This window comes from Phacochoerus africanus, chromosome 4 (genome assembly GCF_016906955.1).
Source record: "Phacochoerus africanus isolate WHEZ1 chromosome 4, ROS_Pafr_v1, whole genome shotgun sequence".
Classification (NCBI taxonomy): Eukaryota; Metazoa; Chordata; class Mammalia; order Artiodactyla; family Suidae; genus Phacochoerus; species Phacochoerus africanus.
In genome coordinates, this window is record NC_062547.1 from 72,722,208 (window position 1) to 72,859,913 (window position 137,706).

The window sequence follows — 137,706 nt, forward strand, 5'->3', positions numbered from 1 at the left end:
TTCACCTGGTAAGTGCTTTATGGGTCTGCCTCAGGGACAGCGTCCTTCCCCAACCACTGCACTGCATCCCTGTTGGTCCTGGTACGCCAGTTGGTCTGCATGGGCTCTGGCCGCCGGTGTTATATGCTGCTTATCCTCAGAGGCACAGTAGGTAGTGGGAGAGTCAGCTCTGTAGTTCCTTCCAAGTGAGATAGAAAGATCTCACTAGTTTAGTAAACCCCTTTATAAAGACTTCAGGATCAGAGTTCCCATTGTGGCTCAGCCGTAACGAACCAGAACCTGAACTCGAATTGTATCCATGAGGATGCAGGTTCCATCCCTGGCCTTGCTCAGTGGGTTAAGGATCCAGGGTTGCGTGAGCTGTGGTGTAGGTCACAGACGTGGCTTGAATCCCGTGTTGCTGTTGCTGTGACTGTGGTGTAGGCCGGCAGCTGCAGCTCTGATTCAGCCCCTAGCCTGGGAATCTCCATATGCCCCGGGTGGGGTTCTAAAAAAGAGAAAAGGAAAGAAAAGAGTTCAGGATCCTAAGAAAAACTTCCCAGCTTATCCTCTGCCATCCTTAGACCAGACATTGAGAAAGGTACATGGACTCTTACTGTTCCCTGATTTCCATCAGGAACTTCTCCCAGAAGCAAAATGGTAGGGGCAGTTGGTCGGTAACTTACACCACTGCGAGGGCTAGCTGGGCTAAGGATGAGTCCCTTGGGTACCTCAGGGTACAAAGAAGAGGTTTCTGGACATGGAGGGAGCCTCTTTCCATCCCTAGCTCTGTCTTCCCAGGGATAGTAGGCTGGTGGAGGGGCTCTCGGCTGTGGGATAGCCCTTGTTGGAGCCTAGGCTGCTGCTGCTGGTATGGCAGCTTCGGCCATGGCCCTAGCTCCTCCCAGGAGTCAGGATGTCCTGCTGGAGTGGCGGCTCCTCCTTGGGCGGGTGAGGGGAGTTTGACCTTCAGATGGCCCCCATAGGGCTGGTCAGTTAAAATGGCTTCTGTGTTCTAATCAGAATTTTCCCTCCAAGCTACACATGCCTTAAAATCCCTTTTGGGTCTCATTACCTAAATATAAGGTCAGGAAAATTTGAACATACAGAGGTTCACGCCATTTAAACTCCCTTCTACAGGCATTCCCATTGTGGCTCAGGGGTAACAAACCCAACTAGTATCCATGAGGACTTGGGTTTGATCCTTGGCCTTGCCCAGTGAGTTAAGGATCCAGTGTTGCCATGAGCTGTGGTGTAGGTCGAAGACACAGCTCAGATCTGAAGTTGTTGTGGCTGCAGCATAAGCTGGTAGCTGCAGCTCAGGCTCAACCCCTAGCCTAGGAACTTCCACATGCCACAGGTGCAGCCCTAAAAAGACAAAAAAAAAAAAAATGTTGGTACAACAAATTGTGGAAAACAGTATGGAGGTACTAAAAGTATATATAAAAACTATATTTCTGAAAAATATATTTAGTTTTCAGAAAACTGAATATAGAACTACCGTATGACCCAGCAATCCCACTCTTGGGCATATATCTGGACAAAACTTTCATTGAAAAAGACACATGCACCTGTATGTTCATTGCAGCTCTATTCACAATAGCCAAGACATGGAAACAACCTAAATGTCCATCGACAGATGAATGGATTAAGATTTCGTATATATACACAATGGAATACTACTACTCAGCCATAAAAAAGGACAAAATGATGCCATTTGGACAACATGGATGGAACTAGAGACTCTCATACTAAGTAAGTTAGAAAGAGAAAAACCAAATGCCATATGATATCACTTATATCAGGAATCTAATATACTGCACAAATGAACCTTTCCACAGAAAAGAAACTCATGGACTTGGAGAACAGACTTGTGGTTGCCAAGGGGGAGGGGGAGGGAGTGGAATGGACTGGGAGTTTGGAATTAATGGATGCAAACTTATGCATTTGGAGTGGACAAGCAATGAGATCCTGCTGTATAGCACAGGGAACTATACCTTGTCATGTGTGATGGAACATGATGGAGGATAATGTGAGAAAAAGAATGTATTTATATATGTATGACTGGATCACTTTGCCGTACAGTAGAAATTGACAGAGCCATAAATCAACTATAATGGAAAATTTAAATCATAAAAAATAATAATAAAACAACAACAGAAAACAAAAAAAAAATTCCCTTCTACAGTACACATCTAACTGCAATATAGTATCATAACTCAGTAGCCACTTTTCTTGGCTTCCTAACTCATATTGTGACCAAACTTGGTTATGTAACTTAATTAGCTTTTTTCTCCTTTTTAATCCCTGTTGTCTGAATTTTTCTCAATCCCAGAGTCTATGGCCCAGAGGGACATTGGTTGGGATAAATGCGGTCTGACCCATTTCAGTGCCAAGCCTGAGGTGAAGTCTCTAATTCCTGTGTTATCCAAATTTCACTCTTATACCAAAATCCACCACGCAGTGTGGTCAAGATTTGCACTCATGATTTTAAATGCTCTCCCTTCCCAGGTAATCTCTTCAACCAGGTATTAGTGCCCGAGAAGTTGCTGCAAGGGAATGGTACAGGAGCTGTCCCCAATAGTGTCCATGATTAGCGGAGTTGGTCTGGCTGCAAGTTGGGAATAAAGCATTAGCACTTGAAAGGGTTGGCAAGAAGGGTATAAAAGAAATAAAAAGTACACCTTGGGGGTCACACAGGTCTTCTGGGATTAACAGAAGAAAGTAAGAAATAGAGTAGGAAAGACCACAGACTGTAGGATAAAAAAACCTCAGAATCAAGAAGAGTGTAGAGATTAAGGGTTCTGCCCTGGACCTGCAATTGGATGTGCAAAAGCACATGGGGTTGACCCACCAGTCAAAAATGAGCAGATGTCGGTAGGGCATCCGTCCCAGTACACCTGGCTTGTGGTGTCCCACAAGCCCATCTAGGACCAAGACCTTACTCTCAACATTTTCTGAACTTATCACAGTCCCTTTGTGGTCACCAGCCCAAACCGAAGACATCTCTGACTTGAACCCAGCCTAAACCCAGATTGGGACTTGAACCCTTGTTTTTTAGAATTAGAATCACTTACCTTGTGTCTGGACTTACTGAGGCTCAGGTTCTTTGTATCTCTAAAGAAAGAATCTGCCATTTCTGCCAGAAGAAATGCAGTTCCCTTAGAGGAGTTCCCACTGATCTTCAGGGTCTGCCCCAGAGCTCATTCTTCCTTGGCAGTCTAGCCATAATGATACAGCAAAGACACTAGGGCTTCTGACCAACACGGGATTCCTTAGTGAGTCATCTTCACTTCCAATTGCCACATTGGCTTGCCTGGAAACTGGTCAGATCTGGATTTAAGCATGAGGTTTTTCCTGCCCAGTTCTGCTTCCTCCCCATTTACTCTGGTGAGTCATTCCCTCTTAATCATAATCCTATGCTTCTGACTCAGTCTCAGCCTCCACTTTCTAGAAAACCCAACTGACATACAGGTTAAACAGTAAAACTGAGAGGATCTACGGTCATCCACTTGCTTTTGCCAAAGTTTTAGATACATTTTTCTTACCCTAAGGTGACCTGGCAGAGAGGAAGCTAAGGGGAAGCTAAGCCCAGCCTTTAGTAACTTCCTACACATCATCCCTTTCCAGTCCCTCCCAAGTGCTGAAACCAACTTGTTGGGGGGGGGGTGATGTCACTGATATAGATCTTCCTTCCAAAAGATGGATAAGGGTGGACATTGCATCTGAAGAGACAAACAAGCAGTAGGCCCTCACTGAGCCAAAACACTAGCCCACGAGGCAGAATATATTAAGATAACTCTAGCTGTTGTAACAGATAAACCCCCAAGTCCCAGTGACTTAACCCAATAGAAGTTTACTTCTTGTCCCCATAAAAATGTAAAATGGGTGTTTCCTGCTTGTCAGGATGCTCTCCTACAACCAGCAACTAAGGGATCCAGGCTGCTTCTATGTTATGGTTCTACCATCTACCAAGGTGCTTATCCACAAAAGAGGGAAATGGTTGAAGGATCATTTATGGCAGTTTTTTATGGACCAGCTAAGATAGTAGAGGACATGGCTTCCTCTGAGAGTCCATTGGCTAGAATTCAACCAACCTACAGCAAAAGGGCTGGGAAACACAATCTAAGAGCTATGTACCCAAAGAAAAGAGAACACTTTGGGTGAACTCCTAGCCAGTCTCTGAGTGGGCAGCAAGAAAATTAACAAAAGTTTTAAAAGACAGTTGTAATAAGACTTCCAAAAGCATCAATTCCAAGAGCTACAAAATTATAAAACAGGGAAATCTTGCTTAATTTGGGTGCTGAGGTTAAGGAAAGAGTCCCTGAAAAAGTGACTTTTACGGTGAATGCTAAGAGTGAATAGGAGTTGGAGTTGGCTGGGAGGACAGAGGAAAAGTTCAAGGGGAGCAGGGAAGGGCATTCCTGACTGCAAGAAGAGCAGAGGACAATAGTTAAGAAATGGGAAGGAGAAGCCAAAATGAGGCTTATGCAAATGAGAAAGAGGATGGTACAAGATTCTTCTAAACAACTAGGCAGAGACTAACTCACTCAGGACCTTGTAGGACCCCTGAGATGTGCCTTTACAGCTGGCAAGTCTGGAGCCCTTAGCAAAACCCGTTTGGACCAGGGCATCAATGCTCTTGTGTAAGACTGCCCAGTAGAGCTACATCATGCTAGCTGGTGATTAATCACCAGCCAATCAGATCTTTCCCAACACATCCCACTGTCCATGGTTCTGAAGTTTCTTTGCACACAGGGCTAGTGATCCCAAGCAACAAGTGGACCACATAGAAACAATGAAATGTATTAGTCAGCTATTGCTGCATAACAAATGACCACACACTTAGTGGCTTAAAACACTCCTGATTAGCTTATGGCATCCATAGTTCAGAATTCCAAAAAAGGTTCAGCCGGGTTCGACACTCGGGGTTTCATAATTAAGGTGTATCCATGCTGTGTTCTCATCTGGAGGTTCTAATGAGGAAGAATCACATCCAATTTCACTCATGTTGTTGACACAACTAAATTCTCTGAGGTTGTAAGACCACAGTCCCTGTTTTCTTGCTCGTTGTCTGTTGGGTGGCACTCTCAGCTTGAAGATATTCTCAAGTTTTTTTCCCTTCTTCAAAGCCAACCAGGACATTTGAATCTTTATCAAGTGCCAGATCTCTGTGGCTTCTGACCTTCTCCATTTCTGACTTCTAGATCTAGATTTAAAGAGCTTACGTGATTCACTTAGGCCCCCTTGGACAACCTCCCTACTGAGTAAGTCAAAGTCAACTAAGCAAAATCTGCAAAATCCCTTTGATCACATAATATAAGCATGGGAGTGACATCCCATCATATTCACAAGAAAGGGAATTATACAAAGGCCAGGGTCTTCGAGGGCAGTCTTAAAATCCTGTCTGCCATATCCAGCGACTTGTTAAAATACATATTCCTGGGCCTTGCACCTAGAAATTCCTAATCAGTAGGTCTCATATGACCCAAAGTCTCTGTATTATTTAAAGGTTCCCAGATTATTCCTGTAGGCAGCCAGGCATCGACATTCCCTATAGTTGTATCTCTTAAGCCTTGGATAGTTATAATACGTGTTCAATTTTTAGCAGGAGATCTGAATCAGGGGATAGGGCCGGATGCACTAAGAAAAAGAAACAAAAAGACAACTATGTTACGCGAGAGAAAGAGAGTTACAGAGAAATACTCAAAAAGAAAAAAGAGAGTAGCAGGAAACCACTTATAAAGGAAAAGCATTGTGGCAAACAATTTTTAGATTTTCACTGTTTCTAAGTCTTCCTCCAGAAAGCTCAAGCCACCCCAGGGAAAAAAGAGGAAATGTGAATGCAAAATGCAAAGGGTATAAGATGTGAATGTAAAATGAAAAGAGCTCTGGAGGTCGGGGATGATCATTGTTGTACAACAAGACGAATGAACTTAAAGCCACTGAACTGTACACTTTAAGATGCTTAAGATAGTAACTATCATGTTATGTGTAATTTACTGGAATAAAGCTTTTTTTAAAAGGAGAAGGGATGTCACCGATCATCACGTGGTTGCATAAAAATGGTAACATATGGGTGTCACGTTGTTTAGCTGGTATGCAAATGTATATATGAGTTTTCAAGTTTCTGTTTCTATGTTGGTCTCATAAAAATTAATTTTTCATAACCATATAACTGATAATTCTGCATCTAGGTATTTCCCTGGAAGAAATGAATGTGTGTTTGCAGATACTTGCTCAAGAATTGTTATAGAAATTTTTAAAAATGTGTAGCAATATGCAAAAATGGGAAATGACCCAAATATCCATGGACTGGTGGATGGCTAAACAAACTGGGCTCCATTTATGTAATAAAATATTATTTGACAATAAAAAAACAATGAATTTGAATTTCCACGTGTGGCAGAACTACTGCTACACAGAACATGGATGAACTTCAGAAACTTTACTTTGAGTGACAGAAGCCAGACAAAAGAGAATGCATGATATATACTTCCATGCATCAGAAGTTCAAGAAGAGGAAGTTCACGTTGTGGCACATGGGAAACAAATCCGACTAGGAACTTGAATTATGAGGTTTCGCTTTCAATCCCTGGCCTCACTCAGTAGCTTAAGGATCTGGCGTTGCCGTGAGCTGTGGTGCACGTCTCAGACGAGGCTCAGATCTGGCATTGCTGTGGCTGGGTGTAGGCTGGCAGCTGTAGCTCCAATTGGACCTCTAGTCTGGGAACCTCCATATACCTTGGGTGTAGCCCTAAAAAGCAAAAAAAAAAAAAAAAAGTTCAAGAATAGACTATGTTTATGAATTAGAATAGATGTTAGGGGAGTTTCTGTTGTGGCACAGTAGGAATGAATCTGACTGGTATCCATGAGGATGTGGGTTCAGTCCCTGGTCTCACTCATTGGATCAGGAATCCAGCGTTGCCTTGAGCTGTAGGTCACAGACACAGCTCCAATCCCCTGTGATTTGGGTTTTGTAATTAATATAATTTATGTCGCATATACTAGCCAATTTTCTCAGGTTGCTAGCAGTTAAAATTTTTTTTTCCTAAGAAATTGGAAGTCAAGTGTCCCCAAAGCTATGTCATGCATGAGAAACAGAATGGGGAATTCTCAGAGAGAGAAATAATAAGTAAAAGCAAAAAATCATAGGCGGCTGGGCTTGTAGAACACTAGAACAACCCGTTAAGAACTCAGCCAGAAGTTCCCACTGTGGTATAATGGGTTAAGGATCCAGCATTGTCTGTGCAGCAGGTTGGGTCATTGCTACAGCTGGGGTGTGGGTCACAGCTGCATCTTTAATTCGATCCCTGGCCCAGGAACTTCCATATGCTGAGGATGCAGCCAAAAAAAAAAAAAAAGAGAGAGAGAGAGAGAGAGAACTCAGCCAAAAAACCAATGGGGAAACAAAGAAGAAACTTTTTTAGGAGCTGACTGTGTGTTCTTCCCTCCTCACTGCCCCCTGCCCCCAGTTCCTATGCTGAAGCCTTAACCTCCATCGTGATGCCACTGGAGATGGTATGATATTATGATATGAAGAAATATGTAATTGGTCTTTGTCCCCAGTCCTTGGCACAGAGCTCCTAAAATCCTTGTGATTTCCTGAGGGAATGGAATGAGAGGAGCATCATTTGTTTGTTACAATAAGCCCCCTTTTGTTGATTTATTTATTTATTTATTTATTTATTTATTTTTGGTCTTTTTGCCATTTCTTGGGCCGCTCCCATGGCATATGGAGGTTCCCAGGCTAGGGAGCTGTAGCCAGAGCCACAGCAACACGGGATCAACCTGCATCACAGCTCACGGCAACGCCGGATCCTTAACCCACTGAGCAAGGCCAGGGATCGAACCTGCAACCTCATGGTTCCTAGTCGGATTCGTTAACCACTGAGCCACAACGGGAACTCCATAAGCCCCTTTTTAAACTTAGCCACACCTGAAGTTATAATAATGAGCTGACTTTTAGAAAGCCCCCAAGGATGGGGGTGTTGGTTGCCAGAAGAAACAATCACATGATTTGAGGCTTGGAACTTTCAGTCTCAACCCCCTGGCAACTTCTGGGGAGGAAAGAGGAGCTGGAGATTGAGTTAATCACTGATGGCCAATGACTTAATCAATCCTGTCTATGTAATGAAGCCTCCATTTCAACAACTCAGACGGAAGAGGTTTGGAGACCTTCCAGATGGGGGGACACGTGGACATGCTGGGAGGGTGGCATGCCTGGAGACAGCACAACTCTGCCTCCATCATCATACCTCTTCCATCTGGCTGTTCCTGGGTTGCAGCCTCTTATACAAATCTGGGAATCTCGTCGGTAAACTTGTGTTCCTGGGTTCTGTGGATTTGCATCAGCAAATTGCCAGCCCAAGGAAGAGTTGTGGGAAACTCTGTTTATAGCTGATCAATCAGAAGCCTGGACCTGGGATCAGCATCTGAAGGTGGAGAAGGGGAGCAGTCTTGTGAGACTGAACCCTTAACCTGTGGGATCTAACACTAACTCCAGACAAATAGTGGCACAATAGAGTGGAACAGGAGGACACCCATCTCGTGTGGGAAAAGTGGCCAGTGTGGGGGAAAAATTCCACACACCCGGTTTCTGTGAGTAGGAAAGAAGGAAAGAGTGGGGTGGGGTGGGGGAATGGCGTGAAGCTGGTCAAAAGTCACAGACTTCTAGTTATAAGATAAATCAATTCTTGGAATGTAATGTAAACATGATCACTGTAAACAAAGAACATTGCCCACCATCAAGCCAGCAGCTGCTACGCACCCAGTTGTGTGCCCTGTGGGGAATTCAAGATGGAGAAAAACAGGACACTGGCCCAAGATAATTAAGATGCATGTCAGGAGTTCCCATCTTGGCGCACCAGAATCGAATCTGACTAGCAACCATGAGGTTGCAGGTTCAATCCCTGCCCTCGCTCAGTGCATTAAGGATCTGGTGTTGCTGTGGCTATGGTAGGCCAGCAGATTAGACCCCTAGCCTGGGAACCTCCATATGCTGTGGGTGCACCCCTGAAAAGACAAAAGACAGGGGAAAAAAAAGATGCATATCAAAGAAATAATTTCAATAAGCCCAGACTCTTGCCTATTCTTCTATAGAAAAGCACTAAAATCATTACCTTGAGATGCCTGTGCTTTGTGGTTAGCAGGAATCTTTTGATGTTTGATAACATTTTTTTTTTCAGCAGAAGCTCCTATATATCCTGACCCCTCCCATACTTCTTTGGAACAGTTCCTCAGCTAACTGAGAGGTTATCGCCCCGGCTATAGTCCTCAGTAAAGTGCCTGAATAGAACATAACTTTCTACTTTTAGGTGTCGGGTTTTTTCTGTTTTTCTGGTTGTTTTTTTTTTTTTTTTTCACTCCACATGACCATAGCTCAAAATACTCTTTGGTATGTCTGAAAGTTGTGGAGAGTAGATCTTAAAAGTTCTCATCATGGAGTTGCCATCATGGCTCAGGGGAAACGAATCTGACTATCACCCATGAGGACGGAGGTTCAAACCCTGACCTCGCTCAGTGGGTTAAGGTGCCAGCATTGCCATGAATTGTGATATACGTTGCCATGGCTGGGGCGTAGGCCAGCAGCTATAGCTCCTATTCGACTCCTAGCCTATGGTGGGTGCGGCCCTAAAAAAAAAAAAAAGTTCTCATCACAAGGAAAAAAATTTTTAACCAGTGAGGCAATGAATGTTAAGTAAATATTGTGGTAACCATTTCACAATCTATACATATATTAAATCATTACATTGTACACTTAAAATTAATACCTAACAATGCTTTCTGTTAATTATATTGCCATAAAACTGGGTGGGGGAGATGGTGAAAACTAAAGAGTTCTTTTTTTAGTTCATGTATGTAAGGAAATAGTTTGATTTTGGTAGAGCTGATTGGATAGACAGTGTGGGTTTTTTGGCCATGCCCATGACAAGTGGAAGTTCCCAGGCCAGGGATCAAACCCATGCCACAGCAGTGGAGCAGTTGCCTGAGCCACAAGAATGACAGTGCCGGCTCTTTAACACGCTGAGCCACCAGGGAATTCTCAGTGTTTTCTTTTAAGAGGTAATTACGGTTAGATGAGGTCATGAAGGCGGAACTGTTGTGATGGGATTAGCACCCTTATAAGAAGAGATACCAGGGAGTTCCTGTCGTGGTGCAGTGGAAACGAATCCTACTAGGAACCATGAGGCTGCGGGTTCGATCCCTGGCCTCGCTCAGTATGTTAAGGATCCGGTGTTGCCGTGAGCTGTGGTGTGGGTCGCAGATGCAGATCAGATCTGGCGTTGCCGTGGCTGTGGCGTAGGCTGGTGGCTTCAGCTCCTAGCCTGGGAACTTCCACATGCTGCGGGTGCGGCCCTAAAAAGACAAAAAAAAAAAAAAAAAGAAGAAGAAGAAGAGAGAAGGTGGTTGTCTACAAGCCAGGAAGAGTCCTCACCAGAAAGCAACCCTGTGAATCCTTTGCTGTTGGACTTTCCAGCCTCTTTAACTGTGAGAAAATAAATTTCTGTTGTTTAAGTCCTCCAGCCTATGGTATTTCATTTTTTGGGTTTTTTGTTTTTTGTTTGTTTGTTTGGTTGGTTGGTTGGTTCCTGCACCACGACAGGAACTCCAAAAGTATTAGCTTTAAAGCAAACAAATATATATTAATATGTTAGTCACATTTGCCTTATCCATTCATCCATCAATGAATACTTATTGCCATTTCTCCACTACTGCGAATAAGACAACAATGAACATGGGAGTGTTCATATCTCTTTAAGATAGTGATTTTCCATCCTTCAGATATATGCCCAGAAGTAGGATTGTGGGATCATAAGGTAGTTCTATAGGGCTACCATTTCTATAGGTTCTGTCATTTCTTTTCTTTTAGTGTCCTTGTCTGTCTTTGAGAATAATGCTAGCTCCGTGAAATGAACTGAGAAGCAGTCCCTTCTCTTTGAAATTTTGGAAGGGTTAACTTTATCTTTTGTCTATTTGTTGTTGTTGTTGTTGTTGTTGTTTTTGTTGTTGTTGTTGTTGTTGCTATTTCTTGGGCCGCTCCCGCGGCATATGGAGGTTTCCAGGCTAGGGGTTGAATCGGAGCTGTAGCCACCGGCCTACGCCAGAGCCACAGCAACGCGGGATCCGAGCCGCGTCTGCAACCTACACCACAGCTCACGGCAACGCCGGATCGTTAACCCACTGAGCAAGGCCAGGGACCAAACCCGCAACCTCATGGTTCCTAGTCGGATTCGTTAACCACTGCGCCACGACGGGAACTCCAGAAGGGTTAACTTTAAAGTATATGAAAGAGTTCACCAATGAAGCATCTGGTGCTGGATTTATTTGTTGGGAGACTTTTGATTATAGTGGATTTTGTTCATCTTTTATTGTTTTTCTACTCTCTTTATTTCTCTTCTTACCTTTGTTATTTCCTTCCTTCTGTTAACTTTGAACTTACTTTGTCCTCTTTCTAGATCTTTGAGATATAAAGTCAAGTCATTTATTTGCGATCTTTCTTGTTTGTTAATGTGTAGGCATTTTTTTTTTGTCTTTTTTGCTATTTCTTGGGCCGCTCCCGCAGCATATGGAGGTTCCCAGGCTAGGGGTCGAATGGAGCTGTAGCCACCAGCCTACGCCAGAGCCACAGCAACGCTGGATCCGAGCCGCGTCTGCAACCTACACCACAGCTCACGGCAACGCCGGATCGTTAACCCACTGAGCAAGGCCAGGGACCGAACCCGCAACCTCATGGTTCCTAGTCAGATTCGTTAACCACTGCGCCACGACGGGAACTCTCCTCCCTTCAAATTTCTTAATATTTCTCTAATGTATTTTGGTGCTCCAATGTTCGGTATATATATATATATATATATATATATATATATATATATATATATATATATAAAGTTGTTATATCCTTTTGATGAACTGACCTTTTTTTTTTTTTTTGCCTTTTTAGGGCCATGGCCGCAGCTAGAAGTTGAAACAGAGCTATAGCTGCTGGCCTATGTCACAGCCACAGCAATGCCAGATCTGTGTCAGCCATGTCTGCAACCTACACTATTCGGCTCATAGCAATGCCAAATCCTTAACCCACTGAGCACGGCCAGGGATCAAATCTAAGTTCTCATAGATACTAACTAGTTGGGTTCATTACTGCTGAGCCACAATGGAAACTCCTAAATTGATCCCTTTATAATTATTTAATAACCTTTTTTGTCTCTTGTTACAGTTTTTTGACTTAAGGTCTATTTTATCTGCTGTAAGTATAGCTGATCTCTCCTGCTCTTTTTTGGTTTCTATTTTCATGGAATATCTTTTTCTATTCCTTCACTTTGAGCCATTATGTGTCCTTAAAGTTGAAGTGTATCTCTTGTAGGCATAAGATAAATGGGTCTTATTTACTTTACCCATTCAGCTGCTCTATGTCTCTTGATTTGAGAGAGTTACTTTTAATTATTGATAGTTAAGGATTTACTGCTGTCATGTTATTGTTTTATTTATTTATTTATTTATTTATTTTTGTCTTTTTTGCCATTTCTTGTGCTGCTGCTGCAGCATATGGAGATTCCCAGGCTAGGGGTCTAATAGGAGCTGTAGCCACCAGCCTACGCCAGAGCCACAGCAACGCTGGATCTGAGCCACATCTGCAACCTACACCACAGCTCACGGCAACACCGGATCGTTAACCCACTGAGCAAGGCCAGGGATCGAACCCACAACCTCATGGTTCCTAGTCGGATTCATTAACCACTGCGCCACAATGGGAACTCCAATGTTTTTGTTTTATAGTTCCTTTCTTCCTTTCTTCCTCTCTTACTATATTCCTCTGTGATTTGATGTCTTTTGTATAATGGTGTGCTTTGATTCTTTTCTCTTTAACTTGTGTGTGTCTGCTATCGGTTTTTGCTTTGTAATTACCATGTGACATATAAAACATCTTAGAGTTATAACTTTCTGTTTTAATCTGATCACAACTTAACTTCAATCATATTTCAAAAATCTATGCTTTAACTTCCCCCTCCCCATAATTTGTTTTGATGTCAAATTTGACATCTTTTATGTTGTATATTCATTAACAAATTATTGTGACTAGTTATTTTTAATACCTTTGTTTTTTAACTTTTATGCTCAAGTTAAGCGATTTGCATACAACCATTACTGTAATAGATTACAGCTTCCCCCTTTTATCTAAAAGTAGAGCATTCCTATGAAACCTTTCATAAGCCAAAATTGTGTAAAGTGATGAAGCAATTATCTTAGGATACATCTTGCTAACAGAGTCACAAAATAAATTGAGATAAACACAAATGCTCACAGACACAGTTCAAAGCTATGGTTGGTGCCTTGATGCTAAGCTACTGAGTGTAGTTTTTGAGGAAGGAGCTTGATGGAGCTGTTCTCACCGTTCGGGGTTTGCACTGCCTCTACAAAAAAAATGCTGAATGCTATTTTTGTACAAGCAAAAATCCTTTTCGAGTTTCTTTCAGTTAGTAAAAGCAGGTGTAATCCAGGTCTTTCTTAAAAGCAAAGTGACATAAAGAGAAATTTCAAAAAGCGTGAGATGCTTGTTCTGAATTTGACTATTTACTGTACCCATGAGTTCCATATTTATATGTTTTCATGTTGCTAATTAGTACCCTTTCACTTCAGCTTCAAGAAATCCTTTTAGCATTTCTTGTAAACCAGGTATAGTGGTGATGAACTTCCTCAGTTTTTGCCTGTCTGGAGCAGTTTTTATCATTCATTCATTACTGAAAGATAGCTTTGCCAGGTGAAATGGTCTTTGTAGGCAGGTCTTTTCTCTAATCATGTTGGCCTGTAAGATTCCCACTGAAAAATCTGCTAATGGCCTTATGGGGATACTTTTATATGCAATGAGGTTTTTTTCTCTTACAAATTGTCTTTGCAAATTCTCTCTTTGTGTTTGGTTTTAATGTCTCATGTAGACCTCTTTGGGTTGAGTCTGTTCAGGAATCCTTGAGCTTCACATGCCTGGATGTCCATATCTTCTCCAGCTTTGTGACATTTTCAGCCTTTCTCTCTCTCATTTTTTCTTTCTTTCTTTCTCTCTTTCTTTTTCCTTTTTCTGGCTGCACCTGTGGCATATGGAAATTCCAAGAACAGCAATAAAATCCAAGCCACAGCTGCAATCTACACCACAGCTGCAGCAATGCCAGAACCTTAACCCACTCTACCACAGTGGAAACTTCTGTTGTTTCTTTAAATTATCTTTCTGTCCCATTTTCCCTCTCTCCTCCTTTTGGGACTGCCAGAATGCATAAATTGTTTTGCTTGATGTTATCCTGTACTTCATCTAGGCTTTCTTCATTCTTTTTTTCTTTTTTCTCCTCTGACTGGGTAGTTTCAAATGGCCTGTGTTCAAGTTCACAGATTCTTTCTTCTTCTTGATCAAGTCTAATGCTGGTGCTCTCTACTGCATTTTTCATTTCATTTATTGTATTCTCCAGATCCATTGAAAAAGAACCAAATCTCAGTTAGTATAGCTGACATTTCTCTGCTTCCATCTAGCTCCACAACCACCACCCAAGCCAACAAGATATTTCTCCTAGGGGCTTCCACCAGCCTCCCAATTATGTTCCTGCTTCCAATTTTCCCACCAAAATCCTAGATTGAAACTCCCCATTGGCTTTATACTAAAAGTAGGAAATGTCTAAACCCCTAAATCTACACATGAGGCCCTCATAATATTGCTACTATTCCCTAATACTAACCACCACGCTGATTTTTCTGCATCTCAAACACACCTAGCTTGTTTCCACTTCAGGACATTTGCATTTGCTGTACTCTCTACCTGGAATGTTCTTCCAGTCCTGTGGCAGATTTTTTTTTTTTAGAGCCACACCTGAAAAATATGGAGGTTCCTATCCTAGGGGTCAAATCAGAGCTGCATCTGCTGGCCTACTCTACAGCCACAGCAATGCGGGATCCAAGTCACATCTGTAACCTACACCACAGCTCGCAGCAATGCTGGATCCTTAACACACTGAATAAGGCCAGGGATTGAACCCGAGCCCTCATAGATACTAGTCAAGTTCACTACCACTGAGCCACAATGGGAACTCCCCATGGCTGGATTTTTGTCATCACTTGAATCCCAGCTCATCTGTTGCCTTCTAAAAAGAAAATGTCCCTGGCCATCATTTGAAAGTAGACCTCCTTCATCCTCTAAGACATCCCTCATATATTTATTTTGTAACATTTGTGATGATTAATTTTATGTGTCAACTTAGCTAGGTCATGGTATCCAGATATTTGGCCAAATGTCAATCTAAATATTGCTGCAAAAGTATACTTTTAGATGCAATTAATATTTAAACCAATAGGGAATTTCCATCATGGTTCAGTGGTAATGAATCTGACTAGTATTCATGAGGATGCTGGTTTGATCCCTGGTGTCATTCAGTGGATTAAGGATCCAGCGTTGCCAAGAGCTGTGGTGTAGTTTGCAGACATGGCTTGGATCTGGCGTTGCTGTGGCTGTGGCACAGGCCAGCAGCTACAGCTCATATTCAACCCCTAGCCTCGGACTATCCATATGCCATGAGTGTGGCCCTAGAAAGCAATATGTATTTTAATATATATACATTTAAATCCATAAATGTATAAAGCAGATTGCCCTCCATAATGTGGGTGGGCCTTGTTCAATCAGTAGAAGGCCTTAAGAGAAAAAGACTGAGGCTCCCCAGAGGAAGAGGTGGTTCTGCCTCCCAGACTGCCTTCAGATTTGAGACTGCAACCTCAACTCTTCCCTGGGTCTTCAGTCTTCTGGTTTGCCCTGCAGATTTCAGACTTGCAAGATCTCACAATTTTGAGACTCAAGTCCTTAAAATAAATCTCTCTGTACATATATACACATACTATTTGTTCTGTTTCTCTGAAGAACTTTGACTAATACGGTATTCACACACTGAAAAATTATTGTATTGGGGGTCATCTAAAACAGAGATCAGCCATATTTTCTGTAAAGGTACAGTTGTTAAATATTTTAGGCTTCACAAGCCCTACAGTCCCTGTCATAGTTACTCAACTATGCCATGTATAGTTGAAAACAACTATAGACAATATATTAAAAATGATCATGGCCAGAGTTCCTGCTGTGGCTTAGCTGGGTAAGAACCTGACACAGTGTCTGTGAGGATGTAGGTTTGATCCTTGGGCTCACTCAGTGGGTTAAGTATCTGGCGTTGCCACAAGCTGTGGCATAGGTCACAGAAGTGGCTCAGATCTGGTGATGCTGTGGCTGTGGCATAGGCCTGCAGCTGTAACACTGATTTGACCCCTAGCCCAGGAACTTCCATATGCTGCGGTGTGGCCCTAAAAAGAAAAAAGTGATCACAGCCATATTCCAATAAAACATCTCTTACAAAGACAGTTAATGGTTTTTGCTGACTCCTGACCTAGAATATAAGCTAACTGAGAGCAGAATCTAAGTCTCTCTTCTTCCTCCTGTATCCCCAGCAGTCAGAAAAATTTCTGGCACATTTTAAAACCTTCATTAAATATTCATTGACCAAATAAATGAGTGTATGTAGAGGCATTCTCTAATCTCACTCTGGTAAGTCAATTCCTTTGCACTATAATATCTTGGAACTTTAATGAGCAATAGTATTTAATCTTTAAACTTTCATATCTCGGGAAGTTTGACTAAAATTTGAGGGAGTATCATTATAGATTTTATTAGAGTATTTAAATGTCATTTAATTTGAAATAAAATAAAATCTTCCTAGGAAAATGATTTAAACTTGTTCTGGGGTCTTTTGCTTGTTCTATTAGCTCTGTTTCTTCAACTTTTGTTTTGTTTTTTTTTCATCTTTTTACCTTTTCTAGGGCCACTCTCAACGGCATATGGAGGTTCCCAGGCTAGGGGTCCAATACAGAGCTGTAGCCAATGCCACAGCAACTCAGGATCCGAGCCGCGTCTGCAACCTACACCACAGCTCACGGCAACGCCAGATCCTTAACCCACTGAGCAAGGCGAGGGATCAAATCCGCAACCTCATGGTTCCTAGTCGGGTTCATTAACCACTGCGCCATGACGGGAACTCCTGTTTCTTCAAATATTGACTCTTTTCTGCTTATATGGAGTTTGAAATAGCTCTTTCATTATGTTGATTTTGGTCGTATGCCTGCTAACTTTTAGTTGCCTACTCACCTTTTTTTTTTTTTTAATGCCCGTTCCCCCACCTGTTCTATTTGTTATAACTTGACTCAGAAGAGGAGTAATGGTAACTAGGACATATTTTAACCACTGAATTAGCCAAAGGGCAAATTATATCATTGGATCTGCTTACTACACAGCCCAGAAGAAAGAGTAAAGCCAACATAGCTAACTTCTATGTTTCTTTCTATGAAATCACCTTGATAAATACCCCCAAACTTCCTCCCATTTCTTGAATCCACACATACTACCTTTGGGAATTTCCTAGAACTGCCCCAACCTCTGAGGATGTAGTTTCCTCTAATTTTGTTTCTTAATAATTCTGATCTTGTCTGACTCATTTTCAATGAATACTTCCAACTTATTTTCACAACATGGCAAGGAGAAGAGAGAGAAGAGAGAAGGCGATAAAGCCAATGGGGTGAAATGGGAGCCATTGGTGAATGTGGGTAAAGGATATAGAGGGATTCTTTGTACTTTCATTATTTACGAAATGTTTCTCTAAATTTGAAATTATTTCCAAATGCTAACTCTCCTAAAGAAAATATCTATAGAGGTGATCTCAAATTCTTCACTTGTTAATAATTTCTCAAGCCGCTCTGATGCCACTTGATCCATTCACATCCCTGAAGAGAGCCACTTTTGATTCTGATGATTCAAAATCCGGTAGATATTTTCAGTTCTCATCTTAACTGACTCAGCGTATCACACACCAATGACCACTACTTCCTTCTTGAAACAGAATCCTTGGAATCTTGATTTTTTTTTCCTCCTTGGCTCCTCCTTTCCAGGCTTTTTTGTGTCCTAGCCTCTCACTGAACCATTCTTTATTGGAGTTCCTTAGGCTTTGACCTTAGACCTTCTTTCCTGCTACCTCTTTACTTGTTTTTCTAAGAAATCTCATCCTTGCCCCAAACACCTCATATATAAATACACCACCAACTCAAATTTTCATCCCAGTCAAAGAGCTGGCATAGCCACAAAATTGACTCAACATCCCTACTTGGTCACTTCAGAGGCACATGGAAATTCCACAATTCACAGTGACCTATGATGATCTAGGGTCCCCACATCTATAAACACTTCCACCACCTATCCACCTCCATGAGCCAAAAGTCTTATCTCCTCCATCTCACCCATGTTCAAAGTCTTGCCAACTCCTACTGCTTTTATCATCACTTTGGTCTTCAAAGCCAGCACTCCATCCCAAGCCTCCCACTAGCTCTCCTTTAGGTGATTCCATGGGCCTCCCTGCCTCCCAACTTTGCCTCCCATCCAAACTCTGCATCTCTACCAGAAAGATCCAACAAGCTAATTTAACCTCTGTCTTTGTAATACTCCCTTTCCCTCAGGGTAGAGTTTTGGGCTGTCATCCACAAGCTTGTATGGTCTGACCCCCCTCATCCCTATCTCACACTAGTCACTCTCCTACTTCTGGCCCTTTATACATGCTGCTCTTCTTACCTGGAACTCACTTCCCCAAACCCTCTATCTACCTGATATACCGTGAACCTTCCATGCCATCTTGCCATGACCCAACCGAGGAAACAATAAACTGCACTTTCCACATATTGAATCAAATGCCAGGCACTGCGCTATTAAACTCATTGGCTGATTTACTGTTCCCAGGATCCCATGAGATAACAAAACTTTTTCCAGTTTTACAACTGAAGACACTAAGCCCAGAGAAGTGAAGGCACTTGCCCAAGGATGCATAGCTTGGCTAGCACTGCCTGAAGCAGGGCTTGAACTCAGCTCTGTGTGACACTAAAATGCATGTTCTCTATGATCCAGCAACTCCACTTCTGGGTACCTATCCAAAAGAACTGAAATCAGAATCCCAAAGAGATATTTGCACTCTCATGTTCGTGCAAGCATTATTCACAATAACCAAGATGTAGAAACAACCCAAATGTCCATCGGCAGATGGATAAAGAAAATGTGGTCCATCTGTACCATGGACTATTATTCCATTGCCTTAAAAAGGAAAGGAACCGCGCTGTACACAACGACATGGATGAAGCTGAAGAACAGTATGCTCAGTGAAATAAACCAGACACAGAGGAACAAATGCTGTATGATTTCACTTCTACGAGAGAAATCTAAAAAATTCTACCTAAAAAATCATAGAAACAGAAAGTAGAATGATGATCTCCAGAGATTAGCAGGAGGGGGAAATGGGGCGTTATTTTTCAATGGGTACAAAGTTTCAGTTATGCCAGATGAACTTTTTTTGTCATTGTTGGGTTTTTTGTTTGTTTGTTTTTTGCTTTTTTGGGCCTCACCTACGGCATATGGAGGTTCCCAGGCTAGGGGTCGAATCGGAGCTGTAGCCGCCGGCCTACGCCACAGCCACAGCCACAGCCACAGCAACGAGGGATCTGAGCCTCATCTGCAACCTACACCACAGCTCACAGCAACGCCTGATCCTTAACCCACTGAGCATGGTGCCATTCAGATTCATTAACCGCTGAGCCACAGCAGGAACTCCCAAATGAATGTTTTAGAGGCAGCCATACCATTTCGTGCCTATAGTTAACAATATTCTGTTGGGCACGTAAAATTTTGTTCAGAGGGTAGATCTCATGTTAAGTATCCTTAACACAATCTTTTTTTTTAAAGTATGTTTCTTTACTGTATTACTCCCAACACACATGCACTCACATGCAAAGCTGGTGCAAGGTTTTGGGCTTCTCCATTCTGCCACCATTTTTGGAGACTTATCCTACCAGGCTGCTGTAGTGGAAGAAGTTAAGGGTCTCTCTTTAGGGATCTCAGACCCATTGCCAACATAATGCAGGAAGTAAGACAGTCTCTGTGAGCCCAAAGGCATCAGAAAAGATATCCGATGACCCTACGGGACTGCATCCTTGGAGACCACTGTCTAAGAGGTCTTTTGAAGACATAGAACAAAATCCACCCCAGAAGAAAATTCATGGAAGGATACTCAAGTTTCTCATGCCAACCACCCCCCGCAGCATAGACACTAGATGTCCTGGGTTGAATAGTGTCCCCCTCCCCAGATTCATATCCTTCCTGGGAGTAACACGGCTGCAAGGCAAGGAAACCCAAGGAATTCCAGCAACACCTAGAAGTTGGAAGAGATGAGGAAGGACTCTTCCCTAGGGCCTTTGGAGGGAGCATGGCTCTCCTGACATGTTGATTTTGGACTACTGGCATCCAGAACTGGGAGAAAATAAATAGCTGTGTTGCGTTAAGCTACAGTTTTAGGCACTTTGTAATGGCTGCCCTAGGAAATTAATGCAATGGGTATCATGTCACAGGAAGAGGCAAGGGGAAGCCATGGTCACTCCTCTGTCTCCCCAGGACTCTGCAGTCTCACCCGTGCATCCCCACGCATCTTCCTCCTCCCATCCCTCTCTGCCCACGGCCCCTCCATGCTTCTCTCTCACATGCAGCTTCCAATTCCTGACTACCACTGTCTACGGGGCCAGGCTCACCCACCCACATTCCTGCCGAGGAGATCTGGTTGGCCCAGCCTGAGTCATGTATCCACCCTGGCCCAATCAGCTGTGCCAGAGCAGTGGCACCATCTGGTGCCAGGGGTGATATTCAAAATCAGAAACAACCAGTGTAACCAGACGTTGACCAATCAGATGTGAAACTGGCCCCTGGACCTCATACTTCCCCCACCAATCCCAAGGGTGCCCCAAGGGTTAACACTTTGGTTTTTCTTTGTTCGTTTTGTTTTGTTTTGTTTTGTTTGTTTTTTAGGGCTGCACCTGCAGTATATGGAAGTTCCCAGGCTAGGGGTCAAATCGGAGCTGTAGCTGCTGGCCTACACTGCAGCTCACCGAAACGCTGGATCCTTAACCCACCAAGTGAGAACAGGGATCAAACCCACATCCTCACAGTTTCTAAACCCTGAACCATGACGGGAACTCTAATTGTTAACACTTTGGATGCTGAGTCACCAGGGCCATCCTACGGGTCCAGAGAAAGCATCCAGTAAAGGAGGGCAAGAGTAACATGCATTTGCCAATTCGTGTGGAACTGGATTGATAATTAATGACCGGTGTGGCCATATTCAAGGGTGTCCATCAGCTGTCAGGAGGGACGTGGAAAACAAACTCTTCCAGAAAGGATAGGAATGGGGCAGGCAAATGACATTCACCTCCACATACCCGACCTCCCTGCCAGTCCCTCCCCTCTCGTCTGATCAGCATACACCATGCTCTCACACTCCCACTCACCTACATCCCTCCTTTCTTTTTTTTTCTTTTTGGTCTTTTTAGGGCTGCACCTGGGGCATATGGACCCCAGGCTAGGGGTCAAATCAGAGCTACAGCTGCTGGCCTACGCCTCAGCCACAGCAACGCCAGATCTGAGCCGAGTCTGCCGTCGACACCACAACTCATGGCAATGCCAGATCTTTAACCCACTGAGCTAGGCCAGGGATCGAACCCACATCCTCATGGATACTAGTCGGGTTTGTTACTGCTGAGCCACAACAGGAACTCCCATATCCCTCCTTTTAAGATCCATCAAAGTCACCTATTGTGTGGCGACTTCCTTGTCCACTCCAGCCCCAGGAGCCAAGGTCCAGCTGGTATACAGGGGCCAGTGGGCAGAAGGTCTGCATTGTAGGAAAATGATTGAGCCTAGGGGAACCGACTGGGTCTGGAGGGAGTGGTGTGCTGGTAAAGGTTTAACAACCAGCCCTCAGGAAGGGGAGAAATGAATATTTGCATTTATTATAAACTTTACTGGCATAAATGATATGCAGTACACAACCTTCAAAAATGATATACAAAATACTCTGCATTGCAAATTCTGGTAAAGCAACGATAATAGAAAAAATAAAAAATCGTTATAAAAAAAGAACACTAGTGAAAATAATGCAAATATGTACACAGGTTAATATATATTAAAAAAAAATTCTGGGAATGGGAATTCCCACTGTGGCACAGCTGATTAAGGATCCAGCGTCATCTCTGTGACAGCTTGGATTCAATCCCTGGCCCAGGAACTTCCATAGGCTGCAGGCGCAGCCAAAAAAGGAAATAATAATAGTAAAATACATTGCATTGCAAATTCCACACAGCCAAAAGTGATTCTCACAGAATGCCTTCCTTGACTTGTCTCACTCTTGTACCCAGAGCCAACCTATGGTGGTAAGTGACAAACCAGTGAATGCAGGCTGCTAATTTCCTTTAAAGACTGAAGTGGAATGGAACAATAAAGATGTGCGTCCACACTTCACTTGTTTTTTGCTGGTGTGAGCAACTTCCTTGCTAAATCAGATAATGGTTTAAAAACACTAAAGACTTCCTTGATTTTGTGTGTGTGCACTATTCGCGATGTAACAGCTACAGACAAGACACACTTAAGTGTAATCTACAAGTTTACTATCCTTTATTATCCATGTTTAATAGACTTTAAGTATAGACAATGAATAAACAATAAACCAAGCCTGGACTTGTAACCTATGCTGCTTCTCATAGTGTAAATACTTTCACCAAGACTGATTCTAACTTACTAGTGTGGCGTCACAGAACACAGACTTGACAAGCGACGTTCTGCAAAATGGCATTACACAGTATTTGTACATTATACAGTATGTATCACCAGATACAATAGAGGTAAAAAAACAAACAACAAAAAACCCTCAAGAGAATAAATGACAGTAACATGGGAATAATAAAATCCCTAAGGCACAGTGAAATCATTAAGACTCAAGATAACTCATGTAGTAAATACTCAATACATAGCAGTCATTCTGTTTATAGTTTATTATCCAGTAGCAACCCCACCTCACATCATCCCTCATAGTCCAATTACACATGGTCACATAATACCAGGGTCAAGCCACCGTATTAGAACTTCAGCTTGACAAAAGCTGCAGGTTTTGTGTCGTCTTGTTCATGGCTGTGTCCCCAACACCTAAAACAGTGCTTGATAAAAGTTGAATAAATGAATAAAGCTCACACAGCAATTACAGGACCCCCCCACAAGCTAGCCCCATGAATTTCATGGGGGGAGGGGAGGCTGGGGTTGAGTCTCCTTTTCTCATATATTAACATAAATAAGGATTTAGGGGAGTCTTTTTTTTTCTTTTTATGGCCACACCTGTGGCATATAGAAGTTCCCAGGCTAGGGCCCGAATCGGAGCTGCAGCTGCAGCCTATGCCACAGCCATAGCAACGCTGGATCCAGGCTGAATCCATGACCTACAGCACAGCTTGCAGCAATGCTGGATCCTTAACCTACTGAGCAAGGCCAAGGATCAAACCCACATCCTTACGGATACTACATCGGGTTCTTCACCTGCTGAGCTACAATGGGAACTCTGAGGGGTCTTTTTTGTTTGTCAATGTTTCTCCAGCCCTTCACCTGGCCGTGCCTGGCACCGAGCATGAGCTCAATAAATATAAGCTGAATGGATCAATATACATGTAATATAATATGGATTAATATACATGTAATATAATGTACACTGACTGAGCTCAGGCTCAGAATAAATACCAAGGGTTCGATTTGGGGCAGGAGTGACTCCCGAAGAGTCCTGGAAGAAGGGGTCAGCAGCACAGACCCCTGCCCAGCCCAGTGAGGTAGAGCAGCCAGGCCCCATCAACCAGGGGCCCCAACAAAAGAAGACAAGATTCAGTCTTGGTCTAGGGGGTGGCACCTGGGCCTGGGATCATGAGAGCTGGGGTGAAGGGAGTACAGCAGGAGCTCTGGTGGCCACACGGAAGAGGCCCAAGGCCGTGGTGTCCGAGAGCTGCCAGGTGAGGGGCTTGCGGAGTTCGGGGTGCAGGTGGACACCCAGGCGCTGTCCAGCACCCAGGTGCAGCAGGCCACCCCGGAAACCAGCGGCTGAGTTCCCTGAGGATGGGGGTGGCAGGTCCAAGGTCAAGGCCAAGGCGGTGGCCTCAGCGTGGGAAGGCTGCAGGTGCAGGGCAACGGAGACGGAGCCGGAGCTGCTGTTGCTGTTGCTGTTGACGGCCACCACACGCTTCAGTGCCAAGTGCAAGAACACATAGTAGATTCCAGCCTTGACCACCACCAGCTCATGTGTGTCCCTGTCATATCTCACACCTGGCGTCAGAGTCACACCTTTCATCCCCGGCTCGCTGTACCAGTGCAGGGGCCCTTCGGTCAGCTTTTCTGTGAGCAGAGAGCAGGGTACACTCAGCATGTGAGCAAGGCTGAGGGGGTGGGGGTGCAGCCCTGGGGAGAGGGTAGGGGGTGCTCTGAGGGAGAGAGGACAGGAGGCAAAAGTGGGGAGGGTGTCTGAGAGATAGAAGGAGACTCAGAGAGGGAAGAGCATCCCAGAGGGAGCTGGGACTGAGGGGGAAGGAAAAGGGGCAGGGGGGGATAGAAGGGAGGAAAGGATTTCAGAGGAGGGGAAAGACTCTCCAGAAGTGGGAGAGTGATGAAGAGAAGGGGGGGAAACCCCAGAAAGAAGAGGGAATGTACGATGGGGGAGGGAGCGCTCCTAGGGAAGAAAGGGGTACGGAAGGGGAGTTGAGGGGAATGGGGGGGCAGAGACCGAGTAGAATGGAGGAGAGGACTCAGAGAGGAAGAAAGGAGGAAAGGGGATCTGGAGTCCAGAGGGCAGGGAATGAAGGGGGCGGTTGTCGGTAAGAAGGAAAAATCCAAGGGTAAAGATTGGGGAAACAAGGGGTCTGACCTGGAGAGAAGTAGAAAACGGAGGAAAGATAAAGGGAAAGGCGGAAGCGGTGGGAAGGGTAAGGAGGGAACTCCAAGGCGAGGAGGAGTGGGGAGGTGGCCACAAGTCCAGAAGCGGGAAAGAAAGGTGTGGGGAGAAGAGTCCCGAAGGGGGGCGGTCTCCGAGAGAGGATGGGAAGAGATTCTGGAAGGGGGAGGGGAAAAGGGAGGGGCAGAGAGGAGGGTCTCCGGAAGTGGGCGGGGACATCTTTGGGAAGGAGGGTGGCCTGAAGTGAGAAGGGAATACAGGGCTTCGGAGGACGGTCCAGAGCTCCCAGAACCAAATGGGAGAGACTCGATCTGGCTGGGATTTGCAGGATCCAGCCCCAGCTCTGATGGCCGGGGCGGGGGGGGGGGGGGGGGGGGGGGCGCGTCGGAGGTAGGCACAGATGGGGCTTAGAGGAAGAGTCCCAGAGTGACAGAGAAGGTTCTAAAAGGAGAGGGGATTTTTTCAGAGAAAGGGGAGAAAGAGGGTCAGATTGGGTCAGAGAAGAGGCCTCCCTCTCCCGGAGCTCTTCGCCTTGGTGCACCCCCCACTCTCCCCTCCAACCCCACCCCCCATGTCGTGGGGAGTCACTCACCACCCTCCGCCACCACCAGCTGCGCGAAAACATCCTGCTGGAACATGCCCTGCCGACAGAGGAAAAGCAGAGAGTGGATGGAGGGCCCTCCTTCCCGCACCCGCAGCCCTCTGGAAAGGGGACGGGGTCCCCAGGATCTGCGCAGGCCTTGAATCTACGTTCCCATCCCGCTCCAAATGAGCGCGCGCGCGGGGGCGAGCGCGCACACACACACACAGGTACGCACACCCTACCCCAGTACCGCCGTCTGCAAGGGCGGCACCCCGGGAACTCAGGAGGGAAAAGAGAGTCCTCCAGGGAGACTTAGCACAGGAGAGTCTTGGCAGGGAAAATCGGATACCCCAGAGGTCCGAGAGAAAATTGAGGTTCTCCGGGAATGAGGAAAGAAAGGGGGAGTCCCATCAACTGTTCAAGATAAAAGACCCCTTGGGGTCCGCGATGGAGAAAGATCCCCTCTGGGGCCCGGGATGCAGATAGGGTCTCACGGCGTGTAGGTAGAGAAGGGGTGCCCCCACGAAGTCCTGGATAAAGAAAGGGTGCCCTCGGAGGTCCAAAGAGGACGGGTGGGGGCGTTGTGTCCCTCCACCCTCGGCTTGAGGTGCAGAAAGAGCCTCGCCGAGGGCTTCTAGATGGAGAAGGGGTCCCGGGGTGGGACTGGGGTCTCGCCTGGGTTCCTGATCGGGCCGCATCTCACCTGTGGAGAGTCTGGGGAGCCGGCCAGGGCGTCGGACGTCAACTCCGGACCCTCTGGCAGTCGCGGGCTGGGCGCGGGGCCGGGCGCGGCGGGTGCCCCGGGCGCGGTCCAGGAGCGCACCAGGCAGACGGCGCTGGCGGCTGCGAACAGCAGCAGCGCGGCGCTCAAGGCCCAGGGCAAGGGGCGGCAAGCTCGGCCTCGGGGCGCGGGAGGCCTCTGGGCCTCGGGGTCCTGGTCGACGTCGGAGCTGGAGCTCATGGCCGGCGACGGACAGCTGCGGCCTGGGTCCCAGCGCAACTCACTTTATACCCAATCCGGAAGCGCTGCTTTCCGGGGAGTGGCCGCCGGGGATCCCAGCGATGTGCTGGGTACGTTGGTTCCCGCCCGCCCCGCCCCCGCCCCTTCCACCTTCGGTCAGAACTTTCCCTAACTTTCTTTTCCCTAGATCTCTCCCTCTCTCCATCTCCTTTCTCTCTCTCTCTCTCTCTCTCTCTCTCTCTCTCTCTCTCTCTCTCTCTCTCGCCCTCCAAGCCCTGCTCCACCAAATCCTATTATCTAATTCTCTTTCGTCTCCCCAGTTAGCTCCCTGGGCCTCACTGCTTCTCTGTCTCTCTGCCTCTCTCCCGAGTTTCTTCTCACTCCCTAGGCCCCCAGCACTGGGGCTCCCCCAGGGCTCCCCTAAACCCAGCACTTCTTCAGGGGGCTCAGAGGACAGCCAGGCCTTATCCCCCCTCACCTCCGGGGCAAAAGACCCCTCCCCCCAGTGGAACCCTAAGTGCCATGCTCGACCCTCGCCCCCCTTTCCTAGGGACCCCTGGGTCGTCCCTGGCCTGCCCCCACCCACCCACCCACCCACCTAGACGCTTCCCATCAGCGGCCCCCTAGACCCCACAAGCAGAAGGTTGGAGAGTCCAGGTGGAGAAATTCCCCTTGTAGGAAAAGGCGAAGGAAACTCAAATTTCCCGTTTGCTCTCCCGTGGTGTAGGCGGGGGCGGGAGGAGGAGCAGAGAAGCTGCCAAAACTCGGTCCCCAAAAGAGGAAGCAACCCTGGATTGAGAGATGGCCAGCCCTAGAAAAGCCCTGGGCTCCCACAGAAGCCCTGCTCTGCCCAGTCCAGCCGGGTAGCCACCAGTCAACTTTTCTTCACCCTCTCCAGCCCACACTCTCCCTGTAGACAGAGGAGGGGAGGTGGGGAGGGGATGTGTGGTTGATCTCTGCGGTCTACGGTCCACCAGGGGCCCAGGAAATGGGGAGTAGGGGGAGTTTGGGTTCCACAGAACAAGGGTCAGTTTCAGGCCCTGTATTCAATCTCATATTAAGCCTCTCTGGGGAACTAGGAGGCTGAACAATCATGACACTATTGTTGACACACAGGTGCTAAAAGCTTCCTTTTCCGTTGTACCAGCAGTTTGGTTTATAAGGTGTGATGCCCCAACCAGCATCACCTGTTAGTTCTGAACTTATAGCACCTCAACCGACACCTATTGACAGTCTGGGAGCGGGCCCCCTGCCATCAGTGTCTGAAGGAACCTTCCAGAAGATTCTGCCACTTGCCGTTGCACCTGATGTCCCTCTGCCTGGAATGATCTACGGCCGTCTGGATTCTAGCTGTCCTTCTGAGTAAAGAGGATGAATTCAACTCTAGCTTTCTTCTTGTACCGTCTCTCAAACCCCCACTGCAGTTGATACTTAAGAGACTTTTGGTGTTAAAAACCTAAACCCAAATGGCAAGCCATCAGGGTGGAATGCTAAATACAATTTCTCTGCCGAAATGCCACCATCACCACGACTCCAAGTCTCGGTCGTTGGTGACCCCCTGCCAACCCCAGAAGAGAGTGTTGTGGGTGGCAGCTAAAATAGGAGAGTTGGTTGAAAGGAAATTCCTGAAAGAGATACCAGCTCTTCTCCCCATCAGGGTGGAAACACAATAGGTTTTTTTTTTTCCTCCAGACAACGGAAATGGCAGAGTTTCTGGGGGGAGGAGTGCAGTTGCGGGTGGACAAATCACGCTAAAAGCATGGGTAAAGCAAACGTGAGCGCGAATGCTGGAGTTTCCCACCTAGATCCTCACCCCCAACTCAGCAGCCAGGACCTGAAAAACAGATGGTGGGATCCCTTCCCCAAGGCATCTGGTCAAACAGAAAGATAGATAAAAAGATACTGAGGCCAAAGAGCTCTCTCCAGATCCCACTGCTCTGCCAAGAAGCTCACATGCCACGGGCTGATCTGTTTATTATTAAGCCCTACCCCCAGCCCCCAAACAGCAGGCCACAGCCAAGGACTGCTTGAACTGACAAAAAGAGGAATTCAGACTCATTATCTCGGACAATCCAGTTGAAAGTGTCTCTCTCTCTCTCTCTCTCTCTACGGCCAAGTTACATCACCTCATGAAATTTCCTCACCGGCAGTTTCCACCACGTGAAGTAGTCTTGTTTGTTTACTTGCTCATGGTTGTTTCTCCCACGAAACTTATTTCCCAAAGAGAAGCACCTTCACTTGCATTGTGTTTGCATGCTCTCTCCAACACCTAGAAAAGTGCAGGCCTCAAAATACTGAATGAATGAATGAATGGGAGTTCCTGTGGTGGCACAGCGGAAGCAAATCTGACTAGGAACCATGAGGTTGCCAGTTCAATCCCTAGCCTTGCTCAGTGAGTTAAGGATCTGGCATTGCTGTGAGTTGTGGTGTAGGCCGGCAGCTGTGGCTTGGGTTGGACCCCTAGCCTGGGAATTTCCATGTGCCATGGGTGCAGCCCTAAAAAGCAAGGGAAAGAAGAAAAAAAAATGTATGAATGAGTGAAACTACCAGCATGGGCTCTAGAGGTCAACAAACCATAGTCAATCAACTCAAATGTTTTGTTTTCTTTTGGAGGTGGCTGGGGAATGATAAAAGAAATTTCCTGATATGTGCAAACTATGTGAAATTCAAATTTCAGTGTTCACAAGTAAAGCTTTATGGGCACACAGCCACACTCAATCATTTCCATATCACCTGTGGCGGGTTTTTGCGATTTTATGGCAGAGTGGAGTAGTTAGTTACAGCAGAAACTGACTAGCCCACAAAGCCCAAAATATTTACTCTCTCTGGCCTGTTTCACAGGAAGATTTGCCGCCCCAGCTCTAGAGTCTTGGATTTCAGCTCTCCAATTTCTTGCTGTGTGATCTTGGGCAAGCTGCTTCACCTCTCTGAGCCTCGCTTTTCACATCTGATAAATTGGAATAAGTGCAGATCAAAATATGGTTTGGTTGAGAGCTTGCCATAGGCAGTACCAGGCGCATGGAAATGCTCATTCAAGGTAAACTGGATCACGGAATCTTTTCTACAATTCCAATACGTGGACATACAAAAACTGACTCCTCGGAGTGTCCATCATGGTGCAGCAGAAACGAATCTGACTAGGAACCATGAGGTTGCGGGTTTGATCCCTGGCCTCGCTCGGTGGGTTAAGGATCCAGCATTGCCATGAGCTGTGGTGTAGGTCGAAGACGCGGCTCGGATCTGGCATTGCTGTGGCTGTGGTGTAGACCGGCAGCAGCAGCTCCGATTAGACCTCTAGCCTGGGAACCTCCATATGCTGTGGGTGTGGCCCTAAAAATACAAAAAAAAAAAAAACTGACTCCTGGAGTTCCCACTGTGGTGCAGTGGGTTAAGAATCCAACTGCAGCGGCTCAGTTCACTGCAAAGGTGTCAATTCAATCTCTGGCCCCTTGCAGTGGGTTAAAGGATCCAGCATCGCCACAGCTGCAGCTCAGATTCAATCCCCGGCCCAGGAACTTCCATATGCCTTGGGTGCGGCCTTAAAAAGAAATTTTTTTAAGTTAAAAATTGACTCCAAATGTTGAAATCACCGAGCCAAGGACTTACGGGGACTGTTCTGAACTTCTCTGGACATGACGTCAAGGGGCTTAGCAGAGTTCTGTACGCCCCCTCCAGGGAGGGGAAACAAGGCCCAGCAGGCTGGGGAAGACTCAGGCCGCAGCCAGGGAGCGCCATGACGTATTGTTGTGGTCGGGACATCTGAGGCAGGCGGCCCCGCCCACTATGGAGCTCTCAGCATCAGCTGCCTAGCACCCCACGTTCAGTGGAGTCGCACCTCTGTGCTCAGCTATCTCCCTGAGATGAGTGTGGGCCCTGCTTTTCCTCACCTCTCTGAGCAGGGCCTAAATCCTCACCATCACCATCATAGGACTCAAGGGAGGGGCTGGGCAGGAAGCCATGAGGGGGCAGGACACCCCCTTGCCCTTCTTAAGGCCCCACAAACTAGCACTTCCTCCAGGAAGTATGCCTTGATTTTTCCTAGCAAAACTCACCTACTTCTCTCTGGGTTCCCAGCTGCACCCTATCCTGTAGGTGGCCTCTCCCAGTATCAACTTTCCAGCAGCCTGGCTCCTCTGTGTCCCCCAGAGCAAAGGCAAAGTCTGAAAGGGACCATTAGTGATTGCCTGGTTGCCAAAGAAGTGCGCAGTGAGAGGGCACAGGGCCCAGTGAGGGGCCTTGAACTTAGAAAAGAAGAAAAAAGGAAAGGAAGAATTGAGTGAGGTTGGTCTCCAGCCAAGGGGGTGTCAACATGTGTTGAAGGGGAAAACTGATACAGAGAGAAGAAACTGTGTTCTCCAACTTAGTCCCTGGAAAAGCTGGATCCGAGTCTTCTCGGCTCTGTATCCAGGCCAGGAAAACACAGACCCTGCATGTGAGTGTACCTGCGGTGTTGTGTAAACACAACAAGGCATGATGGTGCAGTAAGGCTTCTTGGAGTTGGTGTACCTACCCAGCTGCTCTGAAATGGTGTTTCCAATGTGATGTGTGGTCAGGGAGGAGGAAAGGGGGCAGGGTGGGTGTCCATGCATGCATGGGTGTGTTTCTGATTGAGGAACAGAAATAGCACAAGCTCCAAACCACTTGGCTTCCGATCCCACTTCTTACTAATGATAAGGTCATTAAAAATCCTATCCTTAGTCGTATGATATTCCTTTTACAAATGCCTTCCACTCCATGATTCCCACGTTCCCGTGGGTCAAGTGTGGCTAACACAGAAACCACCTTGTAGAATTGTCAAGAATCTGGAGCCGGAAAAGCATGTGGCGTGGGTGGGTGTGCTATCTGGCCGGCCATGGTCACTGCCAGGGCGGCTGACAGTCTAGTGTCCCTGAGGGATGGTATGCGGGGGTTGATCTTGTGGTCGAAGCACCAGGGAAGCAAAACTAGTGTAAATATCTGGGCCAAAAGATGGGCAGGCAGTGTTTAGAATGGAAATAGCCAAAAGAGTCATCGAAAGAGAAATGGTCAAATTATTGCTCGCTTGCTCATAGCATCAGTTCATTAATCAACCCATTGGTGAAGTTGAGTCATCTTTTGGGGCTCGATACAGATCTCTAAGGGCTAAGAAAACAAAGAGTGAGGATTTGGTTTCAGAGCAGAGGTACATTTGCATAGCACGCATCTGGAAGGTATATAAAAAGCTAGGGGGATTCAGAGGAATGATCTTAACTAGAGAAGGTGGACCTTTCACTGTACATGCTTCTGCCTACTTGCATTTTCCACGTATTACTGGTTTACTTTGTTTTGGGTTTTTTTTTTATGTTAAGGACAGAATCGTGGTCAGGTGTGAACACACAAAGAAGGAAACTAGTGGCCTGAGCTGTTTGGAGGAAGGGAAAATTTAACGCCAGTGACATCAAAGGCAGGAAATGGTGTTTCCCTATTAAGGACAGTGGAAGGACACAAGGATGGGGAAGACCCAGGGGGATCAGGGAGGGCCCCGGGGTCCCCCTCAGAGGGACCTGGTCCAAGAGAAACCAGCTCATTTTTCTGGGAATCTAGGCAGCCTGCCCCAGGAAGGAAGCCCCCACAGGGCTACCAACTAGAAGGGACTCTCCAACTCGCCCAGAGAGACAGCCACCAGACATGGGTGTACAAAAGACATATCCACTCAGACCATACACAATTGCAGAAACTGAGACAGAGACACAAACACCCCACAGAGACATATTCACACTCTCACAAACACCATGCACTGTGACATAGACACACAAGAGCAGCCACTAAAGCTAGCCACAGAGACACACAGAGACAATAGATACGTGTTCAGATCATGGACAGCAAGTATATCAAGAATAGGACACACATGGAGCTTCCGCTGTGGCATAATGGGTTAAGGATTTGGCGTTGCTGCTGCTCAGATTCGATCCTTGGCCAAGGAATTTCCATGTGCTGCTGGTGCGGCGGAAAATGAGCCAAGAAGAAAAGAAAAGAAAGAACAGGACACACAATTGCAGACCTACAATCATGTGTATACCAAAACAGAAGTGGAGATACACAGTACAGGTACATACACAGTCACACAGTCATACCCAGAGGTGCAGTCATAGCTATGCAAGATCAGCTGCGGAGCTAGCCACAAGAAACACGCAAGGTCACACAGTGGCCATGGATGGTCAAACCCACCCACTAACACATAGCCTCAAAGAGTATCGAAGACTCTAGGATATGCATTCAGAGACCCAAAATATCAGATGCCAGGAGACCACCAAAGGCACTCAAGTCACACACGGACACAGGCTGACTGGCAAAGATACAAGAGTACAAAGGAACTTAGGCCTGGCCCTCGGTGAAGATCCAGGCCCTACCCTTCGAGCCATTCAAGATCCACCTTCGACAGTGGTGATCCAGGACCTCATTCTTTCTCGGGGCCGGGGTGGCGGGGGGGGCGGCTACCCTTCTCTCCCTTGAGGAACTTCTGGGCGCCTTTCCTGGGTAGCGGCACTCAATATAGGCCGCGGGCGACCCCTGGTGGACCGGGCGCCTCAGTCCAGGGCTGCACGGAATTGGCGGGTAGGAGGGGGACTTAGACCGAAAGGAAGGAAAGATGCTTCTAGGTCTTCAGCATCAAAAGCAAAGCCGGGAAGAAGGAGCGTAGGAACTTGGGAGCAGAGGAACGGGGGTACGGAGCGGAGTCAGATAGGGCCTTGGTTGTGGAAACAGAGCGAGGGAAGCAGGAGTGCGACAGAAGACCACCACTCGCCCCGACTCCGTGCAGCGCCCTAGTGCCTGCGGAGAGGGTGCAGCTCCGGGAACTGCGGCAGACCTCGTAGAGTCCAAAGGCGAATTTCCATTGGTCGGCGCCCGACCAATGAGGAGCGGCGACGTCTCCCGGCAGGGTGGGGCGGGACAGGCAACCATTGGGGAGAAGGAAGGATGCCGCCTACTCAGCCTGGCTCTCAACCAGAAAATGACCACCAGGGGATCGCCACTGTCGATCAGCTTCCCAGGCCTGGCACACGCCCCAGCCCCTCCCACTGTCCTGTCGTTCTCCCTAGGCCCCGCCCACTTCCTATACATCATTGTCCCGAGCCCTGCTCACTCACCCCAAGTCCCTCTCATTTTCCCGTCACTCTCCCTAGGCTCTGCCCACTTCTCAGACATCAGCCTCCCAGGCCTCGACCATTCTCCTGCCCCCACCCACTTTTCTATTTTTCTCACCCTGGACCACCCTCTCCCTCCCCAGGTTCCGCCCTTCTGTTGCCTCCTATTTAAATCTTCAGCCCTGGAGTTCCCGTCGTGGCTCAGGGGTTAACGAATCCGACGAGGAACCATGAGGTTTCGAGTTCGACCCCTGGCCTTGCTCAGTGGGTTAAGGATCCAGCGTTGCCGTGAGCTGTGGTGTAGGTTGCAGAATCGGCTCGGATCCCGCGTTGTGGCTCTGGCTACAGCTCCGTAGACTGGGAACCTCCATATGCCGCGGGAGCGGCCCTAGAAAAGGCAAATAAATGAACAAATAAATAAATAAATAAGGGAGCCAGGGGAAACATCAGTTTCCCCAGCCCCGCCCTTCCTCGGGAAGGCCCTGCCCCCTTGGCCATCCAATTGCTGCCCTACCATGGGACCCCGCCCCTGCCTACCTGGGTCTTCACCTTTCAGGCCGGCCTCTCCCCGCTCTGGCCCCGCCCAGTTCTCTGGCTCTAATACCATTCCGGGTGGGCTCGCCCACCCCTTCGCCCCCCTCCATAGTCAATGAGTTTATCACACACAGTTTTGGCCTTGCTGGAGCTGGTGATCCGGTACCAGTGCCTGTGGCAGGGGAATCCGTGCAGGACACCCCCATTCCGACCACTGCTGTTGGCGGCTTTGGACGTGTTCTGTCTGCTGCTGGCTGAGCGCCCTCCCCACCAGCCTTGAGCCCCCCATGTGTACACCCAAGGGGCCGTGGAGGGGAGCTGTCTGCCTGTCTTTATCTGAGGGTCTCTACACTGGGGACTACTTGGGCCACCTGGTGTGAGTACTTGGGTGTCTTCACATCTGTGTGTCCATAAGCATGTTTCTGGGATGGCCGGGTCAATGTGTCTGTGTGAATGGGGTGGGGGGACTTCTCTCCTAACTTTTGTGTGTTTGTCTGGGTGCTGGGGTCACTATCTGGCTACGCATCTTTTTCTTTTTTCTTTTATTTTTTCAGTCTTTCATGTGATTTTATGTGCCGTATGTCTCTTTGAATCCTGTATCTGGGTCTGTCTGTGTGTCTGTAGTGGGGGGAAGTACGTTTGTACTGTGTGTCTTTGTATATGTTTGACTGTGCATATGGTGTGTGAAAACCCCTGGGTCTGTATGTCTGATTTGTGTTGCACTTATATACCATGTGAATGTACGATTCTGCGTGTGTATACTCATGCACTTGTGTGTGCCCCTTTGGGTCTCTGGGCTGCGTATTTTGTGTTTGTATTGAGTGTTGTGTTGGCTTAGGGGAGGCATGTTCACTGTGGGTGACTCCTGTGCATGCACTTGGTCTATGGAGGTCCATGCCTTTGCATCTGGGTTGAGGGTGAATCCAATGTATTTGTGTAGCCAGGTGTGTGTCTGAGTCTATATGGGCCTGCATCAATGGCAGGTATACTGTGGCATTATGTGTCTGTGTGTGTGTTTCTGAATCTGTGTGTCTGGGTCAGACTCTGTGTGTGCATATATCTGTGTGTCCTGAGCTTGCTTGGGGTCTAGATGTGTGGCTGGCGTATGCAAGCCCTCCCAGTTCCCCAGTGGGCAGGGCCAGTGACCAAAGCCCCCACGTTGGGGAGCAGAGGCCAGGCTGGGACACTTTGCCCTCCCAGCCCAGGAAGGAGCTGAGGACTGTGGGAAGCTGGGTTCCAGCTGCCTCGTTCCACCAGACTTCCGTGGGCAACAGAATATCAGGGTCAAGAGAGGGATGGGAGACCTGGGTGTAAGCTTTTAAGATGGGTGGGCCAGACAGAGAGCCTGGCACCAGCTAGAGACAGGCCCTCTGTTCTGCCTGACTTTAGGATGGTGGCATTGGGTGAGGGGCCCCGGATGCTGCTTACACTCAACTTTGCCACCATATCTCCCAGCTCGATCAGCCACAGACCCATAGATATAGGCAAGCACATATATACAGATCTCAGACCTAACCATACACATCAGCACAACCCACACATGGACACACATGCATAAATCCCTCTTTCTCTCTCAAATACACACACACACACACACACACCGAGACATGTACCTGTGTGTACCACAAACACCTATCCACATCACACACACGATACAGACAGATATTCACCAGCACACACATACGCATTCACACACAAAGACACAAGAGCCACGACCATACACACATACATCAGGACACACGTACACACACAGAAAAAGTGAACCCTTCCACCCTTATCCCCTCATCATCCTAACCCATTATCCACCTCATTCACAGGACCTCACCATGAAGGGGTCTCTGGAGCTCTGGCCTCCTCTGGCCTCCTGGCTGGACTCTCCTCCCTGCCTATGTCCTCGTCATGTCCAGGCTGTAGAGATGCAGGGAGGGCAGACTGGCCAGAAGGCCTAAGAAGAGTAAACTTCAGGTGACCTGTCCATGAGTGGGGTCATCGCCACCCGCTGCCGTCAGCCTGCCCATCGTGCTGAGACCGGTACCCCATAACCAGGGCTTCTTTTGCAATGACACCACCACCCCATACCCACGGATAGCCCATTATGTCATGGAGGAGTCAGCACTCAGGAAGACGGGCTTCATCGTTTCCATCCACACAGTAAGAGACTGGCCACTTTGACCCCACGCCATGGGAAAGTTCACCCCTTTTTCTGGCAAAAGTGGGAACCCCCACCCATGTAGATCTAAATCAGGAGGAAGTACTACCTCTTTTTCTACTGAAATGGGAACTCTCTCTGCTCAAGAGCGCAACCCTCCTTTCCTTAAGAAAAAGGTACGACTCCTCACTTTTGTCAGAGCAGAGAGGAAACACCCACCTCCCTGCCCCAGGCATGGAGTAAGTTCAGTCCCTGTTCCCCCCTCCCCAGGAAACAGAGAGGCCCCATCCCTTATCTGCAGAAGGCAGGAAGCAGTCCTGCCCCTCTCCTGGGGAGTTGAGAAATCTTCCCCTTTCAAACATGGAACATCCTGCTCTTTCTTCTGGTAAAAAGGGAAGTTCCACCATTTTCAGGCATTTGGGAGGAAATCTATCCTTTTTTCCCCCCCTGGTATAACAGGAAGTCCCACCCCTTTCTTATATAAGACAGGAAATCCTGCCTGTTTCTGACATAAACCAGGGAGATGGCTCACCTCTTTTCCTCATGTAACAGGAAGTCCCTGCCCCTTTCAGATATGGGACCTCTTTTCCTGGTGCTCTGGGAAGCCATATCCCTTGGCTTAAGAAGTCCTGCCCAGAGTCCCCATTGTGGCCCAATGGGTTAGGAACCTGGCTAGTATCCAGGGGGATGCTCCATAGGTTAAGGATCTGGCATTACTGCAAGGTGCGGCATAGTTAGATCTGGTGTTGCCATTGCTGTGGTATAGGCTGGCAGCTGCAGCTCTGGTTCGACCTCTAGCCTGAGAACTTCCATATGCCCCTTTACAAAAGGAAAAAAAAAAAAGTCCGGTGTTCCCATTGTGGCACAGCGGAAACGAATCTGACTAGTAATCATAAGGTCGCGGGATCGATCCCAGGCCTCCCTCAGTGGGTTAAGGATCTGGCGTTGCCATGAGCTGTGGTGTAGGTCACAGACATGGCTTGGATCTGGCATTGCTGTGGCTGTGGTGTAGGCCAGCAGCTGTACCTCCAATTCGACCCCTAGCCTGGAAACCTCCATATCCCACAAGTGCGGCCCTAAGAAAAAAAAAGAAAGAAAGAAAAGAAAAAAGTCCTGCCCGTTTCAGGCACAGGACTGGGAGAAGTTTCCCAATTGCGTGTGCGTGCGCGTGCGCACGCGCGCGATGAAATGAGAAGCCCCACGCTTTGGCCTGGTTTAGTGGAAAACAACAGCCTCCCTTCTGTATGAACCTGAGACAAAAGCTTGGGGATGTTCCACTTAGTGTGCCCCTTGTCCTCAGCAGTGGCCGCCTCACCTTTCTGACGTGGCCCCACAGATCAGCCTAGGAGATTGATTCGTGTCCAGGGCCTGCAGCTGAGCTCGCCACAGCCTTCATGAGCAGCACGTACATGGCCATGGTCTACAAGCAGCTGGGTGCCCTCATTTTTGGTGGCCTGGCCAGCTGTTTCCTGACCAGCATTACCAAGATGACCACAGGCCACCTGCAGCCCCACTTCCTGGCCACGTGCCTGCCAGACCCAGCCTCCTTGGACTACGAGGGACTACACCTGCACCAGGCACCCTGAAGATGTCCTCAATGCCAGGGGAGTGAGTGAGGAGGGGAACCCACAGAGCATGTCTACCCCCCCAACCCCAGCTGATGGCCACCCTCCCCCGACCCATCTCCCAGGAAATACTTCTATTCAGAGGATGCCACCATCGGAACGTACTCCATGGTATATCTGGTGGTGAGTGTTGGCAGGAGGTGGGCCACACACCCAACAAAGCCAGAAAATGCTCCATTGTCCCCCCACCCCATCCCCCACATCCCCACCCCATGCTTGGGAACAGCAGTGCCAGGCACAGCGGCTTCCACGGAGCTTGTGTCAGGAGGGCGGGAATGGGGAGGGCCAAGCTCCTCTTAAGACACATTCAGCGTCCCTGTCCTGGAACAGCAACTTTCAGAACCCTCTGTCTCCCCCTCCCTGCAGCTGGAGAGGGACCGTGCCAGGCTGGGTCCTTGCCCAGGGCTGGGATCCACCAAGGGCGGGGGGTGGGGGGGATGGATTCAGAGCCTGCTGAGGTGTAGGTCTGTTAGGACAGTGGAGTGGCAGGAGGAGGTCGGGGAGGGGGAGCCTCTGGGAAAGAGTCGCTGACCCACAGGCCCAGTGGGCAAAGCAAGCACAGACTCAAGTGGCAGGAGCAGATTTCACACACTGGAGCCGGCCCAGGGCACCCACGTACGGTGATGGACAGACACAATGACACGGACAGAAGCCCTGGCCCCAGGGCACAGGATGGTCACACAGCTGCTTTCACACCAGCAACATTTCTTCCTGCTATTCCCACTATTCACTCCCTTGTTTTGTTTTTGGTTTTTTTTTTTAATCTTAAAGACCAAGTAACGAAGTAACAACAGCTTCCTGTAGTGATAAAGGCGCAGGACTTTGGAGCTGGAATGTACAAGCTCTAGTCCCAACCTCAACAATGTGTGACTAAAAGTGAGACACACAGCCTCTTTGGGCCTCTGTTTCCACACCTGTAAAATGAGTATGGAAACAGTACTTGCCTCCTAGGGCTGTGGTTTCATGAGTTAAAACATAAATGAGCTGACACATTCAAATCACCTCAAACAGGATCTGGCCTAAAGGTCATTATTATCATTAATAACAGGCAAAACATTCTCCTTCCATCCCCAGGGCAAGCTGGGGACCAGAGAGCACATCAGCAATGCCTGGAGGTGCACAGATAATCACACACAACCAGGAGGCAGGCCTGGTCTTGATTCGATGGCCCAAGGAAAGTGTGGCCAAGTCTGTGAACAGAATGTTCTGGATCTTAGGGAATGCCCCCACCTCTAAGTGTTCCTCAAGTGTCCATGTTTGATTTTTCCCTGAAACACACAACAGCCCCGGTCCCATTCTTCCTTATCCTCTCAAGGAAGATGATGTTTAAAAAAAAATTGGAGTTGCTGTGGTGGCTCAGGGGTAACAAACCCAACTAGGATCCATGAGGATGCAGGTTCGATCTCTGGTCTCACTCAGTGGGTTAAGGATCCGGCGTTACCGTGAGCTGTGGTGAAGGTCAAAGACAAGGCTTGGGAGTTTCCGTCGTGGCGCAGTGGTTAACAAATCCGACTGGGAACCATGAGGTTGTGGGTTCGGTCCCTGCCCTTGCTCAGTGGGTTAACGATCCGGCGTTGCCGTGAGCTGTGGTGTAGGTTGCAGACGCGGCTCGGATCCCCCGTTGCTGTGGCTCTGGCGTAGGCTGGCAGCTACAGCTCTGATTAGACCCCTAGCCTGGGAACCTCCATATGCCGCGGGAGCGGCCCAAAGAAATAGCAAAAAGACCAAAAAAAAAGACAAGGCTTGCATCCCAAGTTGCTGTGGCTGTGGTGTAGGCCGGCAGCTACAGCTCTGATTTGACCCCTAGCCTGGAAATTTCCATATGCCCTAGGTGCAGCCCTAAAAAAATAATAAAATAAAATTTAAAATTTCTTTTTCTGGAGTTCCCGTCGTGGCGCAGTGGTTAACAAATCCGACTAGGAACCATGAGGTTGCGGGTTCGGTCCCTGCCCTTGCTCAGTGGGTTAACGATCCGGTGTTGCCGTGATCTGTGGTGTAGGTTGCAGACGCAGCTCGGATCCCGCGTTGCTGTGGCTCTGGCGTAGGCCGGTGGCTACAGCTCCGATTCAACCCCTAGCCTGGGAACCTCCATATGCCGCGGGAGCGGCCCAAGAAATAGCAACAACAACAACAACAAAAAAGACAAAAGACAAAAAAAAATAAATAAAATAAAAAATTTCTTTTTCTTTTTAGGATGGCACCTGCAGCATATGGAAGTTTCCAGGCTAGGGGTCAAATCAGAGCTGCAGCTGCCAGCCTACGCCGCAGCCACAGCAATGCTGGATCCCAGATGCATCTACGACCCACGCTGCAGCTTGTGGCAACACCATATCCTTAACCCACTGAGTGAGGCCAGGGATCGAACTGCATCCTCGGGGACACTGTGTTGGTTGTGTTCCAACATAGTTGGGTTCCAACACGCTAAGTTGGGTTCTTAACCTGCGGAGCCACAATGGGAACTCTGAAGATGATGCTTAAAGAAGGGGCTTTTGTTTGTTTTCTGTTTTCCACTTCAAAATCAAGAGCTCAACCTCTACTTTTTGAGGACTTCCCAATGAGACTGACCTGGTTTGATTGGAGAGCTGACACTGGCAAGAAGTAGGGGTACTAGGCCACAGCTGGAGCCTACCTGAACGATCTCCCCTGAACCTTGTGAAACTACTCACCGTCTCACAATTCTCCCAAAGCCGGGGTGCAGTGTCTAGCATGAGGTTCTCTTCCAATAATGGTTTCAGGGGGCCCGCAGCTGCTACCCTCTTTAGAGGCTGAAATCCATTTCCATTCAAAACTGGCAGGCTCATACAGGCAGGGAGGCACAAAAGCCCAGCCCTGGTTGAGTCCCTCTGGATTCTCAGGGTTTCAAGGCACTGCCCACCCAACCCCACCTCCACCCCTGTCCCTGCCTTCCAGTTTTATGTACAGGCCAGTTCCTAGGGACAGAAAATCTGGCTCCTATGACCTACCATCCAGCTCCTTCTCTTATCCCTAGCTCTGTTCACTGGCTGCCTCCTATGATGCCATCTTTGGATTCTTGCAGGGAGCTCTGATGGCTTTCTGGGTGGTAAGAGATGGCATGGGACACCTGGGTACCAGCGATGGTCTGCATGCCTGGGAACCATTGGGTACACCATTGGGTACTTCTCATCTGCCAGGTCGGGAGTCCAGGAGAGGCCAGACGGGAGGGAGTGGCCAAGGGGTGTCAGTGACGTCAGCTCACCCCAACCCCTCCCACTCCATCCCTGCAGGCTTTCTACGTCTCTGGCAATGCCAGATCCCAGAAGCTCCAGGTGCTAGAAGGCTGCCTGTCCCCTGCTCCTCAACTTCGTCCCCCTTTCCCCTCTATGGGTTCTTCCCCTGAGCATCCTCAGGAAGCCCAAGAGCTGCCCCGATGCAGAGAAAGATCAGAGGCACCTACCCACTGCAGGGCCTGGCCTTGCCAGGGAACTATCCCTTCCCAGATGGGCTAATCCAGGAAGCCCCACCTCTGTGGAGTTCAGCCCTCACCCCAAATCACCCTAGGGGGTGACACAGGAAACCCCATTTTTCTGGGGCTGAGTCCTAAGTCAGCCCCTCCCAGCAGGGCCTTCCATAAAAACGTAAGTGTTTTTATGACTCTTGATATTTAAAAAAAAATTTAAATGCCAATACAGAGTCTTTGAATTTGTTTTGATGTTAACATGGGTTAGTGGACCTCCTACTGCAATCCAGGAACTGTGTGTCTCAGAGATCAATTTTAACATTTGCACTGGGTGATAACCTCATAAGTCTAAATCAGGTTTCTCTACCGTGGCTTTGGCCAATGATCTTTGGGGCCAGATAATTCTCTGCTGCAGAAACAGTCCTGTGCACTGCAGGATGTTGAGCAATATCCCTAGGCTCCACCCACTGGATGCCAGTAACATCCCCAAGATGTAATGATCAAAAATGTCTCCAGCAAACTATTGCCTTTGGAGTGGATAAGCAATGAGATCCTGCTATATAGCACTGGGAACTATATCTAGTCACTTATGATGGAGCATGATAGAGGATAATGGGAGAAAAAGAATGTATATGTGACTGGGTCACCTTGCTGTACAGTAGAAAATTGACAGAACGCTGTGAACTAACTATAATGGAAAAAATAAAGATCATTTTAAAATGTCTCCAGGCATAAATGTAATAAAATTCATTGAGTTTAAAAAAAAAATGTCTCCGGGGAGTTCCCCGACCACCTAGCAGGCTAGGGATCTGGTGTTGTCGCTACTGTGGCGTGGGTCACTGCAGTGGCACGGGTTTAATCCCTGACCCAGGGGACTTTTATATGTGCAAGGTGTGGCTGGGGGGGGGAGAAAAAAAAACAACCCTGCCTCCAGACACTGTCAAGTGTCCTCCTGGGGCAGAACTTCTCCCAGCTGAGAACCACAAAATTAAAAACTACTGGTGATAGATGCAAACTATTGCCTTTGGAATGGATAAGCAATGAGATCCTGCTGTATAGCACTGGGAACTATATCTAGTCACTTATGATGGGGTGTGATGGACGATAATGTGAGAAAAAGAATGTATACATGTATGTGTGACTGGGTCACTTTGCTGTACGGTAGAAAATTGCCAGAACACTGTAACCCAGCTATAATGGAAAACATAAAAATCATTTAAAAAAAGAAACCACTGGTAAGAAAGTGAGGTGCCAGCCATACAGCAGACCTGACTAACCCCACCCCCACCCCACAGTAGCCAGAAGCCATGGAGGATAAAGAGGAGGCTTCCTCGACCCCTGAGGCAGAGGCTGCCAAAAGAAGGTGGCCACAAGAGGTCTGGCCTTCACTTTCCGGGCAGCACAGGATGTTTTGTCCAGTATAACAGTCATAATCATTGTAATACTAATAGCTACAATTTATTGAGGGAAAACTGGGGCCATTCTGCTGTGAACTGGGCCCTCTCTTGGATCCTCCCAACCACCTGGGGGCCAGGCATTCTTTTTTTTTTTTTTTTTTTGAGGTCAGGCATTCTTGACTCCCCATCTTGCAGTAAATTCAGCTACAGAGAGGCAAAGTAGCCTGCGTAAGGTCAGAGACTAATTAGAAATGCAAAGGCAGGGATTTTGCAGTGAATTAGAACAATGCATTGTAATGAATTAGAACAATGGAGCAGAGAGGTTTTAATCTGGGAGGGAGCAAGGCAGTCCCCCAGGGATCCTTTACACCCTCCCCCCAATAGGTAATCCAGCTGTAAATCTTAATCTTTGCTGTTCCACCCCAGGCAAAGCTGAGGGTGACCCCACGTGCAACAGATCCAAAGCCCAAGAGAGGTGTCCAGGGGGAGCGCACAGTACCCTCCCCCAAACCTCCATCAGTTTCTGCAAGTCTCCCTAGTCAAACATGGAAGGAACATCGGGGTTTTACTTACTACACAACTGCAAGATCAGTCCGGCAGGAACTGACCGCCCCCAACCTCCCCAAACAGACGGCTACTCCGGAGCGCCCAGCTCGGCCCGGGCTAGGAGCCCTCCCAGTTAAAGCGAGGGCACTAAATGGAATGGGGAAGGAGGCCTGGGACAGAGAAACTGAGGCAGGGCCGCTTGGAGGAAGAGGGAGAAGCAGGATCTCCCCGCGGCTTGTTTACTGGACGCTCGCTCTCCCTCCCCACCCCCGACCCATCCCTGCAAGACCCGGATCGCCAGGCCCGGCTTGGAGAGGGGTGGGGGAGGCAGATAGTACTGAGGGCGTCTGAGGAGCTTCGCCCCCACCGCCCAGGGTGGGGTCGCACAGGGCCACCTCGCGTCTCAGCCCCGGGCCCGGGAGGTCTCCAGGAGGAAAGGGAGGGGGATCGAGAAGGATCTCTCCATCCATCCCAGCACCCTCGGTCTCGGGGCGGGACCAGGGGGCGGAGCGGGCCAGTGACCGGCCGTGACGCGAGCCCCGCCTGCTCATATAGAGGCGCCTGGGGGGGCGCAGGGACCGAGGTTCGCCATCGCCACCGCCGCCGCATCCACCTTCAGCCCCGCCACCGCAGTTACCAGAACCTTCGCCACCGCCGCCGCGACCACCGCCAGGGCCACCATCATGCGGGAGATCGTGCACCTGCAAGCCGGCCAGTGCGGCAACCAGATCGGAGCCAAGGTGTGCAGGGAACCCGGGCCGAGGACGATGCCGATGCCGAGAAATGTGGAGCGCGGTCTGCCGAGCTCCGCAGAGCTCCTCCGCCGCGGGTCTTTGGGCGGGGGGACCGGTTACCCAGGAGGCCAGCACCCCAGGGACGGTGGGGGAGGGACGCGGGGGGCAGGGCCAAGCTGGGAACAAAGAGGCCGGTGGGGGTGGGGCCCTAGCCTTCGGTCCGCTTGCCGCAGCTGGCTTCACAGCTGGCCCCCCGTGCCCTCCACACGCACAAAGAGATCCCGCCCCTCCCCAAGGCAGCGGCCAGGGAGTGCTGACACCAGCCCGCTAAGCTGGGGTGGTGACTCTGCTTCACCCTGCCCCCACCTCTCCCTTCTTGCTGCCTCATCCTTGCCTCCCCACTATGCCTTATGTCCCCATTCACCTTGCTGAGGGACAGGTGGACAGCTAGAAAGTGGTTGCGGGTCCTGAGAGCAGACGATGGAGATGGGGGCAGACCTGGCCACCGGTTTCCCCTTACTTGGTCCTTGCCACCATCACCCATCTAGTTTTGGGAGGTGATCAGTGATGAGCATGGCATCGATCCCACTGGCACATACCACGGGGACAGCGACCTGCAGTTGGAGAGGATCAATGTCTACTACAATGAGGCCACAGGTAAGGAGTGGGAGTGCACCTGCGGGAGTGGGGGTGGGGAGGGACAGGATGCTGGTTCCTGGCGCTGACCAAGCTTCTCTCCATCTGCTTCACTGCAGGAGGAAATTATGTCCCCAGAGCTGTGCTGGTGGACCTGGAGCCGGGCACCATGGACTCCGTCCGCTCAGGTCCCTTTGGCCAGATCTTTCGACCTGACAACTTTGTGTTTGGTAAGTCACGGCCCTGGGACACAGGCAGAGGAGCCCGCATTGATCCTTTCACTTGCACATGGCTTGGAGAAAATTCTCCACCTAGCATTTGGACTCAAAGGTGACCACAAGGACCCGGAGCCCAATGGGGGAGGCAGACACACAGACCACCATGGGAGCCCAGGTGGGAGGCATCTTATACAATGGAGAGGGGAGGCGCCAGGGAGGGAAGGCTTCCCGGAGGAGGTGGCATTTTCATTTAACAATATGGACCTGAGCCAGACCACAGCCCACAAATCCCAGCTCTGCCACTTCATGCAGTTGACAGATACTTACTGAGCACCTACTGCATACCAGGCCCTATACATCTCCTAGAGAGACAGCCAAGAACAAAGCTCTCTGCCCCCACCCCCATCCCCCTGAACCTGATATCCTTGTGCAAGAGAGTATAAATAAGTCAAGCTCAGCCACTGACTGAGTCAGCTGGGTGATTCTGGACAGTCTCCTCAATCTCTCTGTGCCTCAATCTTTTGTTTTGTTTTCTTGGCCACACTCACCGCATGCAGAAGTTTTCGGGCCGCAGCTGTGGCAATGCTGGATCCTTAACCACTAGGCCATCGAAGAACTCCCTCATCTTTTTTTTTTTTTTTCCTCGTCTTTAACACAGGGATTATACAAAGACTTTTCAGGATTGTGAGGCTTAAAGCCATTAATACATATAAAGAACTTACAACAGGGAGTTCCCGTCGTGGCGCAGTGGTTAACGAATCCGACTAGGAACCATGAGGTTGCGGGTTCGGTCCCTGCCCTTGCTCAGTGGGTTAACTATCCGGCGTTGCCATGAGCTGTGGTGTAGGTTGCAGACGTGGCTCGGATCCCGCGTTGCTGTGGCTCTGGCGTAGGCTGGCGGCTCCAGCTCCGTTTCAACCCCTAGCCTGGGAACCTCCATATGCCACAGGAGCGGCCCAAAGAAATAGCAAAAAGACAAAAAAAAAAAAAACTTACAACAGTGGCTAGTTCACAGAGGGGAAGAGAAGCAGTTGATGTTTTGCTGTGGTTTGTATTATCATTACCACTATTAATATCTGCAGCCTACAAAGTGAGTAGGACTTGGGTTGACCGAGGTGCAAGGAAGCAAGGAAAGATGTGCCAGAGGGAACAGCATGTATAAAGACCATGAGCACTTTTGGAGCCCTCAGATTCAAGGGGCATTCACCCTCCATGAACAATCCTCTAGGAAACATTTCCAGCTACCTTTAGGTCAAGCTAAATGCACCCCCCTCCCCACCTGACCTCAGGTCCCAGGCTCCTCCTCCTCCAGCACCTCTCCTCCTTAATGCATGGTAGTTTAATCTGGAGCCCTCAGATTGGTGGGACAAGCTGTGTGACCTTGGACAAGTGAATTTCCCTCTCTGGTCTGTGCAAAAATTCAGGAAGATGATGATTCTGTGTGGGTGTGGCACACAATAGGTCATCAGGAAATGGCCATGGAGAGGCTAAATGAGGTTGACCAATGGATGTGAGTGGTTCTAGGATACTCTCAGGCAGCTCCAGTCTGGCCATAAGGTTCTTTGGCCTCTGGGAGGTGAGCCAGGGAAGGTGGTGGTAAAAGTGTGGACTCAGGAGCCAGACCATCTGGTTTAAATCCTAATCTCTCAGAGGAGGTGACACTGAAGAGAGACCTGAAGGAAGTCCTGGGAGTACCTGGGGGGAGAGCATTCCAGGCAGAGGGAACAGCCTATGTGAAGGCCCTGGTGTGTTGGAGGAACAGTAAGAAGGCCCATGTGGCTGGAGCAGAGTGAGGGGGAGAGAGGGAGGAGAGGAGGGCAGGGAGGGGACAGGGACAGAAACAGGCCATGCCAGGCCTTTAGGCTACAGGAAGGACTTGGGCTTTTATCCCAGGGAGCTGGGAGCCCAGGCGGGCTGTGGGCAGAGGGAGAGGGCATGCCTCGGAAGCTCATAGGGTGCCCCCTGGCGGCCACAAGGAGAACAGACTGGGGGATGCTGTGGACTCCAGCTGGAGGGACCCAGGCAGAAGCACTGGTCTGATTCAGATGGGCGATGAGGGGGTTAGACCCAGGTGGAAACAGAGGAGGGGGCAAGAATAAATGTTACCCGTTCACAAAAATACCAGCCAATAGCTATTCTAATCCTAATCCTTGTCCTCTGGAGCTTGCATTCTCCTGTAAGATGACAGACAACAAATATGATTAATTTTTAAAAATAGGTTTATCAGTGCTATGGAGAAAAATGGAGCACAGAAGGGGAATTAGAAATGGAGAGGGTTTGCAGTTGTATAGAGTGATCAGGCAGAGCCTCGTGAGAGTGACAAAGTCCTGAAGGAGGAGAGAGAGGAAGCTGTGTGGGTGTCTGAGGGAACAGCATCCTGGCAGAGGGAACAGCACATGCAAAGGCCCTGAGGCAGAGCCGTTCCTGGTGTGTTGGAGGAACAGCTCATTTGGCTGGGGCAGAGTTGTGGGGGGAGGGCAGGGAGGGGGTGGGGTAAGTTCTGCAGGGCCTCTGGGCCATGGGCAGAACTTGGGCTTTTACTGAAAGATGGATGAACTGGGGTAATTCTGAGCTGAAGTGGGACATGATTTTTTTTTTTTTTGGCCTCCTCACAGCTTATGAAGTTCCTGGGTCAGGGGTCAGATCTGAGCCACACTTTTAACCTAAGCCATAGCTGTGGCAATGCTGAATCCTTAACCCACTGAGCCCAGCCAGAGATTGAACCTGTGTCTGAACCAACATTCCCAAGACACCGCCAATCCATTGCTCCACAGCAGGAACTCCAGGACTTGATTTAAGTTTTGTCAGGATCCTTCTAGCTACTGAAAGGAAGCAAGGGTGGAACAATCAGTAATAATAATTTTGTTACTATTATTCAGCTACTAGGGTGGCCGGGGTGAGGTTGAGGGTATGGTCTCCCCAAAATGGCTGGGTGTCCCCACCCCTTCCCTCTTCAGGCCAATCCGGAGCCGGCAACAACTGGGCCAAGGGCCACTACACAGAGGGCGCCGAGCTGGTGGATGCGGTTCTGGACGTGGTCCGGAAGGAGGCGGAGAGCTGTGACTGCCTGCAGGGCTTCCAACTGACCCACTCGCTGGGCGGCGGCACGGGGTCCGGCATGGGGACACTGCTCATCAGCAAGATCCGCGAGGAGTTCCCGGACAGGATCATGAACACCTTCAGCGTGGTGCCCTCCCCCAAGGTGTCTGACACGGTGGTGGAGCCCTACAACGCCACGCTGTCGGTTCACCAGCTGGTGGAGAACACGGATGAGACCTACTGCATCGACAACGAGGCGCTCTACGACATCTGCTTCCGCACCCTGAAGCTGACCACCCCCACCTACGGCGACCTCAACCACCTGGTGTCGGCCACCATGAGCGGGGTCACCACGTGCCTGCGCTTCCCGGGCCAGCTCAACGCCGACCTGCGCAAGCTGGCCGTGAACATGGTGCCCTTCCCCCGCCTGCACTTCTTCATGCCGGGCTTTGCGCCGCTGACCAGCCGGGGCAGCCAGCAGTACCGGGCACTGACGGTGCCCGAACTCACCCAGCAGATGTTCGACGCCAAGAACATGATGGCCGCCTGCGACCCCCGCCACGGCCGCTACCTGACCGTGGCCGCCGTGTTCCGGGGCCGCATGTCCATGAAGGAGGTGGACGAGCAGATGCTGAGCGTCCAGAGCAAGAACAGCAGCTACTTCGTGGAGTGGATTCCCAACAACGTCAAGACGGCCGTGTGCGACATCCCGCCCCGTGGCCTGAAGATGGCTGCCACCTTCATCGGCAACAGCACAGCCATCCAGGAGCTATTCAAGCGCATCTCCGAACAGTTCACGGCCATGTTCCGGCGCAAGGCCTTCCTGCACTGGTACACGGGCGAGGGCATGGATGAGATGGAGTTCACTGAGGCAGAGAGCAACATGAACGACCTGGTGTCCGAGTACCAGCAGTACCAGGATGCCACTGCCGAGGAGGGCGAGTTCGAGGAGGAGGCAGAGGAGGAGGTAGCCTAGGGCACCTCCATGGCTTCATGTCTCCCCCCTGCTCGGCTGCTGACCTCTGACCCCAGAGAACCCTGCTTCACCTTCCAGCCTGACTCACCTGGGACTACCACCTTGCATCTCTTCCCCTGGCTAACCTTTGACCCTTGAGCCCCACTTTATCTCCAACCCCCTTGAACCTTTCCTACTTAGACCCCATGAGCCCTGCTTCACACAAGCCCACCTTGAACTCCATGAGCCCTCCTTCACCCCTGACCTCTCCACCTTTGACCTCCCCACGAACCCCATTGCACCCCCAGACCTATAAGCCCTAATTTACGTGGATGTCTTCCCCCCTGAGCCTCTCTGAACTTGCCTCACCTTTGACCCCACAAGCCCCACCTGCCCTCTGACCCCACCTTCTCTCCAGATCTCCCAAAAAGCACTCCTCTCCCCTCCCACCAACCTTGGCTTTCCAGGCATGCTGCTGGGGAAGAAAGAAGCCCTCCCTGGAGCATGTGGGCAAGAGAGGCTGCTCCCTCCCCTCCCTTCACCTCCCCTCAATAAATTAATTGCTGTCCTGCCATGTTTCTATAGAGTGTAGTTTTTCATCACCCTCTGGGGAGGCCACATGAGGGCTCCTCCCCTTGGGATGGAGGTGGACACTGAAGAGACTTCTAATTCAGGGGTGGGGAGGGGGCAGAGGTTTCAGGGTCAGACAGACCGGGCTATACCCCTATGCCTGGGAGCTGCTTCCCCTGCACTGTGGAGAATCAAGAGGCTGCCACCACCAGAACAATTGAGTTCAGATACCTCCCAACACACACGAAGCTATGAAGACAGGTCCACTAGAGTGCTGAACAAAAATTAATTAAAATGCATATAAAATAAAATTATTCTAAATAATCACGCACACACACGAGTTCTGCCTCACTTCACCTTCCAAATCTCTCATGAATATCTCTAATTGGTAGAACCTAATCTGCATCCTGGGAACCAGAGCTGCAAAGGAGTCTGGGAAATGTAGTCCCCCAACCCCTGGCTTCTGGTACAGAGAAAGGCAAACCAGAAATGAGAGCGACAGGGAGGGAGGAATGCTGAGAGCCACACTCTCCTGGACCACCAGCCGCCTCCCTGGGTCCCACTGCAGCCAGGAGGAAGAGGAAACTTGGGTAAGGCAGCCTGGAATATCCAGCCTGCAGCAAACTGCATCTCAGCAGGCCTGGCACAGCACTGGGTGGTGAAGCAGAAAGATGACTAACTCGGCGGTGAGCTTTCCTGTCTTTATTACCCAAACCCAATGCGGCCATAGAAGAACTCCCCATTCTGCCTCCCCCAAATCCCCTTCCCCAAGAAATGGCACCACCCCTTTGCTCAAACCCCACATCTAGAAGTCAGCCTTGGAGTTTCCTTCATGGCTCAGTGGTTAATGAGCCCAACAGGGATTCATGAGGACACAGATTTGATACCTGACCTTGCTCAGTAGGTTAAGGATCTGGCATTGCCATGAGCTGTGTTGTAGCTCGAAGAGGCGGCTCAGATCCTGCATTGCTGTAGCTGTGGGGTAGGCTTGCAGCTACAGCTCCAATTTGACCCCCAGCCTGGGAACTTCCATATGCCACAGGTGAAGCCCTAAAACAGAAAAAAAAAAAAAAAAAAAGAAGAAGAAGAAGAAGCAGTCACCCTTGACTCATTGTTTTCTAGACCAAATACTTTCTTCTTATCTTTGCTGAGTTCAATTGTCTCCGTCTCCAAAACGTATCTTGTACTTGACTCCTCCTCTCCACCATCTATACGCTGGTCTAAGCCACCATCGTTGCTCACTCAGGCAATCTCCACCCACCACTTCCCAGGGCTCCCTTCGACTGGACTGTCACTGCCCCCTGCAGTGTGCAATGTCCTCCCACATCAGGCAGAGAGGAGCCTTTAAATGCAAATAAGAACCCTCCTTCCCACGCTTCCCATCTTACTCAGACTGAAACCTAAGCTCTCACCTTGGTCTCCACTCTGCTAGCTACCCGCTCATCACCCTCCCCCTCACTCATGAAGCTGCAGCTGCAGTGGTCTTTGTGTGCTTGATGATATCAAGCTTGATCCAACCTCAGGGCTGTTGCACATGCTGTTCCTGCTCCTTTTTTTTCCCAGATGTGCACATGGCCAGGCACTTCTCATCTACTGGTTTCAGTTCAAAGGCCATCTCCTTGGAGAAGCCTTCCCCAGCAACTCTAAATCAGCACCCAGCCACACTCCACCTGTTATCTGGTTCTATTTTCCTGATAGCACCTATCACTAACACAAATTATCTTGTCTGTTTATATACTTGCTTCTTTTGTCTGTCCCCTTCCCTCCCCCAGTGAAATGTACACTTCAAGGAACCTTGTTTTGAAGTTCCCGTCATGGCTCAGTGGAAACGAACCTGACTAGGGTTTGATCCCTGGCCTTCCTCAGTGGGTAAAAGATCCGGCATTGCCGTGAGCTGTGGTGTAGATCACAGACATGGCTCAGGTCCTGTGTTGCTGTGGCTATGGTGTAGGCCGGCAGCTATAGCTCCGATTTGACCCCAGCCTGGGACCCTCCATATGCTGTGGGTGTGGCCCTAAAAAGCAGAAAAAAAGAAAGAGAGAGAGAGAGAGAGAGGGGGAGGGAGGAAGGAAGGAAGGGAAAGGAAAAGAAAGAAAAGAAAGGAAGGAAGGAAGGGAAAAAAAGACAAAAGGGGGGGATGGAGAAAACAAAGACACAGGGAGAGCTTTCTAAGATGGCCTTCAATGATGCCCATCTCTCGCATTCATGCCCTTGTGTGACCCCACCCACTGAGCCTGGGCTGGACCTAGTGATTGCTTCTGGCCAACAGGATGTGACACAGGCAATGGGAGGCCATTTCCAAGACTGAGCTGCAAAAGCCTGTGACTTCTGTCTTGGCAAACTCTTCTGCCTTCTCAGCTTGCTTGCTTTGAGGAAGCAAGTAGCATGTTGGGAATGTCCACCTGTCAGGGCAAAGAACTGAGAGTAGTGTCTGGCCAACAAGTAGCAAGGAACTGAGGCCCTCAGTCCGTGATGCACTGAAACCTGCCAACAGCCACTTCGTGAACTTGGAAGAAGATTCTTTCTCAGTTGAGCCATCAGCTGAGACCACAACGCAACAGACATCTTATTACAACTGAGAGACCCCACAGTACAGGACCTAAGTTGTGTCCAGAGTCCAAGCCCCCCCAGAAACTGTCAGAGAATAAATGTGGGGGTTTTGGTTTTTGTTCTGTTTTGTTTTGTTTGCATACTTGCTGCATATGGAAATTCCTGGGCCTGGCATCAAACTCAAGTCACAGCAGTGACAACACCAGTTTCTTAACCACAAAGCCACCAGGGAACTCCTATATGTGTGTTCTTTTAAATCACTAACTTTAGGATGATGGATTACACAGCAATAGAAACTAATACAGAGAGGTCAAATGACTTGCCTAAGGCCTAAAAGAACTAGGTAAAGTCTTAAACCCAAAGTCTCTCTGACTCTAAAACTCTTAACCACCCACCTGACCCATCTACCATAATAATAGACAAAACATATCAAAAGATTGATTCAGGCCTGGCCTCATATTTCATGTGAATTCTCTCATTGAGCCCTCACGGGATCTTTGAGGCATTTACTTGTGTCATAGGTACAGAAAGAAGGAGTGTCCCACCTTGAGATCACACATCAGGAACGTGAATTCTTCTATTATCCCCAATCCAGGGATTTGCCATTGGATTGAATTAGAGTGAATTTGGGGCTAGCTCTACAAATGTTATCCCTGTCTTAGTCTGGGCTGCTCCCAGAATCCCACAGACTTAGGGGCTTATCAGCAACAGACATTTATTTCCCAGAGTCCTGGAGGCCGAAGTCCAAGACTAAGGCGCTGGGAGATTTGGTGTCTGGTGAGAAGCTGCTTCCTGGTTCACAGATGGCTGTCCTCCTACTGTGTGTCTTTGCATGGAAGAAGGGGTGAGGAATCTCTCTGGCATCGCTTTGATGAGGACATTGATCCTATTTATGTGTGCTTCACCCTAATGACCCCCATCTCCACATACCATCCCCTTGGGGGTTAAAATTTATCATGTAAATTTGGGGGAGGCACCAAAATGCACTCTATAGCAAAGTCCGAGAGTGTAAGAGGGGGAAAGGGATGCCTGGAGTACACTGCACCCCTGATCCCCAACCCTGTCTGGAATCCAGCACCCCTTGGAGAGAAAGAGGGCACCAATCTGTGTTCAACCTCATCCACCTATGTCTTGGCCGGAGGCTTTGGATGTGTGTGTGTGTGTGTGTGTGTGTGTGTGTGTGTGTGTGTGCATTCATATGCTTGTGCTCTCCCCCCTTCCCCAAGCACTTCCTCAGCATGGAAATACCCTTGCACCCGGAGTCATATGGACATGCACAGAATGAAAATCCCCAGTCATCCACATCCTCACTCAGCCCAATAGACTAGACACAAATTCCACAGGCACGCAGACACACTGCATTCACCCCCAGATATCCCAGGCCATGCTGGGTCACATGTGGATTCATGCAAATTCTCACCCATATCCATATAGACATTCTCAATATCTTGCAGGAGGCTGAGCAATCTTGCAGACTCGGGTACATTTTTCCTTCTTTTTATTCAGCTGCTTTCTTTCTTTCTTTTTTGGCTGTGCCTGTGGCATTTGGAAGTTCCAGAGCCAGGGATAGAACCCTTGTCACAGCAGTGACCCAAGCCACAGCAGTGATAATGCCAGATCCTTAACCCACCAAGCCACCAGGGAATTCCAACTGCTGCATTTTGACTCTCTGAGTCTGTCTGTGTGATTTCGTGTGTGTGCATGACCATGAGTACCTATTTTGTGTCCTGCCTTTGTGCCGGCAAGTGTTATCTTTGTTTTTCAACGTGACTGTCTGCTTGGGTGTCTGCCTGTTTCTGAGTCTGCAACTCTGCTTGAGTGGGGGTCTGGCTGTGTGTCTCTGTGTGTGTGTGACTAGATCTGGCTATAAATTTGACTTGTGGCTGGGCCCGACTGTGTCTGTCCCCTTGTTACTGCTCTATGTCTATGCGCTTTGCGTTTCTGTCTCTTGTCTGGGTCTCCTTCTCTGTTGTCCTCTTTGAATTGCCAGCTGTGGTCTCTGCATGTGTGTCTGCTGTTGGTTGTCTCTGTCTGGAACTGTCTGCCTGCTGCTACTGTGTGTTGTCTTTCTGCATCTGTCATCTAGATGGACAAGGACTGCTCCATGCTTGTGCTGCCAGTTTGTGTCCATGACTATGTTCTGCCCACATGACTTGATATCTGTGTCTGTTTGCTATCTGTGACTGTGCTGATCCCTTTGTCTGTGCTGGTCACTTCCTGGCCCTGTGTCTGTTGTCTGTCTGTGTGTATGTTTTGTCTGCTATCTGTCCACCTATCTGGTACTATGTCCCCTCTCCAGCCTGGCTCCCTCTGGTGGTCATACAGGGAATGGCCAGCGCAGATGGACCAAAGGAAAGCAAGTTGAGGGAAGAGGAAGCGTTTTAGGCAAACTGTGAATCCTTGGCTGCCACAGAGAGGAAGGCTTGGGTGTGATAGCAGGGTCCAGATGTGGCCCAGCCTGGCAGCATTAAGCTGGGGGTCTGGCCGATGAGCCTGCACCACCTGCTGCCCACCTATCCAGTGGAAGGCTCTAAGCAGGATGCCTGGGTCTCTGGTTGTGGGTGGGGGCGGGGACCTGCCTCCGGGGACGTCACCCATTAAACTTCCTCTCTAAGCCACACAGGAAGCTGAGCCAGCTCAGGGCCCAGCCCTGTGAAAACACAGGCCCCCAGGACCCTGGGGAAAGGGCCCCGCTGGGCCAGCCCTGCAGGGACCATGGGATCCACAGCCGAGTAAGAGCCACCCCCTCTCCCATCCTCTGGACCAAGATTCCCAGACCAGGCCTGGGCTGGGGCCAAGGGAGGCAAGGTTGGGGCAGGTCCAGGAGGGACCGTGAGCCACAGGGACAGGTGGCTGGAATCTGAGCAGGACTCTCAGCGGGCATACAGTATGGACTCTACCCTCTGGCACACTCAGGCCACTCGGGACCTTCTAATCCCTCCCTCTCTCTCTTTCTCTCTCTCTCTCTCCTCTTGGCTCTATACGACTAAGTTTGTAACTCTGAGCGTGTGTCTCTTGGTGTAATTTCTGAGTGATGGGGAGGCTGGCTTCCGGGGGTTCAGCAGCAGGGACGGGGGCGGGGGTCCTCTGTGTATCCATGTGTGTGATTTGCTGTGTGGGTCCTGTGTCGGCGTGAGGATGAAGGGATGGGGGTCCCCATATTTGAGACTGTGTGTCTGCACTCACTCCCCATTCTCTTCCTCTCTCTTTCTCCCCAAGCCCAAGTCCCAGCATCCCCTGCGTGGTGGACGGGGGAGGGAGGAGGGGAGGAAGGCAGAGACTGCATGGTTTGCAAAAGGACCAGGGCATACTGCTTTCCCTCCTCTGATGAGAAATCTGGGGTCGGTATCCAGGACCCCAGGAAGTCTCATGCTCAAAGACACACATGCAGGGGCTCACACATAGACCTGCATGGCCATGCAAGAAAATGGAGGTGATATTCACCCTCACTCTGGCCACACCTACAATCAATCTTACCTGACACATATCCTGAACACTATTTTTCTTTTTTTGCCTTTTTTTTTTAGGGCCGTGCTTGCAGCATACAGAAGTTCCCAGGCTAGGAGTCAAATCAGAGCTGCAGCTGCCAGGTCTGCCCCACGGCCACAGCATGCAGGATCCACGCCCCATCTGCAACCTATACACAGCTCATGGCAATGCTGGATCCTTAACCCACTGAGGCCAGAGATCAAAACTGCATCCTCATGGATACTTGTTGGGTTTGTAACCCTGGAGCCAAAACGGGAACTCCAGCCCTGGACAGTCTTATCCTTTCAGGCAGATACAGAATAGAGTCACACACACGCGCACACACACACACACAGAGGCATGCACACATGTGTATACTCCGCACAGACACAGCCATATACGCAGAAGGGAGTCCCTGGACCCACTAAACACTTTCCTGTCCCACAGAGGGGATCCCCCTGCTGTGTTTGATTGGTTCTTCGAAGCGGCCTACCCTGCCTCCCTGCAGGAGGGTGAGTGGGGGCCTTGGTGGGGGTGGGAAGACGGGGGGTGGGTCCAGGACCTTCAACTTAGGGCCCGCTCTCCACACAGATCCCCCTATCCTGCGGCAGTTCCCCCCACACTTCAGGGACCGGGTATGTAGACTGGTTCCTTGCTTCCCCCCCTCGCCCAGGGCCTGCCCACCTGGGGGAGGGGATGGGGGCTCAGGGGTGGGGCCCAACCTGAGTGGCCAAGCAGTGTGTGCTTCTCTCCACCCCCAGGAGGCTATGCAGATGGTGCCCAAATTCTGCTTCCCTTTTGATGTGGAAAGGTATGGAAGGAAGCAGACACCCAAGGACCCGGAGACTCAGACCCCAGGGACTCAAACACTCAGAAACTCAGATATCAGACACCATATCCCCAGGGACACTGGGGCTCAGGGACCCAGGGACTCAGACACTTAGGCACCTGGGGACTCTGACAAATAGTGACTTAAACACAAAGGGACTCATTTACCCAGAGACCCAGGGGTCCAGGGGCCCAGGGATCTAGGGGTTTAGGGACCCAGGGACTCAGGGATCCAGGGGCTCAAGGACCCAGGGACTCAGAGGTACAGGGCCTCAGGGAGTCAAGGCCTCAGGGATCCTAGGGCTTAGGGACCCAGGGACTCAGATCCAGGACCTCAGGGAGTCAAGGGCTCAGAGACACAGGGACTCAGGGATGGGGGACCAGGGATCCAGGGCCTCAGGGATCCAGGGGCTCAGGGACCCTGGGGCTCAGGGCCCCAAACGGTGAATGCAGTACTAGGAGTATTGCTGGGGGCATGGAGAGGGGTGGTCAGGGAGGTGGGATGCTTAGGTCTCTCTGAGAGCCTTTCCTGCTTCCAGGGAGCCCCCCAGCAGCGCTGTACAGCACTTCACCTTTGCCCTCACGGACCTGACCGGTACCCGCAGATTTGGTTTCTGCCGCCTTCGTGCTGGTGCCCACAGTTGTCTCTGCATCCTCAGGTGTTAGGATACAGGGGTCTGGGCATGGGGGCTGGTGGGGAAAGGGCCTCTGCCTAGGGGCACTGCGTGGAAACTGTGTCTTCTCTCCACAGTCACCTGCCTTGGTTTGAAGTGTTTTACAAGCTGCTAAACACAGTGGGGGATCTCCTGGCCCAGGACCAAGTGAGACCAGCCCCCTTGGTACTCCCGAAGAGGTCCCAGCCCCCACCACACTAAGCCCCAGTCTGGCTCAGAACTCCCAGGGTGGGAGTTCCCATTGTGTCTCGGCAGTAAGGAACCCAACTAGTATCCATGAGGACATGGGTTCGATCCCTAGCTGTGTAGGTCACAGACCTGGCTCGGATCTGGTGTTGCTGTGACTGTGGCATAGGCTGGCAGCTGCAGCTTGGATTCAACCCCTAGCCTGGAAACTTCCTTATGCCCAGAGTGCAGCCCTAAAAAGAAGAAGAAAAAGAATTTTCAGGCCAAACCTGGGCCTCTTGGCCCCTTCCAGACCACCCAGCTTGAGCCAAGGTCCTCAGAGTCCACAGCCCACGTTCTGATTCAGACACCCCACCCCCACCCAGGTCTCAGAGGTGGAGGAACTTCTTCTAAATCTGCTGCAGCAGCCCCTTCCTGGGACTCCGGGGCTGGAGCTGGTGAGTAGCCCCTCACCCCTGGAACGGACCTCAGGTGGATGAAGAGAGGCTGCACCCCAGCCCTGACGACCACATACAACTCTCACCCAGGGCAGCGAAGTGACGACCTCCAGGGCGTATGCCATCCCTCCCCCTGCCCCCGGGAAGAGCAAGCCGGTGAGGAGAGCTAGGGACCCTGGAAGGCTGGGCACCTATGTGGGGCCAACCCCCTGACTGATCCGTCCCCCGCCAATCCTCCCGCCAGCTTTCCTGCTTCGTGGCCCCTGACTCTGGCCGCTTGCCTTCCATTCCTGAGAATGTGAGTGGACACCAGAGGGGGAGGGAAAAGGTCCGGGAATCCGGAGGGGGCTATCAGGTCTCATGGTCCCTCGAGTCCAGCCTTCCTCTCTGTTCCTCAGAGGAACTTAACGGAGCTGGTGGTGGCGGTGACCGACGAGAACATCGTGGGGCTGTTCGCCGCGCTCTTAGCGGAGCGAAGGGTCCTGCTCATCTCCAGCAAGCTGAGCACCGTGAGGCGGGGCTGCTGGGCTGGGGAGGGGCCGATACCCGGCTTGACCCCTCGGGGCGGGGCAACCTGGGCGGATTCCTAGCTCTAACCCAAAGTCTCTAACCCAAAGGCGCGAGATCCAAGGGCAAAGTCCTGGTTCTGCCCCCTTTGAAGGTCAGGGTTGAGTTGAATTCTGGTTCCACCTTTATGGGGGTGCTGAGAGGGGTCTGCGCTCTAACCCTACCCCTTTGGGATCTGAGTCCAGACTCCACCCACTATGGCCCAGAGCAAGACTGGCTCCTCCCCTTTGGAGAGTGAGATCTGGACGTGCTAAATTCTAGCTCCGCCCCTAAGGGGGAAGGACGGAAGTAGGGAAGGAGGCTAAATGCTGACTCCACCCTTAGGGGGCGGGCCGGGGTGGGGACTGACTTCTAGTCCCTCCTCTTTAGGGGAGGTGTCAGTGGTCCCTGAAGGATGGACCAGGGCAGGCTCAGTCTTAGCTCTGTTTCTTCAGGGTAGGGTTAGTGGAATGAGTCACCGTTCGACCCTTAAGGAGCGAGATCTCGGAGGGTTGAATGTTAGCTTCGCCCCCTACAGGGACTAGTATGTGCTGAGTCCTCGCTCCCCAGTCCCACAGTCCCAGGCACTGTAATTTATGGAATTCTTGGCCTTCACATGAAAGGGCTTTGAGTTTTCACCTCTTCCCCAGGAGCTAGTGGGGAAGAGGGGAGGGATGTGTGGAGAGATAGGAAGCTGGGGACATGGTAAATAAAGCCAGGAGAGTTACCGTCCCAGAAAGGGTCCTTGAAGCTGGAAGTCTAGGCCCTGACTCCATGTTCCCCGACCCGTCCCCAGTTGACATCGTGTGTCCACGCGTCCTGCGCCCTTCTGTACCCCATGCACTGGGAGCACGTGCTCATCCCAACGCTGCCACCGCATCTGCTGGACTACTGCTGGTGAGGGGCAGGGACTGGGGAGGGAGGGATTGGAGGAGAGGCCTGGTGTCCTGGGGAGAGTGAGAACAACTCCTGCATGACCAGCCCCCTGGGTTGTCCGCAGCGCGCCCATGCCCTACCTCATCGGAGTGCATGCCAGTCTTGCCGAGGTAAGTGGGAGTAGGAACTGGACGGTGGGGGGGGTCCCCGTGGGAGGGGTAGGGGGTGGGGTCCCCTTCCCTCTGCATCCCCAGGTACTCTTCTCTGCCTGGGATCTTCAAGCTCTGAGTGCCCATACCCTCATGCTACTCAACTTCAGAGAGTGCGGGAGAAAGGCCTGGAGGATGTCGTGATGATGAACGTGGACTCCAATACCTTGGAGACACCCTTCGATGATGTGCAGGCGCTGCCCCCAGACGTGGTCAGTGTAAACCCCTTCCACCCTCCTGCTGCATCCGGAAGGCGAGGCTGCACAGTTGCCTGCTCAGTGCTCCCCCCTTGTCCTCCAGGTGTCCCTGCTGAGGCTGAGGCTAAGGAAGGTCGCACTGGCCCCAGGGGAAGGAGTGTCCCGTCTCTTCCTCAAAGCCCAGGCCCTGCTCTTCGGGGGCTACCGCGATGCACTTGTTTGCAGCCCGGTGAGCAGCCAAGATGTGGAGGGAGAGGCCCAGTGGGTCCCTGAAAGATTCAGAATAAGACCTTGCATTTATGGAGTGCTTACTCTGTGCCTCTGTTTGCTCCTCTGTAAAATGGGATTCCAACAGTACACCCAAAATGGTCATGGGAGTCAGTCAATGGGCATTGCAAAACACTCAGATTGTCCCTGGTACAATCTGCAGCATTGGATAAATGCTAGATTTTGCCATTGCTAATATGACCTCATTTAATGCCCACAACAGTATTAAGAGAGAGATACTATTATGGCCCCATTTTACATATGAGGAAACCAAGGCTTAGAGAAGCCCTACCATGTGGGTGTTGAAGCCAAGACTTTCATCTGCTGACTTTTGACCCTGACACCCCCTCCTCCCAGTTTTCCACAACTATTCTATAAGAATGTGGTCAGGGAGTTCCCTTGTGGCTCAGAGGGTTAAGGATCCAGCACTGTCACCACTGTGGCTCTGGTTGTAGCTTTGGCGTGGGTTTTGATGCCTGGCTGGGGAACTTCTGCATTCCATGAGTGTTGCCGAGAGAATGAACAAAACAACAACAAAAACGGTCAGGAGTCCTAGTGTTTGAGAATCTCACTTTCCTGTGGGCTCTGCCCTTAGAACCCAACCAGAAGCTACCCATCTATCCCCCTCCTGTTTCTACCCTGACCTGGTCCTCACTGTTGCTTGCCTGAATCAGGGCGCTCACCCTTCACCATGAGTCCCCTCTCACGGGTTCCCACCCTTATGCTCCATGTCTGACCTCCCCATGTCAGACCTGGGAGCATCTGAGCCAGGTCCTGTCTGCCTCTGCCCACCACCATCCTAGGGCTCCCACCTCCCTGGGCATAAAAGCCCAAGTCCTCCCTGTGGCCCAAAAGGCCCTGCATGAGATTGGGCACACAGAGGCGCTCCATCAACCTTTGCTACAGAGATGAACGGTAGAATAAGAGAAGCCCAATCAGGGATCAAAGCAAGCCGCGGGGAACTTAGAATCCATGTCCTTCTTCCAGGGCCAGCCTGTAACCTTTGATGAAAAAGCCTTCTTGGCCCAGAAACCCGGGGCACCCCTGCAGGCCTTCCACCAGCGGGCTGTGCACCTGCAGCTGTTCAAACAGGTGCGCCAGAGACCTTGGGGGGAGGTGGGGGCTGCAGGGGCAGGGCTAGGGGCACAGACACCCAGATTCCAGGCAGTGGAGCCAGGGGTGGAGGGGTGGACACCTGGATCCACTGGGTGGGGCCAGAGTCAGCCTGGTCAGTAGGATCCCCCAACCCAGGGATGGGAGAAACAGGACTGAACTCTTGGGTCCTTAAAGAATGGAAACCCTGCTGACATCCATCCAGCCTGCTGACTCCTGGCTGAGTCAGCATAGATGGTGTCAGATACATGTGTAAGGGCTCTTAGCATCAACACAAAGGTTGAGGTTTTTCGGAACCATTAGGAGTTTCCTTAAAGCCTGATACACCTTTGCAGGAGGGCATAGTTTTTGCCTTTTTCTTGTGGGCATCGATGAATAGTTTTCAAGATCCAGTAGACTTAATGACATTTGTATGCTTACAATCTTAGCTGTATACTAATATCATAGCCTGACTTTTGCAGATAAAGGTAGAATTTCTGGATTAATATTAAAAAAAGAAAACAAAAAACAAACAAACAAACAAACAAAAAAAAGAATGGAAACCCTGATCTGAGTTCCTAGGGATAAGATCTACTTCTAGGTCCCTGAGGAGACCGGAATGGAACCAAATGATTGAGCCTCAAGGCAGAAGCCATCTGGGTCAAGGGTGGATGTCCATGTCAAAGACTCTTTGGGGGCAGGGTAGATGGGCTGGACTCTTAGGTCTTATATGCACGGATATGGGGGGGAAATGGAGCCGGACTCCTGGGTTCTTGGGAAAAGGTGGAATGAACTTCAGGGTCCTTCAATGCAGGCTGGCTTCTAGGGTCCCGAGAGGTGGGGCCCCTGGAAGCAGGCCTGTCTGGAGTAACAAGAGATCTACTTCCCAGACCCTGTGAGAGGTGGGACTGGGGGTGGAGGGTGGGGCAGGGAGCGTGTGGACCTCTGGCTTCCTGAGGTGGGATCCAGACTCCTGGGGCTTAAGGATGGGTTTCTGGAGGAGTCAAGGATGGCTTCTATGTCTTGAGGGTGAGCGGATCCCTAGCCCTCACATTCAGAGTTCTGGGGCACCCCTTCCCCCACCCCCAGTTCATCGAAGGCCGACTGGAGAAGCTTAACAAAGGAGAAGGCTTCTCAGACCTTTTTGAGCAGGAGATCACCTGCAGTTGCACCTCATCAGGTGAGCTCTGCACCTGGCTCAGAGCGCCCACCCCACCAGCACCCCGGCCTGAGCCTGACCACCGTGACACCCCTCTCTCCTCTCTCTAGGCACCCTTCGCTCCTACCAGCTCTGGGCAGACAACCTGAAGGTAGTAACACTGAATGTCCCACCCTTAATTTTTGTGAGGTTAAACAGCCCCCACTATGCATTTACAGATCGAGGTGGAGAAATTGAGGGGCAAAGAGGGCGCAGGGTGATCCCATGCCACACAGCCTGAGTGGGTGGGTGGGGCCTGACACATCCCCATACGCCCAAGCCTCTCTTCGTTGGCTTTCTCTCCCCAGAAAGGTGGTGGTGCCCTCCTGCATTCTGTCAAGGCCAAGACCCAGCCAGCTGTCAGGAACATGTACCGCTCGGTGAGGCTGGGCTGGACAGGCTTCTTACTGGGGTGACAAAGGCAGAGGACAATCTAACCCCTCATTCAGAGCACCAACATCTTTATCAGAACCAAAACAGCAGTTACACCATTTATGTTTCCTATTTTTATTTTCTATTGACCGCCTTCATTCATTTTTGTCGGATCTCATCTTTCCTATTTAAAATTGACAAGCACAATTCTTTGGCAAATGTCTTCCGTCCTTCTGAGACGCCACAATCCCAGCTTCTGCCCTCGTGTTTTTTTCTCCCAAGCCCAAAGTTTCCCAGGACCAACTTCTACAGCTCAGAACTGTCCACTGGATTTTATCCTTTGCTCTTTTGAACACTGACACGTTTTTATGATGCTCTGTTTTCTGCCACTCTTCTGTTTCTGTTTCATTGGAAGGGCTGGTTATTGCCTCCAGGAATATTCCTTTTGTCTTAGTCAAAGGGGCAAAGTGTGTATTGACTTCGTAGGTAGTCCATGGGGAATTTGAATATATTGTTGAGACACATGTGAGCAGATAGCAAGACTAAGCGAAGCTGTCCACGGGGTTGGAGGGCTGAGTTCTCAAGATCCCGGGGCCAAATCATGCTCAAGTCTAATTCTCTTTTGGCTCCTCCAAAGGCAAAGAGTGGCTTGAAGGGTGTGCAGAGTCTTCTGATGTACAAGGTAAAGCTAGGGACCAAGGCCAAAGGGGCGGTGGGGGAAGGGGCTCCTGGCTCACCCACCTTGTTCCTAGGATGGGGACTCTGGCCTGCAAAGGGGGGGCTCCCTGAGGACCCCTTCCCTCACCAGCCGTTCAGATCGCCTGCAGCAGCGGCTGCCCATCACCCAGCACTTTGGACAGGTGAGAAGCCCCTGCCCCCATCACCAATGAACACACCTGGAACTATCACCAGGTCCTCCTCCATCCCCCATCTCCATCCAGACATCTCGTCTACCCCAAAATGGGGTGCCCACTTCACCCATTCACCCTCCTTTCACACAACCCCCAATCCTGAGGCCCCACCCCCACGGCCCAAATCTGTCCTTTGCAGAACCGGCCCCTTCGGCCCAGCAGGAGACTCCGGCTGGAAGAGAGACCTTCTGAATCCCTCGGGGAGGGGTAAGGCTCCAAAGCAAGGGGAGGAGGCAGTGTTGGAAATGGGGGTCCAGGACTGATGGGGAAGTTGGTCCCCAAACTCCAGACCCTTCAGAGTAGCCAGTCTTGGGCAGATATCTGAGGCCACCCATCCTCACCCAGGACACCCCCTCTGAGTCCTGGGGATGCCCAGGAACCATGGGCAGAGGAAGCTCTGGACGGCAGCTTTCTGGGCTCTGGAGAAGAACTGGATTTGCTGAGCGAGATTCTGGACAGTCTGAGCACCAGAGCCACAAGGACCAGCAGCCTGCGGCCCAGCCAGAGTTTAGACTGCTGCCACAGAGGGGACCCGGACAGCTGCTTCAGCCTGGTGAGAGCCCCCTTGTCCTTCTCCATTTGCCCATCCACCTTGCCAGCCTCTCCTCCACCTCCAGGACGGCAACTTCTCTCCCTACGCCCACCCAGCCTGACCTATCAGGAAGACCAAGATGGCAAGCAGATGACGAGACACCACCAGAGCCCCGGCCCCTGTCCCTGCCTGTCAGCCCGCCATCTCTGCACACCCCCCAGCTTTTGGATGCCGGGAGCTCCTCAGAACACCCCATTTTCCAGCTGCCCCCAGAGGCCAGCGGAGAAATCGCTTCTCCATCAGGGCCTTCAACAGCTTCTGCAGACCCCAGCAGCAAAGGGGACTCTGTATCCTCCCTCACAGAGCCCCAGTCTCTAACCCTCCACCTCTCCCCTCCCCACAAGGCAAGCGAAGATTCCATAGCCCAGGAGAACCCCAGGTCCCAGCTCTCCACCCAGCCCCACCCTCCAGAAAGCCCTCAACTTCCAGTCCCCACCAAGCCCAACTCGGATACGACCTGGACATCCCAACACCTTGATTCTTCCTCGGATCCTGGTTCCCCAGAGAATCCCAGAGCCCAGCCTTCTGAGGTCCTGCAAGTGGAGCACACTCACCTCCAGCCCCCCGAGGAGCTGGGAGGCCCCAGACGCCCTGCTAGCACCTGGCAAGAGCCTGCAACCAGGAGCCGACCCAGAGTCTCTGAGCTTAAAAAGTGTTTTGAAGCTTAAGGATCAGGGTCTGGAAGAGAATCCAGCCCCTCAATAAAGCCGCCAAGAGCCCAAAGCTGGTTTTTCCTGGTGGGTTTATCTGGGAGCCTTCTTTCTGCTCAGAAACTGCCCCCCCCACACCTTTCCTGCTGAGGCAGCCTCCAGCTGACTCTTGGGTGCAGCTAAAAGCCCCTCCTCCCTTCCAGGAAGCCCTCCCAGCCCCTAAGTTCCTCCAGACCTTACAATTCATCTCTCAACAGCCTCTGCACCCTGCATGTGTCTCCTTCACCTAGGCTAATACCTGTCCCCACCAGCCCTCCAAAAGGTTTAATTATATATATCGCACTCCCCATTATACATAGAGAGATATATAAAAAGTAAGCCACTTCACTCTCCCTTGCCTTCAAGGGCAGAGTCTTTGAAGCACCTTCTTCCCTTCTATTCTTAAGCACTGGCCGGGTTTGATTGCCCAGAAAGGACTCTGCCTTCCCCCAAGGTAACACAGCCAGGAAGGGTGATGGATAGAGGAAGGGGACCTAGATGGGCAGGCAGCCCCGCACCGTCTCCTTGGAGTCCTGGGGAGCCCGGGCCTCAGCTGCGTGGGAGAACTGAAAGGAAAGGAGATGGGGGTTGTTGGGCTTTTGTGGCAAGGGGACAGATGGCTGAGCCAAGGTGGTGCAGCAAGAGGGGAGGCGGGTCCCCAGCCCTGGCACCCCAACAGCGGGCAGAGACAAGCAGAGGTGGCATGCTTCGAAGAGTCCGCCCAGCAGGCACCCCTTGGCCCCCCAGGTCCTCCTGAACCATCAGAGGCTGGTGTCTCAGTGGCGGCTGCTATATGTGAGCAAGTGCCGGGCAGTCCTGGGTAGTGGTGGTGGCTGCGGCCAGCCCCAGGGTTCAGATGAGCCGCTCCTCAGGCGGCAGCTTGAGGTTGGGGGGTGGTGGAGCTCGGGCACCCACCTGCTCCTCGCTGCTGGGCCGGTAGGTGCCCTCTGTCTGCCGCTTCTCCCGAAGCTTCCGCACCAGTAGTGCCAGGCCCACAGCCAGGAGCAGGGCGGCCAGGAGGGAGAAGACCACAATGATGGCAGTGATGGCCTCCTGAGACTGTGGGAGAGGGGAGAGGTGTGACCCACCTGAACCTGGGTCTCCTGTCCACCCCCACCTGAGAATCAGCTGGGGAACCCTAATCCCTTCCCCCCACACCTGCCACTTTTGCTGATGGGGTTCCTCCATCAGGATTCCTGATCTCCATCAATCACATCTGGTCCTGGACTCCCCCATCTGCCATGTCTGGGGTCCACCCAAAGCACCTGCCACATCTAGTTCCTAGCTCCCCCCACCCCCTGCATGAGAGGCATATGAGGCTCCTGACCCCCCACTCTTGCTATGTATGGTATTCTCTCTTTTTTTTAATGGCTGCTCCCAAGGTACATTGAAGTTCCTAGGCTAGGGATCCAATACAACCCACTGCACTGGGCCAGGGATTGAACCCAGGCCTCAGCAGTGACCCGAGCTGCTGCAGTTGGATCCATAACCCGCTATGCCAGAGTGGGAAGTCCCCGTGTATGGTATTCCTGTCCACCCCTTCCTGGGATTCTTGGCCTCTCCATTTGCCATGCTGGAATCTGGTCTCCCCCACTTAGGGTCCTCCAATGCCCTCCTCCACAAAAACTTAACCAGCTACCTCCGGGAGTCTAGGCCCCTCCACCTGCTAGAGAGGGACTCCTGAATAACACATCCCTGCCGCCCTTCTGCACGTACACCCCAACTCACCAGGCCCCCATTGGAGCCAGTGCCGGCGGCAGAGGGTATAAAGGAGCTGCTCGCATTTGCAGGGGAGATTGATGCTGTGGGAAGGGAGGGAGGAGAAAGGGTAGAGAAGATGAATGAATCTCCATCTATCCTTTCCATCTTGAGACATCTGCATCTTCCTTGGGCATCCCCTCATCAGACCTCTGCACTTCTGCGTCTTCCATTAGGTCAGTACCCTCCACACAGGGGCCACCCCCAAACCAGCAGTAAGTAATCAGCTAACAAGTTTGCAGTTTGCATGGAGTTGGGGGCTATTGTAATGGACGGTGTCTGAAAGCCCAACCCCACCTCTCCGGCACTCCCTCTGCCCTTAAGGATCTGGGCGGATCCTGCCTTTCCCTGGAGTGTCTGACTCACACCTCCCCCAAGGCTCCCGAAACTGGACTAGAGGGCTCACTGAAAGGCAGGGTCCACACCTATGGTCAACCTGGGCTTGGAGCCCCAGGCAGGCCTCCTCCTGACTCCCAAGTCCCCCAAACTCTTCAACCATACTGAGACTCAGGCACGCAGGCCTCTTCCCCCAGCTCACCATTCCGCCCAACTCAGGAATTCTCCTAGGCCAGCTCTAACCATCCAAGGAAGAACTCAGAAATTCTAACCCCTCAGCCCTGACCCTGTAGAATCCTGCCCCCCAAGGCATTCTGTGTCAGCTCCTGGGTTCCTGACATCTCAGGGACCCAGGAACCCAGCGCTTCTAACCCCGGAGCCCAGCAACCCCAGCTGGTACCTACTTTGCCCCCAGACCCGGCCCCAGCGGGCCAGCAGCAGCGGCAGGCCGAGCGCCAGGAGCAGCCCCAGACCGGGGCTCGCCATGGGCCGGGCAACGAGCTGGTGGCACCAGGGACGGGGCTTGTCGCGCACACCACTCCTACCGCATCTCCGGCCGGGGATACCTTCGACCCCGCACCTGGGAGCAAAAGAAGGAGAAAGGCCGGGGCGTGGGGGAGGGGGCCAGACCCGGGCACAGGCCCATGGGAGGGGCGACCCGCGCCGTGCACCCGGGAGCCCCGCCCCGCCCCCGTCGCCAGAGGTCAGAGATTAAAGATTAACTCGCGGCGGCGCGTTCCAGGGGCTGGGAAAAGAGGAGAGGAAAGGGGGAAAGGGCGGCAGGCCAAGCCTAGCGACTTGCCTCCCTACCTGGCCCGAGCGTCTTCAACCTCACTCAAGTTCCTGGTCCCGGTCCCTCTCTCGAACCCTCAGTGCGTCGGTCAGTGCTCGGTCGGACTCTTCCAGCTCCGCCCGCTCACGTGACCCGGAAAGTTTAGTCACTTACCTGGGAGGGGAGCGCACTTCCGGCTTATGCACCTGAGCCTAGATGAGAGGGCGGAGCCAAGCAGGGGCGGGGCCGCGCCACGGAGGCACCTGTAACGGGAACCCAATCCTATTATTTGGAGGGAGTAACTAGGGGCAGAAGGGCGCAGGTGCAAAAGAGGCCTCCCACCACCTGCACTGAGGGCACCTCTGTAGAAGCATCCAGATGTGGAGACACCTGAGACTTGGAGACACTCCTGTCTGGGACAGACCGGGATAGGGGGCCTCTAATGAAAAAAACACCTGTGTGGGACACACCTGCATGGGAGTGAACGTGTATAGAAAACATCTGCACGGATGTGTAAGAATGTCTATTGGAGACTTCTGCTTTGAATCCTATCTCTTTGGAGTATAGCTGAATGGAAGCATAGCTGTGTGGAAAATAGCTGTATAGAACACACTTGCATTGTAACAAACGCCTGGCTGAGGCACTTTGGCGCCGGTTACATCTGCTTGGAGAACACCTCTGGGTGGCTCACCTATGAAATGAACAAGACTTGCATGAGAAATTTCTGTGTGAAAAGATGTTAGAGACACCTGTATGAGATGAGACATACCTGCATTTAAGTACACCTTCAGGGGACCCAGATCAATGGAAAGCCCCATATGGGTGAATACTTAAACAGAACACATCAGTGGTAGGGTAGGCCATATAATGCATACCTGGGTGGTGTAACACCTGTTGAGAAACATACCTGTGAGGTGAAGGAAAGAGACTTGCATGAGGGGAAGCTGGGTAAAACTGAGCTCGACTGAGATGAAGAGCTGAGAATGTCTGCATGAGGAACACTCACTGAAGCACAAGGTGGGGGGGCGTGTGCATTAACGTCTACCTGTCAGGGATGTACCTGTGAGAAAACACTTGTTTAGGGCATCTTCGTGGGAAAATACCAGTATCCCCCGGATTGTAGGGCACCTGCAAGAACCACCTGTGAATAAAAATATCTCTGAGGGGACTCTCTATAAAAGGCTTGTCTTGGACACACCTGTTTGAGCACACCTGTCTGGGCAGAAGCTTAGTGGAACAATATGTACCCTCACTGGCCATATATCTTGGGATAAAGAAGGGTGGTGATAAGACGACCCCCTTCTAGGGACTCTGGAGTGAAGAGTGATGGTTAAGGAAAAATTAATCCCTTATAGGATACAGAGTATTGATGGGTAAAAATCCCAGGTCGGCTTAAAGCTCTGCCTTGCCCCTTACTGATCATGTGGACTGGGGCGACTGGCTTACCCTCCTGTTTCTTTATCTGTGTACTGGGAAAAACAGACCCACCTACTTTATAGGGATTTGACGAAGACGACTAGAGAGGTGAGTAAAAGGCCTGGCTTGTGCAACGCACTGAATCAGTGTTAGCTATTGTTGTAATAATTCGCCTTCAAAAGGTCTGGGCGCCCCTCCCCCTAATGGTGAATCGAGAAACTGCGCCCGAAACTAGTGGGAGGGACATTCGGCAGGTGCAGCAAGCGCGACAGACCGGTGCCCCGCCTCCATCGCTATAAGGTCTTCATCCCCAGGTGCTCCTAGGACTCTGAGATCTGCACCAGGACAGTCGGGAGAAAGCAGACTGCTCGGTGTCCGGCCAAGGCCCCTTTAAGACTTTTGGGCGAGTCGGGGGCGGTGGGGCCCAAGGCAGCCCAGGGTCAGAGGGGAGGCCCCGCCTAGATGGGTGGGCAAGGCGGGACAGGCGGGCTCAGCTCCTGCGCTCTGGCCAATAGGAAACCGACTCCGCAGCCGCGCCGCGCGTTGATCTTCTGTTTCCCGGCCTGAGTGGGACCGAGAAAGGAGGCGCGCGGGCGAGATGAAAACACAGAGGGAGAGCAAGGCTTTGGCTTCTGTGGCCGGGTGGGGAATGTGAAATGAGCCGGCGGGCCGACGGAGGGCTAGATGGGGCAGAGTTGTTTCTTGAGTACTTCTAGGAAAAGCGAGAACGTTCGTTCCAGAAGAGGATTAGTAGAGGAGAGAGGTCAAGTGGAAAAGGATTACGTAACCCACTCCCTGACATCTCCCTACCTCGCCCCGTTGGGCAGAGGGTAAACTGAGGCATGCAGGAGCGGAACTCAGAAACCAGATCTGAAATCAATGATCTCTCTAGCCTCCCTTCCCAGAATGAACCCTGTTGCTCCCTAAACTGTGCTACCACCAGAGCATCCCTGACACCCGCCCCCCTCAACAGCTCCGCGCCCAGCCCCCTCCCCCAAATGCAGGTCGGGGGAGGAGACGCAAGTTCTGGCGCAGGCGGCGACAGCAAGCAGTCACCGCCTCCTACAAGTGCGGGAGCCCGGCAGGCAGAACTGAGGCTGAGGTAGCAGTGGCCGCGGAGCTGGCCCTGCGGGGTCCCGGGGGGGAGAGGGGGAGCCGTCAAGCCCCCGTTGAGGCCGCCGCTGCCGGGCCTCCCCTCCCCCCCGGGCTGGCGCCATGCGGGGGGGCCCGGGTGATGCGGAGCGGCGTCAGCGCTGGGGTCGCCTCTTCGAGGAGCTGGACAGTAACAAGGATGGTCGCGTGGATGTCCACGAGTTGCGCCAGGGACTGGCCCGGCTGGGCGCGGGTGACCCGGACCGTGGCGCCCAACAGGTACCCCCTCTGGGACCCTCTTCTGGCTCGCCGCGCTGGGGCCCATTCCGAGCCGGGTAACCCGAGCCCCTGAATGGAGCGCCGGGAGCCGCCCTGGACCGCCTGTGGCTGGACTCCGGGACCTGTGACCAGCTTGGGCGTCTCGGTACCTTCCCCCTGCCCGCCCGTATCCGGGCTTAACGGGCTCGCTCAAGACAGGGCCACTGAGGCCCTAGGCCTGCAGTTCCGCTGCCAAACTCGCCCGCCTCCTCCGTCGGAGTGGGGGATGACCTCCAGGGAATGGGGCCACGTGTGCTTTCCTGCCCACTGCCCGGGACACACCCTCCTCTGAACTCTTTGCACAGCCCAAGACATGGCCTGCACCCCCCTCCAGTAGACACACTCTCCCCACCTTCCTTCCCTTCTCTGGGCACCCATTGTCCTCCTAGGCAGCAGCCCCAGCCTTTATGTTTACATTCCTTTCCTGGTCCTTTCCTGGCTGGATGCCCCAGGCTGTCCTAGTCAGGGACCCAATCCTCTCTGAGGTCGCCCCTCAGCTGGGGATACACCTATCAAAGCAGGAACTCAACCCCCAGCACATTCAGGTGTCCCCTCCACAACTGGAGCCCCGGATGCCACTGGACTGTCTCCAGAGATAGCATCTTGAGATCTCCATTCAACTTCCCACTTTACAGATTGGAAAAACAGAGGCCCTGTGGCTGCTCAGCCTGGCCGATGTATCATTGTTCCACATTACCCAGAGCTCTCTCCAATGGGGAGCTCCTGGAATTGCCATGTGGATGCATTCTTATGAGACAGCTGGAAGGACAGGCTTTCAGAGATGAGAGCCCAAGTCCACCCACCCTCTTCCCAGCTCTGTAACCTTGAACAAGTTACTTGACCTTGGAGAGTCTCATTTTGCTCTCCAGGAAAACTGAACAATTACTGTCCACCTCATAGACCTACTGTGGCCTTGGGCATCTTGGGAGGGGGTGATTTCCCCACCCCAATCCTCCAGGTGCGGGGCTGGGGTGGGGGAGGCAAGGCAGCTGGGTTCCTGGGGCATAAGCTGGTTATACACATGCCCTCTAGATTGGGGAAGCAGCTTCCTGGAGCTCTTTCTGACCCTTCCCCCTCTGCCAGGGCATCTCCCCAGATGGAGGCCTTGACCTGGAGGAGTTTATCCTCTACCTGCAGGAGCGGGAACAGCGCCTGCTGCTTCTGTTCCATAGTCTGGACCGAAATCAGGATGGTAAGGCCCAGGGATGGGGCTGTGGGGGCCCCGGAGGAGCCAATGGGGTTAGAACTGGCAGTGCTGGGTGGAGGGGGGGAGGGCTGCTTCTTCCTGATGACTCACAGGCTATTTTGGGAGCTCTCCTCACCCCCAGCTAGGTGGTTCGGGGCCCAGCCAGCCTATCTCACCTCCTTTTCTTTCTGGGTGGGACCTCTTTTATTTATTAGTCTTATTTTTTTGTGGGGGAGACAGAGATTCCCCCCATATTGCTCCTGGATTCCTTATGAGATAGAGATACCCTATCACCGCTTCTGGGTATCCAGTATTGCTTCTCAATCTCCTGCAGATTACCCCTGGATTCAGTCCTTCATTCATTCATCAAACAGAAGATCTCCCAGTGTCCAGTTTCACCTTTCTCATCCCAGTGGGTCAAGGACCCCCCCACACACAACCCTGCCACAAACCTCACCTTGGGTTCCTGGACCCCCTAGACTTATGAGACCGTCCCCATTCCAAGCTGTCCTGCTTCTCCATCTCAGGGTCCCCACTCACACCATTCCCCACCTTGGGTCCCCTCTCCAGGTCATATTGATGTCTCTGAGATCCAGCAGAGTTTCCGAGCTCTGGGCATTTCCATCTCACTGGAGCAGGCAGAAAAAATCCTGCACAGGTGAGTAGATGGGGGTCCAGAATTCTAGGTCACTCAGACCCCTCAGTCACCATGAGCCTCTGGGCCCCAGACCCAATCCCAGGGTGGGTGGAGCTGGGATCTCGGGCCAGTTGCTCCCTGTCCCTGAGCCTTAGTTCCCCCCTCTATAAAATGGGGACCTCCCCAGGGGTGAGGAATTGGTCTCCCCGCAGAACCAACTAGAACCTCACCTGGCTCACCCCTGGCTCCAGGCACTGATTCCATCCCACCCATACCCCTCCCCACCAGCATAGACCGTGATGGCACCATGACCATTGACTGGCAGGAATGGCGTGACCACTTCCTGTTGCATTCACTGGAGAACGTAGAAGATGTGCTTTATTTCTGGAAGCATTCCACGGTGAGGTGGGGGCAGCTGTCCCAACCTGGTGGTCGGGCCCTCTTCCCCTGGGGACTCGCCCTGGTCTCCCCAGGGCAATGGGGGGGAAGGGCTGGGTCAGGACGTTAGAAGGAGGAGCTACTGGGAGTGGCTGAGAGACAAGGCTCTGCACCCCTCTTCTGCCATCTGGGGCTTGGGGGACCCATTTGGGGAGGTCTCTTCTGGCTGATTGGAGCCCTTCAGACTTACTGCAGGACCTATAGGGGTGCAGGGAACAAAAGGCTCACCAGATGGGGCTGGCCTCCCACCCCCAACCCACATGGCTCCCCTTCTGCTGGTTTCTTTCTTTCTTTTTAATAGTTGATTTACAATGTTCTGTCAGTTTCTGCTGTACAGCAAAGTGATCCAGTCATACATGTATATACAAGCTTTTTCTTTTCTTATTTTTTTGTTTGTTTTTTTAGGGCCGCACCCGTGACATATGGAGGTTCCCAGGCTAGGGATCTAATCAGAGCTGTTGCTGCCGGCCTGCACCACAGCCACAGCAGTGCCAGATCCGAGCTGTATCTGTGACCTACACCACAGCTCACGGCAACACCGGAACCTTAACCCACTGAGCGAGGCCAGGGATCGAACCCACAACCTCATGGTTCCTAGTCAGATTCGTTTCCACTGCACCATGACAGGAACTCCCCAAGCTTTTTCTCATATTGTCTTCCATCATGTTCTATCACAAGTAATTGGATATAGTTTCCTGTGCTGTACAGCAAGACCTCATTGCTCATCCATTCTGAATGTAATAGTTTGCATCTACCAACCCCAAACTCCCTGTCCATCCCTCTCCCTCCCCCTTCCTTCTGCTGGTTTCTATCTCCCTTGGGAAGGGATTCTGATGCTGAAAATATAAGTTAGGAAGCCACTGGAAGCTTGGGTGGGGTGGTAAGGAGAGCGCTGGACTGCCATTTCCTGGCTGGGAATCCCAGAGTGGTGCTTCTGGTGGGATCTGATAACATCTGAAAGGATTCCATCCAGGGGATCTGGTGAGAGCCTCTTGGGAGAGCCAGGGATTCCTACCCTGAAGGGGAGCCTTTGATGGGATTGGATGGTGGTCCCTAGGAAGGGTGTTGTTATATTTTGTGGAAACTGGAGTTCTGGATCTGGTAGAGATCCAAGACAGATCTCTTGAAGTGAGATTCACTGAGGGACTCTATGGGTGTCCTGGGATTCATGGGGGAGACACCCCCCCAGGGGCATGACACCCTCAGCTTCTGCATCCCCAGGTCCTGGACATTGGTGAGTGCCTGACAGTCCCAGATGAGTTCTCGGAGCAAGAGAAGCTGACTGGCATGTGGTGGAAGCAGCTGGTGGCAGGTGCAGTGGCAGGTGCCGTGTCCCGGACAGGCACCGCCCCTCTGGACCGCCTCAAGGTCTTCATGCAGGTGAGGGGCCCTGGAGAGTCCCATCCCTTCCCCCACTTCTGGGCCCAAAGAAGGGACCCCAAAGCCACCTCGTCTCCCCACCCAGGTCCATGCCTCTAAGACCAACCGGCTGAACATCCTGGGGGGCCTACGGAGCATGATCCAAGAGGGGGGCGTCCGCTCCCTGTGGCGTGGCAACGGGATTAACGTGCTCAAGATTGCACCTGAGTCGGCTATCAAGTTCATGGCCTATGAGCAGGTGAGGGCCGTTGTGGGCAGGTGCGGGCTATGGCCAGGAGGATTTGCAGGATTGGCTTGGGGCAGGGGTGTCTGCAGATCCTCAGGAGTGGGTGTCTGCTCCCCTGGGAGATGCCCACAGCAGGGGGACAGCAAAGGGGAGGGTCCAAGTGCTGGGAAGGCCCAACCGCTGAGGTCCTGCCACTGCTATGTCTCCCTCTCAGATCAAGCGGGCCATCCGGGGACAGCAGGAAACATTACACGTGCAGGAACGCTTCGTGGCTGGCTCCCTGGCTGGTGCCACAGCCCAAACCATCATTTACCCCATGGAGGTGAGAAGGAGGGAGCCCCTCGCCAAAGAGGCACCACTGCAGGGTGGGGAGCCTACAATAACCATTTTACTCCGTGGTTTGATAAGCATGGGGATTATAACATTGCCTCTTCCTGATGCTGACTGTAACTCATTGGAGCAAGACTGTTTCATGTGTAGCTGGTCTGGGTATCACAGTTTGAGATGTGACTTCTGGGGACAGTAGCATTGGTTTAATTGTTTAGATAGGGGCCAGCCATGTATAGACATCCCTCTTCAAAGGATTCTTGTCCCCAGGGAATCCTTTCCAAGTGAAACTGTTTTCAAAGAAATCATTTTCAATTTTCAGGTTGTGCCAGGCATCAGCTAGGGTTCTGAGTGATGGAAAACTAAAATCACATAAACGCAATCTAGAGGTGTGACATTCAGGGATAGTACAGGGGCGTAAGAGTGTTAGAAACCCAGATTCCTTGCCTCTGTCTTGTTCTACTATTTCAGCGTGTAACACGCACCTCATGGACCATAGTGGCTGCTTGTGCTCCAGCCACAGCATCCACATTCCAGCCAAGAAGGAAGAAAAGAAGGAATACCTCCCTGCCTTTAAGGATGCTTTCTGAAAGTCCTGCACACCTTTCACCTTCTTTTTCATCTGCTAGCACTGAGTCACATGGCTATATACCTAGGGAAGCTGAGAAAGGTAGTCTTTTTTTGGGAGGGGCATGCCCGTAGCATGCAGAAGTTCCCTGGGACCAGGGATTGAACCCATGCCACTGCAGTGACAATGCCAGATGCTTAACCCTCTGCACCACTAAGGAAACTTCATGAGAAGGGTGGTCTTTATTTCAAGAGGCTATCTGCTTGCTGAAATAACAGCAAATTCCCATCATGGCTCAGTGGCAATGAATCTGACTAGCATCCATGAGGATGCAGGTTCGATCCCTGACCTCAATCAGTGGGTTAAGAATCTGGCATTGCCATGGGCTGTGGAGGTTGGGGGGGGGGGTGTCACAGACATGGCTCAGATCTGGCGTTGCTGTGGTTGTGGTGTAGGCCAGCAGCTACAGCTCCAATTCGACCCCTAGCCTGGGAACCTGCATATGTCATGGGTGCAGCCCCCCCCAAAAAAAGAAGAAGAAAAAACAAAATAACAGCTTCTATTGCTAAGAGAGAAGGTATCAAAATACTGGGAGGCAGTTCTGATAGGTATAACCATCTGTAGGTATGGAGTTTGGAGCTAGAAGAAGATTCTTTTTTTTTAATATTAGCGTTTTATTTTTATTTGCTTAGTTATTTTTTGGCCACCCTGCAGCATATGGAGTCCCCAGGCCAGGGATCAGATCTGAGCTACAGTTTTGACCTGAGCCACAGCTACAGCAACACTGGATCCCTAACCCACTGAGCCACCAGGGAACTCCAGGGAATGCCCAGTGAGTCTGTTTTTAAATTCAGTTATTCTCAGGGTATCTCCCTCCAGGAGGAGCTATTTCTAGGTGTCCTCATTCCTGGATGTAGTGATTCTGGAGGCAGCTTTCCCACAGCTAACCAGGTTCTCCCCAGGTGCTGAAGACACGGCTGACCCTTCGCCGGACAGGCCAGTACAAGGGGCTGCTAGACTGCGCTTGGTGGATCCTGGAGCGAGAAGGGCCCCGAGCCTTCTACCGAGGCTACCTACCCAACGTGCTGGGCATCATACCCTACGCAGGGATTGACCTGGCCGTCTACGAGGTCTGTGGCAGCCTGTCCTGTCCTCCCTTCTCCTCCCCCTGGGGTTTGCCCCTGGGACACCAATTGGCCCCCATAGCTAGGGGTGGAGAAGCACCATGGGCCTCAGGATCTTGGGGAACCCCTTCAGGCGTTGAACTCCTCTACTCTTCCCCTTAGTGTTGTGAGAACCTTCCCTTTGTAGTTTGGCTTTTCTAGGTCTTAGGAGCTGAAAAGGGCAGGGTCTACACTAGTTCACAGTGTCACTGGAGCAGGCAAAGATGAGCTTCGAAGATGTCCTTCTCCCACAAAGCATGGGGCTGACCTGCCTCTGTGTCCAGGCCAATGTCTTCTTCGAGACCCGCCCATTTCGGTGTCTGCCATCACTAAAAACCAGCATCTTGGGGCCTTTATCAGGAGAGGAAGGAGCAGGGAGGTTTTGCTGTTTCTCTTCCAGGGGCCTCATCCATTGCTTTTCCTGTCTCCTGGTGGGACCACCAGGTTCTCCCAATTAGCACAGCCTCAGAAGTCCCCAGGCATCTGCCCCGCCGACTTTTTTTTTTTTCTTCTGTCTTTTTTAAGGCAGCACCTGCGGCATATGGACGTTCTCAGGCTAGAGGTCAAATCGGAGCTGTAGCCACCGGCCTACCCCATAGCCACAGCTGGTCTTTTTTTTTTTTTTTTTTTGTTAGTTTGTTTTTTCTTTTTAGGGCTGCACAGGCAGCATATGGAAGTTCCCAGGCTGCGGGTCAAATTGGAGCTGCAGCTGCCAGCCTACACCACAGCCACAACAATGTCAGATCTATAACCTACTGAGCCTCCAGGGATAGAATCTGCATCCTCATGGATACTAGTCAGGTTCGTTACTGCTGAGCCACAGCAGGAACTCCCCAAGTCTTTGTATCTAGCCCAGCGTCAATGGGCAGGCCACTTGTACGGTCCCCAGTTCAGAAGAGCTCTGTGCTTGGTTTAAGGCTCTGCTGTCCCCATCTTGAAATTCTTACCCATCTTTAAACAAAGAGCCTCCCCTATTTTTATTGTACCCTGGGCCCCACGAATAATATAGCTGGTCCTGATCTGAGACCCTCCATATCTGCCATCCACACGTGCTTGCCCAACACCCACCATCTGTGGAGCCAAGTGAGGCAAGGCTTCATTGACTTGTTCATCCATTGATTTATTCATTCACTCGTTGGCTTAGCAGTTGTTCCCTAAACATCCCTATGTGCTGGGCACTGTGCCAGCTGCACATTCAAGAAGCACAACCTAATTCTTGTCCTCCCAGGACAAACCTCCGGTGAACAAGGAAGGCAGTCAACCATCAAACAAGTAGTTTCAAATCCTAAAAAGTTCTCAGAAGATCCTAAAACAAGATGTGTAACCAAAAGGAGCCATGCGGGAGTTCCCATTGTGGCTCAGCAGAAACGAATCTGACTGGTATCCCTGAGGATGCAGGTTTGATCCCTGGCCTTGCTCTCAGTGGGTTAAGGATCCGGTGTTGCTGTGAGTGGTGGGGTAGGCTGGCAGCTGTAGCTCCAATGGGACCCCTAGCCTGGGAAGCTCCATATGTTGCAGGTGTGGCCCTAAAAAGACAAAAGACCAAAAAAAAAAAAAAAAAGATGGACATTCTGACCAGTGTGAGGTAGTAACTCGCTATGCTTTTGATTTTCATTTCTCTAATAATTAGTGATGTTGAGCATCTTTTCATGTGCATTTTAGCCATCTGGATGTCTTCTTTGGAGAAATGTTTATTCAGGTCTTCTGCCCCTTTTTTTTTTTTTTTTTGATTAGGTTGCTTTTGTTGTTGTTGTTATTGAGAAGAAGGAGTCTTGAGTGGCTGGAGGGAACTGAAGAGTAAGCAAGGACTTAATGATCATGAGTTTGGGTTTCTTCTAAGTGCAGTAAGAAGCCATTGAGCATCATGAGCAGAGATGAGACACAATCTTATTTCATTTATTCTTTACCCAAAAAGGGAGTTCATAGGTCTAAGAAGCTTGAGAAGCCCTGTGGCCTCCTGGAGATTCAAGATCTGTCCCTTAAAGGATCTGAGAAGTCCTGCAGAAAAGTGATTTACTTTTTTTTTTTTTTTAAGCCCAGTGTTGGTCATTCTTATCCAGTCATCAGAACTTCTTCTTAACAGAACTACTCTTTTTAAAAACTCATTAAGTAGCTCCCATTGTGGTTCAGTGGATTAAGGAACTGACATAGTGTCTCTGAGGATGTGGATTCTATCCCTGGCCTCGCTCAGTGGATTAAGGATCCGATATTGCCTCAAGCTGCAGTGTAAGTCACAGATGTGGCTCAGATCTGGTATTACTGTGGCCGTGGCGTAGGCCAGCAGCTGCAGCTTGGAGATTCAACCCCTAGCCTGGGAACTTCCATATGCCACAGGTGTGGCCTTAAAAAGGAAAAAAAAAAAAAAACGCTTTAAGGGTGTTCGCTCATGGCTCAGCAGGTTAAAGATTTAACGTTGTCACTGTTGTGGCTCTGGCTATAGCTGTGATGTGAGTTCAATCCCTGGCCCAGGAAACTGCATGACATGGATATGGCCAAAAAACAAAAAACAAAGAAACTCATTAAACACCTATTTGGCAGGTGCTGCACCAGCCCTAAAAGGCGACAATTAAAATTACAAAGGCAGTAATGGTAAACGCTTTTTATTTGCTCAGTCCATGCCCAGGTCAGACATCACCAATCTACCACAGCACTGAGTGACCTCTCAACACAGTTCCAGGCAGCCATTACCAATGAAAGAGAATTGGCATAGGGGAATTCCTGTTGTGGTGCAACAGAAACGAATCTGACTATTAACCATGAGGTTGCAGGTTTGAACCCTGGTCTTGCTTAGTGGGTTAAGGATCTGGCATTGCCATGAGCTGTGGTGTAGGTTGCAGATGTGGCTCAGATCCTGCATTGCTGTGGCTGTGGTATGGGTGACAGCACCTGTGGTTCCAATTCGACCCCTAGCCTGGGAACCTCCATATGCCACCGATGCAGACCTAAAAAGGAAAAAAAAAAAAAAAAAAGAATTGGCATAGGAAATGAAACCTATGAGCCACCCCAGTCTCAAGGCCAAGTAGAGATCCTGGATTTTTGAAGGCCTTGCAGAAGGGATTGGCCAAGAGCTCTGTACTTGGATGTGGCTTTGAATATTGATTGCCACCTTTATTTGGGGGCTTTGGGCAAGTAACTTCCCTTGGTACTCAATTTCTTTTTTTTTAAATTTATTATAGTTGATTTACAATGTTTCGTCAATTTTTTTTTTTGGTCTTTTTGCTATTTCTTGGGCCGCTCCCACGGCATATGGAAGTTCCCAGGCTAGGGGTCAAATTGGAGCTATAGCCACCGGCCTACGCCAGAGCCACAGCAACACTGGATCCGAGCCACGTCTGCGACCTATACCACAGCTCACGGCAACGCCAGATCCTTAACCCACTGAGCAAGGCCAGGGACCGAACCTGCAACCTCGTGGGTCCTAGTCGGATTCGTTAACCACTGTGCCACGACAGGAACTCCTGTTTTGTCAATTTTTGCCTCACAGCCAAGTGACCTAGTCATACATATGTATATACATTCTTTTTCTCATATTATCTTCTATCATGTTCTATCACAAGTAATTAGATATAGTTTCCTGTGCTGTACAGCAGGACCTTATTGCATACCCATTCTAAATGTAATAGTTTGCATCTACTCACCCCACTCCCTATCCCTCCCACTCCCTCCCCACTCCCCCTTGGCAACCCCAAGTCTGCCCTCCAGGTCTGTGAGTCTGTTTCTGTTCTGTAAATAGGTTCATCTGTGCCATATTTTAGATTCCACATGTAAGTGATATGATATGGTATTTGTCCTTCTCTTTCTGACTTACTTCACTTAGTATGAGAATCTCTTGTTTTTTTCTTTCTTTTTTTTTTTTTCCCCACTGTACAGCAAGGGGGTCAGGTTATCCTTACATGTATACATTACAATTACATTTTTCCCCCAGTTGTTTTGTTCTTTTTTATGGCTGAGTAGTATTCCATGTGTATTGCATCTTCTTAATCCATTCATTTGTCAATGGACATTTAGGTTGTTTCCATGTCTTGGCTATTGTGAATATTGGCCATTGTGAATATGCAATGAACATAGAAATGTGTGTATCTTTTTGAATGAGAGTTTTGTCTGAAGACTTAGTTTCTCATCATTAAAATGGGGATACTGGGGAGTTCCTGTCATGGCTCAGTGGAAACAAATCCAGCTAGGAACCATGCGCTTGTGGGTTCCATCCCTGGTCTGGCTCAGTGGGTTAAGAATCTGGCGTTGCCGTGAGCTTTGGTCTAAGTTGCAGACATGGCTCAGATCTGACATTGCTGTGGCTGTGGTGTAGGCTGGTGGCTGCAGCTGCGATTTGACCCCTAGCCTAGGAAACTCCATTGCTGTGGATGCAGCCCTAAAAAAAAAACTTAAGAAAATAAATAAATTAAATGGGGATACTAATAGTATTTGTCTTAGTTTGAGGTCTTCCAGAAGCAGGAATGGAAAGGCAAGTGGTTTGTGGGGAGGTCCGGAGGCAGGGAAGGGATGGCAACCAAAGAGTAGCAGGCTTGGAGTTCCCGTCGTGGCGCAGTGGTTAACGAATCTGAGTAGGATCCATGAGGTTGCAGGTTCGATCCCGGGCCTTACTCAGTGGGTTAAGGATCTGGCGTTGCCATGAGCTGTGGTGTACGTCGCAGACGTGTCTCGAATCCCGCGTTGCCGTGGCTCTGGTGTAGGCCGGCAGCAAAAGCTCCAATTCGACCCCTAGCCTGGGAACCTCCATATGCCTCGGGAGCAGCCCTAGAAAAGGCAAAAAGACAAAAAAAAAAAAAGAGTAGTAGGCTTTAGTTTCCTGAGGCTGCCATAACGAAGTGCCACCAACTGGGTAGCTTAAAACTGCAATCTGTTGTCACATCTGGAGGCTAGAAGGTCAAAACTCCCTTTGGAACCTGTAGGGGAGAATCCTTCCTTGCCTCTTCCCAGCCTCTGGTGTTTGCCAGCGATCCTTGGCTTTCGTCAGCTTATGGACACAGGACTCTAGTCTCTGCCTCTGTTGTCACATGACTTTCTTCTCCTCTGTGGATCTTTCTCTTCTCTTCTTCTTCTAAAGACCCCCATCATATTGGATTAAGGGTCTACGGTACTCCAGTATGACCTCTTTTTTTTTTTTTTTTTTGGTCCTTTTTAGGGCCACACCCATGGCATATGGAGGTTCCCAGGCTAGGGGTCCAATTGGAGCTATAGCTGCTGGCCTACACCATAGCCACAGCAACGTGAGATCCGAGCCACGTCTGCGACCTACACCACAGCTCATGGCAGCGCTGGATCCTTAACCCACTGAGCGAGGCCAGGGATCTAATCCGTGTCCTCATGGATGCTAGTCGGGTTCGCTAACAATGGCTGAACCACGACGGGAATTCCTTTTTTTTTTTTTTTAAATGGCTGCACCCATGACATATGGAAATTCCTAGGACAGAGACTGAATCCGAGCCCCAGATGGGAGCAATGCCAAATACTTCAACCCACTGCACCACACCAGGAATCAAACCTGCGCCTCTGCAGTGACGCAAGCAGCTGCAGTTGGGTTCTTAACCCCCTGTGCCACAGCAGGAACTCCAGTATGACCTCATCTTAACTCGTTACATCTGTAAAGACCTTTTTTCCAAATAAGTTCATATTCTGAAAATAAGTTAAATAAGTCCTGGGGGTTAAGACTCCAACATGTCTTTTTTTTTTTTGGCGATGGGGGGGTGAAATTGAAGCCATAATAGTACATTATCAAGCAAGATACCTCAGTGGATGAACAGGTGGAGCTCAGCCTTGGTAGGGACATCCGAGAGAAAGCATCGAACATGCCCCAATCAGAATGGATAGGGAGCTTTTTGGGTATGGATACACCAGGTCAGTTGTAGTTTGAAGGCTGCCTCTGGGGATGCTAATTCCCCAGCACTTCCCACAAGTTCCTGTGTGCTCAGAGAACCAGAGAAAATCCTCAGGTAGAGCTATGGATGCTGCAGGTTTGAAATGATAAGGGCTAAGCGTGGGGCAGCCACCTTGGAGACTGTATTAGCTTCCCATGGCTGCTATAACAAATGACCACAAATGTAGTGGCTTAAAACAGCGTAAACTGGAGTTCCCATTGTGGCTCAGCAGAAGCTAACTAGTATCTGTGAGGATGCGGGTTCAATCCCTGACCTCACTCAGTGGGTTGGGGATCCAGCATTGCCATGAGCTTTGATGTAAGTCGAAGATGCAACTCACATCTGGCGTGGCTTGTGGCTGTGGTATTGGCTGGCAGCTGCAGCTCTGATTCCACCCCTAGCCTGAGAACCTCCATATGCCACCCATGTAGACCTAAAAAGGAAAAAAAAAAAAAAAAAAAAAAGCCCAAACTCATTATCTGACAATTTCAAAGGTCAGAAGCCCAAAATGGGCCTTCCTGGGCTAAAATCCAGGTGTCAGCAGGGCTGCTTTCCTCCTGCAGGCTCTAGGGGAGAATCTGTTTCCTTAACTTTTCCATTCATAGCAATGCCCACATTCCTTGGCCAGTAGCCCCTTCTCCATCTTCAAGGCCAGAGCATAGCATCTTCCTCTTTCTGCCCCCGCCCCCATCTCTGTGTCCATCATCACATCTCCTCTGACTCTTCTAAAGAGGCTTGATGACACTGGACCCACCCAGATACTCTAGGATAATCTCCCATCTCAAGGTCTTTAGCCTAATCCCATCTGCAAAATCCCTTTTGTCATGGAAGGCACATAGGGTATTCACAGGTTCCAAGGATTAGGGCTGGAAGTAGGGGGAGCCTTTGAGGGCTCAGAGAGAGGATGCAGCGTAAAGTGTTTGGCCCACCCCAGGGCATGCAGAAGCCAGCCAGCAGGGCCTCTGAAGTCAGGGTTCTGATGTCACCCACCTGCAACCCACCCTTCATTTTCCACCCCATCCCCCCACCAGACCCTGAAGAACCGATGGCTCCAGCAGTATAGCCACGACTCAGCCGATCCTGGCATCCTCGTGCTCCTGGCCTGCGGCACCATCTCCAGCACGTGTGGCCAGTTAGCCAGTTACCCCCTGGCCCTGGTGCGGACCCGCATGCAGGCCCAAGGTGAGGCCGGGGCAGTGGGAGGAGAAAGGGAAGGTCTCAGGTGGTCCACCCCCCCACAGCCCCCCAGCCCCTCCTCCTGAGAAGGCAGAGGCCCGGGCTGGGATCCTCCTGGATTGGGATGGCCTTGACTAATGTCCCTACTTTTCTCTGGGCCTCAGTTTACCCCTTTGTGACTTTGGCATGGGCTCCCTTTATCCCAGCTGGGAAACAGATACAGCCAATGTCAGAAGAGCATCCTAGCAGCCTCAGCTGGGAGCTGCCTTCTGGGCTGGTGACTTGAGCTCTAATTTGCAAGTCTGGGTTATGGAGAGGGGAAGGTGAGGAACAGGATTAAGGAGCAGCAGGGCCTGGCTGCTTATTGTTTTAGTGTATTTCTCTGTGTTGCTCTTTTAAGGTTCTTTTTTTCCTTTTCTTTTTCCCCACCATCCCTGAAACTTTTTTGAGAATTTCCCCAGGGGTTTTAGCATGTGTCCTTTGCCATTTTTGCTGGGAGTTGTCCGTACATAAGACACAGTACTCCCCCACCCCCAAAGAACTCCCAGGCTAGAGGAAGATGCTGAATAAATCATTCCACAAGTCAGTATGGATTTAGGGTTGAATAAAAGGGAGAAGGAAGAGCTACACAGACTGGGGCACCAGGGAAGGCTCCCCTGAAGAGCTAGTTTGGAATGGAGGCTGGGAGGATGAGTAAGACTTAACTGGGAGAAGAGGGCAGGAATTGAGTTCCAGGAAGAGGAAACTTCTGTGCCCTCTCCCACCCCACCCCACCTCCACACATACCTGCGCTGTGTCTAATCATTCCCAATCTTGGGCCCTCCAGATTGGGGTGAAAAGGTGAGCAGCCAGTTCCAAGGCCAGTAGAAGTCCTGACTCTGAGTGGTAGGTCCCACTGTTAGTCTAACCCTCCTCCTTCCTGCTGCACTGGCCACCTGACGCAACCCTGGGGGGCAGGAGGGGGAAAGAGAGGGGGGTACCTTTGGCCTTACCTGGCCTCCCCACCCACCCCCCAGCCTCCATCGAGGGAGCCCCCCAGCTCTCCATGCTGGGTCTGCTCCGTCACATCCTGTCTCAGGAGGGCGTGCGGGGCCTCTACCGGGGCATCGCCCCCAACTTCATGAAGGTGATCCCGGCTGTGAGCATCTCCTATGTGGTCTACGAGAACATGAAGCAGGCCCTGGGGGTCACGTCCAGGTGAGGGACCCAGAGCTCGCCCCCTCCCCCAGATCCCTCACCTCAATCATGATGTCCCCCACACCTGGGCCACTGGAGACTGACAAGCCAGCCTGTGGATCCCAGGTCACCCTCCCACCTCTGTTCCTCACACTTCATGCACTGGGCCCTGCATTCCCACATCCCAGCTCCTGGATCCCACATTGCCCTGTTCCCCCATAACTACTGAGTCCTGGACCTCCGTGTCTTAACCACTGGATCCCCCACCACTGATACCCCCCATCACAGCAGCACAAATCCCATATCTAGATACCCAGACCCCAGCTGCCTCAGGCACCAGATCCAGTGTCTTCATGCAGTCCTGGATCCTAGATCCCCAGCCCCACTGGTGGATCCTAGATCCCCATGCTTCAAGCCCTGCATCTCTAAGCTCAGCCACTGGATTCTGGATTTCAAGAAACCTCAGCCACCGGATCCTGACAGTGCAATGCCTAGATCCTGGGGCCCCAACCACTGGATCCCAGATCCCCTCACCCCAACCACTGGATCCCTGAATTCCTTTACCTCGACACTGGGTCCTGGGTCCCTCTACTTCAACTACCGGATCCTTACATTTCAACTATTATAACCTCAATACGCCCCCTCAACCACCAGATCCCAGATTTCCAAGCCCCAACCTGTCAGATCCTAGCTCCAAAAACCACAGTCAAGAGAGCCCATGGGAAGAGCAAGTGGGTCCTGGCAACCTCAGAAGGGATCCTGGATCCCTTCACTACAGGGACTGGATATTAAAACTGCACCCATGAGAGGCAGACCCTGACACCTCCAGGCACTGGAGCCCAACGCTCAGCCCCCAGTCAAGCTCCCCACTGGCCAATCACAGCATCCTGGATCCCATGCACCCCTGTCCCATACACAGACCAGAGCCCAGTTACCTCCCACCATGACACACACCCCAGAGTCTAGGGAGCCTCCAGGAAGCCCAGGTCCTGGGCTCCCAGCTCCAGAAAACCCACGGGACTCATCCACTGTCCTGACATGACACAGATACCAGCCACAAGGGGAGGAGATGCCCCTCCCAGGCCCTGCACAGACACTGAAGTCTCCTCACCTTCCCCAGTACGACCTCAACTCTGTGCCTGAGGAGAAACTTCTCCCTCAAATGCCCCCTTCCTAGCCCTCTGCTGTGTCTTCCACCTCCTCCCCACCTTACAGGTGGCTAACAACCCGGAAAGCCTAGGTCCCTCTGGAGGATCCAGTGGTTCTTTCTTTGGGGCTGGCAAGGAGGCAATCCCAGGCCGGGGACACATTAAGGGGACCTTCCCACCGACTCACACCCCAGCACTGCCACCCCTTCCCCAGTCTTCAAAGTTGGAAGCCAGAAGCAGCTTCCTTAAACCCAAGCATCCAAGGATGCAAAGCCAACAAGCCCCAACCTCTCCCCCCAATTCACTCCAGGTCTATTTTTCTATCAGAGGAGCATCTGCCCATCCGCCCGACTAACCCAAGCCCCCAGCACCCCCACCCTGTACCTTCTGCACTTTACAGTTGGATGCTGAGCTTAGGATCACTGGGGGGCCCCTCTCTCCACTACTTCCATGCCCTTGGGGAACCCCATTAAGGGACTTTGAAAAAGGAACCAGGCTGTTGGGGGGAGGCGGGAGGCCCCCTCTCCGAATGCTTCCACCTCCCCCATGCCCCACCTCCCTGCCTGTGTGTGTTATTTCAAAGGAAAAGAACAAAGGAATACATTTTCTAAGCTCTTTCCTTGTGGTTTTTACTGAAAAGGGATGGGCGGATGTGGGACCACCTCAAATTACCTGTAGGGAAGGGATGTGGTTCTGGGAGGCCAGAAAATGATTCCCTCTTTGAGCCTCAGTTTCCACATCTGTAAAGTGGGTGCGAGGAAGAGCCCACATTGAGGAGCCCTTTTAACTTTTCCAGTAATTTTTCTAATTACACAAGTGTGTTTTTTTTCCCCAGGCTGTCGTAAAAAGTTACCACAAACAGGGGGGTTAAAAACAGCCAAATTAGGAGTTCCTGTCGTATGAATGAATCCAACTAGTATCCATTAGGATGTGGGTTCGATCCCAGGCCTCTCTCAGTGGGTTAAGGATCTGGCATTGCCATGAGCTGTGGTGTAGGTCGCAGACCTGGCTCAGATCCCGAGTTGCTATGGCTGTGGCATAGGCTGGTGGCTACAGCTCTAATTCCCCTAACCTGGGAACTTCCATATGCCATGGGTGCAGGCCTAAAAAGCAAAACAAACAAACAAAAACCAGGAATTTATTCACTCTCAGTTCTGGAAGATAGAGGTCCAAAATCAAGGTTTCAGCAGGGCCATTTTCCCTTGGAAGGCTCTAGAGGAGGTTATTTCTGTGCCTCTTCCTAGCTTCTGGTGGCAGCCCCACACTCTGGTGTTCCTTGGATGTTGACTCATCACTCCAATTTCTGCCTGCCTTCACATGACCAAACTTTTTCCTCCATGGACCGTGATAATCATCCTCCAAGATGTCCCCTCAATGATCTCTGCCTCTTGGTATTCACCTTCGTGGAGAACCTCCTCTGTCATTGTACCAATGAGGGTCTCTGTGACCAAGGGAATACCGCAGAAGTGATGGTATTTTACTTCCAAGATTAGGTTATAAAAGACACTTCAGCTACCATCTTCGTGTTTTAAGCTACTATGGTTGGGGGGATGGTTGTTATGCAGCAATAGCTAACATATATATATATACACATACATGCGTAGGATTTTTCACACACTTAGATAAGGGATCAAGCCTTGCTAACTGTTTTGTATGTTTACTTCCTTTGAATTATGTCCTTAGGATCAATTCCCAGAAGTGGGATTTGTGGGTCAAAGGCAATGACTATCTCAGGGTCATGCCTCCACCAGAAAAATATATGCAACACACATAGCTACCAACAAGGAAACAGCATTACCAATTTTACTGCAGCCATGCCAGCATTGAGTGTTACCACTTTTTTCCTTTTATCTTTTTTAATTTTTAAATTAAATTATAGTTGATTTACAATATTCTGTCAATTTCTGCTATACAACAAAGCGACCCAGTCATGTGTAGCTGCTGTACACATTCTTTTTCTCATATTATCTTCTGTAATGTTCTATCATAAGTGATTGGATATAGTTCCCTGTGCTATACAGCAGGACCGAATGTTACCACTTAATTTTATTTGATTGGGTCAGTTAACATCCATTTTTCCTGTCCACTTTCTTTTTTAAAATTCTAATGAAATACAATTGACATATAGCACTATATCCGTTTAACTGTACAGCATAATGATGTGACTCATGCAGATCTGAAGTGATTGTCACCATAAATTTAGTGAACATTCATCATCTCATATAGATAGAAAATTAAAGAAATAGAAAAGCTTTTTTCTTGAGAACTCTTAGGATTTACTCTCTTGATTTTCCTATGTAATATACAGCAGTGCTAATTACACTTGGCATGTGACATTACATCCCTAGTATTTTTTTTTTGTCTTTTGTCTTTTTTTTAGGGCCACACCCATGGCATATGGAGGTTCTCAGGCTAGGGGTCAAATCGGAGCTGTAGCCGCTAGCGTACACCACAGCCACAGCAACGCCAGATCCAAGCTGTGTCTGTGACCAACACCACAGCTCACGGCAACACCAGATCCTTAACCCACTGATCGAGGCCAGGGGTGGAACCCGAGTCCTCATGGTTACTAGTCGGGTTCATTAACCGAGCCACGACAGGAACTCCTATTTATCTTTTTTTTTTTTTTTTTGGTCTTTTAAGGGCTGCACCTGAGGCATATGGAAATTCCCAGGCCCAGGATTAAATCAGAGCTGCAGCTGCCAGCCTATACCACAGCCTCAACAATGCCAGATCCAAGCCACATCTGCAACCTATACTGCAGCTGAAGACAACACTGGATCATCCTTAACTCACTAAACGGGACCAGGGATTGAACCTGCATCCTCATGGATACTAGTCGGGTTCGTTACCACTTAGCCACAAAGGAAACTCCCAGTACTTATTTATCTTTTAACTGGAAGTTTGTACCTTTTGACCACCTTCATCCAGTTCCCACTGTCCCCACCCCATGCCTTTGGTAACCACAAGTCTGAATCTCTTTTTCTATGTGTTTGTTTTTGAGGTGTAATTGACCTACCACACTGTTATTTCCTGTTATGCATTGTCCACATTCTTTTTTTTCCCACCACACTACATTTAAAACTTAGGCTCTGCTGGAGTTCCCATCATGGCTCAGCAGAAACAAATCTGACTAGCATCCATGAGGATGCAGGTTTGATCCCTGGCCTTGCTCAGTGGGTTAAGGATCCGGCATTGCTGTGAGCTGTGGTGTAGGTCAAAGATACAGCTCAGATCTGGTGTTGCTGTGGCTGTGGCATAGGCTGGCAGCTGCAGCTCCAATTTGACCCCTAGCCTGGGAACTTCCATGTGGTGTGGCCCTAAAAAAAAAAGGCTTAGGCTCTGCTGATATACAGTATGACATCAGACAGGCTGCTTCTCTCTTTCTAAGCCTCAGTTTCCCAGCCCACAAAATAAAGGGAAGAGAACTTTATTGAACAAGTACTAGGTTCCCTCGCTCTGTGCTAAGCCCCTTAATATATTACCTCATTCATTTATTTATCATGTATTTATTGAACACTGACTTTGTGCCAGACCCAGTTCTTGACAGAATAAATGCAGAAATGAATGAAAACAAACAAAAATCTCTGATCTCATAGACCCTACATTCCAGTGGAGCAAGATGAACAAGAAATAACACAAGTAAGTGAATAAGTAGCAGTGTAGAGAGCTAAGGTGTTATGGAGAAAAATAAAGGAGAGAAAGGGGATGAGATATACTGCAGGGCCAGGTTTAAATTTTAAGTAGGGTGGTCAGAGAAGGCATCAGGGAGAAGGTGATGTTTGTGTAAGATTTAAAAGTGGTAAAAGGAGTTCCCATCATGGCTCAGCGGTTAATGAATCTTACTAGCATCCGTGAGGACACAGGTTCGATCCCCGACCTGGCTCAGTGGATTAAAGATCCGGTGTTGCCATGAGTTGTTGTGTAGGTTGCAGACGCAGCTTGGATCTGGAGTTGCTGTGGCTGTGGCATAGGCTGGCTGCTACAGCTCCAATTCAACCCTGGGAATCTCCATATGCCATGGGTGTGGCCCTGAAAAGACAAAAAATAAAAAGACAAAAAAAAAGTGGTTAAAAAAAAAATTAGGAGTTCTCGTCGTGGCGCAGTGGTTAACGAATCCAACTAGAAACCATGAGGTTGCGGGTTCGGTCCCTGCCCTTGCTCAGTGGGTTAACGATCCGGCGTTGCCGTGAGCTGTGGTGTAGGTTGCAGACGCGGCTTGGATCCCGAGTTGCTATGGCTCTGGCATAGGCTGGTGGCTACAGCTCCGATTCGACCCCTAGCCTGGGAACCTCCATATGCCGCGGGAGCGGCCCAAAGAAATAGCAACAAAAAAAAAAAAAAAATTAAAGATGGAGAGGGAGGATGCCATAGGGATGTCTAGGGAAACAGCATCCCAGGCAGAGTAAATAGCCAGTGCAGAGGCCCTGGGGCAGCACGACACCTGGTGTGTTAGAGGAACTACAAGAAGGCCCATAAGGCCAGAGCGAGCAAGGGGGAGAGAGGGAGGAGGTGAGGGCTGAGAGGGAGACAGGGATAGGTGGTGCAGGGCCTGGTGAGCCAAGGGGAGGACTTGAGTTTTACCCCAGGGAGGTGGAGCCCCTGTGGCCTGTGGGCAGAGGCGGGGTGGGGCTTGACTTGGGTGCTCACAAGCGCCCTACGATTGCTGCTGCAGGGAGGACAGGTTGTGAGAGGTGAGGGCAGGGGCTGGGGGATCTGAAGTGGAGGCCGCTATTCAGGTAAGCGACCATGGGGCTGAACCATGGTGAAGGCCAGGCACATGGTAAGAAGCAGCCAGATTCTGGATATACGCTGAAGGTTAAGCCCACAGGATTTGATGACAGACTATGAGAAAGAGAGGAATCAAGGATGACATCAAGGTTTTTGATCAAACAACTTGGAAGATGGAGATGCCCCCTAATGAAGACTCTCACTGGATCCTGTTGACAACCCTCTGTGGTAGAGTTAATCATTACTTCCAATTTACAGATGGGGGAACTGAAGCTCAGAGAAGTAAAGCAGATATCCTGAGGTTACACAGCAAGAAGTGTCTGAGATGGGATTCAAACTCAGGTCTATTTGGCTCCAAAACTATGCCTGTCTGACTTTAGGAAAAAACTGTGTCTCTCTCTCTCCCAGAGCTCCAGAGCCTTCCCGTTCTCCCCACGTATATCTCCTATTGCCATGACAACGAAACCCAGTGTATCAGTTTCCCGTGGCTGCTGTAACAAATGACCACAAACTCAGTGGCTTACTATGGAGGTCAGAAGCCTGCCGGGAATCTCGCTAGGCTAAATAAAATCAAGCTGTTGGCAGGGATGGCTTCTTCTGGAAGCTCCGGTGGAGAATCTGCTCACTGGCTTCTTCCTGCTTCTAAAAGCCACCTGCTTTCTGCGGCTTGTGGCCCCACCTTCCATCTTCAACGCCAGCAATGGCCAGCAGAGTCTTTCTCACATCCAATTCCTCTGACTGTTCTGCCTCCCTTTTTTCAGTTTAAGCACTCCTCAGATGGCACTGAGCCCCTGCAGTTAATCCAGAACAATCTTTCCATCTCCCCATCAGCTGCTTAGGAACCTTAATTCTATCTACAAACTGAATCCAGCCCCTCCCGCTTTGCCAGGTAAACTACCACGTTCACAGATTTAGAGGGATTAGGATGTGAACCTTTTGGGGATGGGGGGAGATGCTCCCTCTGTCCACCCCATCCAGTGAGGTCACAAGGGCCTCTGTGACATCATCAGCCCCTGGAACCCAAATTACAAGGTGCCTCTCCCACATGGTTGCTGGATGGGCAAACCTCACGCCAGGGATTTGAACCTGAATGTCCTGACCCTCCAGTTGCCATGGGAGCCCAACCACAGGAGGCTCAGGAGCCTTGCTCCAGAGTCCAGACTCTGTTTAAGACGGTCAAGGCCTTACTCAGCAAAGCCCACACACCCCCACCCCCTCCCCGCCCCCGAAACCCGGGCTGTACACACGTGTATGGGTACGTGTTTGGGCACGTGCGTGAAAGTGAACTGGAACACCTCCCCACTCAGCAGGTAAGTTTGGGAACCGAAGGCCTCCCTGTGCCACTAACCCAGTCCTCCCAGTACCCAGGACTGCAGGGGTACGAGACCACATTGCCCATCCCCTCCACATGGCCTGCTCCCCTCCAAGCAGATGAGGGTGGAATTCCATCTTGAAGCAGGGGGGACCAGGGTAGCCCTTTGACTGGGATGGGGTTCAGAAGCCATTCTGGGGCAGGAGCTCCAGCCTGGCTGAGTGTGGGCGGGAGCTGGGTCTCCCCTGCAGGTGCTGGACACGGGGGAGCAGCTGATGGTCCCCGTGGATGTCCTGGAAGTGGATAACGAGGGAGCCTTGTGGAAGTTTCTCCTCTCAGGAGCCATGGCTGGGGCGGTGTCTCGCACTGGCACGGCCCCTCTGGACCGTGCCAAGGTGTACATGCAGGTGCGGGGTAGGGTTGGGGAGCATGGCGCTGGGGCTGTCGGGGTGGGGACAGCCAGAGGTGGAGTTCAGGATGGGGGTGAGGGTGCAACAAGAAGCAAGTGTGAGGGGGACGTCAGGGCCTGGGGTTAGAAGGGGGCTCAAAGGAGATGGGGTGGGGAGCTGGAGTTGGGAGGAGGATAGTACTAGGTATAAGGTGGGGATCAGAGAATTGGGGATGGGGTCTTTGGATGGCTTTGAAAATAGGTCTGGGGAGTTCCCGTGGTGGCGCAGTGGTTAACGAATCCGACTAGGAACCATGAGGTTGCGGGTTCGATCCCTGGCCTTGCTCAGTGGGTTAAGGATCCGGCATTGCCGTGAGCTGTGGTGTAGGTCACAGACGCGGCTCGGATCCCGAGTTGCTGTGGCTCTGGCGTAGGCTGGTGGCTACAGCTCTGATTAGACCCCTAGCCTGGGAACCTCCATATGCCGCGGGAGCGGCCCAAGAAATGGCCAAAAGACAAAAAAAAAAAAAAAAGAAAAGAAAATAGGTCTGGGGAGGAGATGAAAATGAGGGGTGAGATAGGAATGTGGTTGGTAATGGGTCTGAGTCTGAGCTGTGTTCAAGAATTCTAGGACTAGCCAGGGAAGGTGTTGAAGAAGGAATGGGGGAGGAGTTCCCTTCTTGGCTCAGTGACTAATGAACCTGACTAGGATCCACAAGGATGCAGGTTCAATCTTTGGCCTCACTTAGTGGGATAAGGATCCGGCATTGCTGTGGCTGTGGTATAGGTCAGCAGTTGCAAGGCTGATTCAATCCCTACCTAGGAACGTCCATAGGCCACAGTTGCGACTGTAAAAAGCAGAAAAAGAAAAAAGAAGAAGGAGATGAAGGCGAAGAAGGAATGGGGATGGGAGGGGGTAGGGTGGGGGTTGGGCAGCTGGAGACAAGAGGGGTTGAGCTCCAGGCTGGGATGGGAATGGAGATGGGGTGGAGGACTCCTCACAGGGCCAGGGGCCCCTCCGTATCCCCAGGTGTACTCCACCAAGACGAATTTCATGAACCTGCTGGGAGGTCTACGGAGCATGGTCCAGGAGGGGGGCTTCCGCTCACTCTGGAGGGGCAATGGTATCAACGTACTCAAGATTGCGCCAGAGTATGCCATCAAGTTCTCAGTCTTTGAACAGGTATGGGGATGGTCTGATTTCCCCAGCCTCACCATCAAGTCTTCATTTCTCCTGTACCACCCCTCTAGCACTGCCCCCAAAAGCCCATATCCCCCCCCTTTTTTTTTTTTTAGGGCTGCACCTGTGGCATATGGAGGTTCCCAGGCTAGGGGTCAAATGGGAGCTGCAGCTGCTGGCCTACACCACAGCCATAGCCATGAGGGATCCGAGCCACGTCTGGAACCTCCACCACAGCTCACAGCAATGCCAGATCCTTAACCCACTGATGAAGGCCAGGGATCAAACCTGTGTCCTCATGGATGCTAGTCAGATTCATTTGCACTGAGCCACCACAGGAACTCCAAACCCAGATCCTTATCCAAGATATATTTTCAATCTCCAAGTCCCAAACCTCTTCCTCTGAGTGCGTTTCAGGAAGGAAGAAGCTTAGCTATTTTCTCACATTTCTCTCTCCTGTCCCAGTGTAAGAACTACTTCTGCGGAGTGCACGGATCCCCACCTTTTCAGGAACGGCTCCTTGCTGGCTCCCTGGCTGTGGCCACTTCCCAGACGCTCATCAACCCCATGGAGGTAACAGATTATCTGCCCTGTGAAAGGTGAAACAGGATGTTGCTGCTATTATGACTTCCTTTCCCCTCCCCCTCCCCCTCCCTCTTCCCTGTCCCTCCTCTCCCTTTTCCTATAAGATGTATATCAAACTTTTATTCCAGATTGAAGTTCCTGTCACGGCTCGGTGGTTAACGAATCCGACTAGGAACCATGAGGTTGCGGGTTCGATCCCTGGCCTTGCTCAGTGGGTTAAGGATCTGGCGTTGCTGTGAGCTGTGGTGTAGGTTGCAGATGTGGCTCGGATCCCGCGTTGCTGTGGTTCTGGCATAAGCTGGCGGCTACAGCTCTGATTGGACCCCTAGCCTGGGAATCTCCATATGCCATGGGTGCGGCCCTAAAAGGACAAAAGACAAACAAACAAACAAAAAAACACTTTTATTCCAGATGGCTACCTGGTCACCTCAGCAGTATTTACTGAGTGAGTCCTCTCCTTCCTCATTTTCAGTTCTTAACCTGCTGAGCCACAACAGGACCTCCTAGGCTTTACTCTGTAAAGCAGTTTTAGGTTTAAAGAAAAATTGAGCAGAAAGGACAGAGTGTTCCTAATACCTCTGCACAGGTATACAGAGTTTCCGCTGTCATTAACATCTTGCATTTGCCCCATAGGTTGGTTACAATTGATGAGCCAATATTGATATATTATTAGATACATTATTTATTTATTTTTGTCTTTTTACCAACTGCATCTGCAGCTTATGAAAGTTTTCAGGCTAGGGGTTGAATCAGACCTGCAGCTGCTGGCCTACACCACAGCCACAGCCATGTGAGATCCAAGCTGCGTCTGCGACTTGCACCACAGCTCATGCAATGCTGGATCCTTAACCCACTGAGTGAGGTAAGGCATTAAACCTCATGGATACTAGTCGGGTTGGTAACCGACTGAGCTAGATACATTATTATTAATGGAGGTCCATAGTTGACATTAGGGCTCACTCTTTGTGTTGCAGTTTGCTATGGGTTTTGAAAACTTGTGAGGGAGCCACCATAATAACATCGCAGAATATTCACTGCCCTAAAAAGTCACTGTATTCCACCTATTTACCCCTCCCTCCATCCCACAGGCCCTGGCAACCACTGATCGTGATTCTGTGTAGTTTTGCTTCCTGTCTTTAATTTGTTTAATTAATTTATTAGTTTTTTGTCTTTTTCAGGCCGCACCCACAGCTTATGCAAGTTCCCAGGCTAGGGGTCAAATAGGAGCTGTGGCCTATGCCACAGCCACAGCCACGCAGGATGTGAACTGCGTCTCATGGCAACACCAGATCCTTAACCCGCTGATTGAAGCCAGGGATCGAACCTACATCCTCATGGATATCAGTCGGATTCATTAACCACTGAGCCACAACAGGAACTCCCTTGTCTTTAATTTTTGAGGCCTGATATTATGTCTTATTCTCCATCCCTTCTCTCTCCGAGTGTGTGTGTGTGTGTGTGTGTGTGTGTGTGTGTGTGTGTGACCATCCACATATGGAAGTTCCCGGACGAGGGATTGAACCCTAGCCTCTGCAGCAACCAGAGCTGCTGCAATCAAATCCTTAATCCACTGTGCCAGAGCAGGAACTCTTTCCCTCCCTTCTCCTCTTTATCAGTTTTCCAGGCTATTCTCTGTTGATTTTTCCACTTAAACTTTAGGAGCAACCTGCCTCATTCAGAACACAAAATCACCTACTGCCATTTGTTTTCTACTGGGACAGGGAGCAATTCATAAATGAGTGTAGAGATTATTGCCATCTGTAAAATATCAGGTCAACATATCCACGAACACTTCCATTTGCTCAAGTCTCTTTTTTTTTTTTCTTTTTTGTCCTTTAATACTCTTGTAAAGCTTTCTTCATATAAATCCTGCCCTTTTCTGGTTGAGTTGCTTCTGAAGTGTTTTTGTTTATTGCTTGCTGCATAGCAAATTAACACATGCAGTAGCTAAAGATGATATAGATGTACTATCTCATTGTTTCTGTGGGTCACCACCTCAGGGCACTGGCTAGTCCGGTCCTCTGCTCAGGCTTTGATCAAGTGGAAATCAAGGTGTCAGCTGGGCTCCCAATGAAGCCATCAGAGGCTTGGGGTCATCTGCCAAACTTGTGTTTGTTTCTTATGGTTGTAGGACTGAGGGCCTCAGCTCCTGGAGGCTGCTGTTTCCTGCCACATTGTCCTCTCCACCACAGTTTGCTTGTGGAAGACCAATTGGAGAGTGTTCTGATGTTTCCAATCTCTCTGAGACCTTCTGTTTCTGTCTTTTAAAGGGTTCGCCTGATTTGTTCGGGCCCACCCTGGATGATTTTTCTTGTTTAACTTAAAACCAGCTGCTTAGGGGCTTTATTACATCTTTTTTCTCTCTCTTTTTTTTTTAGGGCTGTACCCACAGCATATGGAGGTTCCCAGGCTAGGGGTCCAATCAGAGCTGTTGCTGCCGGCCTACGCCAGAACCACAGCAATGCCAGATCCGAGCCGCGTCTGCAACCTACACCACAGCTCACGGCAACGCCGGATCCTTAACCCACTGAGTGAGGCCAGGGATAGAACCCGCAACCTCATGGTTCCTAGTCGGATTTGTTTCCGCTGTGCCACGATGGGAACTCCGGGGCTTTATTACACCTACAAAATCCCTTCACCCTTGTCATATCATGTAACCCCAGATATGATCCGGGGAAGCAATAGCCCATCCCATTCACAGGTCTAGTTCATGGTCAGGGGCAGGAGGGAGGGCAGGCAGTAAGCCCAGCATGTGTATCAGGGGAATGGGAACCTTGGGGACCACCTTAGAATGTTGCCTACCACACACAGTGTGCTGTCTTTTGCACAACTGTAGAGTTGCCAGTATTTTGATAATGGGCATTTCATAAAAATGCCAATTCCTGGCTTCTTTTGGGAAACTGGTAGATCTGACTACCTGGGATCCACAGGGCAACAATTGGCTGGTATTAAGGCAGAGATGCCACAGGAGTTCCTGCTGTGGCTCAGGGGGTTACAAACTTGGCTAGTATCCATGAGGATGTAGTTTGATCCCTGGCCTCACTCAGTGGGTTAAGGATCTGGTGTTACTGCAAGCTGCAGCATAGATTGGAGATGCAGCTCGGATCTGGTGTGGTTGTGGCATAGGCCTGTAGCTGCAGCTTTGATTCAATCTGTAGTCTGAGAACTTCCATATGATGTAGATGCAGCCATGAAAAGATTAAAAAAAAAAAAAAAAAAGAGCTGCCACAGACCCCACCCAGCTCACAGTGCTTCCTTCACCCTCTTGGGGCCAAGGGATCTGATGGCTCTGGCGTTGAAAGCCAGCTGTGTGCATTCTTGAGCAGTTTCTTCCTGCATAGATGGGCACAATGGCCACTGCTGGGCATCACTGAGAGGAGGAAATAAGCTGCCTCACTCCCTATCCTCCCCAGGTGCTGAAGACGCGGCTGACCTTGCGTCAGACTGGCCAGTATGAGGGGCTACTGGACTGCGCCAGGCAGATTCTGCAGCAGGAGGGCACCCGCGCCCTTTACCGTGGCTACCTGCCCAACATGCTCGGCATCATCCCCTATGCCTGCACCGACCTGGCTGTCTACGAGGTGTGGCTCCCGCAAATGGGGTGGCAGGAGTGGCATGAACCCAGGCCCATAGAGAGCTTCCTCCTGGCTTTTTTCTCTTGCAGATGCTCAGGTGCCTTTGGCTGAAGTCAGGTAGGGACATGGAGGACCCTAGTGGCCTGGTCAGCCTGTCATCCGTGACCCTGTCCACGACCTGTGGCCAGATGGCCAGTTATCCACTGACATTGGTACGCACCAGGATGCAAGCCCAAGGTCAGCCTAGCCCCGGGAGGCACTCTCTATGCTCCTCCCTACCTTGCTTCCGCTCTGGACTTTCTCGCCTACCCAAAACTGACTCCCAAACTTTCCATATCTGATCCTGACCACCTTTGCTGACCCCTGAACCCGCCAAGACTTACATGCACCCCCAGACCTAACCCCAGCCCTTAAAACTAATATGACATACCACTGAAAGGAACATCCAGGAGTTCCTGTTGTGTCTCAGTGGTAATGAATCTGCTAGTATCCATGAGGATGTAGGTTCAATCCCTGGCCCAGTGGGCTACAGATCCAGCATTGCCATGAGCTGTGGTGTAAGTTGCAGATGAGGCTCAGATCCCGAGTTGCTGTGGCTACGGTATAGGCCAGCAGTTGTAGCTCCAATTCACCCCCTAGCCTGGGAACTTCCACATGCTCTGGGTATGGCTCTAAAAAGAGTAAATAAATAAAAGGACCACCAGCTCCCAAACAACTCTGACAAACCTCCCTGAATGTGACCCAGGCCCCCATACTGATCTCAAGACAGATGGTCCCCAAATGACCTCCCAACTTCTCCAAATCAGACCCAGCCCTCAACAGGCTCCGCAAATCAAATCGTTCTTAAATTTGCCAATTCTGACACTTAAGACATCCCAAAACTTATAACTACTTCCGCTACTCTCCTGGAAACTCCCCAAATGTGACTCCCCCAAGTAGACTCTCAAACCCCTAAAGAAATCCTCAAACATCCAAAAAGGTCCTTAGCCCACCACCCCGATCTTGAAAACATCTCCAAAGGACCCCTTAGCACAATCTCCACATCTCTAGCAGAGCTTGAATATTGAAATGTTTTCTAAAATTCTCTAAAAAACAAATCCTGGGAGTTCCCATCATGGCACAGTGGCTAATGAATCCGACTAGGAACCATGAGATTGTGGGTTCGATCCCTGGCCTTGCTCAGCGGGTTAAGGATCTGGCATTGCTGTGAGCTGTGGTGTAGGTTGCAGACGTGGCTCGGATCCCGCACTGCTGTGGCTCTGGCATAGGCTGGTGGCTACAGCTCCGATTAGACCCCTAGCCTGGAAACCTCCATATGCTGCAGGAGCGGCCCTAGAAAAGGCAAAAAGAAAAAAATTAAATAAAAAACAAATCCTGAGGAGTTCCTGTTATGGTTCATCAGGTTAAGAACCCAACTAGTATCCATGAGGATGCAGGTTTGATCCCTGGCCTTGCTCAGTGGGTTAAGGACCTGGCATTGCTACAAGCTGCAGTGTAGGTCACAGATGTGGCTCAGATCCCAAGTTGGAGCAGCTGTGGCATAGGGTGACAGCTACAGCTCTGATTAGACCCCTAGCCTGGAAACTTACACATGCCGCAGGTGTGGCCCTAAAAAGAAAATAAAAATCATGAAAATTCCTGCCCCTCACTCTACCCAAACTGGCCAATTTCCTCTAAAAGCTTCCAAACTTCTTCTTTTTCGTTTTTAATTCTTTTTTGGCCGAATCGGGGCACAGGAATTCCTGGGCCAGGGATCAGATCAAGCCAAAGCTGTGATCTACATTGCAGCTGTGGCGATGCTGGATCCCTAAACCACTGTGTTGGGTTGGAGACTGAACCTGGGTCCCAGTGCTCCAGAGACACCACTGATCCAGCAGGAACTCCTCTTCCAAACTTCTTTCCAAATAACACCCAGATCCCCTGCTCCTGGCTTCACTCCCCATTCCCCAAAATTCCAGCCCCGCCCCCAGGAGGCCAAATCATCTCTGGCCCCTGGCTCTTAGCTTGCCCCTGTCCCTACAGACACTGCGGAGGGTACGAACCCCACCATGTGTGGAGTCTTCCAGAGGATTCTGGCCCAGCAGGGTTGGCCAGGGCTGTACCGAGGCATGACCCCCACATTGCTGAAGGTGTTGCCAGCAGGTGGTATCAGCTACGTGGTATACGAAGCCATGAAGAAGACCCTGGATGTGTAAGCAGTGAGCTAGGCAACATGCCCTGGGCAGAAATGGACAGGAGGATCCAATGTCCCCAAAGGCTCCAAAGAGTCCTTCCTCCAGGCTTGGGACTCAGGGCATTTTTTGTCAGAAGTAGGCTCGGGGCCTGGGTCAGAAGATTCCTGGGGCCTCCTCCCCAGGGTGCAGCCTGGGACTAATCTGGAGTCCACTTTGTCTGGTTGTTACTTGTTCTGCTTCCAAGGCAAAAGGGTGAATGTAGAGACAACCAGGAATAAAGAGATGGTTTCTGCTGTTCGTGTCTGGTATACCTGGGTCCAGGAGGGCAGCTGGGGACCTGGATACCTGGCTCCATGGTGTAACCTGCGGACCTGGAATATCCTGAGTCTAAGAGGAAGCTGGGTGCTTCCAATATCTGGGCCCAAGAGAGGAGCTGGACATATGGGACCCCTGGGATTTGGAGGAGGGGCAGGTATTACGGGCCCCTCCGTTCTGAATGGGAATTGAAGCCCCGACGATGCCTTGGGTCCAGGAGAGAAATTGAGGGGCCTGGGATCAGAGCCGGGAGTTCATATCCAAGGACCTTATGTGTGAAGCGACTGTGGAATATGGAGTTAGAATCTAGGATCCCTGGGTCCTGGGAGGGAACCAAAGGCCCTCGACCCTTGAGTTCAGGAGGGGAGCTGATTCCGAGTCTTGAAAGAGAAGTGGGAGCTCTAAGATCCCCGGGTAGAGAGAGGAGAAGGAGGTAGGTAGAGGGCATCAACGGATTTCCTCTTGCTCTCGGGCCACCCCACCCCCTGAGGCACCCGTCGCCGAGGCCTCAAGCAGGCCACGTGCCTGGCCTCCCCAGCTAGGCTCCTAGGGCGCTAACCCAGACGACAGGCCTGAATTCCGGCAGCCGATCGCCAATGCCCACGTTGGCTGCCATTCACTTCGGCTCTGGCTAATCCCCTCCCGCCGCTTGGTGGCAAGCTCCGCCCCAATGCAGCTGCGCTTCCACTGGCTCCCACCAAAACCGGGCACCTTTATTTCCTTCATTACCGTTTGTCCCGAACAGAGTCAGTCACCTTACACCCGCCCCCGACGCTCAGCCATTGGCTTAGAAGACACGACTAGAAAAGGATTCTGGTTAACAGGGAAAGTAATCCTCCCTAAATGCAAGCCCATCACACAGAGCCCGTCAGAGACTGGGTTAGGATGACTGCCAATCTCTACAAGAACCGCCTTTCCTGTGTACTTATTGGCTTGTGTACCTGACTATCTCACCCGCCTCCTGCCCAGCCCGTTCAAAAGAACCCTTTCGCCAGGCCCCTCCTTCCTGTCCACTTGACTCTTCGGAGCCGTCAATCCGGTTCTGAAGCCGCCCCGCGATTCTGGAACTCCCGCTTCATTGGGCCTCCAGCCTTCTCGGATCGCTTCGATTTGCCCGCCCCGTGCCGGCAACCCGCAGCCCATTGCCTCCGAGAGCTGTCGATCTCGCGGCGCCTCCCGCCCACTGCCTCTCGCGGAACTCCGATTGGCCGCTAGCCTCCAGAGCCTGCGATTGGGGTCCTGGGAGCGGCGGCCACCTCCCATTGGCCCTGCTGCACCGTCCATCAAGCCGGCGTCGGGAGGGGCGTCCCTCTCCCTCCTCGTCGTCTTCCCAGCCGCTGGGTTCCCAGAGTGCTCCGCGGCCGTGTGGAGCGAGGCCTTGTTCCCGCGTTGAGCCGCCGCTGCCGCCGCCTCCTCCTCAGCTTCAGCCTCCGCGCCAGGCCCGGCCCCGCCGCGCCATGTCGGACTACAGCACGGGAGGACCCCCGCCCGGGCCGCCGCCACCTGCCGGCGGGGGCGGGGGATCCGGAGGAGCCGGGGGCGCCGGGGGAGGCCCTCCGCCGGGCCCGCCGGGCGCGGGGGACCGGGGTGGCGGCGGCCCTGGAGGCGGCGGCCCGGGCGGGGGGTCGGCCGGGGGCCCCTCGCAGCCGCCTGGCGGGGGCGGCCCGGGGATCCGCAAGGACGCCTTCGCCGACGCGGTGCAGCGGGCCCGCCAGGTGAGGAGGCCGCGGGCCCGAGGGGCGCGCGCGCGGGCGGGCGGGGGAGGGGGCGGGGTCACGTGCGCGCGCGCGCGGGGTCGCGAGGCGAGGGGGGGCCGGGGCCGCCGCGAGGTCACGTGGGGCGGTAGGTGGGGGCCTGGGCCTCCCCCGACGCCTGGAGTGCCCCCCCCTCAGGTTGACCCCCTGCAGGAGGAAGGGTCGTCCGGGGGGTTACCCAGAGCGGCCCCTGGGTGTGCAGGGGCTCGGGAGCGCGGGGACTCACTTAGTGGACTTCCCCCCACCACCCCACGCTCCACTTCTGGAAGCAAGGGTCCGTCTTCCCAGGGAGAAGATCTAGCTCTGCCCCCATCTCCCTTGAGGGCAAAGAGCCCTGCCTGCTCCCCAAGGAGGGACTTTGGTGGGGGGGAAAGTCTTTCCTTTTGAACCCAGAAAGTGGAAGGAGGACCCTTTGGCTACCAGAGAGTGGCCAAGCACTTAGATGAAATGGGGAGGGTGGGCATAGGAGTTGATCTTTCTGATGCTTCTGGTGGCTCGAAAGCTTGGTTTGTCTTGAGGAAAGAGGGGAAGGGTCCCACCACTGTGTTTAGGAGCATGTTGACTACACAGGGGGGTCACATGCTTGTCGGACTGACCTCCCTGGCCCCATTCTCGGCCTCCCCACAGTCTGAGGGGAGGAGGCCCATAGAAAGCCAGCACTTTGCCGCCCTTTCAGGAAGCAGACCTGGCTCAGGCCATTGAGTGCTTTCTCACTCAGGGTTTGTCCCACTGCCTCCAGGACAGGGTGGGAGGTCCCGTTAGGTGAACGCCCTGTTCCCCTCCCAGTGTGGTCTGTGTCTTTCACCTCTGAAGTGGAGTAGTGCAATTGATCTGGTTGCCCACCCCAATACTGTCTTGATTGAGAAGCAGCTATAACTCGGGGAGTTGGTGCTGTCTGTTGGGGTGGGATAAGGCCACATCTGGGCATCCCAAGAGCTTTGGCTCAAATTGTTTTTTTAAAAAAATGAAGAGGTGAAAAGATAGATCCTCAGCTCATGGTTTGTGTTTTTTTGGAACATTTGTAATAATCCCACTAGCAGACTCTGGTTTTAAATTTGTTGGGATTTATTTGAAGTTGCTGTTTGTGTGTTTAAAATGTAACGTGTTCCAAAAGGCCTTTTATTTTGGTCAAATGAAGGTTTCAGATGACTTGAACCAAAACCCTCTCTAAAATTTGTTCAACAAATGCAAAGATTTTAAGGGTGATGGAGATGAAGGAGAACCGTGCTCTTCAGCATCCCAGAGGAGTGAGCACTTAGGGAAGGAAGTTTCTGAAAGTTCCCCCCCCTCTTAGGAGGTGATCTGAGGACCTTCCCTGGCACCTGAACTTCTGTTCCTTTCACCCCTAGAACAAGTCATTAGGGATTACAGTCTGGCCACAAACGATTTAGGCATAAGTACCATAGAGAAGGGAAGTTTTTAAATTCCCGAATAACTCTTAAACTCTAAGACCTTAGATAAAAACTCTAGAAGGTTTTAACCAACAGGCTGTTTCCTAAATCCGGGGAAAGCCACTCCCAGGCTAGATAGCAAGACCCATTGGGTTCTTAGGACCCAGAGAGGGGAGAGTGAGAGGATGATCTGCAGCATGGAGGGTAGTCTTAGGAGATGATTCTTCTCTGCTTACAACTTTATTTCTAGATCGCAGCCAAAATTGGAGGCGATGCTGCTACAACAGTGAATAACAGCACTCCTGATTTTGGTTTTGGGGGCCAAAAGAGGCAGTTAGAAGATGGAGGTAACTACCTGCCGGGCGGGGGGGGGGGGGGGGGGGGGGGGGGGCAGAGAGCGAAGTGCCTTTGTTTGAATGTGGTTGGGGGCTGGGGGGGGGGGGCTGCTGCTATCAAAACCTCCCTGGTCCCAGCTTTGTTCATTCTTTTTGTTTGGGCTGCCATCCTGAGGTATCAGGTGGCTGAGAGGAGGGCAGATTGACTTGACCAGGTCTAAATTGTAAGTTCTCGAGATTGTTTCTCCCTGCCTGTTAAGTAAGTCAGGGAAGTGCAGGTGGTTTTGTTGAGGGCCCATGTTAATATGGTTTTATTGGCCCTGAGGCATGCAACATTATTCATAGCAGCCAAAATTATCAACTCAGTGATCTGCCTGACTTCCCCAGGGCAGATTTGGTCCTTAGCTGGAAGGGCTCAGGGACCACCATCATTTTCCCGCTAGGTGCTAGTAGTGGGATTGAGGAAGTCTGGGGTTGATCTCTTCTACTCTGCTGTCTTGGCTTTGGGGTTGAGGGGACGGGACGAGGCGGGTGGCGGGAGGATTGTTTGCCAGGACATGTGGGACCAGCATCAGATTTGAGGCAGCTGTGGGTGGGTAGGTGGGTGCTGCATCTGACATCCTCTTTTCTTTTCACAGACCAACCAGAAAGCAAGAAATTGGCTTCCCAAGGAGACTGTAAGTCCATTGGGTGGCAGGCAAAGGGCAGCTTCAGGATATTAGGAGGTTTTTAGCGCAAAATGGGGACCTAGAAGTACTGAGCAGACAGTACCTCTTTTATGGAAGCTCTTGGTGTTCATCACCTGGTGTCCATGGGTCTGACTGCCTTGACTGGGGCAGAATCTCAGGGCATGTGCGTTGTGAGGCGGGCTCCCATCAGAAGCAGTGTTAACAAGTGCTAGTCGCCCCTCGTGCAGGCAGTAGTGCCAGGGTCCCAAAGAGGAAGGAGCCAGGCCAATCTTTGCTTTGGATTTTCTCTCTGCAGCCATCAGTTCTCAGCTCGGACCCATCCATCCTCCCCCCAGGTGAGTTGTGATTTGGAGAACGTGTTTCCTCTCAGTCTCTGGCCTTTCTTACTGACTTGAGGGAGAGCTCTGTGAGGGCCACATCATTTAGGGCTTTGTCTCTATTGCTGGTCAACTGGGGAGAGGCCTGAGAGGCAGACGGGGTTTCATTTGTCCCCTGTACTTACCTGTCTGGGCCTGTAGGGAGGACAGGGCCGTGGCCTTGGGCTGTAATGAAGGCAGGTGGTCTCTACATCCCCTTGCTTTTTCGTTGGAGTGGGGACACTCAGAAGCACAAGCATCCCTCCTAGAAAAAGGTTGGGAGCTGGCCTTGGCCTTTTCATCCATTGTCTGCAAATGCTTGTTCCCTGAGAGCTGGTGGGCGGGGGGAAAGGGAGGGGCGGGTCTTTCCTACCTTTTTGCCCCCAGAGTGACTTCAGTGAACCTGACACAGGTGGATGCTTTATGAAGGACTACGTTGTCTTTTCTTCTTTTTTTTTAGTTAGCCAAAGTTTTGTGACAGTAAATTAGTAGGAAAATGAAATGAAAAAGAAACAAAACCATTTTCTCTTAATTAAAAATTAAAACCAACAGACATCAAAAGACACCGTGAGGTTGCTGTGAATGAAAGTGTTCAAGTTCACGCTCTGGCCCGGAGTCAGTAGGGCAGCACTGGTCCAGGGGGTCACACCATCCCAGACTAAGCCTCCCGTGGCCCGGATGGGGAAACAGGCCTTGAGAGGTTGAGATGATTTGTGGGGCAGGGAGCCCCCGTGCCATTGTCAGACCCTGCTTATGCCTATGAGATCGTGGTCCCCATGTCATAGGAGGCTCTTCCATCCCCTTTACTTCCCTACCTGAGGCTGACTCTCATTGTGTCTCTTTGCAGGACTTCAATGACAGAAGAGTACAGGGTTCCAGACGGCATGGTGGGACTAAGTGAGTGTGGGTGACCATGGTCAGGGATGCCGGGGGAGGGGGGCAGTCTCCTGGCAGTCCAGAAACCTTTGGTCTGAAAGAGCCCGTTTTGTGCTCTCTCCACCATCATCTCTGGACAGTGGGAATAGTCTTCTCAGCCCCAGGCTCCCCCCATCAAGCTCTGCTTTTCTCCTTTTTCTCCACATAGTCATTGGCAGAGGAGGCGAACAGATTAACAAAATCCAACAGGATTCAGGCTGCAAAGTGCAGATCTCTCCAGGTAACGAGAAAAGTAGATCTGTGCCAGGATGGGCACTGGGCTGGGTGGACTTGGGCTGTTGGCATTTATCTTCAGTAACCACTTGACTGTCATGATCTGGTAGAAGGGCTAGTGTTCTGTTGTTATGTTTTTTTGTTTGTTTTTTAGGGCCGCACTCGCAGCATATGAAAGTTCCCAGACAGGGGTCAAATCAGAGCTGCAGCTGCCGGCCTGTGGCACAGCCACAGCAATGCCAGATCCGAGCATCATCTGTGACCTACACCACAACTCACAGCAATGCCAGATCTGTAACCCACTGAGTAAGTCCATGAATTGAACATACATCCTCATGGATACTAGTGAGATTCGTTTCCTCTGAGCCACAACGGGAACTCTGGGCTGGTGTTTATTGAGCACATTCTGTGGGCGAGGCTCAGCACAGTATCTCAACTAGCACAACGCCTCAAAGTACAGCTGCAACTCCTGTTTCCTTATTTCCAATGAGGCAGAAGAGCTAGAATTGAGTACTGAGAGCCTCACCTCAGATCTTTGCTCTGACCATGATGCTCAGTTGCCACCTGAGCTTAAATGCCTAGTGGGGAGCAGGTGGGAATGTGTGAGGTGAGAGAGCTCATTAGAAAGAATAGCTTTGGGGTCAGGCTTGGGGTTAAATCCAATTCTCCCTGTTCCTTAGTAAGTGCCTGCTTTGCAGGGGTTTCTGGTACATGCGGTTCGTTGACTAAAAGGTGCTCAGTCGTCAGTGGTGATAGAAGGGGCCCAAGTTTTGGACCTTCTGAAATCTACCTCTCCTTATGTTTTTCTTTAAAAGTTCAGCCTCCCTTACTGAACTTTAAGCTTCCTGGTCTTGGCCTTGCGTAGAGTATCCTTCCAGGTGTTTGGGGAGGTAGATTGTCAGGCTACCGAGTGATAGCAAAAGTAGCTGTTGATTGTTCTAGAGGTCTCCTTACTTCCATGGAAGGTCTCCCTGGTGTCCACAGACCCAGGAAGACATTGACCCTGTGTTTTCTTCTCTCCCAGACAGCGGCGGCCTACCTGAGCGCAGTGTGTCCTTGACAGGAGCCCCAGAATCTGTACAGTAAGTCCCCAGCTGGGCCTGTCAGGCGGGCAGAGGCCCTCTGGATCCCTCTGAAGTTGGGGTGACTCCTACACCATGCTCCTCAGCCCTGTCTTCCCTAGGGGCCAGTATTGACACAGTGAGTCCCCTGCTTCCTGAGATCTGGGGAACCTGAGCCTGAATGGCCCCAGCCCAGGGATGGGACCCCTCTCCTATCATCTGTCAGACGTACATGTTGTAATCCCGTTCCCTTGGCCCTGGGTGAAGCTGCCAGTGACAACACTGCTCTTCCTCTTCCCAGGAAAGCGAAGATGATGCTGGATGACATTGTGTCTCGGGGTCGTGGGGGCCCCCCAGGACAGTTCCATGACAATGCCAACGGGGGCCAGAATGGCACAGTGCAGGAGATCATGATCCCTGCAGGGAAGGCTGGCTTGGTCATCGGCAAAGGCGGAGAGACGATTAAGCAGCTGCAGGTGAGGGGGTGGGACAGAGGTTCCTCCCATCCTAAGAAAGTTTCCTTCTTGGGGCTGTGTGTCTGTACACCACCACCCTTAGCTGCTTTCCAGAGTCCTTTACATCCTCTTTCGTCCTCCCTGCTTGCCCTCTCATGGCCCCAAATGCTTTGAAAGCTCAGCACTATCAACCTTGGTTGTAAAGGAACGGGCTGGAGTGAAGATGATTTTAATCCAAGATGGTTCCCAGAACACAAATGTGGACAAACCACTCCGGATCATCGGAGATCCTTACAAAGTGCAGGTGAGCACCCCCTGGGGGTTGGGAGGGCAGGTTCTGGGGAAGAGAGAGGGTGGGCAGGTGGGCTGGAGATTTGTGTGCCAGTGGAGAGGTTTTTAAGAGCACCAGCTCGTGTTTTCATGCTGAATTCTACCTCCCAGCTGTTTGTATGTGAGCAGGTGGCCTAAACTCTAGAAAATGGGGGTGCTCATGACATCTGTCTCTTAGGGCAGCAGATAAAGAGCTCAGCACATTGTGTTTCAGTCGTTAGCTTAGGCCTGTGACCTCAGCACCCAGTGGGGCGGAAGTGCTTGCGTGTGCTCCATGCCTTGTGTGTTTGCAGCAAGCCTGCGAGATGGTGATGGACATCCTTCGGGAGCGTGACCAGGGAGGCTTTGGGGACCGGAACGAGTATGGATCCCGGATCGGTGGGGGTATCGATGTGAGTGTGAGCCTCCCCAGGAGGGTGGAGCACTAGGGTGGAATGGGGGCTTGGCTGGTGGGCAACAGACTGCAGACAAAACCTAGCTGAGCCTCCTGTGTCTCGTTCTCCCCCAGGTGCCAGTGCCCAGGCATTCTGTGGGTGTGGTCATTGGTCGGAGCGGAGAGATGATCAAGAAGATCCAGAATGACGCCGGTGTACGAATACAGTTTAAACAAGGTCAGGGGCCAGCCCGGCACCAGGGTTCGCCTTGTCAAGCCTCTTTGCATTGCCTTGTTACTCCTAGACCAGCAGGACACGCTTTGTTCCTCCTCCATGGGACAGCCACGTGAGAAAGTGGGTGACAGGCAGACTTGGCAAGTCGAAGAGGAGTGTGTTTTCCTCTTCTGTCAGATCATCCCTTTTGTCTCCCCCATCAAAGGGCTCTCGTGATGGCAGCCTGGGCCCCTAGGCCAGGCTTCTGCCAAGCCTTGGTGAGAATGTCTGAGCAGGTTTTTTTTGGCTCTGCCAGTAGCATGTGGAAGTTCCTAGGCCAGGGATCATACCTGAGCCACAGTAATGACAACACCTAGTCCTTTAACCTCTAGGCCATCATGGAATGTGCTTTTTAAGAGATTTGTGGCCATTCTTTTTTTTTTCTCTTTTTGTCTTTTTTTAGGGCCTCACCCGCGGCATGAGGTTCCCAGGCTAAGGGGTTCAATCGGAGCTGTAGCCACCCACCTACGCCAGAGCTGTAGCAACACAGGATCCGAGCCGTGTCTGCAACCTACACCACAGCTCATGGCAATGCCGGATTCTTAACCCACTGAGCAAGGCCAGGGATCGAACCTGCAACCTCATGGTTCCTAGTCAGATTCGTTAACCACTGAGCCATGATGGGAACTCCAAGATTTGTTGTCACTCTTAGTTCTGTAAAGTGCATCTCTTAGTCCTGGGGGTACCAAATGCAGAAAGAAGCCTCAGCCGCCACCCTCTTTTATCCTATCAGTTTCCTTCTCTGGGAGTGTGGGCCTGCAGGCCTCTTTCCCAGTTCCTGAATACGTAGAGGGCGGCCAGTGGCACTCAGTCTGAGATATTTCAGATACTTAGCCCAGTAGGGGCTCTGCCCTGAAGGGGCACTGTTGGGGGGTGTGGAGTGCATTTCCCTTGTAACTGCATTTCTGCTTTCTGGGTGCTGCCTCAGATGACGGGACGGGTCCTGAGAAGATAGCTCACATAATGGGGCCCCCAGACCGGTGTGAGCACGCCGCACGGATCATCAATGATCTCCTCCAAAGCCTCAGGGTAGGTGGTGTCAGGTGCATGGAGAAGGGTGAGGGGGCCAGGTTGGCTTCCTGCATTCATCCTCTGTCTCCTCCCTGTCTTGCAGAGCGGTCCCCCAGGCCCTCCAGGGGGTCCTGGCATGCCCCCCGGAGGCCGAGGTCGAGGCAGGGGCCAAGGCAATTGGGGGCCCCCTGGTGGGGAGATGACCTTCTCCATCCCCACTCACAAGTGCGGGCTGGTCATCGGCCGAGGTGAGTAGGCTCTGCCACTGGCTCTGTCCCTCCACCACTGTCTTCCCACTCTCCCCTCACTGCCTGTGGCTCCCACAGGTGGCGAGAACGTGAAAGCCATAAACCAGCAGACTGGCGCCTTTGTAGAGATCTCCCGACAGCTGCCACCCAATGGGGACCCCAACTTCAAACTCTTCATCATCCGGGGCTCTCCCCAGCAGATTGACCACGCCAAGCAACTCATTGAGGAGAAAATTGAGGTGGGCCCAGGAAGGGTTTCTGGGATACTGGGTCTGGGTCCTGCCTCCCATCCTGCTGACCTCGTCTGGTCCTCCTTCCTCCAGGGTCCCCTCTGCCCAGTCGGACCAGGCCCCGGGGGACCAGGCCCTGCTGGCCCCATGGGGCCTTTCAACCCCGGGCCCTTCAATCAAGGGCCACCTGGGGCACCCCCTCAGTGAGTATTCCTGCCAGCCTCCTGGGATCTGGGCTGTGGGGTCACTGTTGAAGAGTAGCAGTCTTTTTTCTTCACAGCAGGAGGTCCTTCCCCGCCTTACGGAAGTGTAGTGTTTGGGCCCCCAACACCATCCAGTCCAGCCCCTCACTTCATAAGCACCATTTTTAAAAGATGCCATGGTGTTGCCCCTGGTCTTCTCCACCCCTTACATAGATTTCTACGTGTTGCACCTGGGGGACTTTCACATTCTTAAGCCAAGGCAGCCCATGGCCTTCGCATTGTTCATCTCACACCTTTCCCTGGGCCAGGAGCCCACAGCTCCGTGCGGGCAGTGCTCTGGGCCCCCTGCCCACCCATACCATCTTCAGTGGACACAGCCTGGTTCACGTGTTCCGTCTTTTCCCCTGCAGTGCCGGAGGTCCCCCTCCTCACCAGTACCCACCCCAGGGCTGGGGCAACACCTACCCCCAGTGGCAACCACCTGCTCCTCATGACCCAAGTAAGTCAGAACCTGGCCAGGGGAGGTGGGGAGGGGCCAGCTTCCTGGGTCACCCCTCAGCCCACACACTCGTCTCCTGCAGATAAAGCTGCAGCAGCTGCCGCAGACCCCAATGCTGCCTGGGCCGCCTACTATTCACACTACTACCAGCAGCCCCCAGGCCCTGTGCCAGGCCCTGCACCGGCCCCCGCGGCCCCCCCCACCCAGGGTGAGCCTCCTCAGCCCCCACCTGCTGGCCAATCAGACTACACTAAGGCCTGGGAAGAGTATTACAAAAAGATTGGTGAGTGCACGGGCTGCCCCGGGGGTGCAGGTCAGAGGGGCAGGCCGGCGGGTGGCCATGTCCCTGCCCTGTCCTCTGACCTCTGGGTGCTTGCCTCCACAGGCCAGCAGCCCCAGCAGCCTGGAGCGCCCCCACAGCAGGACTACACAAAGGCCTGGGAAGAGTACTACAAGAAGCAGGGTGAGCTGCTGGGGCCTCAGGGGACAGGGACAGGCCCATTCTCACACCAGCCACACTCACCCACCCTCTGCTCCCCCACAGCTCAAGTGGCCACCGGAGGGGGTCCGGGAGCACCCCCCGGCTCCCAGCCAGACTACAGCGCCGCCTGGGCGGAATATTACAGACAGCAAGCCGCTTACTACGGACAGACTCCAGGTCCTGGCGGCCCCCAGCCTCCACCCACACAGCAGGGACAGCAGCAGGCAAGTGGGAATTGCCACCCTCCTCCTCCTCCTTTTTCCTTCCAACCCCCGGCTACCGTCCATCCTGCCTTAGTGGGTAGCGCCGGAAATCCCTTCCCCTGCGGGGTGTGTCCTTGATGCCTGCAGCGGGGGCCGTGTGGCCAGAGGTCTCCAGGAGTCCCCACAATCCGGGGAAAGTGTGCGCTGGGTCCAGAGGTTAAACGAAGAGGCCTCCCTCCGCCGGCCCGCTTGTTCCTGTGTAACGCTGTCGTGATGCTGGGGGAGAGTGCGAAACAAATAAAAGAAGGAACTGTTGAACTGGTGGGTAGTCCTGGGGGTGGGGGGCAGGCCGTCCGCTCAGATGTTGGTCGCCGTCCTGGCTGCTAACACTCAAAATCTGGCCACTTGGGAAGAAAACGGATATTTTTTTCCCCTCTCTGCATTACTTGTATGGTTTTTGTTCTCTTTATTCCTTTATTTTTGAACCCATGATCTCCCCGCGTGTCCAAGTGACTGTGCTGCAAGCGGCCTGGTGTGGCTCGGTCGATGTGCCGAGATGCGGGCGGGGTGCAGAACAGGTGCGGGGAGCCCCCTGCCGCTCCGCCCGGCTTGGCCTCTGTTCTGGTGCCCGCCTGCGTGTCCCGGTCTTGTCTGTGAAGTGGGCGTGACGATCGCTGCCACCTTCCAACCTACCTCACAGGGGTGTTGTGGGGACACCGTGATCTCGGGTTGTTCATGTTGTGATGCGCCGGGAGCCACCCGCCGCCGCCTTCCTCAAGACAGAGGGCACCCTCCTCCCCTCCCACCCTGAGCGCTTCCCTCTCTCTCTCTCTCTCTCTCTCTCTCTCTCTCCTCCCCCGCTCCCTCCGGCCCCTGCTTCTCCTCCTTCCTCTGTCTCTCTCCTCCATCAAGGAGCCATTCTGACTTCAGCCGAGTCCCTGGAGCACTGACTAGACAGCTACAAACACATCCTTCAGGCTCGGGAGAGGGGCTTCCTGGCCCCCTCCTTGCCACCGCCCCCAGTCTCCTGCCCCCCTCCCCTCCCCGTAGTGACCAATTCCTATCTCTTCCCTCTCCGCAGGCTCAATGAATCGAATGAATGTGAACTTCTTCATCTGTGAAAATCTTTATTATTTTTTTTCCATTTTGTTCTGTTTGGGGGCTTTTTTTGTTTGGGTTTTTTTTTTTTTTTTTTCTGTTTGTCGAGAGAGCGATGGCTGCCAAGGGGGGTGCCGGGGGAGCCCTCACTGTGAGTGGCTTGCAGGTCATGGCACGGGCTATGCCAGGCTCTCGCTCTCTCGCTCATTCTGTGTGTCTCACATGCTTTTTTTCTTTCAAAATTGGGATCCTTCATGTTGAGCCAGCCATAGAAGATAGCGAGAACTAAATCTCTGCAAAAAAAATTAAAAAATAAAAAAAATTAAAAATAAAAAAGCAAAACCTATAAAATTATATATATATATTAAAAAAAAAATCTATCGCCCTCCTCTCCCCTAGCCTTCCTGAAACTGCCTCTTTTCAGGAAAAAGCAATTCATTCACTCCCTACTACCATCCTTGGCCCTCTTCATGTTTTTAAAATAAACTTTTAAAAAGGAAAAAAGTCATTCTTGCTATTTCTTTTTTTTTTAGTTAGAGTTGGAACATTCCTTGGACCAGGTATTGATATTGCAGGAAAAAACTGCCCCTGCCCCACACCAGGCAGCCCCTCGGCCTCTCTGCTCCTCCTCTCGCTCTCCTTCCGCCCCAGCTCAGCTCTCTTCCCCCCGCCCCGCCCACCCTGCGGTTCCTCCCGCCCCCGACCCCCAGGACTGGTCTGTCGTGTTTCATCTGTTCAAGAGGACATTGAAACTGAAAACAAATTGAGAACAAAACAAAAAATTGTATGGCAGTTTTTACTTTTTATCGCTCGTTTTTAACTTCACAAATAAATGATAACAAAACCTCCCCGTGTCTGCTGGGTGCCGTCTCTCTTTCTCTCCCCGTAGAGTTTTGAAGCAGATGTTTGTTCTTTATAGATGTTGTAAAAAGCCTGATAACGGTGATTGGAAATTACAAGCTTTGTGTTGTGTTTTTTTTTTTTTCTTTTTTTTAAAGAAAACAAAAATTATAAGAGAAAATAGTTTTCTGCAGGCGCATTGTGCTTTCCTAATCTGCCCCCCACCCCTTTTTTTTTGGTTAAATAAAGTGCTTTTTGTCTAAAACTGCGTTCTGGCCGCAGTTGTGTTTGTAGAGGAAACAAGTTGAGGAGGAACAAGGCTTGGCCAATGGGAGTGAGGTGTGGGACCCCCAAAGGATGCCCATCTGGTTTTGTAGAGAGAAGCGGTCTGAGCTTCAGTGGTGCAGCCCTCCCCTAGCTTTTTCCCTCTGGGAACTTGGGGAGCAAAGCACCCAGGAGGGTCCCTGGGGACAGGCGTTCCCTTGGATACAGCTGCCTCCACAGCAAACCCACGGCCATGCCTCACAGGAGTCAGCCTGGCCTTGATAGGTGCCCAGCTGTGGCCCGTTTTGTTAGTGAGTCTTGAGGTAAGAACCGGGCCTGTTCTATGTAATGGTGTCCCTTCCAGTGGTTGTTGGCAGCCTGTGGGTGAGGGCAGAGGTAGGAGAGTGAGGTGTCTGGCCCAGGGGTGACCACGGCCATGCCTCACAGGAGTCAGCCTGGCCTTGATAGGTGCCCAGCTGTGGCCCGTTTTGTTAGTGAGTCTTGAGGTAAGAACCGGGCCTGTTCTATGTAATGGTGTCCCTTCCAGTGGTTGTTGGCAGCCTGTGGGTGAGGGCAGAGGTAGGAGAGTGAGGTGTCTGGCCCAGGGGTGATTGTTTTGAGGCATACTCTGGAGTGTGCCTTTGGGGTTTATGGTTGAATACCAACACTTAAAAAACCAGGCCCACAGGCTTGAGTGGCAGCATCCAGCAGAGGCCAGCAGCAGCTGCCACCTCTAGGCAGGGCTGTTCTAGCCCACATGACATTACAGGTTTGTTAGGGACCTGCCCTGTGAAGAGTGTTCATTGGCGGCTCCCGGTCAACCCACTTGTGGAGTAGTGACCCAGGAAGACGCACGCTGTTCTGGGGTCACATGGGCAGTTAGCTTGGATTAGAATCCCTAACCAGGTGTCTCACCTCAGGCGGTGTACCCTCTCTGAGCTCTGGGGTGAGGGGAAAGCCTCCAGCCCTCTCCTGCCTTATTGCGGACCTTCCGTAACAGAGCAGCACTTAGCAAAAATGTTTTCTGGAGCTGCTTCTGCCAAGATCTGGAGGAGGGGAAGCAAAGGGGGTCAGTTCTGAGTATAGAGTGTCACTGTCCTCTACCCCTGACAAAGGGAAGACAGGTTCAAAGGCCTCTTTTCATTAATTACCCGTAGAGTGGAGAGGTTTGGCCTCAAAGCCATGTGGGTGAGGGAAAGGGGGAAGTGGGTCTGGAAGGCTGTGGTATAAGGTTTTGCATTACTAACAGCTGGGTACTTGGCCACACAAAATGTTTGGAGGTGCCATCACTGGGAACAGGCCATAGGATCAGGGTTGTGCCAGGCTAACCCACTGCCTCCCCACCCCATCCTTGGTAAATGAGGTTAGCTTGTGTCATGCTCACTCTTAACCTTCGTTTGGGAAGCAGGAATAACATAAAAATTCTCTATCTTCACAGTAACAAAAGTACAAGAATTACATGGGTCACTCATCCCTACTTTCTACCTGGAGAGCACATGGCTAAATTTGAGTTAAACTCTGGTTGACCAGTTGTCATAATCTTATGTTTTATAGACATGTTTTAAAGTATATTTAATTTTGCAGTTTTGGAGCCGGTTGTCCTGTTTAGACCATAAATGTCCTAGCTGGGAGGCCACAGCCTGCACCCATTCTGCCTCATGGAAGCAGTGGAACTTAGTGTACATGCCTGGGAAACTGAGGCCCAGAGAGGCCTGGGAAGCAGGGTGATGGCATAACCCTTGGGCTGTTTCATCTGGACCTGCTCCCCTGGGGGGCCAGGGGAGTGAGCGGCAAGCTGGGAGTACCTACATTTCGGAGCAGATTCTTCTGCAGGTAGAAGGTCAAGGTGGGCTTGAACAGGCTGAGATGCATCTCCAGGCACTGGCAATGGTAGTAGACTCGCAGTCATCTGCCCGGTGCTCACCTGGCCCCGGTCAACACTCTTCAGGACCCTAGTCTCCATGGAACAATCAAACACGACGATGATGATGGAGGGGGCCCGGCCCACCTGGACCCCTGTGAAAGGGGCTGGGTGAGGAAGAGGCTGGATGCAGTGGTCCCCAGGAAGCTTGCCCCCAGGAATCTTGCATGGAGCAGCAGAAACCAAACACCACCAATGGGGAAGGGTGAAGAGTCCCCTCATTGTTCCCAGGTGCCCAGTTTCACCCTCCCTGGAGGCAGTCGAGTTTCACCTGTTTCATGCATCTCCTTCCAGAACTATTTAGGCATATATTGTACCTGGCAAATCTAGTTCTGATGTTTTGTTCCTCCTCCTTTATAGAAATAGTAAAGACACTGATTTGCACCTGATTTTATTCACTTAGTACTGATTGGCACATGAGGAAATTCCTGGTTATTTTTTTAAAATTATTTATTTATTTTGCTTTTTAGGGCTGCACCCACAGCATACGGAGGAGGTTCCCAGGCTAGGGGTGCAATCAGAGCTACAGCTGCTGGCCTACACCACAGCCACAGCAGCACGGGATCCTACACCAAGGCAACACCAGATCCTTAACCCACTGAGTGAGGCCAGAGATAGAACCTGCAACCTCATGGTTCCTAGTTGGATTCGTTTCTGCTGCACCACAACAGGAACTTTCCAAATTATTTTTAATTACTATATAGTATTCTGTTGTGTGGATGTGTCATCATTTACTTAACTGATTCCTCACTGGTGAGTATTTAGATTGAAATAGTCCTTCTAAGATGGATTTAAGCAGTTTTCAATTGCCTTCCTTTTGCCCAGGCACTTTCACTTGGGAAAGGAGGAGAGTTCCCAGCTCACGGCTACCCACACCCACTGCTCTGCCCTCCCACCTCGGGACACCTCCCTGGATCTCCAAGGTCGCCCAACTGTGAGCTCTACCTCCTCCTAGTTTCTCCAGCATTAACTTGTACAATAGAATCCAACAGCATTTTTAAAAAGTCATGATCAAGTGGGATTCCAGAAAAGCAAAGATGGTTCAATATAATTTATTGGGTCAACATCACAAGTAAAGAAAAAGGCATGAGAATCCTTATTAACAATTTTTTTTTTTTAAATGAGAGTTGCAATGTTTATTTGAGGGTCTCTCTTGTTTTTTTGTTTTTTTTCTTTTTTGCCACATGGGCAGCATGTGGAAGTTCCTGAGCCAGGGATTGAACCTGGGCCACACAGCAAACAGGCACAGCAGTGAGAACACAGCAGCCTTAACCCGCTAAGCTATCAGAGAACTCCCAGAAAGAGCAATTTAATTGCCGAAATCTTTGCATTCCTGGAGTTCCCGTCATGACGCAGTGATTAACGAATCTGACTAGGAAGCATGAGGTTGCAGGTTCAATCCCTAGCTTTGCTCAGTAGGTTAAGGATATGGCGTTGCCGTGAGCTGTGATGTAGGTCGCAGACTCGGCTCGGATCCCAAGTTGCTGTGGCTCTGGTGTAGGCTGGTGGCTACAGCTCCTATTAGACCCCTAGCCTGGGAACCTCCAAATGCCACGGGTGTGGACCTAGAAAAGACAAAAGACAAAAAAAATTTTTTTTTTGCATTCCTGATTAAAAAAAAAAAAAAATCCTAGGAACTCAGAAGTATTTCCTCAGTATCTTACTTAATGAAAACTTGCTTTCCCACTAAAGTCAGGAATAAAATTGCTCATTCTTGCCATTATGACTTAGTAAGATATGAGAGGATTAGGAATGAGATAAAGCAAATGGAGAAACCCAGTTGGAAAGGAGATAAAATGTTTGTTTGCAGGTGGTGTGATATATTCTGGAAAACTCAAGAAAATAAACCAATACAGACTGAAGATAATTTGAATGTAGCATTAACAAACAGACGTCAAGCGCCTACATGTGTACAAAAACCACCAGTTAGAAATAGGAAAGAAGGCCCCATTTACAACAACATGACAAGCAACAACAAAAAATGCATAAAACACTCAGGCCATACTTTTCCCCACAGTATGCAATATGGAGTTTCTGTCATGGCTCAATGGAAATGAATCTGACTAGCATTGATGAGGACGCAGGTTTGATCCCTGGCCTTGCTCAGTGGGTTAAGGATCGGGCATTGCCGTGAGCTGTGTGGTGTAGGTGGCAGATTCAGCTCAGATCCCATGTTTCTGTGGCTGTGATGTAGACTGGCAGCTACAGTTCTGATTAGACCCCTAGTCTGGAAATCTCCATATGCTGTGGGTGCAGCCCTATAAAAAAAAAAAAAAAAGCAACATCTTTAAAGAAGATCTTTAAGGAAAACTTATATAAAAGATTTAAGTGACTCAAAAGAATTTTGAGGAGTTCCCTGGTGGCCTGACAGGTTAAGGATCTGGTGGTGTCACTGCCATGTGTGGCTTAGCTCACTGCTGTGGCATGGGTTTGATCCCTGGCTTGGAAACAGGCTCAGCCAAAAAAAAAAAAAAATAGTAATTAATTTAAAAAAGCAATCCCTAAACGTGGAAAGCCAAGCTGAAATGAATGGACCTGTGTGTCAATGCGATACCACAACTACACAGAGAAAATAATTATCTCAAGGGACCAAGTGTTTTTTTTGCTTTTTGTTTTTTTTTTTAAATGGCCACACCTGTGGTATCTGGCAGTTCCTGGGCCAGGGATTGATTCTGAACCACCACTGCGACCTATGTCACAACTGTGGCACCACTGGACCCTTTTAACCCACTACACTGGGTAGGGGAATTGAACCCATACCTCTACAGCTACCTGAGCCACTGCAGTTATTCTTTTTTTTCAATGTTTGTTTTTATTTTACTTTATTTTTCTTTTTACAGCCACACTTGTGGCCTGTGAAAGTTCCCAGGCTAGGGGTCAAATTGCAGCTGCACCTGCTAGCCTCTGCCACAGCCACGGCAACACTGGGTCTGAGCTGAATCCGAGACCTTTACTGCACCTTGTGCCAGTGCTAGATCCTTAACCCATTTGAGCAAGGCAGGGATCGAACCCACATCCTCACGGACACTGTCAGGTTCTTAACCCACTGAGCCACAGCGGGAACTCCTACAATCAAATTCTTAACCCACTGGCACCATGGCAGAAACTTCTGAGACCCAGTGTTTTTATTATATATCCACAGTGAGATACATTGTATGGAAAACCAGAGCTGCAAAAAATTCCTAAACTTCCTTCGGTAGTTTTATTCTCAGGAGTTAATATGGGTTATGTTATTTGGAAGCCATTTTTCATCTAATGAAGTAATGTAAATGAGAATATCAGTGGTTTTAGGAACCAAATTTTTTAGAGAAATGACAAGTAAAACCCTGAGGTTATGTGTGAGCTGGAAATCACAGTATGAACTTGTGATTTTTTTTCACTTTCCTAAGTGTGTATTTCCTAGCTCTGCTGGAAAGGCTAGGAAATGATGACAACCAGTAGCAGTGAGTACCTGGCACCCAGATAGGACACCCCTGAAAAAGGGCTCCACGGACAAGTAGCTGATTCCAGGGCTGGGCAGGAAATGTGAAAGGGAGTGGTGGGGAGTTTTGTGCAGAAAGAGGCAAGTGTGAAATGGGGCTGTATCTAAAGGACACTGCGCCAAAGATGTGCCAACTTGAGCAACAGCAAAAGGAAGACTGATTGAAACACTTTTAAATACACCGAGATCGGGAGTTCCCAATGCGGCACAGCAGAAATGAACCCAACTAGGAACCATGAGGTTGTGGGTTCGATCCCTGGCCTCGCTCAGTGAGTTAAGGATCCGGCATTGCCGTGAGCTGTGGTGTAGGTGGCAGACGTGGCTCGGATCCCACGTTGCTGTAGCTGTGGCATAGGCCAGCAGCAACAGCTCCGATTCTAGCCCTAGCATTGGAACCTCCATGTGCCATGGGTGCGACCCTAAAAAGCAAATAAAATAAAATAAAATACACTGAGATAGGAATTCCCACTGTGGCGCAGTAGATTAGGAATCCACTGCAGTGGCTCAGGTTGTTACAGAGGGCTAGGTTTGATTCCTGGCCCAGTACAGTGAGTTGAAGGATCCAGCATTGCCGCAGCTATGGTAAGAGAATTTCCATATACCACAGGTGTGCATCAAATCAATCAACCAATCAATCAATCCACCAAGGAGTTCCCGTCGTGGCGCAGTTGTTAACAAATCCAACTAGGAACCATGAGGTTGCGGGTTCGATCCCCGGCCTTGCTCAGTGGGTTAACCATCTGGCGTTGCCATGAGCTGTGGTGTAGGTCACAGACGTGGCTCGGATCCGGCGTTGCTGTGGCCCTGGCATAGACCGGCGGCTATAGCTCCGATTCAACCCCTAGCCTGGGAACCTCCATATGCCACAGGAGTGGTCCTAGAAAAGGCAAAAAAAAAAAAATCAATCCACCAAGATCCCCAGGTTGGTAAGGATGAGCGAGAGAACAAAATGAAGGCAAAATAATGAACCTCACTGTCACTGTCGGAGACAACTAGGACACCCACCTCTCAGTCTGAAAATGGCCCCTAAGGGGAAAGGATAACCATGTATATACCACCTACCACTGTGTTGTAGCAACTATATTTCACAACAACTAAGCAGCCCTCATTGAGGGAGAACATTTCTTTTTTAGGGAAGAATTCCAGCGAACCTATGTGAGAAAAAAAATGACTGAAAGAGAAAACCACGCATTTCTAAGGCTTCAGATTGTTCAGAATATGAATTGATCCCCATCAGCAATGAATGCAGCAGCAGATACAGAGGTTGATGGGGCAGCTGATCTTGTAGGAGTTTGCGAGGACTGCCACACCAAGTGTCATAAATCCAGTGACCCCTACAACAGAAATTCCATTTCCCCACAGTCCTGGAGGCTAGAAATCTGAGACTGAGGTGCTCCAGGGTTGATTCCTTTGGAGGCCACTGTCCTTGGCTGGAAGATGGCTGTCTTCTCCCTGTGTCCTCACGGGGTGATTCCTCTGCATCCAGGTCTCCTCTTCCTGTGGGGATGCCAGTCATACTGGATCAGCAATGATCTTAATGACCTCTTAATGTAAACACCTCTTTAAGGACCCATCTCCACATCTGATCACATCCTGAGGTACTGGGCATTCAGGCTTCCACATGTGGATTTAGGGGGACACAATTCAGCCTACAACAGGTCACTTAGTAAGAGTGGGGCAGCTGGGCATGAAGGAGCCTCCTGAAATGGTGCAGTACTAAAAAGTATCAAGTCAGAGTGCACCAAATCCACACCAAATCGGACAGCAAAAGAACTCTGCAAGCACAACACAAATTCTGTTCTTCCACTTTTTCAAGTCTACTGCCTGAGCCCAGGCCAAACATTCAAGGACCTGACTTCTCTTAAATAACACATTGAAACACATTTTTTAAAAGCCTTTTTTTTTTTTTGTCTTTTTGCCATTTCTTGGGCCACTCCCATGGCATATGGAGATTCCCAGGCTAGGGATCAAATTGGAGCTGTAGCCACCGGCCTACATCAGAGTCACAGCAACGTGGGATCTGAGCCGTGTCTGCAACCTACACCACAGCTCATGGCAACACAGGATCGTTAACCCACTGAGCAAGGCCAGGGATTGAACCCACAACCTCATGGTTCCTAGTCAGATTTGTTAACCACTGAGCCACAACAGGAACTCCCTTTAAAAGCTTTTTTAACCAACCACGGCAAAGAGACAACTAAACATTCCTTGCTACCCAACAGGAGTTCACATCATTGTCTGTGAAGTGCAGTTGGAAAAATGGAATCTAAGTCCCAAACCAGACTCTAGGCATGCTACCAATTCACAGGACACATGGAGGAGAAGGGAACATAGTTTAAAAACAAAACCAAAAAAACACAATCAGCAAAATCCACACTGTGAAATAAAGGAGAGCCAAAGACTAGGTTTCTTCAATAAATAGACATAGGGAGCTCCCTGGTCTCCGTGGGTTAAGGGTCTGGTGTTGTCACTGCTGAGGCTCTGGTTACTGCTGTGGCTCAGGTTCCACTCAGGGAACTTCTGCATGCCCCGGGTTTGACCAAAATTTAATTAATTAATTAATTAGAGAGATGGAAAGGGCACCTAACAGGCAGACATCAGAGATATGGTGGCTTTGGGTCCAGACCACCACAGTAAAGTGAATGTCACAATTAATCGAGTCACTTCAGCAGCTTGGGTGGCTGCTGTGGTGTAAGTTAGATCCCTGGCCCCGGAACTTACACATGTCAAGGATGAAGCCAAAAAATATATATATATACTTTCTTGCTAAAAATTGCTAACCGTCATCTGAGTCTTCAGCAAGTCATGATCTTCTTGCTGGTAGAGGGTCTTGGCTTGATGTTGATGGCTGCTGACTCTCTTCCTTTCTTTCCTCCTTCCTTCCTCCCTTCTTCCCTTCCTCTCTTCCTTTCTTTCTCTCTTTCTTTTTGCCATGCCCACAGCATGGGGAAGTTCCCAGGCCAGGGATCACTCTTCCTTTCACAAACAATTTCTCTGTAGCAGGCACTGCTGGGTTTTTTTTTTTAAGATTTTTATTTTTATTATAGTTGATATACTTATTTTATTTTTTTATTTTTTTGTCTTTTGAGAGCCTCACCCGCGGCATATGGAGGTTTCCAGCCTAGGGGTCCAGTCAGAGCTGTAGCTGCTGTCCAACGCCACAGCTACAGCAACTTCGGATCCGAGCTGCATCTGCGACCTACACCACAGCTCACAGCAATGCTGGATCCTTAACCCACTGCGCAAGGCCAGGGATTGAACCCATGTCTTCATGGACACCATTTGGGTTCGTTAACTACTGAGCTGCATCGGGAACTCATATTTTTATCAGTTGATTTACGACGCTGCTATTTGATAGCATTTTCTCCACAGCAGAACTTCTTTCACAATTGGAGTCAATCCTCTCAAACCTTCTGCTGCTTTATCAACTAAGTTTGTGTAATATCCTAAATCCTTTGTTTCATTTCAACAGTCTCCAAAGCTTCTTCTCTAGGAGTTGATTCCATATCCAGAAACCACTCTCTCTGCTCATCCATAACAAGCAACCCCTCATCTGTTAAGTTTTATCCTGACAGGGCAGCATCTCAGTTCCATCTTCAGGCTTCTCTTCTATTCTAGTTCTCTTGCTATTTCCACCGCATCTGCAGTTCCTCCTTCAACAAAGTCTTGAGCCCCTCGAAGTCATCCAGGAGGGTTGAAACTGACTTCTTCCAAATTCCTGTTACTGTCGATATCTTGACCTCTTCCCATGAATCACAAATATTCCTAATGGCATCTAGAATGGTGAATCCTTTCTGGAAGGTTTTCAATTGACTTTGCCTGGATCCATCAGCGGAATCACTGTCTATGGCAGTTATCATCTTACCCAATGTATTTCTTAAATCATAAGACTTGAAAGTTGAAATGATTCCTTGATCCATGGGCTGCAGAATGGATGCTATGCAGCAGGCAGGAAAATAACATGAATCTCGTTGTCCATCTCCACCAGAGCTTTTGGGTGATCAGGTGCTTTGTCAATGAGCAGTAGTATTTTGAAAGGAACCTTTTATTCTGAGCAATAGGTCTCTATAGTCGGCTTACAATACACAGTTAACCTTGCTGTCAACAGATGTGCTGTCATCCAGGTTCTGTTGTTCCATTTATAGAGGACGGGCAGAGTAGATTTAGCATAACTCTGAAGGGCTCTAGGATTTTAGGGATGCAAATGAGCGCTGGCTTCAACTGAAAGTCATCAGCTGCATCAGCCCTAACGAGAGAGTCAGCTTGTCCTTTGAGGCTTGGAAGCCAGGCGTTGACTTCTCCTCTCAGGCTGTGAAAGTCCTGCATGGCACCCTCTTCCAACAACAGAAGGCTCTTTCACCTTTACTGAAACTCTGTTTAGTGGAGCCACCTTCATGGATGCTCTGAGCTGGATCTTCTGGGTAACCTGCTGCAGCTCCCACACCAGCCCTCACTGCTTTCCCCTGCTCTTTTCTCCTAGGGAGACAGCTTCCTTCCTTCAGCCTCATGATCCAGCCTCTGCCAGCTGCACACTTTGCTCCTGTAGCTTCCTCACCTCTCTTAGTCTTCATAGAACTGAAGAGAGGGTCTTGCTCTGAATGAGGCTTTTTTGTTTTGTTTTGGTTTTGTCTTTTATTTATTTATTTATTTATTTAGTCTTTTTGCCTTTTCTAGGGCCGCTCCCGCGGTATATGGAGGTTCCCAGGCTAGGGATCTAATCGGAGCTTTAGCTGCCAGCTATATCACAACCATGGCAACCCAGGATCTGAGCCACATCTGCAACCTACACTACAGCTCATGGCAACACTATATCCTTAACCCACTGAGTGAGGCCAGGGATTGAATCCAAGTCCTCATGGACACTAGTCAGTGTACAGGGCAGATGAGGGATGGAGGGCGACAACTCACATAAGAACAGTCCCAAGTGTGAGACATTGCACAAAAGAGCTGAAGTCTTTAACAAAGCAAGCAGGGAGGACTGCCTGTCTTGTATTAGGAGGCACCTGGCAAGACATGGCCCTCTGTTTTTTCGTTTTGTTTTGTTGTTTTTTCTTTTTAATAGTTATTTCCCCAATATAATTTTTTTCTACTGTACAGCATGGTGACCCAGTTACACATACATGTACACATTCTATTTTTGCACATTATCATGCTCCAATCATAAGTGACTAGGTATAGTTCCCAGTGCTACGCAGCAGATCTCATTGCTAATCCATTCCAAAGGCAATAGTTTGCATCTGTTCACCCCAAGCTCCCCAATCACCCCACTCCCTCCCCCTTCCCCTTGGCAACCACAAGTCTCTTCTGCAAGTCCATGATTTTCTTTTCTGTGGAAAGGTTCCTTTGTGCCGTATATTAGATTACAGATATAAGTGATATCACATGGCATTTGTCTTTCTCTTTCTGACTTACTTCACTCAGGATGAGAGTCTCTAGTTCCATCCATGTTGCTGCAAACATGGCCCTCTGTTTTACTCCTAAATCTGACCAGCTGGAACTCGAGACCTTTTTCAGTTGTCAGGGAAAGGCAGATGTGGACAGGGCATCAGATGGCCTCAGGGGATTCATGTTAATCACCTGGGATGCAGTTGGACAAGGAAATAATGCCCATGACAGGATTTGGGATATGTTTCTGAACACATAACGGGCCATCTCAACCAGACGTTTTGGCACTGGTAAAGCAAGGATGGTCAAACCGCAACAGCAGTCCGATGGGGATATGAGGAGATCTATTGGACCCTTCCAGTCTTGCACGTGTTTAAAATTTGGCATCGTGAAAACACCAAAGATTTCCTTGCTGGCTCTTCCACTTGGGGAGCACAGAGCACACACAGATACCAAGAATACTTCTCTTTCCTAGTGAGGACAGTGGCTGTGATGCGGGTATCTTTATTCTGTCCCCAGCTCTCCAGCATCAGGCTTCGAGGGGTAAACATTCATTGGCTGACTTGAGTCGGCGGTGTTTCACTGGCAACGATGTTATTTTAAGACTTTGAATTCCATCCACTTCCTTTTTCTGTTTGACTTTTTTTTTTTTAAGGCAGTGGTGACATTTTGGGAAATGGAAAGTGGATGTCATTTGGCCATGGAGGCGACTGTGAAAACAAATACAATCCAGGGCTAACAGCCTGGTTCTGATATTGGACGACAGTTGAATAAGATATCACCATTCCCAGGAGCCTGGTGCAGGGTTCTGCATGACTCGTCCACTATCTTGGCAATTTCCTGTGAAGTTATAATTAGTAAACAGGCTTTTTTGTTTGTTTGTTTTTTTCTCTTTTGGCTGTGCCTGCAGCATGTGGAAGTTCCCCAGGCCAGGAATGGAACCCACCCTACCACAGCAGTGCCCAAACCACATCAGTGACAACACGGGATCCTTAACCCACTGAGCCACCAGGGAACTCCCAGCAAACAGTTTAAAACATACATCATGTTTGGAGTTCCCGTCATGGCGCAGCAGAAATGAATCTGACTAGGATCCACGAGGACGCAGGTTCAATCCCTGGCCTTGTTCAGTGGGTTAAGGATCCTGTGTTACCGTGAGCTGTGGTGTAGGTCACAGGCATGTCTCAGATCTGGTGTTGCTGTGGCTGTGGTGTAGGCCAGTGGCTACAGCTCTGATTGGACCCCTAGCCTGGGAACCTCTGTATGCCATGGGTGTGGCTCTAAAACAAAAATAAATAAAATGACATCGTGTTAAAATGTCCTTCTTGGACTCTCCCCAGATTATCTTTTGTTCCACAATATAGGAGACACTTTGGGAGAATGTGGGCCTCCTGTCCCTGGACATTGTAGGGAACCTGTTCCTGGGGGCTGCAACCTAATTAGGATAACTGGAGCCACGCGTGCATCCTCAGGTCCTGCCCGTCCTTCCTGGGTAATGATCATTCAACTTACTCTACTCGCTGAGGGCTGGGCTGAGATCTGGACAACAGTCCCAGGTCGACTCCCCAGAGCTTGGGATCTCAGGATAGGTGCAGAGGTGACTGTAGCCATCTGGGGCACAGATGTCAAGGTGTCCCCGGCATCAGCCCCACCCTCTGGAGGAGGTGCTGGGAGTATTTCTTTTTTTTTTGTCTTTTGTCTTTTTTGTTGTTGTTGTTGTTGCTATTTCTTGGGCCGCTCCCGCAGCATATGGAGGTTCCCAGGCTAGGGGTTGAATCGGAGCTGTGGCCACCGGCCTACGCCAGAGCCACAGCAACACGGGATCTGAGCTGCGTCTGCAACCTACACCACAGCTCACGGCAACGCCGGATCGTTAACCCACTGAGCAAGGCCAGGGACCAAACCCGCAACCTCATGGTTCCTAGTCGGATTTGTTAACCACTGCACCACGACGGGAACTCCTGGGAGTATTTCTGTGTTCACAGATGAAACTCAGCCTGGGAGGGCCAACCCAGTGTGGACAGGTGGAGACAGCGGCCAAGTATGACCTGAGTCCCTGTCTTGCTGCCTCCAAAGCCAGAGCCTGAACTAGGCCGGCGCACCGCCACCCACCAGGCAGGGCTAACCTCAGGGAACCTTCTCTGCTCCGGTCTCATCTTCCCCAGATGTTAAATAGGGACATTGGTCTTCTGGGAACATCGAGGTCGTGCCTAACCCTGGCCTTCTGTGAATTCCAGCACCTTCGATCCCCAAAGCACAGAGAGAGCAGGAACAGCAGAGGAAAGAATTCTTGGGCATCATGCCCTTGAGCTTGAGACTACTGCTCTGGAGCTCCAGCCTCTCACCAGACCTGCTCCTCCAACTCACCACCAGCCAGGCTGGCAAGCCTGGCAGATCACAGCTGAAAATCCAAGCTGGGTGGCTCCAGGGACACCTTCCAATGCAGACCCCAGACAGAGCCTAAGGCAGGGGCCGCCACAAACTCGAAGGCCTACAGGACCCAGGCGTCTCGCAGAAATGTAGAAAATTCTCTGCAAGGAAAACTCACTCTTCATAACCTATAGCTCCATTCTTCTTCATTTTCTTGATTCTGAGAGCTTTCCAGAGCAAAGCATGTGTCCTGTTCCCTTAGTGTGGAACCACAATGCAATCTGGCCCCTAAATAGGCCTCCATGAAGGACAGGGAGCTGGTGCAGGGGGGACGGCAGTGAGTACAGAGGGCACACCCCATCCACGTGCTTCAAACTGGGGCCTAGGTCTTGCCTCAGCCGCCTAAATTGTGTGACCTGGGCAAGCTCCCTGATCCCTCTGTGAAAAAGCAGGTTGCTAATGGTGTGGGCACCTGGAATGTTCAGGAAGATCAGAGTTCATCTGTGCAGTGAGTCGAGAACAGCCCTGGACTGGTAAAAAGCTCAGGAGGAGTTCACGCTGCTGTTGCCATGGGGATGTGCCCCCTATGTTGCCAAGTCAGGCTTTCTTTCAAGAGAAGCTGGGAGTTTTGATGTGGCCTCGCTGGATTTTCGAAGGTTGTCCACTATTTAAAAAAAAAAAAAAGTGTCAAACGCTGAAGAGTCCAAACCAAACGCATCCATGGATCACACGGGGCCCGAGGGCAGGGAGTTTGCAGCCTCTGCCCTGATGCTTTACAGCCACTGGTGTAGCCCATCCAGCTGGCATCGGTGACCAGGCTCCTACTTTTGGCAGAGGTTTTCATTAGCCTGGCCTTTGCCCTCTGAGCTCCCAGGCCAGGAGAGGTAGCCCAGTATTTACCCTTTGCCTTCATCACCATGAACCAGGACAGGGTTGCTTCGTGGATTCAGTGGAGGTGTGAACAGAGGGCAGGGCCCCACCCAGCCCCTCCCAGCCCTCCCCACCACCTCCTGCCAGGTGACCTTTGTCTGATTCCTTTACTGGGCCTGGAGGCATTTCTACTGGCAAGTCCCAGCAGAGCCCAGAGGCCCCCAGCCTGCTGCAGTTTCTCTTTCCCTGCTCAGCCCTCCCCAAACACTCCAGTTGTGGCTGTTCAGGTGCCCGGATGGATGACTTTTCATGAAGTCATCGCCGTCTGTCCCGCTGGCTCCTCCTCCATTGCTTAGCTCCCAGTGTCCCCACTGCAGGGGCCACCCCACCTGGACCACCCAAACTGATGTGGCCCACTGGTGCCTCTCCAGGATGTCATTTTGTTTTTTGTTCTTTTTTTTTTCTGGCCCCACCCACAGCATGCAGAAGTTCCTGGGCCAGGGATCAAACCCACACCACAGCAGTGACAATGCTGGATCCTTTAACTGCTAGGCCACTGGGAAACTCCCTTTATGTTCTTCACGGCCCTTACCACCACCAGAAATTTTTTTTTTGCCTTTTTTTTTTGCTTTTTAGGGCCACACCCATGGCATAGGGAAGTTCCCAGTATAAGGGCTGAATAGGAGCTGCACCTGGTGGCCTACGCCCCAGCCACAGCAACACCAGATCCAAGCCGCATCTTCGACTTACACCACAGCTCACAGCAACACTGGATCCTTAACCCACTGAGCAAGGCCAGGGATTGAACCTACATCCTCATGGATACTAGTCAGTTTCCTTTCCACTGTGCCACAATGGGAACTCATCTGTTTTTGTTTTTTTTTTTCTTTTTTTTTGTTCCCCCAACTGCTCCATGTCATATGGAGTTCCTAGGCCAGGGATCAGATCTGAGCTGCAGTTGGGCCTATACAGCAGCTGTGGCAATGCTGGATCCTTAACCCACTGTGCTAGGCTGGGGATCGAATCTGTATCACAGCTTTGCAGAGATGCGCCTATCCTGTTGTGCCACAGTGGTAACTCCTGTTTTGTTTTGAACAGAACTTGTTGATGGTGCCTGTCTGTCCAGCCCTAAGAGCAGGGACCCCATGTGTTATGGTATAGTCCCAAGGATGTAGCTCGTCCTCAAGAGCTATTTCAGGGACAGAAGTTTAAATAAACAGATGAACGAAGAGCTATATTCCAGCTTTACGGTGATGCTAAACCCACCCACCAAGCAGTGGGCAAATTGTCTACAAAGTGCAGGGAAATGTTAAAATGACTTTGCCCCTGCCCTCGGAGAGCACACCAGCTCTTTACCCAGGTTCTAGAGGCTTCCAACAATCTCCTGGATAATGTCAAATTCCATTTCCTGGTCTCAATTCCTCTTGCCTCTTCTGATCTCCACTGCAGGTGGGGAGGAGGCCCATGCCCTCGCATGCTTTGGGGTCACTCATAATGCACTCAAACTCCTTGGCCTGCTTGAGTTCCCCAGGGAAAGCTGTCAATGAGGGGAGCCCCAGCTCTTGGGACAGGACAGCACGTGGTCACTGATCATATAGAGGATGACGCCCTGGGGAGAGAAGGGGTGGCTGTGTTCAGGGCCCAGGGCTCCTCACCTGTGAGGTCACCTTGACAAGTTCTGGTGAATTTGGGGGGAATGCCAGCCTGCCTGGCACCCTAGATTCAGAGTCTGCACTAATGTGTTGGGGCCTCTGGGAAGCACTTCTGAGAACTAGGCTCATTTGCTCATCACTACTGTGAGGTAGTGGAGTAACTTCCATTTTACAGGAGGAAAGGAGGCCACAGGTGACCACTGATACATATGCCCTGGGTCTGAAAGGGAATAAATATTAGCCAAGTTTGGGTGCTTCTTAAAGGGCCAGGCACTCTGCCAGGCGCTTTATAGGAATGATGTCATCCAACCTGCAGCACAGCCCTGCAGCATAGGCCTTTGCTGTGGGTCCAGCTGCTCTCCTATTTTACAGTTGAGGACACAGAGGCTCAGGGCAGTAAAGCAGCAGCCAGTGGCCATGGCCTGCAGGGCCTCTCAGCTTCCACACGGCCTTCCTGGGAAGTTCCTCCCTATGCACCCCCTTCATCTCTCTGCCCCTACCTCCCCCAATCCAACCCCTCACCGCCTCGTGCCCATGAGCTCTCACCATGGGCACCAGGAGCCCCTGCAGCATGATGTCTCGGATCTTCTGGCCCCATCCGGTGCCCTGTTGGGCCTCCTGCCCCAGCAGCTGGCCCAGCCCCATGTGGCAGAAGCCATACTTGGTTGCCATGTTCTTGCACTGTGTCCCTTTGCTACAGCCTGGGCCACCATGAAGATGATCAGGGGGGACTTGAGGATGTCTGTGGTGCCCAGGGAGGAGGGAGTAGGTTTGGTGCCTGGTAGGGGCCAACAGGCATCAAGGTGATTGTAGGCACAGCTTGACAACATGGGACACACAAATGCTGGTGGACTCGTTTTTGCCCTAGGGTGGCATCTACAGGTGCATTTCCACATCTAGCGGCATATCCAGGTAGGGCATGCATTAGTGTTGCTGCGGGTTGTGTGGTTAAGGATGTGAATCCGAACAGGCCAGGCCCTTTGCATGCAGCACCTTCTTGAAAGCATCACAATAACCCCATCACCCCATTTTACAGTTGAGGAAACTGAGATGCACAGAGGGGCAAGGACTGGCCCATCCCTCCAGTGTCATTCCATACCATCTTCCCCTTCCTTTACTGTATTTCAGCCTCAGTGGCCTCCCTTCTGTCCCTGGAACTCATTCCTCCCATGATGTTCCTCCCCATTCCCCCCTCCCTGGAAGTCCCTCCTTCAGGTCACAGCTCATCCATCAGGTCTTCTGTATGCTCTGTCTAAAGAGCCTCCCATTCCATTATTCCCAGTCTCGGAATCCCATTCCCTCCAGCAATGCCCAGTAATGATTTTGCCTGTTTACTTGCTCTTGTCTCCCCAGCCAGATCGCTGTATTCCATACTCCATGAGGACAAGGACTATTTGTCTTTCTCATCCCATCTCTATATCTTGTCTTTTCTTTTTTTTTAGGGTTGCACCGAGGGCATGTGGAGGTTCCCAGGCAAGGGGTCTACTGCTGCTGGTCTATGCTACAGGCACAGCAACGTCAGATCTGAGCTGAGCCTGAGACTTACACCACAGCTCACAGCAACGCCAGATCCTTAACCCACTGAGCAAGGCCAGGGATCAAACCCACAACCTCATGGTTCGTAGTCGGATTTGTTTCTGGTGCACCACGATGGAACTCCCCGTCTCTATATTTCTAAGTAGTTGGTGTGGTTTCTGACGTATGGTATTGGGTAAGGAATAAATGAAAGTCCATAACTATCAGACCCACCCACGGAGTGCTGTAGTTTATGGTGCAGTTTTGGTGTCTTTGCTTAGCCAACTCCTAGTTTAAAACGTCCCTCTTGGAGTTCCCGTCATGGCTCAGTGGTTAATGAATCCGACTAGGAACCATGAGGTTGCGGGTTCGGTCCCTGGCCTTGCTCAGTGGGTTAAGGATCCGGTGTTGCCGTGAGCTGTGGTGTGGGTCGCAGATGCGGCTCGGATCCCGTGTTGCTGTGGCTGTGGCGTAGGCCGGCGGCTACAGCTCCGATTGGACCCATAGCCTAGGAACCTCCATATGCCGCGGGTGTGGCCCTGGAAAAAGACAAAAAGAAAAAAAAAGTCCCTTTTCCCTGAGCCACCTGCTTTTTCCCCGTAGCAGCCCTGTTCTTCCTGGCTTGTAGGTATCATTTTCTGATACTGTATAATCCACCACAACCTCCAAGAGGATGGTTTGTCATATTCACCATGAACTGCCCAGAACCCAGCCAGCAGGTGCTGAAAGTGGATGGATGAATGGCTGGTCCCGAGCGTGCGCAGTTGTGTTACTACATGGTGGGGGAGGGGTGTGTGCACACCTGGACTTGGACGGGGAGGGTACTCGTACCTCTCGTACCTCTCTCCTGCCCTCCATAGCCTCCTTCCCTTCCATCCAGTTAGCCAGCCACCTCCGCGATGTTACCCTTCTGGGGCCTCAGAGGCCTGCCCATCTGTGCAGCTTGAACTTGCACAGACCCACTCCGCCAGCGGCCGGTGGGGTGATCCCCACCCAGGCCTTGACCCCTCCTGGCTCCAACGTCACAAGGGCTCCTGGCCCGATCACTTGACGAGATTATGGTTTCCCTCCTGGGGCTTAGGGAAAAAATGAACACCAAAGAGACTCAGGTGGAGCCGCAGTGTTTCCGTGCGAAGGAGGTCTCGGGTGCCATGGTAACGCGGCCCCCTCGGACTCACTTCCGGAGTGGAGTAGCGCATGCGCAAGGCTTCTGGGCTTCCAGGAAAAAGGCTTGTTTCTCCACCCCTTCCCAAGATGCCCCGCGGTCCTTAATTGGGACGTCACGAGCGGGGTGTTACTATACAGCGTGATTGAATTATCCGCACTATATATTGCAGTCAGCTGGTGCAGGAGCAGTAGTAGGTGTTGCTTTTAAGTCAGATTCGGAGCCTGTGACGCGGCCCACGGGAGAGTTTCGCTTCCGGTTTAAGTGGCTGCGCAGGCGCAGACGTGGCACGAGAGGCCTCAGAGGTTGACCGCTGTTCCAGCGCCACCCGCGGATAGTTTTTCCTAGGATTGGCGGCACCCCGGGCTCGGGGTTCTCGATCAGGGGCCAGAGAGCCGAAACCTCGAGGGCGGCTTCCGCGGGACCTAGAGACCCTCATCCCGGGGGAGTCGAAAAGGACGAGGATCCGACCAGATTTCAACCATCGCGCATCGCCCATGGCGGCCCTCGTAAGTGTAAGGCGAGGGGTTTCCGGGGTCTTGGCTGCAGCCTTTATACTCCCTCACTCACTGCACTGCTTTCTCTCCCCTCAGGGCCCCTGCAGCCAGAATGTCACTGAATATGTTGTCCGAGTTCCCAAGTAAGTCCCAGACCCCAGTTCCCCGTCTCCTCCCAAAAGGGACTAAAACCTCAGGAGCCTTCAGGCACCTCCTGATTCTCCTTCCAGACCGGTAGCAATCTAAGGGCAGGGTTGAGGTTGAGCCGAGGCGTCTGGGGCATCACTGTGAAGGGAGTGAATGAATGAACGAATGGGTGCATTATTAATACACAGTATGGGGAGTTACGTGTGGCTTAGAGGTAAGAAACCCATCTAATATCCATGAGGATGTGGGTTCAATCCCTGGCCTCACTCAGTGGTTTAAGGATCCAGTGTTGCTGTGGCTGTGGTGTACGCTGGCAGCTGCAGCTCCGTTTAGACCCTAGGAACTTCTGTATGTGGCCGGTTTGGCCCTAAAAAGCAAAAAACAAAACAAAAACAGTGCCGGTATGATGCAGCCCCCCTACCTAGCATTCCCTCTGCCACTGCCCACTGTGACTGCTGGGTGGATTCTTGTTGATCCTGGAAATCCTAGTTCCACTATATTCCCTATCTGCCACCTCACCCCCGTTGCCTAGGGCTGAGTTCCCAGTTAGCGCCAGATCTTGGGTTCCTAGAAATCTTTGTCCGTTTTTCTGAATGGAGTTGAGAATATGGATCCCACTTTGCCAACAGACTGGGAACCTCTGAGGTCTTTTATGGGTCCCCAGCATTCCCTGACACAAAGGGCTGAGCCAGGGAGGGTTTACTGAATGAATGACTGAGCACTGCCTCTTCTTGTCCATTCCAGAAATACCACCAAAAAATATAATATCATGGCCTTCAATGCAGCTGATAAAGTCAATCTTGCTACTTGGAATCAGGTATGTTGAGGTTCGGAGAGGGTGAGAGAATCCTATCATGGACTTTGTGGTTGTTATAGTTGTTTAGTTGTGATAGTAACCAAGGCTTAGCTTCCTCAGCTCTTCACCATGGAGATAAGTGATGACTAAGGCCGAGGCCAAGCTGCTGAGCATGCCTGAGGGGTAAATGCAGGAGGTTTTCTCCTGAAAGGAGCTGTGCCCACCAGTGGGCATCTTGGGCCTGGATTTATCTGGGCAAGGGAGGGGGCTGCCTCCAACAGATGCTCTAAGAGCCCCCATTGTCAGAGGCTCTAGCAAGGGCTTTGGGAGCTGTCTTAGCTCATTCAGGAGGCTATAGCAGAATACCAGAGACTGTGGTTTCTCAACAGTAGAAATTTATTTCTCACAGTTCTGGAGGCTAGAAATCTAAGATAAGGGACCAATAGGTTTGGTGTCTGGTGGGGCTCTGCTTCCTGGTTCACAGCTGGCTTATTTCACTGTGTCCTTGCTTGATAGAAGGGGGAAGGAGCTCTCTGGGATCCTTTTTTTTTTTTTTTTTTTTTTTTCCGTGGCATGCAGAATTTGCCAGGCCAGGGATCAAACCTGAGCACCAGCAGTGACCTGTGCCACTGCAGTGACAACGCTAGATCCTTAACCTGCTGCACCACAAGGGAACTCCTCTGGGATCCTTTTTTTTTTTTGGTCTTTTTAGGGCCGCAACCATGGCATATAGAGGTTCCCAGGCTAAGGGTCAAATCAGAACTGTAGCCGCCAGCCTACACCAGAGCCACAGCCACAGCAATGCCAGAACCGAGCCATGTCTGCGACCTACACCACAGCTCATGGCAATGCCAGATCCTTAACCCATTGAGTGAAGCCAGGGATCAAACCCGCAACATCATGGTTCCTAGTCAGATTTGTTTCCACTGCGCCACGATGGGAACTCCTGGGATCCTTTTTAAGGGCGCTCATCCCATTCATAAGGCTCCAACCTCATAACCTAATCACTGGCAGGACCCGTCCTAAATACCATCACACTGGAAATTAGGTTTTAACATATGCATCTTGGGGGGACGCAGACATCCATCCATAACAGCAGCTATTAAAGGTTAAACAGAGAAATTGTAAAGTGAACTGGCCACTGAAGGGTCAAAGGCAGGTGAAAGGAGAACAGGGGGAGGTGAGCCTTGATGGGGCTTGGAGCAAACAGCTTATGAGAAGTGGCTGGATTCTGACTTTTCTTTTTAAAAATTCTTTTTCTTACTTTCTTTTTTGCTGCCTCATGGCACATGGAGTTCCCTGGTCAGGGATCAAATCCCAGCGGCAGTGTGCAGCTGTGGCAACGCTGGATCCTTAACTCACTGTTCTGGTGAACCTGTGTCCTGGTGCTGCAGAAACAGCATGGATCCTATGGCTCCATAGCAGAAACTCTTCTTTCCTTTTTTTTTTTTTTTTTAAACTTTACATTACGAAATGATTTCAAACTTTCAAAAAGCTGCAAAAAAGAGACATAGTACAGGGCTTAACCTAGATCCCTTTACCCACAGTCACTGAGTACCTTTTGGCCAAGCCAGAAATCAGCTCTGAATGGCCACTTCCCAACTTGGAAGGGAGGAAGGGGTGTCGCTGGCGGGGGCAGAGGGGGGCGAGGGCAGGCTCCCTCATGAGAGATGTTGCTCCCTGATCCCGCAGGCCCGGCTGGAACGTGACCTGAGCAACAAGAAGATTTACCAAGAGGAGGAGATGCCAGAATCAGGCGCTGGCAGTGAGTTCAACCGCAAGCTCCGGGAGGAGGCCCGGAGGAAGAAGTACGGCATCGTCCTGAAGGAGTTCCGGCCGGAGGACCAGCCCTGGTTGCTCCGCATCAATGGCAAGGCGGGCCGGAAGTAAGTGCCTTTCCCGCCCTCACTCCTTGGGTACCCTGGCTGAACTTGCATGGGAACTTGCATGTCCGGCTGTACAGTGTGGGTGACAGTTTATCCTTCTGTGGGTGACACCTTATCCTTTATTTGGGAAGATGAGCCGAGTGGATGCCAGGGCAGGAGGTCGGAGGGGCAGGATGCAGGAGGGCCATGCTCAGGTCCTGGTGCTCACACTGAGGGGCTGCTGGGGACCTGGGGGTTGGACGATTGGGAGCACTGGAGGTTAGGTGGCTGGAGGGCCCTTAGGCAGAACAGAGAGCACGGAGGCAAAGAACGCCCAGCCCTAGGGACTGTCACAGCATGATACTGACAGAGTGGGCAGATTGGGAGGGCTATGCGCGCCAGGTGGGTGGGAGGGACCCTCTAAGATTGCTAGGAAGAGGGCCAGGACTTGTGGGGCAGAAAAGGGTGAGGGTGGGAGTTTCTTGGTGGCTCCATGGGTTAAGGATCCAGCATTGTCACTGCTGTGGCTTGGGTACTGCTGTAGTGCAGGTTCCATCCCTGGCCTAGGAACCTCAGCATGCAGCATGTGTGGCCAAAAGAAAAAAGAGTCAGATTTCCCATTGCAGCGCAGGGGAAATGAATCTGACTAGTAGGATGCAGGTTCGATCCCTGGCCTCCCTCAGTAGGTCAAGGATCTGGTGTTGCTGTGAGCTATAGTGCGGGTTGCAGATGCGGCTTGGATCTGGTGTTGCTGTGGCTGTGGCTGGCACCTGCAGCTCCAGTTCATCCTGTAGCCTGGGAACGTCATATGCCGCACCTGCAGCCTTAGAGAAGAGAAAAAAAAAAAAGTGAGAGTGAAGGCCAGGAAGATTCTGGAAGCAAATGCAGAGGGGTCTAACTGTAGAGTCCTTGCTCTTCACAGCTAATCTAACGCAGTCCTTCCAGAAGGGACCATGAAATGTATAAGGCAGGGAGCCATAAGCCCTCTCTTCAAGGTGGGGAGCCCTGCTTTCGTCTTTTGTCTTTTTAGGGCCTCACTCTCAGCATATGGAAGTTCCCAAGCTAGGGGTGTAATTGGAGCTGTAGCCACCGGCCAACACCACAGCCACAGCAACACCAGATTCGAGCTGCGTCTGAGACCTACAACACAGCTCATTTAACCCACTCAGCGAGGCCAGGGATGGAACCCGAAACCTCATGGTTCCCAGTTGGATTCGTTTCTGCTGTGCCATGATGGGAACTCTGGAGCCCTGCTTTCCAGATGTCGAAATCCAGGCTCAGACAGTGGAAGGGCCAGCCTGAAGCTTTCCAGCCTCAGATTTTGCTGGAGAACCCAGGTGGCTCTGGAGAGAGGGCAGGTCTGGGGATGTGGGCAAGGGGCCTGGGGCTGGGGCTGGTCCCTTTTCCTCGGGCAGACCATGACCTTCGACTCCTGCAGGTTCAAGGGCATAAAGAAGGGAGGCGTGACAGAAAACACATCCTACTACATCTTTACCCAGTGCCCCGATGGGGCTTTCGAGGCCTTCCCCGTGCACAACTGGTACAACTTCACACCGCTGGCCCGGCACCGCACTCTCACAGCTGAGGAGGCAGAGGAAGAGTGGGAGAGGTGAGTGTGGGAGCCAAAACGATTGGAAATGGGGTGTATCCCCCTAACTTTGATCTGGGCTGAGAGGTGGGGACTCAGTGGTGACCAAGCCAGCCTCACCAGCCCCTCAGGGAGCTCCTGGACCAGTGGGAAGCCCTCAGGGATGCACCGGGCCCTGTAAGAGCCGTGAAGGGATGGCTGAGCTGAGCCCTGGAGCAGGAATTGGCAGAACGGGGCAGCGGTGGTGGGGGGTCTCCTTGGCCTACAGGGCTCCCCCCAGGTAAGAGGTCCCATGGCTGGATCAATGGCTGGTAAAATACATGTAACATAAAATTTACCATTTTTAAGTACACAGCTCAGTGGCATGAAGTTACATTCACATTGTTGGGCAGCCATCCCCACCATCCAGCTCCAGAACTTTCTCATCTTCCCAAACTGAAACTCTGTCCCCTTTAAACACTGACTCCCCACTTCCTCCCCGATCATTTACTTCCTATCTCTGTGGATCCTACTCCTCTAGGACCGTGGGTTCAGACAATGTTTGTCCTTCCGTGTCTGGCTTATTTCACTGAGCATCATGTTTTCAAGATTCATCCGTGTCGTATTGTGTATCAGTGCTTCATTCCTTTTTTTTTTTTTTTGGCTGTGCCTACAGCATATAGAAGTTCCTAGGCTAAGGATTGAAACCACACCACAGCAGCAACCCAAGCTGCTGCTGTGACAATGCTGGATCCTTAACCCACTAGACCAACAGGGAACTCCCCCTTTATTTTTCTTTCTTTGTCTTTTTAGCGCTGCACCCACGGCATATGGGGGTTCCCAGGCTAGGGGTTGAATCATAGCTGTAGCTACTGGCCTACACCACAACCACAGCAACAGGGGATCTGAGCTGCTTCTGCAGCCTACACCATAGCTCACGGCAACACCAGATTCTTAACCCACTGAGCAATACCAGGGATTAAACTCACGTCCTCATGGATACTAGTTGGGTTAGTTCACCCCTGAGCCACGATGGGAACTCTGGGAACTCCCTTTCTTATAGTTTTCTGAGTACAGGTCTTTTACCTCCTTGGTTAGATATATTCCTAGGTATTTTGTTCTTTTGGATGCAATTGTAAATAGGATTTTTTTCTTAAATTCTCGCTCTTTTTTTTTGCTTTTTAGGGACGCACCACAGCATATGGAGGTTCCTAGGCTAGGGGTCAAATTGGAGCTACAGCTGCTGGCCTACACCACAGCCACAGCAACACAGGATCTGAGCCGCGTCTGCAACCTACACCACAGCTCATGGCAATGCCAGATCCTTAACCCACTGAGTGTTGCCAGGGATGGAACATGCAACCTCATGGTTCCTAGTCGGATTCGTTTCTGCTGTGCCAGGACGGGAACTCCTTAAATTCTCTTTCTGATAGTTTGTTGTTAGTGTATAGAAATGCAGTAGATTTTTATCTGTTAATTTGTTATCCTATAACTTTACTGAATTTATTTATTCTAATTGTTCTTTGGTGACATCTTTAGGATTTCCCTATATGTGGGATCACGTCACCTGCAAACAGTTATACTTCTTCCA

General features: G+C 50.9%; 8 protein-coding genes across 16 annotated transcripts in view; 6 read left to right on the forward strand and 2 right to left on the reverse strand.

The window, feature by feature from the left end:
* Positions 1 to 22,505: 22,505 nt before the first annotated feature.
* Positions 22,506 to 26,436, reverse strand: TNFSF9 (TNF superfamily member 9). The gene is made up of 3 exons (XM_047777335.1): positions 26,114 to 26,436; positions 25,420 to 25,468; positions 22,506 to 24,274 (listed from the first exon to the last, which is right to left on the reverse strand). Exons 1-3 carry the CDS (start codon positions 26,369 to 26,371, stop codon positions 23,808 to 23,810), a joined length of 774 nt encoding a protein of 257 aa, XP_047633291.1. The 5' UTR covers positions 26,372 to 26,436; the 3' UTR covers positions 22,506 to 23,807.
* A 17,246-nt stretch (positions 26,437 to 43,682) lies between these two features.
* On the forward strand, positions 43,683 to 49,299 carry TUBB4A (tubulin beta 4A class IVa). The gene is made up of 4 exons (XM_047777341.1): positions 43,683 to 43,883; positions 44,426 to 44,534; positions 44,633 to 44,743; positions 47,689 to 49,299. Exons 1-4 carry the CDS (start codon positions 43,827 to 43,829, stop codon positions 48,744 to 48,746), a joined length of 1,335 nt encoding a protein of 444 aa, XP_047633297.1. The 5' UTR covers positions 43,683 to 43,826; the 3' UTR covers positions 48,747 to 49,299.
* A 5,149-nt stretch (positions 49,300 to 54,448) lies between these two features.
* On the forward strand, positions 54,449 to 64,421 carry DENND1C (DENN domain containing 1C). Of its 3 annotated transcripts, XM_047777338.1 has the most exons (23): positions 54,449 to 54,577; positions 55,761 to 55,825; positions 55,905 to 55,948; positions 56,075 to 56,124; positions 56,681 to 56,800; positions 56,893 to 56,962; positions 57,367 to 57,438; positions 57,529 to 57,594; positions 57,683 to 57,736; positions 57,837 to 57,947; positions 58,781 to 58,881; positions 58,985 to 59,030; positions 59,180 to 59,281; positions 59,370 to 59,495; positions 60,521 to 60,625; positions 61,715 to 61,805; positions 61,895 to 61,935; positions 62,132 to 62,203; positions 62,833 to 62,877; positions 62,948 to 63,055; positions 63,246 to 63,313; positions 63,452 to 63,659; positions 63,755 to 64,421. In XM_047777338.1, exons 1-23 carry the CDS (start codon positions 54,561 to 54,563, stop codon positions 64,364 to 64,366), a joined length of 2,394 nt encoding a protein of 797 aa, XP_047633294.1. In that variant the 5' UTR covers positions 54,449 to 54,560; the 3' UTR covers positions 64,367 to 64,421. The 3 variants fall into 3 exon arrangements, with proteins under 3 accessions (XP_047633294.1, XP_047633295.1, XP_047633296.1); XM_047777339.1 differs by lacking the exon at positions 62,132 to 62,203; XM_047777340.1 differs by lacking the exon at positions 54,449 to 54,577 and having other exon boundaries at positions 55,786 to 55,825; positions 56,052 to 56,124.
* A 94-nt stretch (positions 64,422 to 64,515) lies between these two features.
* Positions 64,516 to 67,436, reverse strand: CRB3 (crumbs cell polarity complex component 3). The gene is made up of 5 exons (XM_047777342.1): positions 67,292 to 67,436; positions 66,886 to 67,061; positions 66,116 to 66,189; positions 65,303 to 65,446; positions 64,516 to 64,953 (listed from the first exon to the last, which is right to left on the reverse strand). Exons 2-5 carry the CDS (start codon positions 66,965 to 66,967, stop codon positions 64,882 to 64,884), a joined length of 372 nt encoding a protein of 123 aa, XP_047633298.1. The 5' UTR covers positions 66,968 to 67,061; positions 67,292 to 67,436; the 3' UTR covers positions 64,516 to 64,881.
* A 2,286-nt stretch (positions 67,437 to 69,722) lies between these two features.
* Positions 69,723 to 91,024, forward strand: SLC25A23 (solute carrier family 25 member 23). 4 transcript variants are annotated; one of them, XM_047777345.1, is made up of 11 exons: positions 69,723 to 70,040; positions 71,163 to 71,271; positions 71,836 to 71,923; positions 72,191 to 72,302; positions 73,562 to 73,720; positions 73,806 to 73,958; positions 74,161 to 74,268; positions 75,804 to 75,971; positions 82,912 to 83,062; positions 84,073 to 84,253; positions 90,873 to 91,024. In XM_047777345.1, the coding sequence occupies exons 1-11, from the start codon at positions 69,885 to 69,887 to the stop codon at positions 90,910 to 90,912; spliced, it is 1,425 nt and encodes a 474-aa protein (XP_047633301.1). In that variant the 5' UTR covers positions 69,723 to 69,884; the 3' UTR covers positions 90,913 to 91,024. The 4 variants fall into 4 exon arrangements, with proteins under 4 accessions (XP_047633301.1, XP_047633300.1, XP_047633299.1 ...); XM_047777344.1 differs by lacking the exon at positions 90,873 to 91,024 and adding an exon at positions 86,625 to 86,898; XM_047777343.1 differs by lacking the exon at positions 90,873 to 91,024 and adding an exon at positions 84,542 to 85,997.
* Positions 91,025 to 91,223: 199 nt separating this feature from the next.
* SLC25A41 (solute carrier family 25 member 41) lies at positions 91,224 to 99,622 on the forward strand. The gene is made up of 7 exons (XM_047777347.1): positions 91,224 to 91,421; positions 91,675 to 91,830; positions 92,842 to 92,994; positions 93,457 to 93,564; positions 96,990 to 97,157; positions 97,241 to 97,388; positions 99,174 to 99,622. The coding sequence occupies exons 1-7, from the start codon at positions 91,224 to 91,226 to the stop codon at positions 99,344 to 99,346; spliced, it is 1,104 nt and encodes a 367-aa protein (XP_047633303.1). The 3' UTR covers positions 99,347 to 99,622.
* A 1,347-nt stretch (positions 99,623 to 100,969) lies between these two features.
* KHSRP (KH-type splicing regulatory protein) lies at positions 100,970 to 112,628 on the forward strand. Of its 2 annotated transcripts, XM_047777349.1 has the most exons (20): positions 100,970 to 101,355; positions 103,036 to 103,132; positions 103,759 to 103,797; positions 104,105 to 104,144; positions 105,013 to 105,062; positions 105,250 to 105,321; positions 106,339 to 106,396; positions 106,677 to 106,851; positions 107,036 to 107,134; positions 107,454 to 107,552; positions 107,669 to 107,771; positions 108,736 to 108,836; positions 108,922 to 109,066; positions 109,145 to 109,305; positions 109,390 to 109,499; positions 109,910 to 109,998; positions 110,081 to 110,281; positions 110,384 to 110,461; positions 110,543 to 110,703; positions 111,764 to 112,628. In XM_047777349.1, the coding sequence occupies exons 1-20, from the start codon at positions 101,098 to 101,100 to the stop codon at positions 111,770 to 111,772; spliced, it is 2,145 nt and encodes a 714-aa protein (XP_047633305.1). In that variant the 5' UTR covers positions 100,970 to 101,097; the 3' UTR covers positions 111,773 to 112,628. The 2 variants fall into 2 exon arrangements, with proteins under 2 accessions (XP_047633305.1, XP_047633304.1); XM_047777348.1 differs by lacking the exon at positions 111,764 to 112,628 and having other exon boundaries at positions 100,971 to 101,355; positions 110,543 to 111,127.
* An 18,702-nt stretch (positions 112,629 to 131,330) lies between these two features.
* GTF2F1 (general transcription factor IIF subunit 1) overlaps positions 131,331 to 137,706 on the forward strand; it is a 10,358-nt gene continuing 3,982 nt past the window's right edge. For 2 of the 3 annotated variants that reach the window (XM_047777351.1, XM_047777353.1), the window contains exons 1-5: positions 131,331 to 131,752; positions 131,837 to 131,883; positions 132,632 to 132,704; positions 134,376 to 134,569; positions 135,987 to 136,157. In XM_047777351.1, the coding sequence (XP_047633307.1) occupies positions 131,741 to 131,752; positions 131,837 to 131,883; positions 132,632 to 132,704; positions 134,376 to 134,569; positions 135,987 to 136,157 (497 nt within the window). In that variant the 5' untranslated portion in view covers positions 131,331 to 131,740. The remainder of the gene's footprint in view (positions 131,753 to 131,836; positions 131,884 to 132,631; positions 132,705 to 134,375; positions 134,570 to 135,986; positions 136,158 to 137,706) is intronic. The other variant, XM_047777352.1, reaches the window with a different exon arrangement.

Bases quoted from the DNA above. Each gene is read 5' to 3' on its own strand.
- TNFSF9 (XM_047777335.1), bottom strand. From the start codon at position 26,371: ATGAGCTCCAGCTCCGACGTCGACCAGGACCCCGAGGCCCAGAGGCCT. The intron at 25,469-26,113 runs GTGAGATGCGGC...CTCTGTCGGCAG, and splicing joins GCTCCCCAGACTCTCCACAG to GGCATGTTCCAGCAGGATGT. The intron at 24,275-25,419 runs GTGAGTGACTCC...CTCTGCTCACAG, and splicing joins GCTGGTGGTGGCGGAGGGTG to AAAAGCTGACCGAAGGGCCC.
- TUBB4A (XM_047777341.1), top strand. From the start codon at position 43,827: ATGCGGGAGATCGTGCACCTGCAAGCCGGCCAGTGCGGCAACCAGATC. The intron at 44,535-44,632 runs GTAAGGAGTGGG...GCTTCACTGCAG, and splicing joins CTACTACAATGAGGCCACAG to GAGGAAATTATGTCCCCAGA. The intron at 44,744-47,688 runs GTAAGTCACGGC...TTCCCTCTTCAG, and splicing joins ACCTGACAACTTTGTGTTTG to GCCAATCCGGAGCCGGCAAC.
- DENND1C (XM_047777338.1), top strand. The intron at 60,626-61,714 runs GTGCGCCAGAGA...CCCCACCCCCAG, and splicing joins ACCTGCAGCTGTTCAAACAG to TTCATCGAAGGCCGACTGGA. The intron at 61,936-62,131 runs GTAGTAACACTG...TTCTCTCCCCAG, and splicing joins TCTGGGCAGACAACCTGAAG to AAAGGTGGTGGTGCCCTCCT.
- CRB3 (XM_047777342.1), bottom strand. From the start codon at position 66,967: ATGGCGAGCCCCGGTCTGGGGCTGCTCCTGGCGCTCGGCCTGCCGCTG. The intron at 65,447-66,115 runs GTGAGTTGGGGT...CCTCTCCCACAG, and splicing joins CTGGCTCCAATGGGGGCCTG to TCTCAGGAGGCCATCACTGC. The intron at 64,954-65,302 runs GTGGGTGCCCGA...CTTTCCTTTCAG, and splicing joins GGCCCAGCAGCGAGGAGCAG to TTCTCCCACGCAGCTGAGGC.
- SLC25A23 (XM_047777343.1), top strand. From the start codon at position 69,885: ATGCGGGGGGGCCCGGGTGATGCGGAGCGGCGTCAGCGCTGGGGTCGC. The intron at 72,303-73,561 runs GTGAGGTGGGGG...CTGCATCCCCAG, and splicing joins ATTTCTGGAAGCATTCCACG to GTCCTGGACATTGGTGAGTG. The intron at 75,972-82,911 runs GTCTGTGGCAGC...TCCCCCCACCAG, and splicing joins TTGACCTGGCCGTCTACGAG to ACCCTGAAGAACCGATGGCT.
- SLC25A41 (XM_047777347.1), top strand. From the start codon at position 91,224: ATGGGAGCCCAACCACAGGAGGCTCAGGAGCCTTGCTCCAGAGTCCAG. The intron at 97,158-97,240 runs GTGTGGCTCCCG...TTTCTCTTGCAG, and splicing joins CCGACCTGGCTGTCTACGAG to ATGCTCAGGTGCCTTTGGCT. The intron at 97,389-99,173 runs GTCAGCCTAGCC...CTGTCCCTACAG, and splicing joins CACCAGGATGCAAGCCCAAG to ACACTGCGGAGGGTACGAAC.
- KHSRP (XM_047777348.1), top strand. From the start codon at position 101,098: ATGTCGGACTACAGCACGGGAGGACCCCCGCCCGGGCCGCCGCCACCT. The intron at 104,145-105,012 runs GTGAGTTGTGAT...GTCTCTTTGCAG, and splicing joins CCCATCCATCCTCCCCCCAG to GACTTCAATGACAGAAGAGT. The intron at 108,837-108,921 runs GTAGGTGGTGTC...CCTGTCTTGCAG, and splicing joins ATCTCCTCCAAAGCCTCAGG to AGCGGTCCCCCAGGCCCTCC.